The 132,764-nt window shown below is 42.2% G+C and overlaps 2 protein-coding genes across 4 annotated transcripts; one reads left to right on the top strand and one right to left on the bottom strand.

Annotated features, from left to right (window-relative positions):
• The first annotated feature begins 56,701 nt into the window (after positions 1-56,701).
• Positions 56,702-81,166, top strand: TNFAIP3 (TNF alpha induced protein 3). 3 transcript variants are annotated; one of them, XR_004169359.2, is made up of 11 exons: positions 56,702-56,841; positions 59,118-59,430; positions 63,465-63,655; positions 63,878-64,025; positions 64,219-64,389; positions 65,096-65,276; positions 66,704-67,626; positions 68,958-69,190; positions 69,953-70,172; positions 77,847-78,016; positions 78,764-81,166. XR_004169359.2 is itself a non-coding variant. In XM_031611094.2 (10 exons), exons 2-10 carry the CDS (start codon positions 59,133-59,135, stop codon positions 77,852-77,854), a joined length of 2,373 nt encoding a protein of 790 aa, XP_031466954.2. In that variant the 5' UTR covers positions 56,702-56,841; positions 59,118-59,132; the 3' UTR covers positions 77,855-78,152. The 3 variants fall into 3 exon arrangements, 2 of the variants coding, with proteins under 2 accessions (XP_031466954.2, XP_031466944.2); XM_031611094.2 differs by lacking the exon at positions 78,764-81,166 and having other exon boundaries at positions 77,847-78,152; XM_031611084.2 differs by lacking the exons at positions 77,847-78,016; positions 78,764-81,166 and having other exon boundaries at positions 69,953-71,457.
• Positions 81,167-111,116: 29,950 nt separating this feature from the next.
• On the bottom strand, positions 111,117-125,914 carry LOC116242934 (p53 apoptosis effector related to PMP-22-like). Its single transcript, XM_031613972.2, has 3 exons — positions 125,454-125,914; positions 111,785-111,928; positions 111,117-111,531 (listed from the first exon to the last, which is right to left on the bottom strand). The coding sequence occupies exons 1-3, from the start codon at positions 125,662-125,664 to the stop codon at positions 111,317-111,319; spliced, it is 570 nt and encodes a 189-aa protein (XP_031469832.1). The 5' UTR covers positions 125,665-125,914; the 3' UTR covers positions 111,117-111,316.
• Between the last annotated feature and the right edge of the window lie 6,850 nt (positions 125,915-132,764).

Raw genomic sequence — 132,764 nt, 5'->3', positions numbered from 1 at the left:
TTGTATAATCTGATGTCTATGAATCACTCAGGGCTTCGCCAGTTCCTCCGAAGATAAATAAACTGAGGACACTGTGGTGTTTGCAGTGCAGTAATGTGACAGTTCGCACTTCCTTCTGCCAAAGTTTCCACCTCATTCAGTATGTTACAATGCAAATACAATTTATTGGCTGGTCACACGATGTAAGAGAAGACTTGCTATGTACAGCATTAGCTCAAGCAGGAACAGACACTGTATGAAGAGTTATATTACTATGAGAGCGGTGAGGTGCTGGAACAGGCTGCCCAGAGAGGTTGTGGATGCCTTTCCGGGAGGTGTTCAAGGTCAGGTTGGATGGGGCCCTGGGTAGCCTGGTCTAGTATTAAATGGGGAGGGTGGTGGCCCTGCATGTGGCAGAGGGGTTGGAGATTCATGATCTTTGAGGTCCCTTCCAACCTGGGCCATTCTGTGATTCTGTGATTCTGTGATTCTGTGATTATACAGTCTCATTGAGCATTATGTAAACTTTGCACAGTTATGTGTTCTGAATCATAGAAACATAGAATCATAGAATCTTTAAGGCTGGAAAAGACCTCTAGACCAATCATCAACCCATCCCCACCATGTCCACTGAACCATTTCCCTCAGTGCAACAGCTCTGGAGACAATGACTCTACCACTTGACTGGGGATTCTGTTGTTTTACCCACCAAGCAGGCAAACCTAGCACCACCTTCTCATGTCATGTCAGTGTAATTGCTCCCAAGAACAGTTGTCAGCAGTGAATACAGACCCAGGCTGGCTATGTCTAAGAACTGATGCTCTCTGGGAGTTGTTCATATCTATAAAAACAGATGTGTTCCCAGGGGAGCTCAGAGGGCTGCTGGGCAACCCTGTAGGCCGCTTCTAAAACCTCAAGGAGAAGGGATAAGTAACTTGGTATGAGACATGCTTAAATAAGAACAAAATTTAGGGTGAAGAAAGGGGGAGGGGTGCTCTCAGCTGAGAAGAAAGGGTGAGGGGGCTAGTGCCCAGGGCACAGGCTCACGTAGCAGTGGTCTTGCCAGCATCACAGAATCACAGAATGGCCAGGGTTGGAAGTGATCTCAAGGATCATGAATCTTCAATCCCCCCGCCACAAGCAGGGCCACTAATTTCCACATTTAATACTAGACCAGGCTGCTCAGGGCCCCATCCAACCTGGCCTCGAACACTTTCAGGAATGAGGCATCTACAATCTCTCTGGGCAGCCTATTCCAGCTTCTCACCACTCTCAAAGTAAAGAACTACGAAGCAAAGTGGCTGCTGGCATTTCTGGGAAACCTCTCGTGAACCTGAATTTTCTGCCAACATTTTTCCACCAAGAAAAGCCCCACAGCCCTGATGAGCTTCAGCATTTCCTAGATCCCTCTGGATCCAGGTTTTCATCAGTGTGCCTCATGTTCCAGAGCAGAACATTTTACTGCCTCAGAAACCACATTTCTCTTTCAGTTCTCTGTTAGGCTAATTAATGCCACATTACTAGATTTCTGGATTTAATTACAGCTATTTACAAGTATATTTAGGGCTAGTCTGAGGAGGCCAGATCTTGTTTTGGTTGGATTTTTGTTCTGCAAACACAGGGATGATTTGGCTGGCATGGGAACGAAATAAATTGAGCAAGGATGAAGGGGAGGTGAAGGGTTAGAAAAATGGTTGTTTTTTAGGATGCAATTTAACTGAGAACTGAAGTACTGCGCTTTAGTCCATCCCTATTCAGGCCCACATTCTGAAAAGCAATTAGGCACTTAATTAACTTCAAGCACACGGGCTGTTAAGCATGTGTCTAAGTGGTTTGTTGAAAAGGGATAGCATTAAAAGCATGCTTAAAATTAAGCACATACGCTCAGCTAATTTCCTTGCCAGCTAAGCACACTTTCTAATCATAATGGTCCAAATTCAGCAATGGCAGAATGACATAATTCAGAATTACAGCAAGGTCGAACTTGGCTTGTGGATTCCTGTCCTTTGAGATCGTGGGGAACTGAGCTTGTGAGCAAATAAGAAATGAGGCAGGTACCGTGAACTGCTGCCGCAGCACTCCGATGTGGTGTTGTGGGGGGAAGGGGGGGATTGCACAGGTATTTATGGGAGCAAGGTATGTCTTTCCCATCTCATTAACACTGTCAAAAAATATAATATTTTCCATATTTTCCTGGTTCAAGACAGAGATTAGAAGTATAAATGGGAATGTTTCTGCTCAGTAAATAAATAAATAAATAAATAGAGTTTTATAATTGCTCAAAATGAAGATTTTATTTTTTTTTCTAAGAAAGACATTAAAGGCAATGAAAAATTTTCCATCAAAGCTTGCAATTTTCCTGAAAATTATACTGGGAGAAATTAATATTTTTTGAATGAAGTGGGCATTCCATTAAACAGAAAACCACTAATTTCCATTAAGTTCTATTTTTCAGTTCTCTTCATTATTAAATGAAAAGAGAAATATAAGAGCACTGGAACACACCATCCCTTTTGCCTTCTTATCCTAATTTGGGCACTGTAGCTCCCTGAAGAGTTTTGCCAAGAAAAAAAATCCCAATTCACAAATCAAAATCAGGTCAGTTGAGGCACTGGATCCTATGCATTTTCTAAAATTATGTGTATACCTCCAGGCACCAATGGAAAACGATCCCAGTTCCTGAAGATGTACTGATGCCTTATCCTTTCTGCCCCAGGCACCACAGCAAGGCTGAGAGCAAGGCTTTCCCTTGATCCACGTCTGACCTGCTGGACGTGACTGAGGGGATGGGAAGCTTTGGATTTGTTTCACCCTCTGTGGTCCCCAGACAAGGAGGAGCTGTGGCCCCTGTGTCCAGAGGGGCCCAGGGGATGCCTGGCATAAGGGTACTAGGGAAAGAGGGTAATGATGGGGAGAAATAGACCAAATGCATGGAAACCCCACCTGGCCCAGGGGCATCCAGAGGCAGCTCAGTGACTTTTGCTGTTTGGTCATCAAAAGTCTTGATGTTTTACCTCCACAAACAGGCCTGGGTTTTAGTAAATTCCCTGGTTGTAAGAACACTGATACTGCAACTCATAACTTTTGAGGATCTAGGTAACTTATTTCCCAAAATCTGCAAAAGTTTATTTCCCAAAACTTTAGTTGTAGACATTTGTAGCCTTTTATTAAGGCCTCATGTGATTTCGCTACCACACTGAACCTGTGATGTTTGTAAACCACAGTTCTCAAGACAGACCTTGACTTTAGTGAAAGGCCATTTTGCTCATACCTGCAGGGTATCACAGAATGATAGAATCTTAATGGTTGACCACTAAGGTCACTTAGTCCAACTATCAGCCCGTCCCCACCATGCCCACTGTGTCATGTCCCTCAGTGCCACATCTACACATTTCTTGAGCACCTCCAGGGATGATGACTCCACCACCTCTCTGGGCAGCCTGTGCCACTGCCTCACAACTCTGACAATAATTTTTTCCTAATATCCAACCTGAACATTCCCTGGCACAACTGGAGGCCATTCCCTCTCATTCTATCACTGTTACCTGGGAGAAGAGGCTGACCCTCACCTCATCACAACCTCTTTTCAGACAATTGTAGAGAGTGATAAAGTCTCCCCTGAGCCTCCTCTTCTCCAGACTAAGCGATCTCAAACCCAGTGTTTGCATCTCACCTGCCATACCACTGCCTGCAGACTCACAATCTGTGGGGGAAAGCCAAAAGCGGGGCCCTGCAACTGTTCTCTGACCCTGTTCCCTGCAAATCTCTGCTGCCACTGCACACAAACACTATCCACGGGTACACAGGGAAGGTCAAAGCTGCGTGATGCACTCACAGAAAGTGAAAGTACTTGACAGTGGCATTGCCATTCATTGTTAGTATGATTATTTAAGGCATAAAAACAAGTAGAACCATTAACAAGAAGAGAATGTGTATTGTCCCTGTTGGTCTCCAAAGGGTGAATGCTGTTTTTTGAGGTGTGCCACTGTGCTAGTGCTGTCCCAGTTGCTCACACTTGAAATCCCCTGGAGTCACTCAGCAATGTTGTGTGGCTATCGGGAATGTCAGGTAATTTCAGGACTCTTGAGACACATTTTACTGATATCTTGGCTTCTTCTGGGAAAATTTACAGGTCTACTACATGTTTCCACGAACTTTTATGGAAAGCTCAAGGCTAAAACTGAGTGAACAAGCATTATTCTAATAATAATTTAAAAAAAATTACTCAAAAGTATGTTTTCTTTTGTTAATAATTAACACAGGAAGCTTATTCTTCTCTCATGGCAAGCAATGAAGCCAGAAAGTAAATGATAACTCAGAACTGTGCAAGGACAAGGTCAGAAATCTGCTGACTATCATTATAATGTCTTCAGTTTCCTCTGAGCATACCTGGGGAAATTCTTAGGATCATGTCCTTCTTGAAAAGTGCCAGAGTTCTGGTGGCATCACACATGGCAGTTGGGTTTGGGTAGGAAAATCAGTTAATGGCTTATTTAATACAGTGTTGGTCATGTATGTGGCTGGAGTATGAGGCAACTTTGAGTTAAAAATGATTTTTCATATTTTTTCATGTGAATCTCAGACACATACGCATTTCTTCTTGAAGTTACTTTTTCTGCCAGTCAGGGTCTAATGAGAGTTTTAGACTCATGTGACAGTATAATCTTTTAGTGCTGTCAAATCATACTGGTATTCAGACTAACATGATGGATTTACAGCCAGAACATGTCTATAAAATATTATTTACTAGGGAAGGGAAAGTGGTTCCCAACAGCTCCTTGAAACTTTCTGCACATCATTGCTCTAATGATGGTAAGGGGGGAATTCTTGAGACAAGCAATTGCCTTTCCCCTTTAAGCAGTGACATTTATTACAAAATTTCAGCAATGTGGAAAAAAAAAACCAACTGTCTGTCTCTAAAGGAAATGCTGAAACAGAGGTTACATTTCCATCTGCTTGAAAAGCTAGCTGCAAGTGTTCCATATTTAGATATTACAGATCTGCAGCTCACGCTGCAGTGACACACAGATACAGGACCACACTTTTTTCTTCCTTTTTGAGAGAGGTTACAGTGTGAAGATGGAAATGGCATTCTCTCTATCCAAGTTTGTTTAAAACGTTCTTTTCTAGAGAGAAGTGAAAATACTCAGCATGTGGTGCAAACACATCTTGGTTTGGGGCTGTTTGGAAATCTGTGTGTTACAGCAGAAGGCCTCTGCTGGTTCATCCAAAGTCATTTTGTCCCCCAATCCTTTTTGTGACAGACGCAGCACAGAATGTCCCTGATGGTTTGCTGCCAGCCCCATGGGAAGTAGAGCAGTGTGCATTGCTGGGATTGTCCTGGAAGGCCTCCAGGAGAAATCGCCCTCAAATGTGTGCCACTATTCTGGTGTTAATTGTTTGCAGTGGAATCAAGAGTTTACCGTGTACTTTTGTGCTCTATTGTTGACATAAAAGGAAGTATCAAACTTCCACTACTTATTGGCAAACTGAATAGAAATATTAAAGGGGAAGTCCAAGATGCTTTATTTTCTCCTTCAAAGTCATTACTCCATAGCCCAAACAAACAGCTCTCTGAGACAGCTACACATTTGCCCGAGGATGAAAGCACATCTCTTCCCAGAGCAAAAACAGAAAGAGCTGGTGTGGATTTTAATGGTGCCCTGCAGTACTGGGATAGCCACCCTCCCACCCCTTCCAGCATGTGTGGCTACGTCTGGGCAGGCTGATGTCTGCTGCAACACTTCCTGTGGCTGCAGCAGGGTGGCACAGGTCTCCAGGTATGCCGTAAGCTGATGATATCTGTGACTGTAGGGCAACCACTTAGGCAATGAAAGATAAGAGCCACTCCTAAGGCTGCAAACAGTCCCTCCGCAACCAGTCCCTTAAAATGAAGAAAAGGATTATTATATCTTCAGGAAGAGCAGAATCAAGCTAGATAGCCTTATGAAGTCCTATGGACCCTGACAAGAAAGCACCAGAGAACCAGCACGCAGGGTCAGTGTGCACTCACTCCCTGCTGTTCCAGTCCATGGCTGGCCGGTGTGATGGTTGGAGCCATCCAAGGGGAAGCACAATTATCTGTCTGTGGGGAGGGAAGGAATGAATCTGTTGCTCATGTCCTGGAGCTGGGTGGGGACCAGACCTGTGTCCCTTGACAGTTGCCTGCCTTTGCAGGATGGAAAGTTCTGGTTCAGATCCCCTCTCCTCAGTTCTACATAGCCCAAAGGGAGGCTGAAGAGCAGTGCTGGAATCAGAAAGCAGTCACATGAGGGCATCAGTCTTCTCCTGGACCTGCAAGCAGAGGAAGTTAACTCTTCTCCAAAAAATCCAGTAATAGCTGTTGCAAAAGGCTGTGCTTTAGTATCCAATAACTGGACGCTTTTGTGTCTGCTTTGTCCCATTTCCTTTGGTGCACCAAAGGGGTCACCATAATGAAACATTTGTGCCATTTGCACCAGTGGGTCTCTTCCAGCTCAGAATGTTTTGTGATTGCATGGCAGAGTGGCCATGTTTTCTTCAGGAGCTGGCAAATGCCACAGCCACAGCACTGTTGAACACAGTTCAGCTGGCACCAATCATCCCATGCCAACCCAGGCGTTGCACTTAACCCCTCTCTGTGCTCTTGCATTCAGCCCCAGTATTGCTCTGCATTTTATGCTGTGCCCATGACATTTAGTTCTGGGCTTTCTAGGAAAAAGCAGCTGGCAACAGTGAAGCCCCAGAATGTTGGGAGGCAGGCTGGCTGACTCTGTGTGGAGAGAGAAGGGAGAGCTGGTGTGGTTAACTCCCTCAGCAGCTCTGGGAGGGGTTAATTGCAGGCTTCCATGCAGAAACTGCATTACATTCAGGTGTGAGGCAAACTTAAGGATTCTGTTTTCTAAATCTCCCACAAGGCTGGGAAGGCCCAAACAGGGAGAAAGTATTCAGCAAGCTCGCAAAGGGGCTCTGGGCTTTTCTTGACCTTGTCTATGGGCTTGCCATTTCACCTGAGCACCTTGAGGCTCAGTAAGGGTACAGCCATTTGGCCTCCCTTGAGTCTAGGTGCAATGTTAGACACCAGGATTCAGCTCAAAGCTCACTCCAGAAGGAGATCAGGCACCAGTGCAGAGCCTGCAGGGAGCTCATCTGCAACTGGACAAGGGCTTTAGACCCTGCAGAAAGAGCCATCTCGGATTACAGCAATCATGGCCTCCCCTCAGATGTGTGATGTTCAAAGCGCCGAGAGTCCTGGACTTTCCCAGCAGATTCCTCTGGAATGTAAATAATCTTCAGATCCCCAACCAGGTGCCAACAGACTCCTTGGGGTAGCTGAAGGGGAAGTCCTCATGACATATTCACACTAAATAATAATAATAATGATGATTACGGTGCTTTTTTGTGTTTTGGTGCTTTTGTTATTGTACTTTTTTTTTCTTTTATTTCTCTAGGGGGGTGCTAGCTTGGGAAAAACAAGAGCTGTCAGTAGAGAATTTTACTGTAAACAGGTCAACTTAGATCGGGATTTGTTGAGTATTGGTAACATAGAGGTTTTGGGCTATGACGCAGTGACAAAATGCAGGAATGTTTCCTTTGGCTTGGAATGGTGATGTGAAGCAAGTGTTCTAAATGACAGCCCTGGCACTGCAGGTAGTGAGTGCCTCCAGCTACATGAGTATGAACTCTAGAGATTAATGCAGCCACACACAGAGCTTTGGCTCTGTTTTTACCCTTACACAGAAAGGGGACTCAGCACCAGGGCTCTGCCCTTGGTTCTGTCTTTGCCTTCTTGGCTGACTTTGAGAAAAATGTTTCACCACTCGTGCTTCAGTTTCTCCAGAGGAAAAACTGAGGCCAGTAGGCTGGGCCCAGAGAGCAGAGGCAGCACTGTGATCCTCATCAGCGTCTTCCAGTGTGGCCATGTGTGTGCTTACATTGGCACTGCTGGGTGTGACAGAGGCATGCTGTGAGTGACAAAACAGCAGGGGTTGGGTAGGAGTCCCTGCCAGCTTCACTCCTGCACCTCCTGCAAGGGCAATGGAAGTGCTGCCTGAAAGATGTGCTGGCTGGTGCTGAAATGTGCCTCAGGAAATTCTTTGAATGTCTTTCTTTATTGTGAAACACACCAAGCCTCTGTGTCTTTAAATGATTTCTGTGTTGTTCATCTCTTCCTTTATTTCATTTTCTTTCCCTCTCCGAACATTTCCTGTGGGCCTCCTGGCTGCTTCTTAGTCTCTCTGTCCTGCTCTGACTTTTCCTTTCTCCAGTCCTTCCAAGCTAGCAGCCCTTCAGAGCTGTATCCCACATTATGCAGCCCACTGGCCAAGCATGGCCCCTCATCTGTAAGGATGACTCGAGTTCTGCTGGAGTGTCACCAGGAACACTTCTTGTCCCTTGTGGGAGGTGTTCAGGACAGCAGGGTGGTGGCTGGGCCCCCACTCTGGGCAGCAGTGGGGAGCACAGCCCTATGGCACAGGGAAATCACAAAGAGGCTGCAGTGAGCATATTCCCTCCTGTGCCAAAGATGCAGCTTCTACCTGGTGATGGAGTAGTGCACGGGGAACACTGCCAGTGCTGCTGTGGAGGTGTGGTGGGGAAGAGGGAGGTGTCCAACTGGGAAGCCAGGAGGTGATATCCAGATCCCAGAGCTGAAAGGGTCTGAGGGATCACTGCTACAGGGAGCTTGGGAGCTTCACCTGGTCATGTGGGAAAAGTGTAGCTCCAGCCCTGGTATTCATGGGGATGGGGAAGTGCTGGACTGTTGCAGTGCATCAGACTCAGAAAAACTGCCAGATATATGTTCTCTTTTTTTTTCCCCATTTTCTTTTTCTTTTTTTTCCTTTTTTTTTTTTTTAATATAAGAAAAAGAGTGATTTTCTACTAAGAAAAACATTAAAAAACATTAAAAGACCCAAAGCACAAAACAAAAGAGGGCACAAAAGGGTGTAAGAGGAAACATGTGGCAAGGCACGATGGGCTTTGATGCAAAGTTTCTATTTTTGAAGGCACTTGATATAGTCCTTAAAAAAAAAAAAAAAAAAAGGCCTCATCCTTGCTGTTCTTAAAGACATCCTGATTTCATGGGCAGCTGAGCAGGGTGGTCCTCTGATACCTAACAATGGTATTTCACTACCAGATCCCAGATATATCCTGTTACAGCTGGGATCAGTCTGTCCCTGAGCAAAACTCTTTCTGCCTGTACTACAGAACATGTTTCCTTCTCCAGAGAAAAGGCAACTGAAGTAAAGGTTTCTTGCCAGCAGGAGAGCAATATTTTTAGGAATTTGGAATCATGATTGCAGGAGCTGAAGGAAGTTAAGTTATTTCAGTGTGAGTCCACGCTGAAGCGTATCAGTTAGATAACTGGTAAGTACATGCAGAGAGATCAAAGTCTCCTTCTCAGATGAATAATCATGATTCACACAGCTGGGAGGTGCAAAGAAATGATTCTACTAGCTAGCTATCACTTGTTAGGTAGAAAGAAAGCATTCTTTTACACTTAAATTAAGGTGTCCCTTTTGTTCCACCAATGTTTAAAGCACTACCCCATAGCAATCCAATGACAGGTGAAGTAGGAAGAGGAACAACGTGTTCTTGACAGAACAAATAAGTCACAGTTCCCTCCAACCGTCAGAAAGGGAAGTAAGCACAGCTGGAATCACAAACAGAACCAGGGGAAATCACCGCCGCGTTTCCACCTCCCCCTATCCCGCTTCACACGGCAGCAGGCCCGTGTGTGCAGGCCAAAGGGGAGAACCATGCACATGGGCTTTCCAGTTCATTCTGATGGATCAGCTGCTTGGGAAGGCAAAGCCAGGTGAACTTAGCCTTTGCTATGTCCCAGATCAAAATCCTGTGGTATTTCTGAGCTGCCTGAGCAGCTGGGAACTCAATTTTCCCTGCCAATCTGTATGGCTGCGAGATTTCCCAAACATGGAGGTGCCTGCAGTAGGAGCCACCAGGGTATGATGGCCCACTGGTGACCAAGTGCCTGCATGAAGGAAAGCTGTCTCGGTAACAAAACAGCATGGACTCAGCAAAACAGACAGTTCTGCCTTTCAGGGCCCTGGGACAAGACTGTGGTGGCCACATCCTGGGCGCTTTTCCCATCGCCCACACGGGGGAAGACATGGGGCTCCCACCCTCCTCCCCACAACCCACTTCCCAGGTGCTCCTTCAGGGGCTTCCCGGAGCTCCTCTTGTCCCCACATCTGCTTTCCAACCCTCCCTCCCCTCCAGTTCCCTTTCTCACCTCCTTCAGCTCTTACTTTGTATGGCAGAGAAAAACCATGTGGAAAGGTAGCAGTGAAGATGAGCAGGGCTGTGCTTTGGTTGTTACTCTGCTGGGGAACAGCGGTGAATAGCCTTTGCACTTCTAACCTATGCAAGGAGATAGGAGGCCATGATGAACAAATGTTTAGGCTTTCATGTATCCCTCATCCCCCTGCTTTCTACTAATTTAATTCCCTTCCATGTGCAAAGGGACTGTGACTATTGCTGTGCAGCTTCCTTCAGATGCCCAGAACTGGAGATGATGTCTGACACCCAGAAACATGTTCAGTTGAGCTGGCTGGGCTGTCAGGCCAGCCAGAGCAGGACAGGAGGGATGTTCCCAGGGCAGCAGTTTTTTGTTCTGGGCTCTGAATTGTAGAGTAAATCAATTCACAGCCTGCGATGCTCTGCGCTGCCACACAGGGTCTCTGGAGTCCTGGGCAGCCCAGAGTGAGGTATACAATATTCCCCTCACATACAAGCATCCCCAGCTGCTATTCTGTAGAAAAAAAAAGCCATGTTCTCACAATCTTGCTATATTGCCAACTGCAAACCGCTTAGTTGGGTTCTGCACAGATGGGTGCCAAATTGAGGTGCTTCTCAGAACATTTCAGAGCAAAATGAAGATATGACAAGGAGTACAAATGGCCCCAGCTTTGGGGCCTCTCTGCCATAAAGCCCCTTCCTGCTGCCCCCACACCTGCCCATGGACACCAGGCCATGTGAGGAGGCAAGGCCTTGGGGACCTCCCCTCACCACTCAGTGGGGCAGAGCAGGCACGTACAGGGACAGGAGCTGAAGAGAAAGGCATGCAACTATGAAGTGAGAGGCCAGCAGCTGGGCTGCCCTGTAATGGAACCAGGACTGGCTCTCATTCCTCACCAAGTAGTGCCAATTCCCCAAGCCTCGGGCACCTTGGCCTCCTCAGCATGTAAATAAAGGTGTTTATTTTATGTTTATTTCATCCTCAACCACACACGCCCTGCTCAGTTACCATGCTCCCACCCCTGCAGCAGACAAGATGGAAGGTTACTGATAGCATCTTCTTTCAGGCACCTGGCTGATGCACCACCCCAAATGTGGGAGCCTCTATGCTTTTTTCCATTGGGGGAGAGGTGATGTTGAACCTGAGGTCCCATTTTCTCCCCTTCTGAGCAGACTCTTGATCCCCTAGACCAGGCTGTCACCACCACCATGTAATTTCTTAGAGGGTAACACAAACAGCCCTCCCTGCTGCACATTCCTCCAGAGTGGCTGCAAGTGGCATTTTCCATTAATGAAGAAGGGGAGAAAAGAATATTTCTTCTGCTTTCCAGTATAATTGATACAGGTCTCCTGGCATCATCTGCTGATACGCTGTTAATGGCACACACATGTCCAGCAGCCTTTTCCTTGACTTTACAGCCTGGGATGAGTAGTTCCTACATGCCATGTGGGTGTGAGTATAGGATGAGAGACAGAAACAAAGATCATCACAGGTGCATTGGGTAACCCAAGAAATTTTACATCAGGAACATGTACAGACCCCACGTGTGCTCAACTGGAGGCTCACAAAAATCTGTTGGTGCTCCCACTGTTGCGGAGCTACCAAGGCCTGTGCCTTTTCTATGTGCCCTCATGTAGAGACCCAACAATTGTGTGCACTCTGGGGTGCAGGTTTGGGAAGGAAGAGATGCAGTGGGAGAAAGCACTGATGGGAAGGAGGAGAGACTTCTGGCATTCAGAAGCATAGTGCAGCTATAAAGTGGTATGGGAAGACATACGCAAAAGATCAGTCCTATCTGACACAAAACTTCCAGCTTCCAGGTCTGGTCTTTTCATACCTAAGTGATAGCTTTGAGATGAGTTAGGAGCAAGGAGAAAACTGCAGCAGAAACCATTTCCAAGAGTGACTTTGAGGAATGAATGCTGTTTAGCCTAGAATTTTGGCAGATGTCTTATTTTGGAAAAGCTGCAGTGCCCCAACATGTTTCAGCAGGGCTTCACATTTACTGGCTTTCAGTCAGAGAAGTGAGTTTTGCTGTTTTTGGAACAATCTGCCCAAATTTGGTCAAGTTACAGAAGCTTTTGGAGAAATTTCAGATCACATGCCTTCAGGAAGAAATTCACAGGATTTTCACATGTCAGTTCTCCAGGGATTGCCTGTACTGAGCATGCTCAGGTCTCAAGGCCAATGCAGACTAGCACCAGATTTAAGCTGAGAGAAGTGGTACCCACATCCCTAAGGTCCTTGGTTCCTTCTGCAAGGCCTGGGCAGTACAGAGAAGACATCTCTGAATGCAGGTAGATCAACCTCTGAAGTAGGCAAGAAGATGGGTGGAGCAGATAGGGATGAAAGTCTAGGTGCCAGGACCAGGTGTCAAACTGGGACCACATGCAGTGACCACTATCACTTCTCATGTGACAAAGGCTAAGACTATTAATGAGAATGCTACAGCCTTTTACATAACCAAGTAAACTGTATCTGTCTCCCCTTTCCACTTTATCTTCCATTGGATTCCATTATTCCTATATAAGCATTTCTGCATTTCTAACTCACATTTTTTCTTGCTTCTGTCCCTCAACCTGCATGCCTTCAGCCATTAAACAAACTGCTCATAAGAGCAGTTTTTAACTGCCTTTTTTCACCTCTTACCAGTGATCCCAGCCTACCTTTCTGTCTCCCCAGTACAAACATGCATCATTACTTTGCAGTGTCTCAGGCTGCTACTTAAGGCATTGGAGATAACCTTACACCTCAGTGCTGTGGGCAGGGGGAGTCTCATCTCACCCTGTCCTCTCCAGCAAGTGCTTCTTCCCTGTTGAGTGTCAGGAATTGATATCTCCCTGGATTTCTCTGTGGACCAGTTCAACTTACTAATTTTACTGAAAATATCTCAAAGCTTTTTGCAAGGGATGTTACACCTCTCCTGTGAGGACAGGCAGAGAGAGCTGGGGCTGTTGAGCCTGAAGAAGAGGTTTCAGGCAGACCTGAGAGCTTTCAGTATCTAAGGGGGATAAGATAAGAAAGGGGACAGACTTTTTAGCAGGGTCTGCTATGATAGGACAAAGGGAAATAGTTTCAAACTAAAAGAGGGGAGATTTAGTCTAGGCATAAGAAAAATGGTTTTAATGATAAGGGTGGTGAGGCACTGGAACAGGTTGCCCAAAGAGATGATGAATGCCCCAACCCTGGAGACAATCAAGGTTAGGCTGGAGAGGGCTCTGAGCAGTGTGATCTAGCTGCAGGTATCCCTATTCACTGTGGGGGGAGTCAGAGTAGGTGACCTTTAAACTTTCCTTCCAACTCAAGTGATTCTATGATTCTATGATTTTAGCTTGCCTTCTTCCTGTGGGGTGTTAGCAGGTTGAATTTACAATAGTGAATTGAAAACCAGAGGAATGGGGGCAGGGGCAGCATCTGGCTAAGAAGGAAGGGAGAGAGTGGGTGGAGAAGTGGGACCTTCCTCTTTCAGTGGCTATATGCTATAAGACTGGCTCAAACCATCCACTGTAGCTCACTTTCCTCTGGCTCTTTCCTTCGCATTATGAGTGTGCCTCCCCCTCATGGAACAATGGCCTTAATCTCTTTTGCTTTTTCAGTTAACACCTCCAGCTTTCTTGCCCTTTCAGCTTACTGGCAAATGGATTTACATTTAGTCCAGTTTGGAGTCTCCAAACGCTATTGGGTTTCTGACTGCTTCCCTTGTAGCTAAACCTCACAGCCAAATATTCCTTCACAGGTACCTTACCTGCCCACCTGTCTGCATTCAACCAGCATGCAGCCCTTTCCTCCAGCCTTCACCAGTGTTTGTCTTCTCTTCCCTCACAGTCTCTGACACGATGAGTGACATTCAGGCATGTGATGTAGAAGACGTCACCATTAGAATGCTGTCCCTATGTTTCCCCATCAAAGCTAAATATGGATTACAGTGTGTCAAAATAGATGAATACTTAAACAAATTCTTTTGCACCACAGTTTTATCAAGAATATGTTGGGGTACCCAGATGGAGGCTCTCATAGAAATTTGGTCAAAGAGAGACACAGATTTTGCTAACATTTCTTCTAGTAGACTAAGATGATCAAAGGTTGCTCAGTGGGAACTGTATCTTGTAATATTGCAGAGTACCAACATCTTATTTCATTGTAGGAAGCAAATCTAAGTAAAAAGTAATTTATACCAACATAACAAAATCTATACTAGTGCTTTAAATGGCATAACTACGTTAGCAAAAATAATCTTATTTCTAAATGGCAGTATTGCTGGAAAGATTTTACATGTAAGTTGGTCCTACAGATTTATTTGCCTGCGGATTTATACCCACGTTTCTGGTTCTTGGTACATTGCACCAAGTCAGGTACATAGCATACCAAATTGCTCTGTTGCTGGCCTAGGAGCTCATCTGAATACTCAGGCACTGCTGGGCAGTTTCAGCAGAGCTTTGAATTCAGGTTTGAAAACCCACAGTCCTCTCTGGCACTCCATTGGGCAATGCTTCAGAGAGTATTCTTGCAGGGAAGCATAGGATTTCTGTACAGCACCAGAATATCACATGGGTTCATGTGTGGGCCTGACGTTTCCTTTTTTTTCATCCTACATTTGTCTCCCATACTTTTGGCACCATTAAAAAAAAAAAAAAAGTCTTTGTATTTCCTCTTTCCATCATCACTGTGAATCCTGTTTGGATCAGCAGAATTTTAGACCATCTGCATTATCCTTCTGCAGCAGGTGAAAAACACTGGTGCACTCAGAACAGCAGCAATGGCTGAAGATTGACTCAGCACCTCTCAGGAAAAGGCTCCCTGGAGGCGTGGGAAGCAGCAGAGATTCACTTCCATGTAAAAATATGAGAAATGACGGCTATACATGCTTCTGAAAGGGCAGCAGTAATTCTTCATAGCTGGGCTGAACCTCAGATGAAACCCAACCTTTCCTGTTATTGCAGAGTGCCGGGCACCAGAGCCACTATCTGAGGCACAGGTGAAGTCCTGGCAGAGAGACAGCAGGGAGGGCTGGACACCTTGCCTGCTGAGCTTCAGCACAAAGCACTAAATCCAATTACAGAGCTATTCACCTAAGGGGGACTGTCAAAGCCAGTGCTGTCCCCTACATTGTGGTTCTTCTTGCTTTAAGTACAAATGGAAAAGAAAACAAACATACTGTTACTAAGATGATTAGAGGGCTGGTGCACCTCTCCTAAGAAGAAAGATTGAGGGAAATGGGCTTGTTTAGCTTGGAGAAGAGAAGGCTCCAGGGAGACCTCATTGTGGCCTTCCAGTACTTGAAGGGAGCATATAAACAGCAGGGAGAATGGCTGTTTATGAGGGTGGATAGTGATAGGACAAGGGGGAATGGTTTTAAACTGAGACAGGGGAGGTTTAGTTTAGATATTAGGAGGAAGTTTTTCACACGGAGGATGGTGACACACTGGAACAGGTTGCCCAAGAAGGTTGTGGATGCCCCATCCCTGGAGGCATTCAAGGCCAAGCTGGATGTGGCTCTGAAAGGGCAGCCTGATCTGGTGGTTGGCCACCCTGCACATAGGGGGGGTTGAAACTAGATGATCGCTGTGGTTCTTTTCAACCCAGGCCATTCTATGATTCTATGATATCTATTCCCAAATGCACAGATTTGTTTTACATCTTGAGAGATACTCATTTTCCTGCAATTAGGAGAAAGAATCAAAGTGTACTGACTCAAAGCAGGAGTTCTTTTCACTCGATGAGAAGTACATTGAGGTTTCCGTGGAGGCAGGAGGCTCCAAGCATACATTTCCCCTTTCTTTTGAACCTTGATTTGGGTAACTGTTGCAAGACTCTGAAAGCTGACCTACCCCTGAACACTAGTATTACTGGGAAGAAACTCATATTTCAGTGGATAACAAAAGAGATGTGGTAGGAGCTCCTATAAAATACTTGCAGAGAGTGGCTTACTTTGGGACAGCTGTATAGCTACGAAAATGGCTAGTACAAGGGTTCCTTGCAAGCCCATCATTTTAAGTAGAGGAAGCTGATAGACATGGTCTCAACAAGGAGATACAGCAGTAATTTCAAATATCCTTGCATCACTCTTGGAGGTGATGAAGACCTACAGGAGGCAGATGCTGCCTGTAGCTCTGGAGGCTGTTGATACACAGCAGCTCACAGGGATGGTCCCCACAGAGCTTATCACAAAAAGCCACAGTTTGCTGGAAGCAGACAAGTGAACTTCTTCAGCATCATAGAGAAAAGACCTAAAAGCATTTTCCAGAAAAGAATAAAAAGATAAGAAGGACAGAAGGAGTATTTCTGCACATTTGGATGAGACATTTTGCAAGAAAGCAAGGAGAAAAGCCTACACATTTAAAAAGAAACCAGATAGGATTGCATTGCAAATGGCTCCTTCCTTGCTTACATTAGCCTTAGGGACAGTCCCATAGTGTTTGAAAGACATTTTGTGTCTCCATAAGTTTTGTGTGTTTGTTTCATCACAGCATTTTTGCCCTCCTCTTCATTACAGCCTTCAGAGGTTGCTACCTTGGTTCATGCCAGGTTTTTTTTGCAATGATGGCTGGAGGCCCAGTTCCCTACACCTATTTCCACCCTCACTTATAATTTGTCCCTCAATCCCTCAGACTGCATCTCAGCACTGTGCTGCTGTTGGCTCATGTCCCCAACCTCAACACCTGTGATCTGTGTTGCCCTATAGCTAGACTCCCTTAACTCTTTCCTTCTGCAGGCTGAGAAGACTGAGGACACTTCCTGGTTGAGGCAGAGAGAGGAAGTTTAGGCAGTGAAGTCATATTTTTTGCCTTCTTGGAAGCTGAGCAGCAACAAAGAGGTTTCCAAGTATTAGCAAGTCAAAAAGAGGGATTAAAGAGGGCAGTAAAGTATCTTGGCTGAGGTAACTGTGACCAGAACACTCAACACTGCATGAAAAGTGGACAGCAAGATTGTGGCTGGACAATTGTCTGTACAGGCACCAGTCTGATGTCTCTACCCTGGCACTGTGCTGATAGCCAAAGGGGAAGCTGCATTTGGTGTTTTCCTGGGGTGTTTTCCGTCAGCTGGCAGAAAGGTATCATTTTTCCAGCAGAAAAAAAATGCAAAAGTATGCACAAGTACTTGTGCAAGTATGTTTTCCCCCAGTTTATGATGCAGTGGGTTCAATTTAGATAAGCTCTGCTTCCATTAGTCCCAGAGAGGAGCAGTGGTTGGTACCTAGGCACAGTTGGAGCTAGAGATACTGGTCCATGGCCGAAGGTCTCTGGCCCAAGCCTAAAATGTAAGTTTCTAGACTACTTTTAATTTTGTCTTTTTTTCACGTTACAGTCCAAGTAGGACATTGTTCTTACTGACAAGCCTATTGCATGGTGAATACCCATGGACATAGTATTCCTGATTTACTAGGAAGAACAAAACTGAAATCTGTCCGTCCATTCCTACTAAGGCTGTGACCCTTAAGCTGCATTTCTTAGACATAAGATTATTTGTGAGTATCTATTTTTTTGCATCTGGAAGTGTCTGTGCAGGAAGGTGACTGCCATTCAGTGCCTTTTCACTTGAATTTGGTAGTCCCCATTTTTTCAGGTTTCTTTGTCAAAAGGCACAGAGTGAAAATTCCCTTCTCAGCCAGTAGCACAAGACATACCTTGTAAGCTGGAGGCTGCTGTGTACTTAGATGAGGTGCCTCTTGCCCTCATTTGCACAACAATAATCAGGCATCTTGCCTTCCATGAGGAAATTACTGAAGGTTTTTCTAGCTAGGGCTAGCCTGATCCAGGGAAGTTAAGAAGAGTGGTAAAGATGTGAGCTCTGTTTCTGCAAGTAAAAGCATGCTAGGTGCCTTCTGAAAGGGGTGGGGTGCAGCCGAGTCACTTTCATTTCTGCAGACAGAGATTGCAGTTGTAGCTGAGTCACCCAAGCGCTCCCACTTGTCCTTGGGTGGTGGTCCAGGGGTGGCCAATCTCCCCACTCCCCCCTGCTGCATCCCGATGCTTTCCCATGCCCGATAGCTATGAGACACCTACCACATACCACGCTGCAGTGAGCTGAGAGGAGGGGAAATTCCAGGAGTGATGTGGGAGAGAGCAGGACGGGGCATGCAGCTGGGTCCCAGGACAACCCTTCTGGCTCATTTCCTCCTGTGAGTGAGGATTGGGAGTTGCTCTGAAATGGGGTAGCTTGGCACTTGCCAGCCTGGCAGTGTTTCATTGTTGGAGTCTCTTTTGGGAAGATGGCTCCAGCCCAGTGGATGGCTATGGGATGCCAGGAGTGCGGCAGGAAGGCCAGACAGGGATGGGGAGGAGCAAGACCTCTCCTTCCAGCAGTGTCCCATGTGCATATACTGCACTAAGAGCAGTGTAAAATTCCTCTGGGTCTCAACCAAATGCAGGCTTCTCTCACATCCCTAAGCCGGTGAGAATTGGGGTCACGGTGCTATTTCCAGGAAGCTTTCTTGATCTTGCCCTTTGATAGTGAGATAAGATCACCGACACATATGACAAAATCAGTGAGATCGGATGGTGTTCTGGCTATGCTGTCAGCCCCTCATCTAGCCTGCGAACCAGCTCAGCTACTTCCATGACTCCCAGCCACTGTGCAATCACCCCAGAGATGCATCAGTTCATTTGATTTTCCTCTGGGTATGGGACAGCTGGTTTCCTCTGACACAATCCCAGGTGCAATGGAGAGAATGGTTCATCCTGGACAGTCTGAGAAGGTGGTATGGGCAATCTGCTCCGGGACTGGTTTCCTTCAGCCCACTCCATCCTCCAGCACTGTCTCACATAGGCACCCTCAGGCACCAGTTTCTGCATGGCCTCAGCTGCATGGTGTGTAGGGTATCCTCAGCTTTATGCTATCAAAGTAACTGCTCTCAGCTGCAATGTTGTCCTCTTGTTCCTTCCCTTTGAACTGAGGAAACACAGAAGAAACATTAATCATGTCCAGTTCTAGCTGCATTGCATGGAGTTGGGAGGACAGTCGTGGACAAGCTCTCTGTGTCCTGCATATGATCACCATGCTCTGGCTCTGTGCAGCATGCACACAACCACTGGCGCCAGCTGGCTAGTGTAGATATCACACGTGCTGACAAAAATGCATTTAGCAGAACATCACAGCCAACAGTGTCCCCAGAGTTTTTCACTTCTATTTAGGAAACAGAGCAAGAGTTGTCAATATTTCATGACATCACCAGGTGCAACGCTGCTGCCTTCCCGATATAATTGCTGGTTGCATGTTTATAACCTGTAGGAACATTAATTTGCAGTTATTGGCAAAACTTAGCTACTGACGAAGGGTAATTTTTACTTTGTTTGCTTTCACAGCCATTTGCTTGCCATAATTAATTTACCTCAGTACTATCTTCATTAACAGAGAGAACTTTCAAGATGACTGTCTGGAAGGTAAATCACCATTTATGCCAAGGAATATTGTCAGGGGGCACACCTTCACTTTTTTCAATGCTTACCATATAGAAAAGGGCAGAGCCAGCAATGAAAATAAGGGTTTGTACATTTTCTTTTTAAGAAGACATTCTGCCCTGCAAACAACATTTAATGGTGCTTATTATAAAGTGCAGCACATAATGGCACTCTGTGTGCGTAGAACTGTTTCGTGAACAACAAGAGGTATTTGTGCATACTCGTGATACAAAAGAAAGCACTGGGAAAAAAAAAAAAAAGAAAAGAGAAAGAAAAAGGAGGATAATATATGTCAGCTATCTGTATCCTTCTGGTCTCTTTGCTTACTGCTGTATCTATCACTTTCTTCATATCTTCTTCATGATTAGGGAAGCTTCCTTAAAATGATTGACTGGCGCAGTGCAGCAGGACCTTGTGGTTGAGGTGCTGAGCAGGAAGGTGGGCATAGTGTGGTACAGCTGTCTGCTCATAGCTCACCTAGGGGCTCAGGAGTTGTCTGTGCTGCAGGACATCTGACCCAACTCAAAGCCTTCACCTTGTGTTGAAGCATTGGTTGATCCTGGCTGAGATGCACCCAGAGAACAAGCTGGAAGCTGGCAGCTGCCTGCCACTGGGGGAATCCTGGGCCACTACTTTTATAGGCCTTTTTCTACAGAAGCCTTAGATGAAGGTGCTAATGCTCTTATTCCCACTGTACTTGTGTGTGCATAGGGAGGGTGCAGACCCACCAAGCTACAGTGAAGTGCAGGACAACTGAAGGGCATCACAGAGAGCTCAGAGGATGTGGAAAAATAAATGCTATGAATAATAATTGAAAAATCTGGTCAAAATATTGTAACTACAAAACTAAATAGCAGCCCTGATAATTGTGTATAATGCGTTGTATCTGGGAAGGAGACATGGATTTCCTTTCTATGAAACCACAGCAGGATCTTCTAAGTCAGAGGGAAAATTCCCACCAGAAAGAAGGAAAGGTTTCCTAATGTGGGGCCAGAAAAGCATCCGAGGAATGATATCAGATGACTCACAGAAATGTTAATTTTAAGAGACAGAATGTGCAGCCCAGCATCATCTCAGCAAGTTCAGGGCTGCAGTAATTTGACACTGCAAACTCGTTTGTTTCTCTGTCATACAGCCAAATTCTTTTGCCTGGTTTAGGCAGAACTTCATTTCAGCTCACCAGAAGACCTTTTCATCTTTGTTGGTAAGATCTCCAGATTTTCCCCCTTGATGCTAAGGCCTTTGGTCTCCAAATAAATTCATCTGTCTGCAGAATTAAACTGTGTAGCTGGTGTGTGAGTTCCCATTACACCACAGAAATTCTGCTTTCTTGGAGCTTTTCTGGGCCCTGACAAATAAAGATATTATTTTCTTCTTTTTAAAATCTCTATATTTTTTTTCAGAAGCAGTTAGCCTCTTTTATCCAGGAGATCAACTGGAAAAGCACAGTCTACTTCTCCAAGCAAATGTGAACATTCTCATAGGAAATCTGCTTACTTCATGTTCTTCATACTTTGTATGTCCTACTGCTTAGTTAGTGCTGTGATTGGTAGAAAAAGGCATAGCCTGGGGAGAAAATCTGTATGAGCATCTGTATCTTTTGTTAATAAACAACTGTGTGGCAAAAACTGAAGGAAACCTGAAAAACGTATTCATTTGCAGCAGCTGCTCCATAGCCACCACTTAATTCTTGCCTCTTAGGCACAACATCAGATCTGGAGCAGCTGTGCTGAGGCAAGATGTTCAGTGATCCTGCAGATGGCATGATCATGCACGGTGGAGGAAAGGAGTGTTTTTGGTGGTGGAGGCCCAGCCGTTTGCTGATGGTCTGGGTTGGGATCCAGAGCTCCCTGGGCAGGGAAGAAGCATGAGAGGGGTTCCCTGCTCCCATTGCTTCTTTGGAGCAGCAGGACAAATGTGGCCATAACCTCATTTTCCCAATACCACCCAGAATTGCTGTTATCAGGAAGTAAGGCTGGCGACCGCAACGCTCCCTGTTTCACAACCAGAGAGAAACATCTCTGCCCCCATCTCTGACTAAAGAAGAACATATTTTCTGCTCTTGGGTGTGAGGCTGAACCAACGTAACACTTGGAGGCACTTTTTTCTGATCTCTCTTTCTGTGTGGGAGCAAACATCCTTCTGTCCCTGGTGTGCCTTGCTCTCATTGAGCAACTTTCAGGGACATCACGCAAAGGATGGTAGGAAAACATACCTGACAAGGAGCTAACAACGTACTCCTGACTGGAACTCCTGGTGCTGGCAACGAGTGGCAAAGTGGAAGCAAAGAGGATCATTCTTGAGCCTCCAATTTAAAGCAAATTCTTTCAATTTGAAACAAGAAGTATAAATGTGATGGGTTACCTGTGCAGCTCATGGGGTGCCAACCTCAGCAGTGACAGCCTTCCCAGGCAGCTGGCAGTGCCCCTCGTCCATCTGGTGACTGAGTTGGAGACATCAAAGGAGAAAACAGATCCATGAGGAAGTTCCAGCATAGGTGATACAACAGCAGGCAAAGCTTCTGTCTGAAAATGTGAAATGTTAAAGAAATACCCTCACTAGGGAGTAGAGTAACTAGGTGCTGAAAACACTGGCATTCCTGCCTTGTGACATAGCATGTCAGGCAACTGATTCACCAGTTTTGTATTAACTTCTCCTACCTACATTTCCAATACCATTTTGCAAGCCTGGTAATTCCAAGCAGGCATAGGTATGGAGTTGGACACATCAGGTGGTGATTCCAGGCTCAGCTACTCCAGGAGAATGAAAGGGATGTGTGAAATTCTGAATCTCACTGGTCCCATGGGGCTGGTTTTTCCTAGAAGGTCTAAGATCAAAAAAAGCTACAGTGAATTATTTCCGTTTCCCAGTTCTTTCTCTTTCTGTTTTCTATTTTGAGATTTTCTTCCAGTTAGATAGTGTTTAGTCACTGGAGTTTAGGAGGAATAATTTCTTATTCAAAAGGGGGACTTCACCTTTGATGGTACCCAATTCATAACACAGAGAATGAGGTCTCTTTCCAAAGAAAAGTAACATTATCTATCAGTCACCCAAAATTTCCTGCAAAGGACAGGGAAGTGAGGGCTAAGGAAACAGAAAGTGGAAGGAGTTACAGAAAAGACAAAAGACTCAAAACAAAACAAAAATTGATTTTGCTGTGACAATCTGCCAGGAAACATCAAGGTTACAGAGAATGGAAATGTATTTGCTGCTTTTCACAATGAAGTAGTTTTCTCCATTTCTCCATCTCCATCTACCAGCCTTGGCTCTTTTTAGTCAACTGAGAATTTCATGCTACCTAACAACCACATCTTAATACAAATCTCACTATAATCCTCATTCAGATACTCAAGTATTCCAAAGACTGAGTGTTTCTTATGCCAGTCTGGAACCATTCCCACTTCCTATGAAGTGTCAAAAAATCTATAAATAAACAGAAAATATAATATCTGTTCTCCCCATGAAAAGATGTGCTTGGACTACTGTTGCAGTGTATTTTTCCTTACAACCTCAAACTACACTGATCTAGAACATGAGCATTTTTACTTTCATTTTTAGACCCTGACTACACATTGCTGCTCAATTCATCATAACTTTGAATATGTTTTTAATAACCAGAAAGGGAAAAAAATGAAATATATGTGATATTTCAAATTTTGCTTCAATATTTGCCTAGTAAAAATTCCCAAATGCAAGGATTGATGTTGTTAAAATCTCGTTTCTTATCAGGTTTATTTTTATGTAGGTGTATTTTGAGCTTTTTCACGGTGATCTTGGAATCAGTCTATTTTCAGGGAGCACAGTTAGCGGGGGATAATGAAACAACCCTGAATAATTTTTAAGAGATGTGTAGAAGGCAAGTTAGTCAGTGCTGTAACCACAGTTCCAGCAAAAGATGGATTGCTCCACCACAACTTGCTGTGAACCATAAGACTAACCAGTTCAATTGGCTTGGAACAGGATATAAATTTTGTTTATTGACAGTGCTTGTTTAGTGTTGATTTCCATGACTAACGGATGTAACAACTATGGCCAGCTGTCATTGTACATAGGCTGCACAAGCAGCCAAAACAAATGCTTCCTCTTCTGCTGCTATGTTCTTTCCATGTACTCTTCTTTGAATCCTCCACACAGCTCCTGTACCATATTCAGAACAGATCATATTGTCTCTGTTTGCATTTCTGTTTTTCCTTTTCTGTGCTGCTCTCCTCCCGGATCTTTTCTGAGGTCTTACCTCTCTACACCACACACACTTTGTCCTCCCTCACCCCTCACCTGGTTAACTTCAATACTCATCATCAGGCACTTTGATGACTGCCTGCCCAAATTGCCTTCTCCACTCCTGGAGCTGAGCTGGGCAGGCACATTAATAGCATGCCAGAAATGAGAAGTAGAGTTTTACTGTCAAGTGCTTGGAGTAGCTGCTTCTTCAATACTTGAGCTATGGAACTTCTTCTGGCATCTTGGCACCGCCTTAAAAAATTCAGCACAGACCACATTCTCTACCAGAAATAACATCTAGATTTTTCAACCCTCTTTTCTACTTTGCAAAAGAAAGGATTGAACTCTCAGGAAATTTGACAGTATAAACTCAAAGATGGGAAAATCTAGTTTCAATTCCACATAAAGTGTGTTCTTTTCAGAAGAAACCAGAGACATTTTCCAGCTCTTCAGGAAAAAAAAATGAGTACAGAGGACAAGGCTTTGTAGGAACTGGTGGAAATTCTAAACCTTGCTCCTGCTTCCTTTTTAGGTCAGTACTATAAGAACCTCAGGCCACATCTGTATGGGGAAATTGTTCTGCTTTAACTGAAGTCCATTTTAAAATTATTTTTAAGCTTGGTAAGCTCTGGAAAAATCCAGCCAGGGCAGATTAAGATGTTACTGACCCTTCTGGTTCACCAAGAACCAAAGCCAGAAGTTCCTCTATTCCCATAAGGGAGTGGGCAGAAGACAACAGTGCCAAAATTTGAGCACAAAGCTATGGCTCTCCACACCTTAAGTACATTGGTATGACAAATGGTGACTCTCTAGGTACCCTGAAATATCAAGCAGTGACCTAGAATGCCTAAGACACAAACAGAATGCAGAACTGCAGTCTCTGTGGACTGGGAGAAAGGTCTGCTAGCAAAGCAGTGCAGAGAGTGCTGGCATCTTAAATTGCTATGATGAATGTCATCAAGACTCAGCTCTCAGTGACTTCACCTTATTTAAACTAAGATTTCTTTCTCATTCTCTTCTTAGTAGGTTAAACGTGGCTTGCACCAGTTTGACTTGCAAATCCATTTCACTGCAAATTAAGCCCAGACACTGCTAACAACAATTACAGTGATCACAACATCAAAGATGGAGTTGTTTTTCCCAGGAGTTTTGCATGTGAGTATCATTTACTTCCATTCTTAATAGTGGGTAAATTGGACACAGAAAGACAAGTCTGCAAACAGCACTAATCAAGATTGTTTCTTAATATTTTTTTGGTCTTCGCATATGGGGATTTCTACCTTTGCTTGAAATGCTTTTTGAACATAACTAATAATTCCAAAGCAGTACCATTTGTGGTACAGCTCTCTAAAAAATGACAGAAATAAATTAGGAGGATAAATCGTAAACTCGTAGAATAGCTTGTGTTCGAAGGGACCTCACAGATATCCAATTCCAATCCCCCTGACATGGGTAGGGTTAGCAACCACTAAATCAGGTACTAAACCAGGTTGTCCAGGGGTCCATTCAGCCAGACCTTGAACACCTCCATGGATGGGACTTCTCTGAGCAGCCTGTGCCAGCACCTCACCACTCTCATAGTGAAAAAAATTCCTCCTAACATTTAATCTAAATCTCTCCTCTGTTAGTTTAAAGCCATTTCCCCTTGTCCTATCACTATCTACCCATGTAAAAAGTTGATTTCCCTCCTGTTCATAAGCTCCCTTTAAGCATTGGAAGGTTGAAATAAGGTCACTCCAGAGCCTTCTCTTCTCCAGACTGAACATGCCCAAATCCCTCAGCCTGTTTCTGTAGTTCTCTGATCATCTTCATGACCTCCTCTGGACCCAGTACAGAAGCTCCATGTCTTTCCTGTGCTGATGGGATCCTCATGAGGGCAGAGCAGAGAGTGATAATCTCCTTCCTCATCCTGTTGGCCACCTCTCTTTTGATGCAGCCCAGAATACCATTCTCTTTCCAGGCTGCAAGCACAGACTGCTGGCTTATGTTAAGCTTTTCATCTACCAGGACCCTTATGTCTTTCTTGGCAAGCTCTCAAGGAGTTTCTCTTCCAGTCTGTACATATATCTAAGATTGGCCCAAACTAGGTACAATACCTTGCACATGGCTTTGTTGAACCTCATTAGGTTCACACAGGCTCTAGCACTAAGGCACACTCAGCCCAGCAGGAAAACATTTCATCACAGTTTGCACCTTTATGTTTGTTTTGGTCTTTCACAAACCCCAACTGCATTAACTATAAGCAGAATGTCTGTGCTTAACCAAAATACTGACCTCCTAAGCCTTCTTCATAGTTAATGTGCCCACAGTATTTTTCATATCTTTTTTCTTATTAAGAAGAAACCATATTTAGGTCACAGAAGCTTATCTGCTATCACTGTACATTTCCTTACAAGAAGGTAGAATTGATGATGGTCTATCTAACAAAGCAAGAAGGAATATTTTAGGCCAGTGATTCACACTTACTTCACAGGACAACTGCCACAGGTGGCAATGGAGCCCCTCACAGAAGCACAGCAATACATCAGATGATTTATGCTGCCTCCTGAAGTTCAGGCACACTTGAAGAGGAACTGTGGAATTAGCACGAGGGAGTTTCCTTTGTTTCTACCTTTGGCTTCCTTCAGTCACTGCTTAATATTTTGCTTTTGATTAATAGACCATCATGCCCTTGCAATCCATAGGACTCAATGAAAATGAGGAACTCCATTTCACATCCTGTATCATAAGTATTTTAGCTCTTCCTCTTTAATCATCTGCATATCTATTAAGGAGAAGTTTAAATGTTCTTTTTTTTTTTTACTCCATCTTACCATTTAGTAGGCTGACAAATATAAGCCAGTATTGGAGTTTCTTTCTGGATTTTTGAATTATGGTGAAATGTCACTTCTTTTCTTTGTTATTCTTCATGCATTCATATTATTTTCATTCATTCTCTTACAGAAGTAGACATATAAGGGAAACAGAAGCTGTATTTTTTCAATCTTCTTCCCAAAACTTCTGACATACTAATTAGAGGATGATACAGCTCCTTCCCAGCAAATCCTGATGCACAGCCCCAGCATTCAGAACATCTGCTGGGACAAGAAGAAGAAGAAGAAATAGGGAGAGGGCTAAGTCCTGTAGATGAAGCTTTTCAGTATTTTGATGCTTAGCACAGCAGACTGCAAGCTGGCTTCACTCATCACCCAGGCTGACATAGGAACTGCGAGGCACTGCTGCAGGCTGGACACTCAGCCTTTCTCTGAGCACCAGTACCATAGAATCAGTGCACTTTGGGAAGACTATTCCCAAACCCATCCTCCTGGACAATTTATAGAGCTTATCCTCCCTGGCACAACACCTGACTCACAGTGTGTTCCAGAACTTCCCTGGAGCTGCATCATGACATATCAGTGATGATGGTGCACGTGTGTAGCCAACCATGACAGCACTGCAGCTTTGCACACTGCTGTCCTGGCAGCACAGGCAGATGTGCCCTAGAGGGTTCATGCCAGCAGTTCTGGCAGGGTCAGGCCTTATGTTTCCTCAGAACTCGTCTCTAGTGTTACTGTCTTCCTGAATGTCACTCACTGCAGTCACAGACCTGTCTGTTGTCAAGTCCCTGCACTTTTGGATTAGGCTACAGGAATTCTTGAGTGTTGTGCCTTTGTGTCTGAAAAGGGAAACTGGTAAACAAACCAAACAACAAAAAAAAAATCAAACATACACCCAGACACAAATAGAAATTCCAGTTAGTCCCAGTAAATCTAAACTGGTTAGTCCCTGCTTTCCCACACAGCCACCTCCTTTCTGCTCTTTCCTTTGCCTCTACTGGCCAAAAAGCAGAAGCTAAGTGCAGGACCAGCTCCATTGTTCAATATAAAGAGGCTTGCACAGCTTCTGCTGCAAGCTGCCTCACTCACAGACCTATGCTAGTAACTCTTGATTTGATGAAATGCTGAATGTCTGTAGAGGTCAGTTGTATTTAGAGAGTTGTTTTTATTTTTTTTCTCTTACACTCTACACACACAAAAAAGTCTTTCTTAATAGTTTCTATAGCTTAAATGATCATCATGTGATGTAAACCACAGAAAGTATATGCCTAAATTCTGAAAAATCTCCCTCTTCATATTCACAGATCAGTCACTATCACTGAAAAAAAGGAACACTGGATTATTTTCATCCCTAAACACTAGTGTCAGTTCCCTCTTTAAACTGCAGAGTTTTATGTCCTGTCCATATTAGGACAACCACTCAAGTGATGATTTAACCCATCCCACCTGAAACGTCATGATGCAAACTTGCCCCATGGTAGACATGTCAATGGAGCAGAGTAAGAACATCTGTGGGCCTCCACTGTGCTTCCTTATCAGGGTCCTACTGTGGGAAATGGAAGCACCCTGACTTCCATGGAGTAACCGGCATCATATACACGTAATCTAAGCAGAGTTATGCCAGCTGAATAGCACCTTTCTGCTGGAGAGAAGTGAGGTGGGTTTGCTGGGCTTTTCAATGGACTCCTCTCACAAAAGCTTCCCCCTTCAGAAAGGGGAAATGCATTCAAAACTCTCTGTGCTGTTACACTCGCATAGAACTGCCCTTCAAGGAAAAGAGAGATAAAGCAATCTGCCTATGTCCTTTTCAGGGGCTTTGAATCAAAACTGAATCACTGTTTGGTTTATATTATATCATGCTGAAGCCAAGATGTGCCTCAGAGTTTCCCTCAAAGTTTGAAACCAGGAAGGCTTTTTCCTGCCTCTGATGAATAATCTCTTCATCACCAGGATCTGGGGCTGCGGGATTGTCCTCTTTGGCAGACCACAGCTCACCTGTAGCTCGAGACAAGCTGCATCCCTTCAGCCTCCAGCAGACCGGAGATCCTTCATTCCTTACTAATGGGCATCTTCCTCCTCCAGCATCCCAAGGCACGTTGTTTCCAGCCGATGGGCCTCCTGCGGCCAGAAAGGAACTGTCCAGGGTACTACAGGGGCTGGGAACTGCCTGGGGTGCTCCCCAAATTGGGTGTGACAAACCATCAGTCAGAGCTCTTCCCACCCCAGACACAACCAGGGCATCCAGGGGCACCAGGGCATACGGTTTAGTAGCTTGTGGTAGCCACAAGGCACCCACCATCTTTCTAGGGATGGAACTTTGGCCTATGTGTGGGCACTAGGCCTGGTAGGTGGAATCATAGTCAGATATAGCCCTGGGATGTCCAGGCAGGGCCATGGTAAGGCTTGTTAGTGGTTGTCACAATATTTCGTCTTTCCACTGCTCCACACAAGCTCATTTTCTATCTTCACTCAGGAGTTTTAAAGGGCTTCCTGCTTGGGACCTAGAATACTCTTGTTTCTGAACCACAATCCTACAGCTTTGCTCTGTGTTTCAGGGTGAGGAAGAGTGCTGTGGAGGTAGACAAGAACTGCGACCACTTATCTCAGCTGCCTTACTTCTAATAAGTCCCAGTGTGTGTGTGTGTCTGTCTGTCCCTCCTGCCTTCCCCTCTCAGAACCATCCTGCTATCTCATATAAAGCCTGCTGACGAATGCCAGGCACAGCTCTCAGGAGCAGGAATTGTGAAGAAAATTAATTCTGAGCAATTTGTGAGAAAAGACAGTTAATCAGGATGATCTAAAGGGAGGAGGGAAGCTATTTCAGGATGGTGGGCCTCCTCAAGCACCTTTGCATTTGTGGACAAGAGGCACCTTAAAAACAAGCCAGTCACAGGATGAGCTCAGTACTCATGGCCACAAGATCTTGCATCCCTGTATGGAAGGAGGTGTCACAAGCTCTGGTGCTAATGCACAGAACTGGCTGCTTTAGCTATCCTAGCTTGCCCTTCTGAGCGCTCACACCACTTTATAATCACTGCAGTATCCCTCTGGGTCTCCACTTCTTGTCTGCTGGAAAGAGGAGAGTAGGTTTGATACTTAGGGATCCTCAAAGAACAATGTGTACGTGAAAGGACTTAATGCCACATTTGTCATACAGAGTTCAAGCCTTCAGAGAGACCTGGTAGCTCTTGTCGTCTGCCACGATGCCCACACTCAAGAATAAAGGTGGCTTCCCAGTACCAAGTACCCCCAAATCCCACAAGGAATTTAGAGTCACTGGTTTTTCTAGCCTTGTGACAGACAGACTGCCACGTCACTGCATGTCATCTTCTTTTTCCGGCGCACACTCAATTCGCTCTGTACTTTCCAGTTTTGCTGGGGCTGTCGGGCTCCTGCGCGCATTCTGTCAGCTGACACTGAGTCAGTCCGGGAGGCTGGGCAGGACTTTCTGAGAACGCCCACCAAAGCCTTGGCTGGCTGTGAGTCCGGGCTCATCCTGAGAAGCCATGCACCTTTCCTCCCCTGAGCTGCAAACTTTCACTGAGGACAAACACAGTGACAGGCACTGCCAGCCCTGCCGAAGCACAGGAAAAAAAAACAACAATGACCCTTCCCCACTCTCCCCCTCCCCCCAATAAAAAACAAACCAAAACAGAAACTGACTTAACTATTTCCAAGAAAAACAGAGAAGCACTTTTCTTTTTAATTCATCATTTTTCATGAATGAGTTATTCACGCACTTGTGGTAATTCTTGCATTCTTAAAAAAAACAAAAACCAACCAAACAAAAAAACAATACGGTGAAATCCATTGGCTCCCAGTGGCACTGGGATCTGCAGGGAGGGGGCAGGGCAGCCAAGAGCTTCTGAGTAGTAAGGAAGAAGCATGATACAACTGCACTATTCAGCACAGCAAATGCCCAATAGACAGCATAAGCATTTTACTCTCGGAGCTAAAATTATAATAACTTGCACACAAATAATCTCAGGCTGGAAACTGAAATTACCACAAGTAACAGCAATTATTTTAACACTGTGGTATAATACTCACTTGATATTTTGAGGATGCAAATTCTGGCCAGCCCTACTTTTTGCTTTGTCTCCACATACATCAGAAGTGCACTTATCAGGGGTATCCCATTGGACATGTCTTGCTTGGCACAGTTGGGTTCCTGTTCCTCTCACTGCACCTGCCATGATCAGGCACTCCTGCTTGGTTGACTCCTGTTTTCATTTAACAGCAACAGCTCTTCAGGAAGGAGTTGCAGCATCCACAAAAATGATCCAAGGAATGGAACACCTTACCTAGAGGACAGGCTGAGAGAGCTGGGGCTGTTCAGCCTGGAGAAGAGAAGGTTTCAGGCAAACCTGAGAGTGGCCTTTCAGAGTCTCAAGGGGAGCTATTTGAAAGAAGGGGACAGACTCTTTAGAGGGTCTGTTGTGATAGGACAAAGGGAAATGGTTTCAAAATAAAAGAGGACAGATTTAGATTGGATAGAAAGAAGAAGTTTTTTACCTTAAGGGTGGTGAGGTACAAGAACAGGTTGCCCAGGGAGGTGACAGATGCTGTGTCCTAGAAGACATCCAAGGTCAGGCTGAACAGGGCTGTGAGCAACCTGATCTAGCTGTAGGCATCCCTGTTCATTGCAGGGCAGTTGGACCAGATGACTTTTTAGGGTTTCTTCCATCTCAAACGATTCTATAATCTTCTTTGCCCAGTGCTCCTTCCCTCCATCTGGTGCCTTGTTGATAATCATTTTTGCCATAAGGTATTTTACAGTGCCTTTTCTGGCTTCAGATGCTTCTTCTACATGGCAGTGGTCTCCCTGCCCACCAGTACTACACACAGATATCCTTCTTCATATATGTAAAAAACCTCCAATCTCCTAAGTTCCCCAGGTCTTCCAAATGTACATTTGTCATTCAGAAACTTGCAGTCATCACAGTCACTCCTGCTTGGTTTGCATCCCCGCCCAGAAAGGATCCAGCCAAACTCACCAGTAGTATGAAGATGTTTCTTAACAAACCAAACAGTAAAACAGCACATAAAATACAGGATTCACAGTCAATGTCCTCCTCCCATTGTCATAAAAAGCATTCTCAAGTGAAAAGGAGACAGCTTAAGATACTAAGTGCCAAGTCAATGCTTATGCAAGCCCACTGTATGATCACAAGAAGAGAAATCAGAGGAATAACACTGGTGCTGGACTGGAATTAAATCAGTCAGTCAAAGGTGGAAAGAGGGATTTTTTTATCTTTTTAACTTGTTACCCATTTCTGAGATTTTTCATGATGTTCAGAGGATGGGATGCCAGTGGTAGTGAGGTAAAGAGCCATGTGATCGAGCACATCTGCCTCCTCCAGCTGCTCTAGCCCAGCACTGCTCCTGCCAGGCCACTGGGGCATAGCGCCCAGAGACCTGAGGCCTCTGCCCAAGGAGAACATTGCTGCTACTTTTCGTTTTGCACATGCTTCACTGTCCTCATGGTGAATTGTCTATCAAGTATAATTTTCATCCTATACTTGATGCAGCAGGAAATGTGGCCATTGAGGACAAGTAGAAGGCTGAGGTCCTCAATGTCTTCTTTACATCTGCCTTTAATAGCCAGACCAGTTATCCTCAGGGCATTTTATACCCTGATCTGGAAGTCTGGGACACTACTCAGAATATACCCCCAGCGATTCAGGTGGAGACAGTCAGAGAGCTCCTCCTCCATCTGGACTGTCACAAATCCATGGGACCGGATGGCCTACATCCTCGGGTGCTGAGGGAGCTGGCAGGGGTGATTGCTGAGCCACTCTCGGCCATCTATCAGTGCTCCTGGTTAACTGGAGAGGTCTCAGAGGATTGGAGGCTTGCTGATGTGACTCCTATCTTCAAGAATGACCATAAGGAGGATTCGGAGAACTATAGGCCTGTTAGCCTGACCTCAGTACTGCGGAAAGTAATGGAGCAAATCATCTTGGGTGAGATCACACAGCATGTGCGTGGCATCCAGGGGATCAGGCCCAGCCAGCACGGGTTCATGAAAGGCAGGTTGTGCTTGACCAACCTCATCTCCTTCTGTGACTGGGTGACCAGACTGGTAGATGAGGGAAAGGCTGTTGATGTAGTCTACCTAGACTTCAGCAAAGCCTTTGACGTGGTCTCTCACAGGCTTCTTCTGGGGAAACTGGCTGCCCATGGCCTGAACAGGTACACATTCCTTTGGATAAGAAACTGGCTAGAGGGCAGTGCTAATGGAGTTAAGTACAGCTGCCGACCTATTTCAAGTGGTGTCCCCCAGAGGTCGGTACCGGGGCCCATCTTGTTTAATATCTTTATTGATGACCTAGATGAGGGGATTGAGTGTACCTTCACTAAGTTTGCAGATGACACCAAGCTGGGAGGTAGTGTGGACCTGGCTGAGGGTAGGGAGGTCCTTCAGAGGGATTTAGATAAGCTGAGGTGAATGGGATGAGGTTCAACAAGGCCAAGAGCCAGGTCCTGCACTTTGGCCACAACAACCCCATGCAGTGCTATAGGCCTGGGGACAAGTGGCTGGATGATTGTGAAGAGGAAAGGGACCTGGGGGTGTTGGTTGATGCTCGGCTGAACATGAGCCGACAGTGTGCCCAGATGGCCAAAAGGGCCAATGGCATCCTGGCCTGCATTAGAAATAGTGTGGCCAGCAGGAGCAGGGAGGTGATCATCTCCCTGTACTCAGCACTGATGAGGCTGCACCTCGAGTATTGTGTTCAGTTTTGGGCCCCTCACTACAGGAAAGACATGGAGGTCCTGGAGCATGTCCAGAGAAGGGCAACAAAATTGGTGAGGGGTCTGGAGCAGAAGTCTTATGAGGAGCAGCTGAGGGAGCTGGGATTGTTTGGTCTGGAGAAGAGGAGGCTCAGGGAGACCTCATTGCACTCTACAACTTCCTGAAGGGAGGTTGTGGTGAAGAGCAGTTTGGCCTCTTCTCCCAGACAATGAGCAAGACCCGGGGAAATGGCCACAAGTTGTACCAGAGAAGGTTTAGGTTAGACATGAGGAAAAACTTTTTCTCTCAGAGAGTGGTCAGGCACTGGAATGGCCTGCCCAGGGAGGTGGTGGAGTTACCGTCCCTGGCAGTGTTCAAGAGGTGCCTGGATGAGGAGCTGCGAGATATGGTTTAGAGGCTTGTGGTAGCAGTGGTAATGGGAAGACGGTTGGACTAGATGATCTTGCAGGTCATTTCCAACCTTGTGATTCTATGATTCTCCTTATATCCAGTTTGAATGTCTTGCTTCCATTTCTGCCCCGTTTCTCATCTTCCCCCAATATACCTCTGTAAAGATCCTGGCACCATTTTCTTGCTGACTTCCCTGTAGATGCTAGGGCTGCTGTTAGATCCCCCAGAGACATCTCTGCTACAAGCTGAACCAGACCCTGTCCTCAGTTTGGTGGCCCTCCATGGAATGAACTCCAACTTATCAATATGTTTCATGAATTTAGGAGAGAGAAGAGTGTATAAAACTGGACACAGTATTCTAGATGTGGTCTGATGACCACTGAGTGTCTCTCTCCTCTCCATTTACTGGTCTTTCTTTTAACACAATGCAGGATGCTATAGCCCTCCTTTGTTGTGAGCACATGTTGCTGGCTTGAGTATTCAGTAAGAACTAAGTTTTTGCAGAAGAATAAAATATATGCCCCATCCCTAGAGGCATTCAAGGCCAGGTTGAACGAGATTCTGGCCAACCTGATCTAGTGGGTGGCAACCGTGCCCATAGAAGAGGGCTAAAACTGGATGATCTTTAATTTCTCCTCCAAGCCATTCTATAATTCTCTATATTTTTTCTCTTGCTTCTAGTGACAAAACACAGCACTGTTTCTTAATTATAGACAGCAGTGTCTATAATTTTGCAAACAGTGCAGTCCTCAGCTTAACTGAAAATAGTGTGATTTATTTGTTTTGCGGAATTCTATGTGAGTTTGTTACTAAAGCAGGGGGTAGAGAAGGACAGACACGGAACACAGGGAGAAGCACTGTCTGCCCCGGTTTCCTCTGTATAAGCCACCTCCCTAAGTAATATTTCAGAAATAAAAATGTAGGCAGGTAAGTCCTTTGTTTCTGCTCTCAGCCATTCTGAGAGAGATTCCTGGCTAGCCCATGGTTATTATTCTTGTCTTGCACAGGAAAACAGCTCATGTAGGCATGACTTTTACTTGGCATGGCCATCCAACACATGCAATAGAGCACCAGCTCCAACAACACAGTAATATGTTCTAAGCCTTTCAGTCTGGACATAGGAACAGTTGATTATATTATCTGTATTTACCAGAAAGAGGGATGATCTGATTTAGCCATGCTGCTGCCCCCTCACTGATAAACTATCCACCTCAGAAGCCTGTGTTTATTTTTATAATATGCTCAGGACCTGACAGAATTCAACCCACTTGAAACTCAAAAGTTTAATGGTGAATATGTGGGTGGAAACAACACCCACTAAAGTATTTCACGGTAGCAAACAGTACCTGAAATTTACTCCCTCTCCTCCTGCACACACTGACTTCACCCACTCTCCTGTGACCGAAATGGCTGCAGGGGGACATTCCCTTCCCACAGACGCTTCACACTGTGATCATGACCAAATCATACGCACATGCACACAGAACTGCGGGGAACAAAGCCAGGGGTTGGGAGTCAAGTTGCTGATTACTTCTAGAGTAGAAGACTCTGTGTGCAGCCTCACTGAACAGGAAGCCAAACAACGTCAGTAGAGCTGTACTGCTGTAAAAACAATGTAAATGAGATCAGCCCCTGGCATCAGCTGCAGCAAGTGAAACGAGCCTTCTGGTGTGGCTTGCAATCACTTAAATCACACATACGTTTGTCAGTTTAAAATGTGATAATAAAAAAAAAAGAGAGAAAAATCACTTTCCTGATTAGAGCTGACATCTATATAAGCAGAAGTACATTTCCTCAAATGACATGATTTTATGATACTGCTAGAGGCAGAGCCATACAGAAAATTCTTGCAGTTCAGCAATTGTGGAACATTTGTCAAAACTGTAGAAAAGACAGAAAATCAGTGTGAAGTAAAAATAAGCAAGCCAACAATTATTCATTAATATTAGCCACTATTTGTCCAATCAGTTGCCATCAGTTGCAATCAGTAGCCACTTTTGCAACAAAGCTGATGACTTTTCTTAGTGGAAATGACCCACTTTGGTCTGCCCAGTATTGCTGGTCTTATGGTAAAGTCACCAGGATTCTCTGGTAGAAAATATCTTCATTTCAGGTATTACAAAATCATAGTTTTGAACTCTTTGTTACTGGGAAATGAAAAGCGGCAGTGGCTTTCCCTGGTCATACAACTCAAAATCACTTTCAGTAAAGTGTCAGTTGATTCTTGTGAAATTTCCACATTCTTGATACACAAGATCTAGATGTACTATGGGGTATTGGTAGAAATGTAATATGAACAATTCAAGTGGTTTTGTTCTTTTTTCTCCCATTATGTAATTTCAAAAAAAGATGTTGACTAATGCAAAATTCTTGATAGTTTACAGAGAGATACAGGAATGAATGAATATGAAGTGGATATCCAATACATGCTTATCTATTCAAAGTTGGCATTTGAAGACAACATTTTGCAGGATAGGGAGAAGGTAAGGTTGGCACTTTGGAAAGAAAAAATAAAGGAGTTGCAATGTGGGCAGTGGCTGCAGAATACCAGCCACACAGCAAAAGGTACTGGCATATCCACACTATCAAAACAAACCCGTCTGCTGGAATCTTTATCAGGACTGGACAGGGTGAGAAAGTGAGAACCTCCATCATGAATTTATACCCAGGAAGATGATAAACTCATTTTCCAGTTGGGTTCAGAACCCATGTACTGGTAATAAAATAATATAGCTGTGCTATTCACTTCACTTGATTTAGTGAGGATCAGACTCTTTGCTTAAATGTGGTTGATATATGAAATAAAATATACATCTATGGACTAGAAATATGTTGCTGTCCAGAGAGGTTGTGGATGCCCCGTCCCTGGAAGTGTTCAAGGCCAGACTGGATGGGGCCCTGGGCAGCCTGGTCTAGTATTAAATGGGGAGGTTGGTGGCCCTGCATGTGGCAGGGGGGTTGGAGATTCATGATCCTTGAGGTCCCTTCCAACCCTGGCCATTCTGTGATTCTGTGATTCTGTGATAGAAGGTGTATGGGACTAGATCTTTCAAAAGAAACACTAACCTCACTTGTGCTTGTTTTTGTAGCAAACTAAGTTCTAACACATTTTGCCGGCATCATTGTGGCAGGAATGTGACTTCCCTCACACCACTCCCAGCCTCACTATCCTACCTTCCTTGGCTGTGCCCCAAATCCGCCTGGCGTCACAATCATGGAACCTACGTGCCATGGGGCATGCTTGGACACCACCAAGCAGCTTGAGTGAAACTGACACCCAATAGGAATTACTCTTTCAGCAGTTTGGCATGCGGTCCAAGTAAGGAATATGCCAGATGTGTGCAGTTCTCATCACGCATGGCATGACGGCAGGAGCATTCAGGGATGGGCAGATGAGGACAAGGTCACCAAATGGGACTGCTGCCCTGCCACCACCCTCATAGTGACTCAGCCATCAACGTACATTCTGAACTGTGCCCATCGCAAAGGCCTCAAGCTTCCCTTCAGGCCTATGAACCATAACAGTGAGGTGTGCCTGGGCTTGCAGCTCTGCTGACAGCCATGGCTTGAGCTGGCAGCAGTGGCAGCAGGAATCAGTGCAGGGAGTATATTGCTTGGTGCTGCCACTGGTGCTAAGTGCAGAGCAGATGCATAGGGACACTTGTGACATCCTGTCCGCCCTGGTAGTTTTTCTAGGTTGGTTTTTCACTATAAAGACAGAAAACAAAGTCTGAAACTAGGTATTTGCATAGCAAATACCTGATTTCTCCACATTTCTTTAACTGGTAAGAGAATTCTGCACTTTCTTCCTAAAAAGTAGAAATACAAAGTGATGCTGATACTACTTGGCTCCAACTGCAGAGCACACAGGTTGGAATTGCAGGTAAACATGAGAAAACACCTCCAGCTAATAAAACTAAGGAGACACTGGAACAGATAAGCAAGAGAGAGTGAGAAGTGTTTTACAGGTAATATGGGTATCTGTGAAGAACAACTGAAGTGTCATGCATCCTGTCTATGGGCTGGGGTCAGACATCTAGCCTCTGAGAGGCTATCTAGCCTCTGAGTGCTGGGCTTCTTACCTTGTTTCTTATGACTCAATAAAAATTCCTGGTAACCTGCTACTGCAGAGCGTGCTGTAGCCTCCACTGATGCTGAAAAGTGTCAAAACCTCAGTTTTAAATAAAACATGAAAGACGGTAATTAGGCAGCAAAACGGTTTCTCTAACATCAGGCAGAGGTAAAGGATGGACAGTGACTCAGATAAAATAATACTGCTTCCTAAATCATTGCTTCCATTGCTACCACGTTACCACCTGCAGTTCCTTGAAATTTCTTTCTCTATCTCCCACCTCTCAGCAGTCCTAAGGCCTGCTGCTGTGCAGCAGTACGAAGATCTAAGGCTCTGGACAGCGAGAGACAGTAGGTTTGGCAGGGGTTATTTCTCAGCTACAATTCTCTGGCATGCCAAGTAGCATTTTCACTTCTCTAGGCAATGGTCACTTCTCTCGACACCAACCACATGGATAAAAGCTGTGGTTTCCTCAAGAAGGCAAGCAAAGCAAGGGTTGCTAAGGTGACTCAGATTATGTCTCTCCTTATCTAAGAAGAATTACAACTGTCACTACATGTGTGTTGTTGATACCACCCCTGGTACATAGTAACACAACACAACGCTACACTACACTACACGTCAGCATACTGAAGATCATGGCATGCCAGTGTTGTGTTCTGCCCTCAAACTGCCTGCCAGTTCCTCTTCCTTGTGCGCTGCTGTCATCCTCATTGCTCAGAACTCTTGATGAGGAGAGCAGCATCAGTATTTTCATTCAACAAATGAGGAAATTGAGTCAGAGAGATGCCAAAGCAGATCCAAGAGCACATCACAGGTCTTGGGCACCAAGAGCTGGCTAGCAGGCAGAGTCCTCATGAAGATATATTGCCATATCACCATGATATAACACTGTCCCACTTTGGTGAAGGAGTTGAGCCCAGGGCTTAAGAGATAAACTACTCCTGTTGAAGCAGCAACAACCTGCTGGGGTTCTGTGCCTGCTCTGGGCAGGCAGATATGCTCAGCCCCAGGTAACTCACTCAAATGCAAAAGGCATCTTCGGGCAGAATAAGCTGCTGCCTGCTTTCCTGGTAGTAGGAGGGTAGGATGTGGATGGAGGGCACATTCCTGGGCAGCTCTCTACTTACTAATTCTCAGCTATGGCACGCCCTCCTTAGGACCACTAGATGTTGTCCTGTATAAAATCACAGCCCCAGAGTAGTCAGTTACAGACGCTAGACCAGACAGACAACATTCAGCTTGGACTATAAAAGACAACCTCACACACACACACCAAGACACTTGCCCCTCTGCAAACTGTCCCACAAAATCCAATGGACACAATCACAACCATTTTCTGTGCCTCCTATTGAGAGAGAGGCAGTGGTTTAGGCAAGACAGCTTAGTATCAACACTCATTTGTTTCTAGGAAAGCCATTACAGTAGTTGTAGAGCCTCATAATTCAGTTGAACTGCTTCACATCTGTTAAGATTCCTTTTTACCATGAGGATTAGAGAACACAGCGTGCAAACAGTGGCCCACCCCTAACTTATCACTTTTTCTGCTTTACGCTCTGATTGTATCTTCTTTCTGATTAAAGTCTAGACCAATTCGTATGTGCTTATCTTTAAATGATGTGATTAGCACAACTAAAAGCATGAAGAAAGTAGACACAGGGATCCTAAGTCCCAGACAGAATAGTCTGAAGACAAAACAGGTCTTCCTAATGTATGTGAGAAGAGCAAGCAGTTAGAAAGTATCCTTGATCCAGGATTCTTGGAAATTATCTAACAATTATATTTATTTATGCAGATGCTTCAAGTAGTCAATCAAATATTAATTTTCTGTCTACAGCTGTAATAAATGCCTTAATCTGAGAAACCACTGCATTCCTGCAATGAATCTGCATTACTTTGCCTTTCAGCAGTCTGTCTTTGCTTCAAAGATCTTCCAACGCTTTTCTCAAAAAGATGTTATCCTCAGCTGAAATCAGACCAGACAGAAAAGGTGGAATAACACCTTGAATTCTTGGGAGATTGGAACACCTTCCTCCTCCCTTTAGATTTTTGTGGGGTTCTGCACAGTTTTCTCTACTATGCATTTATAATTACTGAGAGACCACAACCATCTTTTGGAAGTAACTGAGAGGCTCTATTTCCAATTGAACAGGTTTTCCCAGGGACATTCTCCCCAAAATTTTACTTGTGTGTAACTGAAATTTGCATAAGAAAGTTTGAACTGCTTTAAAGGCTTTCCCTCCCCACTTGCTAAGCGGAGAGCTAGTGGCTTCCTGTTAAGGAAACATTTAGTATGCTCTTGTCTTTGTTAGTCAAGTCTGGCATTCCCCTTAAAAAAAAAAAAAAATGAGAGAGAGAGAGAGAAAGAAAAAAAAAGAAGATAGTGCTTAAAAGAGAAAAAGTACTCAAGCAATGCTAAACTATCCTATACCTATGCAGCAGTTACCCAGCGTGGGCACATCATTCCACCCACATCTGGTGGTGTAAGAAGTGGGCTGAGGTAGGTGACCACTAACGCCATTTCCAGATGCCATTTCTAAGAACATATTGGCTTTTATAGTTGCAGGGGCTTTTCATTCCAACCCACATCTGTCTTCAGCGTAGTTTTAGTCCAGAGCAGCCCAGTAAGAATGGGCCTTTCTCCTGAATGCATAGCAGAAGACAAGAAGCATAACATACCAGTGACTTCAATCCTCAACTGGTTACACCAGCAAGTGAACCAAATACATCTCTTCTGGGGTGATACTGATCATGTAACTAGGATGAAGAAAATAGGTTGGATATCAACAGCTGTTCCTAAGCAACAACTGGTCTGTTGTGGCAACTAACAGGTATGAAAAGGATAGATGATTTTAAGAGAAGTAACATCTGCAGCTGCAGAATTGTTGTTTGCGGAGAAAGTCAGTCACCAGTGTTTTTTATCATGCCAGTGTGCTGTGGAAACAAAGGGAGACAACAGGAAAGGATGAAAGTGGTTTGACTTTCTTTCTTAGATCAGCATCTCTTACTTAACTATTTTAATTCTGTAAGAGCACACCTGCCAGAAGAGCACTGTTTCTTGAAGCCACATAGTAAGTAACTTTGCAGCCAAGCCCATGTCACCATGATGCAGCATCCCCAGCTTAAGCTACTGTCCAACTTCAGATACTTCAGCAGCATGCAACAATAGCAGACTCTCCCCACTAAGGAAATAACAGCAGGATAAATATATATGTTCTTCTTCCAACTATGGGCCAGAGGCAACCTCAAAAGGTGTCTTGATTGCTAGGCAGGCAAATGCCAAAGGTAGTAGCATGAGACTAAACTTGTTTTTGTTGACCACCTAGATAAAGTGCCTCAGAGACCCAGAAGTAATGCTTGCCGAGGCTCATTCTTGTCTTCATGGGGCAAAATGTCCAAGATGGCTGTTCATCTCATTTGCTTTCATTTGGCAGTGCGCATTTGAGAGATAGAACAGATTCTTCTATGGTCCTGCTTGCTTTTCTTTTGAAGTCTCACCCTTCAGTTTCTTTTGGGCAGCTAATGTATGGTACACATAAAATAAGACTCCCCAGAATAACCAGTAATCTCTGAAGATCTCAGTGGAAAAGCCATCTGTTTAAAAATAATTACTAATTACAGTATATTAAAAAAGAATGCTTCTATGTACCTCCTTAAAATTGCTATCTTTGTGCATGCAAAATTCAGTTAAAACACAGCTTTTCAAAAATGTATGTTACATGATTTGGTCATTCTGTGTTACTGAAAGTGTGTGCAGTTTTCTTATGATCCACAACTGTGAATACAGGCCCTACAGGGAAGAGCTGTACCTCCTTCTCTTTGGAGTGGGCTAACACTGTGCTGCTTTGCCCTACAGGTATTTAAGAATCTATGTATGTCCAATATATACTCATACAGGTCTACCCTACCCTAGTTTACTGGATTTCAGGATGCATTTGAAATTTCCACATTCCAACAGCCCTCTACCTGACTGGAGTCAGTTTCGGCTTAAAAAAGTAAACAGAGGTGAAAAGTGTCACTTCCATCACCAGACAACCATAGATTTTTGGCCAGTAACTATAAATGAGGGGTGTGATTTTTTTTTGTTTTGTTTTTATTTTTACCTGAACTAGTACAATTCTTGCTTCAGATACAGCTTGTCATGAAAAAGCTAGCTTTTCTCAATGGATTTTTTATCCTTTCATGTGCAACAGAAGCACACAGCACCTTCAACCCCTTGTCAGTTTATCTGCTGTGGAAGTAGATGACTCCCTGCCCTTAGCTGTATTACTATGTATATATGAAGAGGGAACTGTTTAGAAACACCAGTATGATTTTAAAGCTTACACCACATTTTTAAAATAAATACTGAAGATCTCCATTTCCATTTCCTTTTCTATCTGTACAAACATGCTAACAAAAGGTGATTTTCTGACAACACAGTTGTGCTGCTGAGAGTTCTGGTAGTTATGATAAATACTTTTCATTAATTATCAGTTATTGAATGTAAGCAAGTTACACTGGTATTAAAAATATATTTTGTATGTATTTATTTATGAATAGATTTGTGTGTGTTTATGTGTACTATGTATTAATACCATCACACCACCCAGTAAATAGTGTTCTGGTAACAGATCTTCTTGAACTGTATTACTGTTTCTAGGTTCTCTTCAAGAACTGAACATACCAAGGCTCCCCACTTTCCTGTCCAGCTCAGGAGCTACTCACACTCATCACCTCCTCCATGCCACAGGTCCCTGTCCTGATGAACAGAGCTTGTTGCCAGCAAATCCTAATGCATCACCACAGCACATACAGGAGAGAATCAGTCATCCAAATGAGATGCATGTGTTTGTGGGGGAAAAAATCACATGCCAAAGCCCACAGCATTTTCTACTCACAGCTGATATTAGGCATTTTCACATAGTTGATCTCAGCCCCACAATTTCAGCTTTTGTTAGAATTGGATCAAAAGAGAAGGTAAGAGAAGCTCATGTCTGAGTCCAAGAGAAGTCCCCATTGAACAGAGTCATGAGGCAAATAATGTATACTGAGTTTTAAATGTCACTGATGAATGTTCCACATGATGTCAATTCATTACTCTGAATCTATAGACCAATAACATTTAGAACAAGTTTTACTCCAATCTTATTTTCATGCTAGAGAAGGAAACACAATTCATTCAAAGTTGTGGGAACTTTTTCAGTCAGAAATTACGTTTCTGTACCCCAAAGACTGACTGGATTACAGACCTACACTTGGTTTGGGGCTTTCATTTTTTCTCCATTGACTTTTTGATAATTAGCGACCCACATTCATGCAGGGTTTCATTTACTCCCCCTGCTGCCAACTGGCCTCACAGATTCCTGTGACTCACAGAAATTTTTAAAAAACAAACCATCAGATGTGTGCTTTTAGAAGTATCAGTTATGGTTTCATTATCAGTTATTAGAGGGGATTCCACACACACTTAGTGTGACGGAAAGGAGTACCCCTTTGCTCTAAGGCACAAGTAAATGTCAGTTCTAGGAAATTTTCTTTCATTCCAAAGCTAGACCCCCAATCCTTGTCTCAGACTTGAAGCTGTTGTATTGACACCATAAATTCTTTCGATTACATCAGATCAGACCCATGCAAACTCTGCAGGTTTTTGAAAAAAATCATCAAGATTTCCTTCAGCATCAGGCCTGGATTTCTCCTCTAACATGCTGAGTGTTCACAAACAGCTATTCATCACAGACCTTTCCCTAATTGTGTCAAATAGCAAGACAGTGACCGGACTCCAGTAAACTGAAGAGTTGTTTTTATTTATGCAGTGTTCCTAATCCAGTGTGACTGGAAACAAATGCACATCTGGTTTGATCTTTAAGAGAAAGAGCAATATGCAGGAATCTCTGGTGTATCTCAGTTCTTCAGTGCTTATTTCAAATCTTGATAGTTCTGTAAAATGCTTGTGATACCTGCCCACTTTTCCCAAATCCTGCTGTGAAATAGCTTATTAAAGCTAAGATATTAATTAAAATTACTGCAATAACAACATAATTATTCACCAACATACTATACTATATTATGAAGCAAGCCTCACTCATCTTGTATTATAGTCAGAGAGAAACATCCACCTCACCAGAGCTTGCTAGCACAAGTTTATGTTGTACGCAAAAATGTTCATCTGACATTTACAAACCTAACACTCAGGGTAGGAAATCCCAGAATCCATCACCTTTGCAGGTCAGTTTTGGTTGCTCTGTGCCTTAGAACAAAATTGTTTTACAATTTCATAATAACTTTTTCCACCCTGTGTCATCCTTCCTGCAGAGGTTGCAGCCAGTCATTTGATAAGCTGCTGTTCGGTCTTTTGCCCAGCCTCATGCTTTACCCACTATTCAAAATTGGCTCTGAAAATAAAATTACTTGGAGTTGCTTGGTCTGGCCTCATTGCTACAGCATCCGAGTATTTCTGCATGTTAGCTAATCTTTGTAAGTCCTGCAATGTGAGGGGGTGGGACAATCAACATTTTACACATAGGGAACTGAAGCACAAAGTGATTAAGGTCAGAAGTTTCCATTACTTCTGTGTATTCCCTGGAACCTGAATTCTCAGTTTACTTGGTACTATACTTTCTGCCTTAAAAGCACAGTATATGTTACTTCAGCTACAGCTGTGAGAACTCCGCACTCCACGTCAGAGCTGAAATCTCCACCCACACATGTGTAAGACAAGGAACACCCACCCAGTCAGTCACCACCTCTAACAAGGTAGGTTTCAAAAATTTGCCTGGTACTGCACAGAAATTTTGCAGCAAAGAAGAAAATACGATTTCCCAGGGCAGCATACAGCCACCTTCACCATAAGGCTGTGGTTAACTTCCCTGCACCTTAGATGATGCAGCAAGCAAGAGGTGCTGAGCACACAGAGGATGATGACCTGTTCACTCTGCCTCACAACCCTGAATTCCCCAGGATAGATGTTTTAAGCACAGTGAAGGAGACAAGCACTCTCATGGATTACAACTTGTGACTTTAGTTTCTTTAACCTCTAACTCTCCACCAGCACTAGGAAGTGTGGGACACAGAAAAGAAAAAGAATTCCATCATTCAATTTATATCAATCCCTCCCTCTGTGCAGATCTCTGTCCCTCAGGCTATTGGCTAGAGTATCTGCCTTCATTAGGCATGTCATCATGTCATCATCCAGCTGGCATCGTGGATGATCTCTGTTGTAGGAATGGCAGAGCTCATGGAGCTTGAACACCAGACCAGGTTCAACCACATGCTGCACAGGGGAGCACATTTTTCTTCCAAACTCCCTTCCTTTTCTCTTTTTTATTCCTCATTCTTCCCTATGTTACTTTCTTTTCCCTCTAATTAACTTCTCTTAAAATTTCAGTCTCCTTTCCTCAGACTTCTGCACTGAGCTCTGATTGCCTTGCTTTATCAAATTCCAGCTTTTTTTTTCTAGTCTTTTGGGCTTTTCATTTATGCATAATATCCGTCATTTTGCCAAAGCCTCTACCTTCCCTGTTCTGTTTTCTGATTTCTCATCTTAGTTTCTTCCCTGGGCTCTTCCAAACACTTCCCCACTCAGTTACTTGCTTTACTTGATCTTTTTTTAATCCAGTCACCTTGGGATCTTATCCCATACTTTAGCTCCTAGGAAGAGTTTACTCTTTTTCCATCACTGATTTCCCAGAACTCATTCTGTTCTAGTATCATTGATTAGTGAGTTGGTTGACTGCATCTCTTCCCTTATGCAGCTTCTCAGCTCCAGATACCCCATCTGCCACAGAAACCATTCAGCGTCCCAGTTTACTTTCCCTAACTCTGAAATTCAGTTTTCAACTTTGGATACTGTCAATCACCACCAAGTCTCAGCTAACGCTCCAATAGCCCCAGACTCATCCCAAATCACAGACAGGTATTCCCCTCTTCTTGCAGGCTGGCTAGCAATATGAAAGCCACTAAAAGCACAAGAGAGCTCTCTTGTCTCATCTACATTTTCTCCCAACTTGATGTGGACTAGTTGGAGCAGTCATCACAGTAGCCCCAGCCTTGCTGTACTGCTTTGAGTGCAGCAAACCCTCTGGATTGCCCTGCACAGTGGCACCTTGTGGGCAGCATGGGACCCATGAGGAGATGGCATAGTTCTGTCACACTCTGGGGAGCACACTGTTGCAGGATGGCAACTTGCTCTAGTGGTGGTTAAAGCTGGTTTGGTGGAAAAACAATGGGACAAAAAAAAAAGAAAAGAAAAGAAAAGTGGTTTGATCCAGAGGAAAATGCAGATATTTCTGTCTCCTTTATTAACCTGAATAATTTACATTTACCTGAAAACCTGGCAAAGGTTTGCCCCTGCCCTCATCTAGCTTTCTATGGCAGAGTGCCAAGCATATTCTACACACGTCATGTCCCCTTGGGGAAATCACCACTTCCACTTACATTCACCCTGAAAGATTTTTCAGGTGCAAGTATTTGATTTGGCTCCTGATGGTTTCATTTTGACTAGACAACATTTCTTGGATAGCAGGCAAGCATGCTGTTCCCAGAAAGCAATATGGACAAGTCAAAACATGCAGCGAGCTCTACAGCACGTGGTCCAAAGACAACTCCAACCAGGAGGGAGGGAGGTTCTGTGAACCTATTCAGGCCCTGCATTACACAGGGAGCAGTTAAGGGAAAGGCAAGGCCACCTGCAACTTGTGTTGAAGCTAAGGGGAATTTATATGTGGCCCTTCATTATATAACCACCTGAAGCTTGATCTCAAGAAGTCGTTACTGTATGTGCAAATTGCAGTTGTCTAGCAATAGGTTTGGATGGACATTTCCTTGAGGTGCAAATAGCACATCCCTGACACATAAGTCTCTATAGAATCACACAATCACTAAAGTTGTGAAAGACTTCCAAGTTCATCCAGCCCAACTGTCCAGCTGCCATCAATATTTCCCAATAAACTATGTCCCTCAGTGCACATCTAAATGTTCTTGAACACCTCCAGGGATGGTGACACAACCACTTCCCTGGGCAGCCCATTCCAGTGCCTGACGACTTTTGGAGAATTTTTCCTAATACCCAATGTGAACCTCCTCTGGCATAACTTGAAGCCATTCCCTCCAGTCCTATCACTAGCTATGTGGGAGAAGACGCCAACACTCATCTTGCCACAACCTCCTTTGAGGTAGTTTTAGAGAGCTAGAAGGTCTCCCAAGCCTAAGTCTTTCTATTGCCATGTGTTTCTGCTCCAAAGAATGAGTCATGAGAGCAATTTAAGGAAAAAGTTGCTGAATTTTCTTTTTAAACAGGCTAAATGACATTTTTTCCCCCCAAACTTCGCCATACAAAAGAATGAACTACTCTTGAAGCTTTCCCTCTTCCTCAACTCCCTTCTCAAATTCAGTGCAGAGACCAAATCAGATACTTCATTTAAAAAAAAAAAAAAGTGTTTTAACAAACATGGAAAAAACAGGAAAATGAGTTTTAACACCAATGATATTAAGAACTTTGGTAAACTATTTTTGCCTGATCTTACTGAAACACATGCTTTCATTTCAGTAGATAGATGCTGCATCAGTTTTCTTTAAGTAATTATTATAACAGCTTAACCCCAAGGAGATATGCTGAGTACAGAACTCGGGCAAGAAATGGGTAAATGTGTGTGATGCCTCTACTCTGCAGAAATGTTCGTGAGATGGTGAGTATTCAATTAGGGGATTTACCTTTGATGACAATTCACACGTTAAATTAGCTATGGGCTACAACAGCAGTGTGGGTTTTTTTTACGCACAGTTCAGTGGAACTAGGTAATCTGCTGCAGAGCTTTGTTAGAATCATGTAGGGCTTCATCAGGAGGAGTCATCTCCTCTGCCTGAGATTGCTTCCATTCCAGGAAGTTTCTCCAGAACATGCAAGCTCCCATTTTGAACTTCAAAGTAACAGTGTTGCTTTACTTTGGCCTGCTGTAAATCCTTCCCCTTCTAGTGCCACGCGTCCTCTGAAAAAGAGGAGTTCAAAGGTAATCCTAGCGTCATTAATCCCCAGTTATGATATGCATGTCAAGCAACCAATGAAGGAGAACAGATCTTTCTTCTACAGCCTCTACAAGAATCTGACACAAAAGCAGAGAATGTAGAGTTTACTTCCTCCCTGCATCCCTAGGGATTCAATTTAGAGAGAGAAAAGAGAGAGATCAGATAGATACTGCTCCTACAGTAGGTCACATGCCTACAGCCAGAAGAGTAAACAGTCATAGGATTACAGGGACTCTAAGCAACCATCATTCCAGGAGCCGAGCCCTGCTCTATGGGTAAGCATTACTCATGACTGCTCTTCCAGATGGAGGAATTTACAACACAGAACTGTTCAGTGTACTCTGGCTCACACAGACCAGATGCTGTGACCACGCCACAGCGTACTGAGCCAGCCAGCCAGACACTAAGATATTATCCCTAGAAGTGATGATCTTGGAGCATTATAAGAACAGACTGAGGCTTAAAGCTCCATTTCACTTTCCATCACACTGAAGTGAAAAAGATTGCTCCCCTCCCAGGATGTGGATTCTGAATCACAGTTGTAAGCTGATCTCCGTGTTGCTAGATCTGAATGACACGCTGGAAGAGATGCTTTCCTGTTTCGTAGGAGGAGGACTGGTTAAGGGCAGTGTAGACCCTGCTCAGGCCCACAGCCAGGAGCTCAAGGGGTGTGCAGTGGATTAACCCGGCAGCACATCAGCACATGCAGCCACTTGCTCACCCCTGGTGGGATGTAATTTACTTTCCCTCCATCAGCCTCTCTAAACATCTTAACACTCAAATTGTACACGTTGTTCAGTGTTTCTCAGCAGATGATGTGACACAAGGCAATGTCTTTGATACTCAATCTCTTTTTCTTCACCCTATAATGCAGCCATTTCTTCATAAGAATATCACAGCTGCTCCTCAGTGCACACCTAGCTTTATTTAGTCAAGGAAGTGACAGGATGCCATAAAACCCACTGAAACTGCAAGGAGAAATATATGTTGGCAGATATAATTAGCCTTATCAAAACATGTCAAACCAGCATGACTAGTGACCTTCACTGTGGTAACAAATTCCACAGAATATTTAATGACTACAAACTCCTTGTGTTTCTGCCTCATGTTTTCATGAAATTTCATGAGAATTAGCCATGTAATTAGTGTTTCCCTTTAACCTATTTTTAAAATGACTGAGTTCAAACAATACATACAACCATAAAAAGGGAAAATGGCAGAACCCTATAATGAAGAGGCCAAGGATATCTGGATCAGCTGTGCAGTAGTCTTTTTGGGTTGATTGACTGCTGCTCCACATGTCAGACATGACCCAGCTAGGAAAAATCCGTATTTAAATTTCAGATTGAACTTTCAGTCTTCATCTTGTCTACTGGAGGATATTGCCTTCAATCTGTGAAAGTACCTTGCTTACATACAACATCTATTCTTCAATACAGAAAAGATTTGAAAGGTAAAACTTATTTTGATCACCGAGAATAGGAGTTGTTTAGCATTTCAGCAGTATTTCCATTTGAAAAGAAAAAAAAAAAGGTGGAAAAGACAACATTCTGTAAATCTGGTTCACCAAATAAACACCTCCTCTAAAGAGTATGCAGTTCAAGATCAATGCATTTACAAAGCACAACATACTTTTGGACAACAAACAATTACAAGAACGCACTAGAAATCAAAAATCTACAACCCCTAATAAGCTCACTTTCCTGCATATTCTGGAGTATGTGACTCCATCTTGGAAAAGATATGAAGCAGGCCAATACACAGAGAGGTGCATTTACTTGGTGTAGGGGATTCAAGTCCTGCAGTCCTCCATTTCAATATTCCAGGATCACGAGAATTGAAACGAAGTTGCTCAGTTTAGAGATGAAAAGAATACTCTAGCATCTCCTAGATGTGATATGCTACTTCTGTCTCTACTATTCCCTATCTAGGACTAGTTTTACTTAGAATCATAGAATCCTTTGAGTTGAAAGGGACATCTAGTCCAACTCCCCTGCAATGAATAGGGAGACCACAGCTAGATCAGATTGCTCAGAGACTAGTCCAGCCTGGCCTCGAATGACCCCAGGGAAGGGACATCCACCAAATCTCTAGGCAATTTGTTCCAGTGCCTCACCACCCTCAGTGTGAGAGATTCTTTCCTTATATCCAACCTAAATCTACCCTCTTTCAGTTTGAAATCATTTTTCCTTGTCCTGTCACCACAGACCCTGCTAAAGAGTCTGTCCCCTCCTTTTCTACAGCTCTCCTTTAGACACTGAAAGGCCACTATCAAGTCACCTTGCAGCCTTCACTTCTCCAGGCTGAACAGCCCCAGCTCTTTCAGCCTGCCCTTGTAGGAGAGATGCTCCGTTCCATGGATCAGGACTCCACCTCTGGATGCAGTACTCCAGGTGAAGCCAGCATAGAGTAGAGGGGCAGGATCACCTCCCTTGACCTGCTGGCTACACTTCCTTTGATGCACCCTGATACAGTTGGCTTTCTGGGCAGCAAGGTCACATTACTGGCTTATGTCCAGCTTGTTATCCACCAGTACCCCCAAGTTGTTTTTCGACTGGGTACCTCTCCATTCAAATCAGTAGTCAACAGTAATTTATGGTAAGTAGTTTTGGGACTGTTTTCTGCAGCTACAAAAATTACAGAAGTGGGGGCATGTGACATGAAAACACATTCCCTGATGCACATGCTGGAAACCTTACAAAGCTCTCTCTCCCTATATATATATATAGGAATAAATGATTACATTAGTGTTACCAATAAGTGCTGTCATTGCAAAAACGGGGAGTCCCTTCTCTGTGAAATCACTGTGAGTCAGAAGAAATTCCATGGAAAACAAGATAGTTCTTGAACTAAAACTTATGGTCAGAGTCACTTCATAGATATGGACTAACATCCATGTTTACAGAATAAATTACCATTTTCCTGCTGGGAGGCAATTGCTTTCTAAAAACTAATAATCTATTGACTATTTAATTTAGTGAATGCCAGTAAATTCTCATGCATAACCAAACATCCTTCTTTGGAAGAGCTTTTCTTGGGGAAATTCAGGCATTGTTAGTACAGGACAAACTGATTTTTTTCCCCACTTGGAAAGCTACTTTGAATTTCTGGCCACTCATATATATAAAGCTCTTACGTTATTCCCCATGCACAGAATTTGCACTGCACAGAGGAAATGCCTTTCCTCTGCTTTTGAAAGTTCAGGAATTAATTCACTTCCTCATCGTCACTGAAAATGGCTGTGAGCTTTGAATGTATCCAAAACTGTTAACCTCTTAATATACAAAATACTGAAAACTATTCAATGCTTAATAGTCTTGAGGTCAGACTAGAGGTCAGAATAAGAGATGCCCATCAGAAACAATCACAATGTACTGTAGAAATGGATATTCTTTGTACATTTCTCTTCTTTCCTTCATACTCCGATGACTGGGGCAAATAAAAAAATTACACAGAGAAATGACTAAGAAGTTTCATGCTCTATGATTCATGACCAAAGACTACCTTCACACAATCACTTTTTATTCTCTTAGCAGTCCCTACATAATCCCACTGTTGAGAGTTCTTGAGTATAGAAAACAGTGTCTACAGTTCGCCCATGTTAGTAAGGAGTGAAACAGAGTCATTCACTCATATATTCACAAAGCACATTGAAGTTAACCACAGTTTAAAAGAGCTTTATTGATTTTAAAGAATATAAGGTTGGCTTAATAAGTGGAAACATACATAAGAAAATACATTACTGGAAATATCTAGAATAAATGAAAAAATGTTGCACTGACTTTTACTGTGTGGATTTTATTTTCTGGGAGAAAACAAAAACTTCCCTCGTGACTAGATTTCACTGGGAAAAGGAGCAAAGATAGAGTGGCATTTTAACGACCTGTAGTACAGGCAGCCTGCTGAACTGCAGGCTGACATGACTGACTGCAACTATATGTTGAAACTGCTCAGGGAACAAAGAATGGAGGAGTAAGGGTTTTAAATTGGTGAGCAAGCATTATTAGCTCCATTCCCCCAGCCCTCCTCATTTACTCCCAGAGGACACAGCCCTGTTAAATGCTTACTTCACACTTAAAGTTAGAACAGATGTTTATGTGATCACAGCAGAAGGGAATCTACAAGAAAGGAAAACAACAGTAGTTCCCATCAAAATACACACGAGGCAGTGACTATTTATTTGTTAACCAATTGCTGACTTATGGATGCTGAACTGTTGACTGAAACAATTCAGAAATTGAGGCTTTGCTTCAGATCCCTCTGCTGTGGTGCACACTATACATTTAGGCAACACAGTTGCCTCAAGCAGATTAAGGTATTGGCTAAAATAAGCGAGCTTGCACTACCTAAAGACAGCCACATGCTGTAAGGCATGCTGACTACTATGTTTTAGAGAGAGAAGACCTTTTCTGTGCAGGACTCATTCCTTCAAAGCATTATTTATGCAGTGCTTTATGCTTGCAACGCTCAACCTACATCAAAGGCCATTATGATATTAATAGTTCACATCCAAGAGACTTGGTCAGTAACTTTCTTGAAGCAGGGAATATGCTTTCTAAATGTGTGTGGCATCCATGCGTCTCAGTGTTAAGACATGACAAACACAATACAACAGAAGACTCCCCTGAAGAGTTTGTAGCCAAAACAATAATATACATAAAGCTGAGAAATAAGAACCAACATTCTTAAACTTACTGTACAAACAAGAAAGTGAGGCACTAGAATAAAAAGTGACAGACCAAAATCCCAGAGAAAAACTGTGGCAAAGTGCAGGTTGGAAAATTATTAGGAACAACCCATGCCATTTCTTCACTCTTTCCTAGGCATCTTCTTAACCGCTGTGAGAAACAACACCAAGCTAGATGGGCCTTTGATTTGGCCTACTACAGCTGTTCTAATTTTCTTCAATTCAGCCACAAGCCCTGTCTCAGCCTGTTTCAATATCCACTGAAAGCACTTTGCTCTCCTAGGCAAAAATATTTTTGGTCTCTGTTTATTTCTTGCTGTGGGCTTAATAGAATTCTCTGTATTATACACTGCAGAGGGTCAGTCACACTGAGTTTTGCTGCTATCTCATACATGTACACAGCTTATCGCCTCTGCAGTTTTCACAGGCCCTGAGGCTTGATCCAGTAGATATCCAGATAGATATCAGAGGAACATATGATAGAAAAGAATCAAGCTGGAAATATATTACTATCACCACTGCAAACTTTTTCACACTTATCACAGAATGTCACGTAACAATGCTGGAAAAACACTTCAAGATTCCACTTTGCCCACTACCTTCATGCCACGAGGCAGATACTTCTAGCAATATAATGTCAAATGTTTGCCTCCACAGGTAATATACTGGAATGTGTCACTAGCCTCAATGGTACAATATTTTTCTTGGTCTTTAACCTACAACTCAACAGTCGCTAAAGCAAGGTTTGAATGTTCAGCTTCTTTGGAATCCATTGCACCACTGCAATACCAGCACTGCTATTTCCGATACTTTTAGCATGGAGATTAACAAGAACACACACACACACACTCACAAAGCAGAAGAAAAGCAAAGGAAAGCTTGGTCCAGTGGCATAAGTAAGACAGCACTTCCAGAGCTGTCCCTTGCCACAAAATATATTAGAGGTCTCCCTGGGAATCTGGAGTTTTTCTTACTGTATTTAGATGAGTGTAATGGAAAATTAATAAAACCAGTTCGGCTCTTTCTAAGTGGCAGAGATGAGTCTGAGTAATTATTTCTTTTTTTTTCCTTTAATCATCACTACTTAATTCAGTAGTTAGCACTAGTTTTCTGCCTGGTACAGGTTTAAGGGATTTTCCTCTCTGTTTCTCCTCTATACCAGCAATACCTTCTCAGCACTCCTCCACCAGGAAAAGAAGTAATGAAAGGGCTTCTGGAAGACAGAAGTGCTGAACTCCAGTGTGACCTCAAGCACTGCTATTGTAATAGTAGGGATTTCCCTTTTATGAACCTTTTCCTTCCTTCAAAATGAATCACACATCTTATAGAATTATCTGATAGTAAAAGACCTGGCTGGTTATCGAACTATTAAAGCCTGAATGACACTATCCATAAATTATCACAGTCATCATCCTGTGGTAGAATATTATAGAACTACCATTATGACCATCTTTCCTAATGCAATTTCTAAAACACTTGGTGATGGTGTTCTAAACACACTGAAAGCTTGGTATAATTTAGTAAGTGTGAGTTCCTCCCTCTTGAACAATAAAAAGTAGAATAATAAAATAATATAAAGAAACAGAGCTGAATGAGGCCTCTTGAGAGATTAATTCCTCTTTCCAGGCACAATATTAATAGATGACTGATGTGCAAATGAATTATTTTAACATTCTCCTACGATAGATATTCTGCAGCTTCTATGGATAGCCTGCTCTGTAGTTACACTAACTTTGTCACAAGTAAGCATTTTTTTTTCCCCTTATACCTTACCAGAATACAGGCAGCTGCAACTTCAGCTCACTGTTTCTTACCTGTCTTTGATGGCAAGGAGAAGTTCCCCATTCCCTATGATAGACATGTCTATGTATATAGATGCATAAAAATATGTATTAAATACATGTATGTGTGTACATGAACACACTTCAAAGAAGAAAAATGTCCTTCTCTCTTACATATATATGTTTATATTTTGATATAATGTTTATATTCAGCAAAATGGTGGGATGAACTATGGAGTATAATTATAGCTCACAGGAGTAAATCTGAAAAGAGGAATGTATATTCATGCATTATTCAATAATTATTGATAAGTTGTTGTTTTTATGTGTATAGCTATATTGCATAGGAGATCTCGTTGATAGGACTGAGCTTCATTTTGTGCTGTGCAAACTCATCAAATGAATTCCTGCCATCCTGCTCAGACCTGTGTGATAAACACTAGCCTTAGCCACGTGCAATCAGCATTTAGTTTATCAAGGTGTAGATAGTAATTGAATATTCATATATGCTCAGACCTTAAAATAACAAAAATAAGCTGTTGTCTTTTTACTTTTTCCTTGGATTAGGTATTTCCCTCATAGGCTCACAGCTATTACCTGCAGAACTTTTTACTCACACTCATTTTCCTTTTATTATGCTTGCTGTAACAACAACTCCTCTCAAAAAAAAAAAAAAAAAAAAAAAAAAAAAAGGGGTCTAGAACCACTTATTAATCTATTTGCTGCAGTTTTACACACAAAGTAGCACATAAATCAGCCCATTTTACATTTCTTACCCTAGCTCCTCATTCCCACTCCATGATGAAACTCACCATACTTCAAATGCTCTCTGTAAAACTGGATGAGTGACCTGTCATCAAATCACCAGGGGAAAATGGTTTGGTTAAGTTATATATGTATATGTATGTATGTATACATACGTAAATACATACATATAGCTGGTTTCTAATCGGATCACTTCAACAATCCAGTACCTCATCACACATGAAGGTCACAAAGAAAAACATCCAGGAACAGGGAATAGCAAGTTCTTTTTTAAGCTGACTTCACTGCTGCAGGAAACGTTCACTGGGTAAACCACACCCCAGATGCAGCCCCAGTTATGTAACTAATCACTCAGACCCAGTTCCTCAGGCACCCAGCCTTCCTGCATCTCAGTCAGCCCCTCAGACTATCAGTAAGTGCAGAGCCTTCCTACCTCTTCTTAGGCAGAGAAAGGATAACAGCAGACCACAGAGCCACACGCATGGCTTACAGCAGTGAGAAGGACCACGCTGTCACAGAGTTGCACAGATGCCACATGGGCACAGGCTGAGCCAGCTGATGCTAATGGAGACAAGGAAGCTCAGGTGTGAGCTCTCCCCAGATCCACCTGTTCTGTGACAGGCCAGATTTCAAGGCATGGGGCAACCCCAGCTTCTCATCCGGCCAGTGGGACCTCTGGAACTGGCAGGTGTTCAGCATCTGTAGAAAACCTTTTAGGACTGAAAAAAACTTTGTTGTACTTTATTTCTGTCTGCCTTCAGGTTACAAGTCTTGTGGGCAAGGAGCTGCCCATTTGCACTTGAGATCACATCGGTAGGTTTTATTTAGAGGCCCTAAAGAGGTGTTTTATTCAGACTTTTTCCAATGTACAGGCTTTAGGATGCTATTTAAAGGTGTGAATTATGTGTTTGCAGTCATTAAAGGTACAGCAGCTCCAGGACGAAGACCTCCATAGCCTCAGTCTGCAGTTCTGACCCTAGCCTTGAGCAGGGCTGGATGAGAGCCTGTTAACACAGGCTAGCGTACGGAGCTATGTGATTACGTACCGAGAGTGTAACCTTTAATTAAAGGGGAGAGAAGAAACAACTGCAGGGCAACACTGAGCCTCTCTCACTGCAGTTACAGTGCGGTGCGGTTGTAAGGGCACTGCCGCGGGCCCAGCACGGCGCGTCCCTCCCTTGCGCTAACGCCCCACGCCCGATGGCCTCGCTGGCCACTCTGCTGGCCCAGCAGCCCGGCTTCGCTGCCGCATCCACCAGTAAGAGAAGCCGTTCCGCTTCCAGCGGCACCGCGCCGGAGCCCGGTTGTGCGCGGAGAGAGCGCTGCGGCGCCCCCTGCCGGCGGCACGAGGAACCGGCGGTGCCGGCGCTGCGGTTGTCACATGTCGGAAAGTCCCAAGCGCTGACGGTGGAAATCCCCGCTGGGGTTTTTTTTTGTTGTTGTCTTTTTTTTTTTTTTTTTTTTTTTCTTTCTGTCCAGGCGCTGAAACAGAAAGGGGAAAGAAAACAAGAGGCTGAGCTCAGCCCTTCATTCCGCGGCGGAGGCAGCGGCGGCAGCAGCTCCGCACCAGGGAGGGGGGGCGGCGGACGGGAACGCGGCCAGGTCAACCCGGGCCTGCTGCCGGCCGCTCGTTGATGGCGGCCGAGCCCGGCTGCGCGCCCTCGCCGCGGCCCGGCTGCTGAACGGCATTCACCGGCGGATCGATCCCGCGCCCGGAGGAGCTCGCCGGTCGAGAGGTGAGCGTTGCTCGGGCGAGGAGAGGCTGCCCGACGGATTTCTGGAGGTTTTGTTAAGCAGTCGCGCGCCGGGCGGTGGAATTGTGCCCTCTGTTGACTGGCGGTGGGCCGGGGTTGCAGGAAGAGCGTGGGGCGACGGGCTGCGCTCAGCGGCGGCGCGTCCGGCCGGCTGGGAGGCCCGGCTGGGGCTGCTGGCACCCGCGCCTCCGAGTGACGGAGGCTGGAGGCTGTGCGGGAGGATTCTAGTTTACCTTTGGCTTCTTCGGTTAGGGGACAGAGCTGGAGCGTGACTCTGCCACATCTCAGAACAGAACGCACATTTCCCTGAGTCCGGCATCTTCCGTATTATATGCTGCGGAATTATATGCTGCACTGTAACCAGCTTTTTTTTTCCCTCTTTTTTTTTAATTTTTTTCTTGGGAACTCGATAATTACATGTTAAAAGGCGATAGTAGGGTGGCCATGCAGTGAAGCACAGTGCAGTGAAAGCCAACACAGCTTCTAAAGTCTTAATGTGCTTTGAGTTGTTAGCTTTGAGTTGTTAGCTTCTGTGGCTGCTGAGCTGCTGAGCTGCTCTGTTTCTCACAGTCTGTTTTTGCCTTGATTGATGTTCGATGTAAATGGCACAAACAGTAGTTTCCACTTTTGAAGGGGAAAATGCGTCCGTAGAATAGAACAGAACATTGAATTCACAGTTCCAGTGAACGCTTCTGTAAACTCAGTACTTTTTGTTACCTAAAGCTGGAAATAACCACTTGAAGGGTCTGTGCCAGTAGTGATTAATCATCTGATAAGTCTTTATTTGGGTAAAAAAAAACTCATTGACTCAATCACTCTACTTACGTAACTTAGGAATTCAGTACTCTGGCCATCTCTGTGCAAAGCAGAGCTGTGGTTATTAAACAGGTTAATATGTTTATGTGCCATTCCTCAATCTTATGTTTAAATGTATGGATGATTTATGTGAGTGGCGTGTATGAAAAGATATTGGTTAGGGCTAGATGAGAAGCAGCTGTTAGGAAGCTTTCTCTTGTTTCTGGTCACCCTATACTTGGCGTGGCATGTATCAAGGTCTTGATATATACCTATGATTTGGTATTTGTCCCTAAATTCATAATCCTCGCTCCTGGTGTAACCAGCTGAGTTCTAAATGCAAACCTTTATTTTGCTTGATAGAAATTTGGCTTTGTGAGCAGAGCAGTAGTCTATGTGGACAGCATGTACTCCATATAAAAACAGTAGCTCATGTTGTTACTGCAGCGCACAGGAGGGATGTGTGAATGTGGTCCCTGCATCTGGCTGCAGCTAGCCACAGAGTTAGCGTGCCCAGAATGAGTATTTCAGACTGCAGATACTTTGAGGTTATGGGGTTGGTTTTTTTTGTTCTTCCTGCTGTAGCCCATCGGGCCAGAGGTACTGAAAAAAGGGATATGGGGCTGTAAACACTGCTTGTCCCACTATGGAAAAGTATTGGGGTTTTTGAGCCAAGTGGAAATGCTTTTTCAGCTATGTTGACTTACCGCTGAGTAATAGTGGCACTGCAGCTTGCACTCCCACACACTGCACGAGCACCTCTGCAGTGCTATTCTGCTCACAAAACAGAAGGAGCCTCAAGAAGAGTAACACAGGTCTGTCCCCGGATGCTTGGTCTGCCACTAATACCTCCTTTACCATCTTCAGCCAATGTAAGTATGGGACAGAATCTAGCACGGCGTGTGATATCCAGGCTCTTTTTATACTATACCCAGCTTATCAGAATGCATGGGCTGTGGAAATCTGAAATGGACATTATCTGGTTTTTTGGCATGTCATCAAAACAAGAGTTTGGAATGTGCTGAAAGTTCAGCAAGTTCATATGGTATTACACTGTGCAATTATCAATTAGTCAAGTTTCCAAGATAGTTTTCCCTTCCCTTGATCTTGCCTTTTTCTATCCTTGCTTTCATTTAACTGCCTTTTTTTGTACAATGATGTAATCTCCTTAGTGATGAATGAACTCTCTTCAGTAGTTCAATAAATGATCACAATAAATGGGTGTGATAAGCTCTTCAGTAGTTATCTCTGAGTAATGCAGAGAGGCTGACGGAGGTGAACTTTAAAAATAATAATCTATGTAAGTCTCAGTGGATGGCATCCACTCTATGTACTTTACAGTCAAAACAGCAACTAGAATCCCACACATGGAAGTGTGTTCTCAATCTCTGCAGAACTGATAGCGCTGCAGAGCAAGGGCAGTGAACAAGTCAGTAAGAGAATACTTTTCTTTTTCATTTCAGATTTTGTCTAGGAACATGGCTGGCCAACACATCCTTCCTCAGGCTTTGTATCAGAGCAACATGCTGAAAGCTGTGAAGATTAGAGAGAGGACACCTGAAGATCTGGTCAAACCTCCCAGTGGAATAATTCACCACTTCAGGACTATGCACAGATACACTATAGAAATGTTCAGAATGTGCCAGTTTTGTCCTCAATTCCGGGAAATGCTTCAGAAGGCCTTGACTGACCAAGCCACCCAGGCTTCGCTGGAGCGTCAGAGGAAGCTGAACTGGTGCATGGAGGTCAGGAAACTTGTGCCTTTGAAAACTAATGGTAAGTTGTGAGCAGGTCTTTGCACTCACTTTAAAATAGGTAATAAAGATCTGCCATATTATATTAGTTGTGTAAGCTAAAATTCTCTCCGTTTGGCATTGCTATAGCAATCACCTGCCCATCTCATGGCATGATGAGTGGCCTGAAAATTTCTCAGGTATTTTCATAACATCAGTAACTTCTAGCATGTCAGAGAAAAACAGCATGCGAGAACACTGTTCCGTCGTTGTTCCATGGACCTGACTCTTGAAATGTCAACTCTCCTATTAGAATCAGTGATCAGCCTGTAATGCTGGGCAGGTGGAGGTTTGGGATGCTTTGAGCAGCAGGGATTTGTTCCCTTGTATACAGGCCAGATGGTAGCACCCTTGTGGAGCTCTGCCAGGCTGACCTTGCTTGCAGAAGGCTCAGCTCTACACACAGCCAGCTCCCTGGTGCTCAGCTACCTAGCAGGGTCTGCGAGGTTCTGCCTTTCCTTAGGGCTTGACAGCCATTCTTCCATGTGCCTTGGGCAGCAAAAATTGATGGCCTTTTCTCTCAAGGGTTGATGCTGGCTGTAGGACTTCTCTTTAGGGTTACTTTATGCTTATTGTGTCAGGCGCTATAAATGAAATAGAGGTAGTACAAATATTTCTTTGTAGGGTACAAGAAGCCATATTGTCAAGCAGGAAAATTTAGCACATGACAGTGAGAATTGCTAGGATTTCACGTTCAGTGCAGGAAAGATTTGGTAACAGTTATGAGTTATGATCATGCAGCTGCAGACTCAGACTCAGGATTCTTTGCTGAATAGAGAGCCCCTGGGAACACAGACTGGGAGAGAGATGAATCCAAGAACATGGGAAATAGATATTTTTTGTTCAAGGAGCAGGTGACACTGGTTGTAGAACACTGGGTGTGGTGGACATTCAGCCTAGTTCAAGTCCCAGCATCGTGCTCATTGGGTGTTTATTTTCTGATCCGTTTATATACACATAGTCCTTGTCTTTCTAGACCAGTCTTTTCTTCCCTGTCTGATTGTACGCAGCTGTGCTTCACAAAAGTCGTAAAAACAAAACCACCATGTAGATGCAACTCCTCTGCCCAATCCAGATGTACACCTCTGTCACTGTAATAGAAGCACTGAACTTTTGGTGGGCTTTGTGGGCTGCATCTGCATTTGACTCTAGTTGAGTGCCCTCGTAGGCTGCATAATCTTGAACTTCCAGGAGGACTGGGAATTCAGTCCTCCTGGAACTGAATTCCCAGTCCTCCTTGGCAAGCCCCAGGAGAGTGGCATTGCTCCATATGTGGAGCTTTCAAAGTTTTGCTCCAAGAGATATGCTCTAACAGATCTCCCATGAAAATGGTCAATGTACATAGCAGAGTGCAGCAATGTACATTGCAACGTACATAGCAATGTCCGCAGAAAGTGCATAGGTTTAGGAATCCCACATCTGATAGTAGTAGGAGTTCTGCAGGGTTCAATAGCTGACTGGGCAGGCAGTTGCTGCTGCTTTCAGGATATTCCATGAATGGGGTCTGTTGTGTCAGGTCCTTGTGTCAGGAATGTACACCGGTGTTACAGATCTGTGGACCGAGATTCCATCTGTGAGTAGGTGTTCCAGTATATAGGATGCTGAAATATTGGGGTTGATTTGTGTTCCCTCCCATACCTCACGCAGCCAGTGCAATGCACATGGTGTGGGTTTGGTGCTGTAAGGTCGCTGAGGGCATGGAGAGGAGGGAGGAGTGGCTCTGAGAGCCTGCGGTTTATGCAAAGTAGTCACAGCTTTTCACGAGGGGGAAGGTAAACTGGGCTGAAGGAGTGATCCTGAAAAACAGGACGGAAGCCTGGAGAATCCCTGAGCTAGCCTATGAAATAATGTCATTCAAGTGAGTGGGGAAAAAAAATGTGAGCTTTTTTTTTTCTCCACGTGGCATGAAGAATATTTTAAAAGCATTCAACTGCATAACCTGAAGGTGTGGGAGGAATGCATTAGTTCCTTCAGTCACTGATGGGTTTTTCTAAGAAAAATCTGCGTTCTTTCTTTCTGCCAGTTTTGATTGTTCAAAACAAAGAAAGCGATTCTCCTGTAGGATCTTTTAACATACATTTTTACCTCATACGTACGTGAGCTTCTGGCGTAAGAAAAACCCCAGCTTTCGAATCGCTACACGTTGATTTGCGGACGTGTGCAGGGAGAATAGGAGGAAAGGCGGTAGGTGGTACAAAAATGGAAACTGCTTTTTTAAAAACAACACACACAAAAAATTCCATCGTCTATTGGCTGCGGCGATTTCACTTGTATAATGAATAGGCATTCATTCCAGTTCACCCAGCCACACCCCCGGGAAAGTCCGAGGGAGGCTTCGCTGTTCAGCTGTGCGGGCAGCAGAACAAAAAGTACGGCTGTTGCTCAACTGCTAGTCAAATAGTGCTGGGGAATTCCAAGTGCTGTGTAAGGAATTTGGTGTGGTGCTTCTCAATAAAGAACTGAAAGTCAGCTCTGAAAGAAAAAAAAAAAAAAAAAATCTTATCTTTGCTCTAGATTTTGCGAAGGGAAAATTTTACTGGGATTAATATCTCATCTCTCTTGTTCAGAAGGAAACCCAGACAGTTTTTCTATATTATATGTTGCTCCCTGAATTTTTTAGCTCAAACAGGCAGGCTGCAAACTTTAGGTAAGCTGTGCAAGATGTCATTCAGAAACCAGAAGGCAATGCAAGGAACCTGGTGTGCAAGGAGTCCATGACATGTAGGAAGACGTATCAGAAAAAAATAGCAGAAGTGTTCATCCAGTGACTTACTTGAGCTCATTATGCATAATGCATGGTTTATGCATAACCATGTGTTTGTGGTGGTGGTCTTTTTTTTTTTTTTTTTTTTTAACTCCCATGTGAGGAAAAATCTTGCAGTTCTATGATAGTTAGTGTCCTCTATTCCAAGGAAATCTCTGTGGTTTCTTATCTTTTGATTAAACTGCTTCTCCCTGTATTAAACACCAGACCTAATTTTGCATCTGGGGCCATGACATGGCCAGGCTGGATGTGGCTCTGGGCAACCTGGTCTAGTGATTGACGACCCTGCACATAGCAGGGGGGTTGAAACTAGATGATCATTGTGGTCCTTCTCAACCCAGGGGATGACAGTATGACAGTAATGATTCTTGGTATTTCTCTTTCAAAAGGCTATTGAAGAGTAGAAGCAGAATTTGAACCCCAGCCATAGGCATGCTTTGTCATAACTTTCAATTAAGTTAATTAACCAATCTGATTCTCAGTTCCTCCCCTCTGAAACTGCAGAACACTGCTTTTCTTCCTACATGTAGAGAGTACTCTTTCAATTGAAGGGATTGTCTGAATGGAAAACAAATCACTGTTTTTCATTTAGCTAATCTTAATTTTGTGTTTTAGGAAAGCAAACCTTAAACATTCAGCAGTGCAGCATGCAGCTGTCAGTACTGAGAGGAAGGCAAGAGATGTTCCTACAATTCCTTTACTTAAATCTCTTACTGTCTCTCAGTCTTTGCAATTCCTCCACCAAGCAAAGCCTATCGCTGCAGCCCTCATCAGAGGAAGTGAAGCTTGCTGTTACTATAGGATATTCTTAGTGTTTTCCATTATCTCAGCCCTGTGCTATTGAGTGTATACATTAGTGTAAGCATTGGTGAAGGAGATTTACACGTTCTGTTGTACTTTTAAAGTGACTCAATTATGTTTAAAAGCTATTTCAACTATGTTTGACATTTGCATTCAACCCAAAATTTAGTTTGTAGTATCGGTCCAAGTTAAATAAAGAACAAGTTTCCTGCCACTGCTGAGTGACAGCTTACCGAGCAGTGAAGGGACAACCAGAGCAAAGGAAACATCTTGCTTTATTCTCCTGAGCAGAGCATTCTTAGCTGTGATCTGCTTGTGAAAAGGCTCCTGGCAGGGCCTTAGAGAGAAGTGCACGTGGAATATGTGTATGTGCTGCATATTCCCACATCTCACATGTTGGTGAGGTTGTATCTAAGTAGCCATTTAAAAACAATGTTGTTTTTTTTATGCAGGTGATGGAAATTGCCTCATGCATGCTGCATCACAGTACATGTGGGGTATAGAAGATGTTGACCTGGTCTTAAGGAAAACATTGTTTAGTGCGCTCAGGGAGATTGACACACAGAACTTCAAGCTGCGCTGGCAGCGGGAGGCTATTAAATCCCAGGAGTTTGTGCAAACAGGACTTCACTTTGACACTCGGGTAAGGAGGCCTGAGGGATCATGTTGGTTCCTGAATGCTTGTCAGTGTTGCCTTGCTGATTTTCTTTCATCTTTGACTTCATGTATTTCACTGTTAGTGGAGAGCAGAAGTGTTGTTCTTTTGGAGAAAATGGGAAAACGTAAATATTTTGAGTGTTGCAGTTGGTTCCTGACTTCTGTGTCTTTGGACTGGTTTTGAACTGATGAATGTTTCTTTTCTCAGAACTGGGAGGAGGAGTGGGAGTATCTTATTGAAATGACCTCCCCGGAAACATCTGGGGCTCGAAACAGACTTCCTTATAATGCACTGGAAGAAATCCACATCTTCGTTCTTGCTAACATCCTCAGAAGACCAATCATTGTCCTCGCAGGTGAGTTGTCCAGCATGTCATCTCTCATTAAGGACTGCATTAATCTGTGCTTTATTAGTAATCTGATCTTGCTAATTGCTGTTTTCAAGTAGGCATATTTCAGAACTGGGAGTATTTCTGATGTACCCAAAATGTTTTTTTCTCTTTGCCAATTGTACCAACTTAACAGATTTTCTTTTTCTTCCTTATGTAGATAAAGTTGTGAGAAGTTTAGAATCAGGCTCCAGTTTTGCTCCTCTGAATGTTGGTGGTGTTTACCTGCCGCTCCTTTGGCCAGCTGAAGAATGCTACAGATATCCAATTGTGCTCGGCTATGACAATATGCATTTTACACCACTTGTGACCCTGAAGGACAGTGGGCCAGGTATTTTTCAAGTACATTGTCTAGTATTTGCATAGGGTCTTCAGTTTTGTTGTGCTGATAAAGCATTTAAAATACAACCTGGTTTATATTTTTCTTTTGAAAGTTAAAATTGATTTAGAATATTCCTTTGGAATACATTGTTAAAATTTAAACAGAAACAGCTGTGTCTGTAAATCTGAATAGAAATTAAAGATTATCTTCCAAATGCCAGCTGAAAAGGGAGCACAGCTCACCTGCATCAAGGCTTGGACAAGACAAATGGTGGCCCCTGCTTTGCAGTGCTCTGGCCTCCTTTTCATGCACCTCCATGAAAACCTGTGAAGGACGTGGTCTCACACCTGTGTGCTGCTGCCTAGCAGGTGTGATGAGTTTTTTTAAAGATGGCAAAGTATGTATTTCTTTTGAATGGATAACAGTTCTCTAGGTTTAGGTTAGGGCGTCATCCCATGAAAATATACAGTGAAGTAAGATCTATGATACTTCCAACAGTGAGAAGACAATTATGCTATGGGGGCATTAAAATTGCAGTAGGATGGGTTTTGATCTGTAGTAGGAGCATGTCTGCCTCCTCTCTCAGTTGTGCTCTTTAGAAACCAATTGGTCTTGCCAGCTATTCTCTTGTCTCCCCAAAGTTCAGTAGCAGTGTTGTATCTCATACTCTCATCTGATAAAAATATCTATGCTAATCCTTTATGTTTCCACACAGAAATCCGGGCTGTCCCTCTGGTCACCAGCGAACGAGGCAGATTCGAGGATTTGAACGTGCACTTTCTGACAGATGCAGAGGAGAGGGAAAAGGAGCAGCTTCTGAAAGACTACTTGATAGTCATAGAAATTCCAGTGCAAGGCTGGGATCATGGCACAACTCATTTAATTAATGCTGCAAAGTAAGTATCATTCCTGTTTCTTCAGTTAAGTTGTTTATGGTAGTGGTAGGATCCACACAACCTTGTTTACTTTTCGTCTTTCCTTTCCTACTTTGGCAGTATACTTTATCCTCTGCAATAAAAAATACTGGCATTTCTATTGATACAGTTGTAAGTGGTATTGAGCTCTAACCACATTCAAAGGCAAAAATGTCTTCAGGCTTAGCAGCTTGAGCCTAATATTTTAGAAAAGCAAAACCAATGGATTATGTTCTTACTTTCATTGACTTTTAGATTGCGCGGGAAGTGGCTGGAAAGCAGTTAAAACCAGGAACTGGTTACACAGAACCCCTGCACTTTATGCAAGGGAAAATTGCCTAAAGTGCATGTGGTATAGTTCTGTCTATGCTAGGGAAAATATTTGGCAACCTTTTCAAAGCATAGATGCCTTGAAAGGCTGTGTTCTTGCCGTGGTGCAGCAGGCAGGAAGCTGTGGCCAGTGAAGGAGCTGGCATCTGCCCTCGTGCCCCTGGCAGTCAGTAACATGTTGAGCAACTGACTGCAATCACCAGCTTCTTGCATGTGGGGATCACTGGCAGTGGTGTCTGCCTGTCCCTTTATGACTGTCATTACTTCCATTGCAGCCTGCAGAGATATCTCTGTGCTGTCGAGTTGTTCTGCTTTGGTGGCCTTCTACCCAAAGGATTAATGCAGTAGTAATTGAGCTTCTCCTGCTGCCCCAGTAGGTTCTTGCAAGCAACACTAGCTCCTCGTCCTCCAAAATATTGCATGGTAAAACTGGATTTTCCCTGCTGTCAGGGTTCGGGTAGGGATTCTGCTAGGAGTACTAGCAGTGCATATACTGAACTGAAGCCACCTAGTTTGTTTGAAGAATTTGATTAGTAGTTAGAGACCCCAGAGCGCAAAAACAGGATCAGGTTTCATAATGACGTTTATCATGAAGTACTGTGTCTAGAGTATGGAAGGTTTGTTTTTAGCATGAGCTGGTGAAGAGGGAGATCTGACACTCTAGTTTCAACTCTACTGAGCACTGGTCTTCAGACAAATTTAGAATTTGGGGGATTTTCTTTTTATTTCTGAAAGATTATCCGATTATTCTTTCCACAAACAGCTTTCAGAGACAGAAAAGCCTCACCTTGAAAATCCTTTCAAGAATACTTCCGTTTAGCACTGTGTGAGACCATTTCTTTAGATGTGAAAGTCTCTATTTGACATCACTGAACACCTGCTTTTCAAATTATTTCCATTTACAGCAACAGTTTAACATCCTGGATCTTCTAGCTGAGTAATATGGATGTGTATTAAATCTCCATTTCCTCCCCATGTAGCTTATATTTGCCTCCACCCCTACTATCTGCCCTTTTCAACCGTATATATTTTTTGTGTACGTATATATTATTTATTTATTTATTTATTTTGTCTGTCAGGTTGGATGAAGGCAATCTGCCCAAAGAAATAAATCTTGTGGAAGATTACTTTCAACTGGTGCAGCACGAGTACAAGAAATGGCAGGAGCATGCTGAACCTGCCAGAAAAGAGGCCTGCTCCAGGAACAGACAGGAACTGTCTTTTTCCCAGCTCTCCCTCTTACAGGTGAAATGTGAAACTCCAAACTGCCCTTTCTATATGTCTGTGAACACCCAGCCCTACTGCCATGAGTGTTATGAGCGGAGGTCACAAGGAAGCAAAGGAAGTAAGCAGGTCTCTGAAGCAGCACCTGAGAAACTGAAGGCAGCTGGCTCGGGCTCCTCTTGTGGTAAAGCTTGTGAACCTGGGGGGTGGATGTCTGAGGAGGCTGTAACAGGGCCTCGCTCTGCACCCCCAACTGCTCCCAGCCTTTTCCTCTATAGTGAAACCACTGCCATGAAATGCCGGACCCCAGACTGCCCCTTCACCTTAAATGTGCAACACAACGGACTTTGTGAACGCTGCTACAATGCCAGACAGCTTGCTCCTTGTAATAATTTAGGTGACCAGAGATGTTTGGACTATGCCACGTGTAAAGTCTGCCTTCAGAAGGCCAATAGAACATTTAATGGCATATGCAGCACTTGTTTCAAAAGGACTACAGAGCGTTCCTCGAATGGCAGCCCTGGTTTTGCACCCACGTGCCATCAGAGATCTACATCTGACCCTTCCCAGATCCCACAGAGCCTCCTTCAGCATTCCTGCCAGCAAGCTCCCAACAACTGCGATGAGCTGCCATTGGCTGCACTGCCTCATGCCCCACACGCTTTGGAAGAGAAGAAGGGAAGTAAGCTCTGCAGGAAGCCTGGCTGCAAGTTTTTTGGAACAGCTCAGAATGAGGGCTTTTGCACGCTGTGCTTCTTTGAATACAGGGAAAACCATGGTAAGTGAAGATGTGAGATTTGTCAGATGTGGTGCAGATGGTGAAACTGAAGTTTTGCACGTGCTGTGCTCTAAAAGATCAAGAGATGACAAACTGTGTAGCAGAAGCAGCAGTGTGAGGAAAATGTGCTTTATTGGCTGTTACTATCCCAAAAGAGAGGCATGCAATAACAGTGTGGGATATGTGAAATCTTGTAAAACTTTCCATTGGCTTCCATGAAAGAAAAACGTGGTCAGTCAAGCACCATTTTTGATGCCTTCCAACCATATGCTGCAGTAATGTTTAGATATAAGTCTTCTCAGATCAAACATCATCATAACTAGACCAGTTGTAGGAACTGGTGAGGGAAGTGATGTATTGAAAACCAATTGTGTTTTGAAGGCTTTTTTAAAAACTTGGCATGAGTTTGAAGATCAATATCCATTCTGGGTTTAACAGATATAACACTGGAGTAATGACTGAAATCTCCTCGATAAACAGAGGAAGCAGAATTTGTCTGTGGTTAATGTGCAAATATAATGTGTAGATAATCCAAAATAAGTATTTGTTAGTAACATAGAAGTATATTGTTATAATGTACCTTGAAATGTTTCTTGATAGTCTACGCATATGCTTAGAACTAAGGCCTAAAATAGTCTGTAAACAAATAATGTTGTGAAATCTTCAACTTCTATGTGATTCTATGCTGCTGCTGTTACACAGGCAAGTGCCTTTGGATATAGAGGGTGGAAGGCATATGAGATAAGTATTATTTTCCTCTCACAAGGCAGTTCTGTTGCTGACAAGCATGTCAGTGCTACACTTTCCATGTACTTTTATATTAAGGACCTATTATGCTAGCTTGCAAAAGCTTATTGTTGAATGTTCACAAGGAAGACTGTTATGATTGTGGAATATATAAGATTGCCTCATTAGATTAAGAAGTATAGGGTGCATTAACCTATTAAACTCTGTGCTACTGTACTTCTGCTACCCTATGTGATTGAAATGAAGGAGGACAGAAGGGAAGAGCTGGAATGTATCACAGATGACATTCTAAAACCAGTGGTGATTTTCCTTGTCTTTAGTAAGATCCAGTTTTCATGTTGTGAGCAGGTTCTTCTTGAATCAGCTGTTTGATGTAAAGATCAGTCTATATTAGCCCTTTGTTTATGTAAACTGAAGGAATGTGCTTTGACTGAGAGGCATCAGGGTTGTCAAAATTCAGTGTTTGAGGCGAACCAATTTTTTTGTTTTTTTCTTTGCAAATTGAGGAGCTTCCTGTAGTCACTTTGGGTCATAGCATCTGTTGGGCTCATTCACATTTCCCCTGTCCTTTCTTTGCATTACAGACAGTGCTTCACTACGCCATCAGAGGAGATCTCAGAGGAATTCCTCAGCAGCTGGTCAACAGGGGAGCTCAGCTGCCGCTTTCCACAATACCATGTCTTGCCAGCAGCAGAACTGTGGCACCCTGGGTAGCACCATGCTGGAGGGCTACTGCCAGAACTGTTTCATTAAAGCCCAGAGCCAGCGATTTCAGGAAGCCAGAAGGACAGAAGAACAGCTAGTGAGACAGCCTGAAGTAAGTATGAACTTTGAAAACCTTCCTTTTGTTTAGCATGTTTTTCCCTTGTGAGGGTGACTCAGGGCGTGTAATAGGATGCAGCAACATGAGAATTTTCTAAGTGTCATGGGAAGACTAGAGTAAGGTATCTCATGATTTCCACTTGCTACAACTGAGCAGTACTTCTGATGGTCGTTTGCAATTTAGGATTATTGTGGCTGTCAGTTCTTAGTTTTACTTACCTGGAATTTGACCAGCAATTCCTATGGAAGAAGCTGGACCCATGGTTTGCTTTGTTTGCTATCTGTACAGGGATTTTCATTTGTCCCTTGAGAGCTAGCTATGTAATTGCATCAAGAGGTTTAGTCTGATTCATGTTGCTTTTTTCATTGAGCACATTACAGATTTTCTGTTCTAGGCTTTTTTGCTTGGTTTGTTTTGGTTTTAGAATTGAGAATTACCAAAGATACAAAACTATTTTTCTAGGAGGTGACAGAACTTATGCTGTTCTTTGGTAAAGCCTGAATTGTCTCTTGGTATTTTACTCTTCAGAAGAAGTATGTGTCTTCTTAGGATCTGGAAAGCCCAATGGTTTCAGTGTGAATTTTCTACTTTGCAAAGCGGTCTCCCAAAACCCTTGCAATTTTTGCAGCGGTGTTTGTTGTTTGTGATTGCTAACAACCCCCCAATGGTCCTGTATACAGTACATTAGCACAGGTAAATGAAATACCACTCATGCTACCAGCATGACAACTGACAGCATTTTTAATGTGTTTCAAGAGAACAGGACAGCGCAGAGATCTACAGCGAGCAGCACTGACTAGCCAGAAGAGACAATGTGCCGTGGCTTCATGTCGAAACAACCTGGCCTGCAGAAGCAGTGAGCTGTGCCAGCAGTGCCAGCGCCTTGGCCAGCATGTGCAGCTGGCAGGTCCCAGGGAGCCAGCCACAGATGAACCCCCGAAGCAACGTTGTCGAGCCCCTGCTTGCGACCACTATGGTAATAACAAGTGCAATGGTTATTGCAATGAATGCTACCAGTTCAAACAGATCTACGGCTAGCAGAGAGGAAGAGTTGGTAAAGAAGAAGAAAGCGATACCAGCTCCTTCCTAAACTGAAATGGTGCTATGTCCAAAACACTTAATCAGTCCTGGGAGCAGGGGCTAGGGGGGAAATGTAACCTGTCTGCCCTTGTTCCTGTTTATTCCCAAGGATGGGAATAAGTATGTACTTCCTCTAAACACTGCATACAAGAACTGCTAAGGAGGGCCGGTTGCTTTCTGCACAGAGCTGTCTTTCATGAATAAGCTCCTGTCATGCTGTATTTAATTCCTGGACTTTCCAGTTGAAAGTTTGAAGCATTTCATTCCAAAGAGCTTCCTGGTTCTGCCTCTTTCTCAGTACCTCCCCAGCACCCATGCAAGGAGCTCATCTCGTCAGTGTGGGAAATCTGTATTGATGTATGCTGGTCAGAGGCGAGTCTTTGCTGAGAGAGATTCCCCAGGACAGACTGATGTAACTTTCAGTCAGAACAGAGTGAGGTTGTCTGAAGAAACTTGCTTTGGTTTGCTCACTTCCTTGCTCCTGTTTTTGTGGAGCTCAGCAAGGCTGGAGCTTGTGCGGGTGTTTAAGATGGTATCAGTGAGTGGTTCTGGGTTTGCAGATCCCTTGGCAAACTGCAATCTTAAACAAGACAAGTAGTGGTCAGCATTTAGATCTTTTCCCAAAATCAAAGATAGCTGGAAAGATAAAGTGATTACAGAAGTAACTTTTACATGTATGTGATGGAAAGTCTGAATCCTGCAGTTCCCCTCACATAGGGAAGGAATTGTCTCCCATAGAAGAAAAAACAGACACAAAAGCTGTTCATGTTAGGCTCCAGTTTTGAAGCCAAAGCAACTTTCTTCTGTTCCACTGTCACTGTCAGAAATACATATGCTGCTGTTCACACCCCCACTCCCTATTTCTCTCTTTTTTCTGTTATCCTTAATGTGATTCTGACATTGTGCCTAACAGCTTGGAGCTTGGGTATGGGGTGACTTAGGATCAAGACTTTACTTCTGGAGTTCATGCATTTACTTCTCAATCTGCAGTACTTCAGCAAATTTACCTTTACTGTTGTGCCTCTTTTCTCCTTTCATACCTTTTAAGTTTTCAGTATCTGTTTTGCTGCTGCTGTTTTGGAGGTGATACCTTTTCTAATTTCCTTGTCAAGCTTAGAATCTTTTTTTCTAGATATTAAAAAATAATAATAAAAAGAAGCAAAAAGTTAAAATAACTCAACTTATTTCTGTTAAATTTTATATATTTTTAATGTTAATGTGAACATATGTTTATTAAAATATTTATATTATTTCAAACAATGCAACTTGAAATTTGCACATCTAGGATTTTTTTACGTATATTTACTCTTGTGTTGAAATTTGCAAACTTAAATGTATGATTGAAAAACATTTTCAGATAAAAAGAAATAAATTATTGAAGGATTGAATTTGGTATTTTATATTGATCAGAGGGAGCACAGTTGAGCACATGGCACCCACTGTAAAAGGATTTCTGTCCAGGATGACCATTGAGTATGTCACTGATGTCCTCTGTTTCAGGTTGTGTAGCCAAGCATTTTCAGAAGGCAGTAGCTTGTTGTGAATCTCTGTCTCTCGGTACCTCATTGTCCTCTCAGGAAGAGCTCTTGGTATTTTGTGGGACACCATGCAGTCAGTGTACATCAGGACTTAGCTCCTGTGTGTACTCAGTCTTCTGTTGCCAGAGCTGAGTGCAGCCAAGTAAGGATGGGGCTGGACCAGGCTGCAGGGGAAGCTAAGTACTTGTCTTTTCTTTCTTCATTCATCCTCCAGTTACCCCATGGATTCTCAGCTGGCTTGAGTGCCACCTTGGGAGGTGGTGATGATCATGAGAGCTCCTCATGTGTGCAGGAGCAAAGGTCCAGGCTGGCCATACTACCTCCTCTCTCTGGGAGAAGCAGGGAAGGCCTTCAGTTTTTTGGTCTTGGCATCTGACTTGCTCAGAAGCTCCTGATAAGCAAGTTGCTAATTGCTCAGCTGAAAAATACCTGAAAGGGTTATTTTCTTGTCATCACAAGTTCATCCAAACCCAGCCAGGCTTCTGAGCTGTTACACTCCCTCAGCATAGCATGAGGATGCCTGCACTGGTGCTCCAACATTTCAGGCCTCTGCCTAAACAGGCAGTACTGCATCCCACCCTGAATTCTAGGTGCTGCCCACAGTCTGAAGGGAAAAGCAGAAGGGGCTGCAAACCTCCCTGTGTGCTCTGACAGAGGAATCTCTCCTGAGAGGTGATCCTGCCCACCCTGTCTCCTGGTTGGCTGCTCTCTGCCCTAATTGACCCTTTCATTCTTCATTCAGGAGCATACTTTAGCACATGCTTCAGTACCTTCCTAGTTGAAACCACATAGGTGCTATATTCTCAAGTACATTTGTGATAGCTCAGCTAGTGTTTATAATTCTCACAGCTCATTCACATTCCTGAGTTCCTGCCAGTCTTCCTCATACAGAATTTAGCTCACCTTCCTTTGGGTGGTGTGCCACATCCTTTCAAAGCAGACAGCCTGAAGTCTGTCTGCTCCCTCAGCCTCTCAGGCCTACCAACCCAATCTCTACAGTGTATTCCTATTCTTCAGATTCTGACAGGGGAGCTGGGAAGGGGGAGGTTGTTTAGCTCTGGTTGCCACTGACTGCAACCTCTGCACAGAAGGTTGAATCCCCTTGATTTTCTGTGCTGCTTTCTGGGCCTATTAGTCATAACTTTGAAGTCACATGTGGCTTGTTCTGAAGCTCGTATGTAAATGAGTGCCCAGCCTGTCTCTTGTGACTGACTTGTGTGGGAACTTTAAAGATATTAGAGCCTTTTTTTTTTCTTTTTCTTTTTTTTTTTTTAATACTTTGGTATTTCCCTAATGCCCTGAGGGGATTTTGACCCTCTCATGCTTTCTGTTGTCTGCACAGCTCCTCAAGTATTTTTTTTTCCTTCCTATTCTGTAGGAGGGAACTTTCATTTGGATTCTCCCTTTTAGAGACCGCTTACAGAAAGAAGCCTCTTTGCTGAGATGCAAGTGTTTCCTAGATTCTTTTTTGAGTGGAAATTCCTCACAATATGGTGCAGGAATGGATCGTTTTGCAGGCTGTGCTTACATGTTCATTAATATGAATCCCTAAATAAAGGAATACTTGTAGATAGACTTAGTAATTCTTTCTGACTGAGAAGGCAGATGATTAAATGTTATCTGTTAGGCAAAACATGGGCTTTTGGAGCAGGAGTAGTGCACCAGTGACACAGCCAGCGGCCTGTGATCTGAAGAGTGACAGGCCAGCTGAGGCCCCATTCTGGCCACAGATCTACATTAAAATGTTCCAAACTTCCCATGGGGAATGGCCCTGGGCTAGGCACTAGGGCAGTTCACAAGGACACAAACCAGTGAGTTGAAGTGGTCTTAGGACTCAGCACCATAGCCTGGGTCAGCATCCCTAAGATATCTCAAATGCTTTGGTTGTAAATTAGAAATGCTTTGCTTAAAGCAAATTCTTGGGAATTGCTGCCATTTCTTCTGGGAGCAAGAAACAGCAGGTGCTCAACAGAATTGATATCCATCTCTTTTTTCCTACAGTAGTAGTTCCCATGGTTTTTGGATTATGGATCAGCGTGTCACTGGTACATTTTCAGTGCCTAAAATAAAGCATTTGTAACAATTTCTTTGGCTCACACATTGCTCAGTGTTGCAAATGCAGCTACACAGCTCTTCAGCTAAGTCTCGGTGACTTTATCTGGAGCTGTAGTTTGGCAGCTTTTTGTGCCAAAAACCAGTTATAACATCCGTATCTGTGATGGCCCATACACTGACAATGATAAGAATAGGAGAAAAGGCAGTTCAGCAGTTTGGCTACATACGTTAAAAAGATCCCAGTGTGAGACTCAAGCTCTCTGGATACATTTAAGAGTCTTTCTCACTCAGGATTGGGTGAGAAAGCTCTAACGTCCTCTTCCATACAGGTGCAAGAGGGACTTTCAAGTGGCTATGTGAAGGAGGTCTACTTCACTGAGAGAAGTAAAAATGCTTGCATGTTTAATCCTTGTGAAATAAGTGGCTTAGCACAGTGATATGATTCAAGTTTTGCATGGGGGGAATAGCAATTACGTAATTTTATCCAGCATACTTGAGTAGGACACAATAGTATAATATGCAAAACACCAAAAAAGAAAACCACAATGCTGAGCAGTTATGATTTCAGTTTATATTAAACATAAAATAAGAAATAACACTTTTCAGTTGTCTGTATTTAATGAGCAGTGCAGCAAACTTGTTCCTGCTGGGAGCAGATTCAGTGTGCTCACATGAGCTTGGTCAGTAATCTCTGTGCTGCTGTTGTCTCCCATATTGGTGATGAATGCTGGTAATACCAATGCTTGCCTTGTTCAGAAGAGTCAGAAGCACAGGAAGAAAGAAAAAATGCTCAGAAGTGGCTTAACTGAGCTGCCACTTTGTTAATTCCCCTTGCCTTGGTCAGCTGTGGTTATTTTGGAGAAGCCCACCATAGTCTTCCCAAGGAGTAGTGGAGCTGAGCTGGTCAATCCCCTGCCCTCTGCCACTTCCCTCTGCCAGCAAGCTGCTGCTACAGGCAACCTGATGAGCACAATGCAGCAGCATCTCGAGTTACCAAGACATTCATTAAAAAAAAAAAAAAAAAAATCCTTATGTACATATATTAGAACGTCTTTAATGTTGGTCAAACAGAAACCTGAAATAAGAGCAAGTAATTTTGCTTGGGAGTTTTATGATGACATCTTTTTGTACTGATGCTAATTTTCAAAAAACTCCCCGTGTCTAATATTGAAAGACAGCCTACGGCATGCTACGCAGACTGCCCCCTCCTCCGGCCTCTCTAAACTGAACACCGTGTACGTAATCTCTCCCCCTCCCACTACCCTTGATCTCCGACAGCAATGATTCTTTATGTTATTTGTTCGTGTTTTTCCCCCCCACCACCACCTTTTCTTTCTTTTTTTTTTTTTTTTTTTGTAAGGGCCTGGTACAAATACATGATGGTGGGCAGGAAGTAAGATTTCCCCTGGTGAATTACCATGGGGGAAACTTAGGTTTTATCCTCTGCTTATGGCTTCGTTTCAAGGGATTCATATGATCTAATACAACTGCATAGGGTGAGTTCATCCAATTCCCACCCCATTCTTTTTTTCAAAGCCACTGCTCAGTGGCATGTCACAAGAAGGGGTCAAAATTCCCTTCTCATTTACAATGTAAAGCCCAGCTGGTGAGCTGGGGCTCTGCTCCAAGCACGGCAGCCCTGTGCAGTGTTCCTCACTTTGAAACAAGCACCTCTGCCACTGGCTGCTCTCAGGTACTGTAGGACAAGGCCTGGCCGTAGCATGAAGTGCTGTGCAGCCTGAGAACACGCGGCCAGAATTCCCACTTACTAAAATTAATGACTGAAGCAATCATTTCACTTCCTCTTGTCTGATATTCGTGACAAAAGAGCATGCACCGAAGTGATGGCTGGTAAGCATTTTGCTGTGAGATCTGATAACGTTTATACTGTATAACCCTTAATAATTTGATGGACTTCAGCAACTTTACTCTAGATTTTCTGTAGGATAATTAGGATGGGAATTTGGCCAGGTATCTTACACAAACAGTCTCTTACTTCCTTTTATGTGTTCTGGAGTGAAAAAAAAAGAGGCATTCAGTTGCTGCTGTTACAACCCACATGCTGTAAAGACATCTCTAAGCAGACCTCACTGTTGAGTCCTCTTGTAAATAATGGCACACCTTGCACTAGCTGCTCATTACAATGTAATGGTATTTAGGCATCTCAGCCTTTTCTGTGGTCCTTAGTGTCCACAGTCACTTAAAAAGCAAGAAAAGTAGCCTGACCGACGTTCCAGCAGGATAGGTTGTAGCTTACTTACCTTCTAACTTATAGCCTGCAGTGAAGATAAAACATTTTTACTTGAGGAACAGATCACATCATTTTTCTGTTACATATTATTGATACACAGCCAGCAAAAAAGACGATGTTGCACGCTGTTTCACAATCACGTGCATGCCTAAACCAGCCTACATCTACTGCCTAAAAGAAAAAAAAGTCATCATTTCCAGAGACTTTTTTTTCCTTTTCTTTTCTTTTTTTTTTAAAAAAAGGGGAAGTTTTGGGGGTGGTAACAGCCATGAATGCTGACCCTCAGCAGAGCAGATCTCTTTGAAGGCTGGTGTTGGGGCAGGTGCTTGGATCCTCCAGTGCTTGCCAGTGCTCCTGTGCGTCTGAGTCATATCAGTCGTGTGCACCACAGAAGTTCACAATGCATTACTCAGAGCAGGCATGTAGCTTGGGCTCTGCCAAACCCGAGGCTACATGAATGTCAAATTTAACATGTTCATCACCGGAATTTTCTTTCTCTCGCTTTTTCTTTTGGGCACTCAGCAGGGAAGACTTATTAAAGCAGAATTTCATAATGTTGGAATTTCATTATATAATTCACTGACTTTCAGTTTGCTTTGCTGTTACTTCAGACATTTGAGCTTTGCTTTTCTCTCCTGCACTGGGCCTAAGTCAGACATCCATTCTGCGCTATACAGTGCATTCAGTCCTCCTCGAAGCTTTGGTTTTCCTTGTGTCCTCACATTATAAGGTCACTACAATGTTAAGTTACATCACTGTCACGTGTACTTTGATCCAGGCTGGCTTTCCTATACCAGAATAGCAACCCACCAGCAGCTGTGACCAAGAAAAAGCTGACCTGCATTGTACAGAGCTTCATGATGCTTTCCACCACAGCTACACGTGCACTTACAGAAGCGCCTACACATGCTGTAGGTTTTCAGCTTCAGCTCCCCCAGAGTGCTTGTGGTAGTCTCCCTTTGCCTCCTGGTGAATTCTGTCTTGCTGTCTCCCACCCTCATACCAGTCAGGGTGCTCCTGGGTCAGTTTTTGGGGAGGATGTGTTCCTCCAGTGTGTCACTTTGGAGAAGGTGAGAGAGTGTGAAGTATAGCTTGCTTGTCCAGCCCCTAACACTCCTCCTTGCGTTTGCCTTCTTCATCTTGTAGATGGCTTCTTCTGTAAAAATGCAGAAGTTTGGCTGAGCTGTGCTATGGGTTGACCTTCCATATTTCAGTTTATACCTCTTTGAGTTGACAATGCTTCCCATTTGCAAATTAAACTCATCAAATTCAGCTGCAAATAGAGATAGGCTTTATCTTTTTTTTTTTCTTCCCCACAATGAAGTTTCAGCTTGTGCTAATAACATCTATTGTACAGCTGCCAAAACACTGTTTGTTCTTCAGCTCTTTTTATTAGCATGAATTTTTTGTTATGTTTCAGGGTGTAACTGAACATTATCACTGCTAAGGAAAGTGTATCTAAACCATATTGGTCATGACTTATTTTTGCTCAGTTAAAAAGGAACAAGATACTTGAAAGTACATGCTAATTTGTAAAAATTGAACAAACCTGTTTAAGTACTGCAATAGGGGAAATATCATCATTATATAGAATGAATCCAGCAAAGCCTGTAGTAAGTGGAAAATAATTGCAGGACATCAGAGAGGACAGCAAAAACAGGAGATGATAACTTCACAGGCATGTGGAATCAGCAAGTGTTTAATCTATAAACTTTCTTGTTTTCAGCTGAGTGAAGCAGAGACAAGTAGACACAAGAAAAAGTACAAACAAGTTCTTTATTCTGCAACTCCATTTGAGCACTCTAAAGATAGCATCAAGGACTGCATGGAAATCCCCTGGATACACTTTGTAATTTTTTCCGGTGATTCTCGGGATAGCAAATATGAAAGGCAAGGGTAAGTGGATGACCACAGCTGGTGTAGGCTGCACTTTGGTATTCAGCTTTTGCAGTGCAGACACCCAGGGTGGAATTAATCTCAGCTGTCTTTCCCTCACTTGATATAAGGGGCACCCAGATGATTAGCTCAGATGTAGATATTTACTCTGCAAAGGTGACACTGGAGTAGATGAATCCCACACACCATTTCGAAGTTGATGTTTCCTCTTGAAGAAAGTTATAAAATTAGGGCAATATGCAGATTGTCTTTTACTTTGTAACTCACTAACTAATCAGATTTTGATGCTGAACAAGCCATGAAAATACTTACAACTTATGGCAACTAATGCCTCCCAAAATCAATGGGTGTTAGGCAATTAAATGCCTTGCGTCTCTGAGGCACTTAACCATCCATGAATATATATTTGTTTTGCAAGAAATTAAAGAAGTAACACTCACATAACTCCTCTCAATAGTTATGACATTTAATTGATTAATGATTACAGTATGCACTGACATCACAAAATCATAGAATCATAGAATCACAGAATGGCCAGGGTTGGAAGGGACCTCAAGGATCATGAATCTCCAACCCCACTCAATCCTGGGGTGAAACGTCTGGTACTTAAATAATTATACTTAATGTTTCTATCTGTATTGATGATGTACTTGCTCTGCTCCAACAATATAATTTTGGGACCAATTGAGGCTCAACTTTAGAAAATCTTTCATTTTTCTGAAGTTAAGTTGTTGTGTTTTCTTCCAGGCACTCTTTGGACATAGAAGAACCAGGATGAAACTTGCCCAGAAGGGAGCATGTCGAGCAAGATACATGTCCCTGCACTAAACAGTTACCTAAATAATAAGCTCACTATGTTACCGTTTCCACAGTTATTTTGAGTGTTAAAAAAATGTATTTGAATTCCCAAATAATTCCCAGCTCAGGCCCTGTATGTTTCCAGTGTAGAAAACCAGTGTAAGTGCATTAATATGAAGGCAAGACTGTTTGGACAGAGCATTAACTGGAAGACGCTTGGCACTGTTACCAAGGAGGATGTCTGCTCCACTTGCATTAATAATGCATTCAAAGAAACAGGCTTTTCCTTTGCAGTAGATGGAATTGCATCATAGAACCACCTGTCTCCATCATCAGTTCTCCTTCTAACAGAGCAAAATGGTGTCAGACTACAAGCTAGAGCACTAGGCATAGTTCTGCACATTACTTCTAGTTGGCTACTGATCGTTAGGTTTAGCTTCTTTGAATCATAAAGATAGAGATGTATGCAAGAGTTTGTATCCAGCTTACACAATGATAAGTGTTATGAATGGGGGGATATAATTGACCATTTATTTACTCTGAGGTTTTCAAAGTTATCAAGGGAGATGAAAATAAACCACTGTGGTGTGAACAAGGAAGCAAAGTGAGAAGCTCATCTCCTCTCTAGTTGGCTGTTACCTATTACTGTGGTGATTTATTGCCATAATCAAGGAAGAAACACCCTCCTTTCAGTGGAAAAATGTTCCTACTAAAGATAAAATTGTGATCTCATTGAGAATTGGGAAGTACCAGTAAAAGCTTAGAATTATTACCATGAAAAAAAATCTCAGCAATGAGAAATACAGGGGAAAAACCACTTCTCCTAGCTTGTTTATACATCCACAAACTGCATAATTCTTTTTTACCTCTGCAACAAACGAACTCATATTAAGATATTTGCCTGTTGTGCCCTCCTACCCTCTTTGATGTTTTCAGGTTATAATTCTCCTGTATTAAAATGTGTTTGTTTCAGTGGGTCTAAACTGCTAATCCATCTACTTTATACTGTTTTACAGACACTTCTGCCTCCTTAATTTTTACCATCCTATTAGTCTTTCTCTTGTTTTGGTTTATAGGTAACTTACTATTTTTTTCCAGGCCCACAGAAGAAAAGATTGAATTAGATCAAATCTGGCATGGATCTCTGCAGAAAATAAGTAGAGAAGCCATGTGCTGAAGATTACTTACTGCCAACCTAATTATAACTTTTCCATTTCAAAGTGCACACTGTTTTTTGCAGCGAGAGTTTCTGTATTTTTCTGACCCGACATTGTACATTATTGAAGCAAGCACCTCACAGAAGTGTACATCACTCCTTTTACAAATTATACTAGAAACTGATATCAGAAAAGCATGTTTTTTATTAATTAACATGGAATCACGTGAACAATTGTCCTTCATCTTTAAGCAACTTTTGCAGGATTTGTGGGTGTAAGTTGGATTCAGGAAAAGTGATGTTATTTACTTATATCACATAAGAACAGCACTTTCCACTACACTTATAGGTAAGAAAAATTTAAAACAAAACAAAAACAAAACAATACAAAAAAAAACACAGGAAGTTTACAGAACAATTTTAACCTCTGCATTTAGAATTGTTTATCTGCAGAGGAGATGCTTACTACTTCTGAGTTGAATTTGATGATAAAAAATCTTTTTATTGCCTTTAGTTTTGCTAACCTTTGATTTTCCCTCAATGTGATTGCAAGTTGGACAAGTGAAGAAGTCCACAATATTCCTAAGTTCCTCCTACAAATGTCCATGTGCTGTTTTTGTAAAATGAAATTATATTGAAAAGATCTAATCATTTTACACAGGTCAGAATTGACCTACAGTGGTATCACACGGTGTAAAAGTTTTCCAGTAACATTTTTATTAGTCCCTGTATATCCATCTGAACCCCATGAAACATAAACAAAGTGAAGACCTTAGAAAAGTTCCACATTAGGCAAATTTTTTTACCTACCCTCTGTCCCAAACAGGCAAACTACCATATCTTCTGCCATCCTGCACTAGACTTCAGGGAGTTTCAATCCCTGTATGTGGGTGAGAAGTGGTCACACTATAAAAAACAACTCAGATGTCAAATGAACTAATGGATGACACATAGTGTGCACTAGCTTACAGTTCAACCTTCAGGTTTTGGCAATATGTGGTAATGCAGACAGTTCTCTCCTCCTACATGTCTGCACAATTCATCCAGTTCCACTGCCATATTCCTGCTGCTGAGTTGTTCCCACACAGCAGAGAAAAGGTTCCTTTTCTCTCAGCCTGGAAAATGTGATGGCTTTTATTTGTAGTTCCACTCAATCGTTGTGTTGTACCAAGGCTAAACAAACTACAGACATGATTAAAAACTATTTATATATTATTCTTTTCCTGTGTTGAATAAGAGAAAATGATGTGTTATGGATTTCCTCCACCAGGACACTGAAAACTTTCAGGAGGAAAGCATTAATTTAAGAAATAGAAAGTCATGTATTTGCACTGAGATTTACCTCGGAGCTTAAGCAAAAGAGCGAGGGCTTTCTGCCTCTACTCCCATGTGGACAAAGCACAGGATAGTGCATCCCTAAAGCAGAAACAAAAACTCCTATTTTTACACACATTCACTCTATTAACTTCTTATGTAGTGGATATTTCTTCCGTCCTGCTCAGTGGTGGGGTTGTGTCAGATCTGTGGTTGGAAGCAACCCAAGGGAAGCCTTTTTTCAAGAGCAACGTCCATTTATCTGATATCCCTGTCCCTCTCATCTCCAATGACTCTATGTTGGGGCTCTCAGGACTGAGGACACCTCAGGGCCATTTTTCACCAGCATATTTTTGTCTGGTAGGTCTGAAGAGTAACTTTTGTCTCTTCATTCTTCTATTGGTCTCACGTGGCAAGGTTTTGTTAGCAGGGGAGCTGCAGGGTTGGTTTCTGTGAAGAGAGTCCCATAGCAGACAAGAGCCTGTTCCAGCTGGCTCCAAAGAGGCCCACTGCTGGTTTGGGCATTTGCAAAAAAAGAGGTTTGTATTTGTGACTACATGAGATTAATGTGTTGCCTCTTTAAACCAAATTAATTGCCAGGAAGAACCACACAAGCTGACAAAAACAGTGATCAAAATGAAGAGAGAAAGCAGAGGGGTTTTGCTGACTTTTTTTGAAAGGGACGCTGCTTCTGCCCATTTGTAAAGTTACCAAAACAACATATGACTTTTCCAATATCATTGTACCTTATGTCAAAACCTTAATATAGAATTGTTGCCTGGCACAATACAATGTTACTGAAAGCATAGGCAAAACAATGGACAGCATATACTTACATTCTACCTTGCTTTCCTCTGCAAATAACAGGTTACATAGCCAAAGCAAATAGTGAGGGAAAAATGAGATCTTGCTTGCAGCTATGTTTATTTTGTCACCAGAGTTAAGTTTATCAAGTTAAGTTAATCACTGAAACTAAAAGGCATCGTCTCATTGAAAATGGTGAGAAACAGGAAAAGTCATACCACACCCAGAAACCATGGTTGCATTGTCATAGAATAACCTGACTTTCCTCAACAAGTGACAGGTGATTTTTTCCAACCTACAGATGGTTATTTTTGTCCTCCCACTTCTGGCTTGATCAAAAACCACACATCTCAATAAAAGATCTTAATAATAAATCCACATTTAAATACTCACCCAGGCTGGATGAGTCAGGTCTCTGTGCCAACCAGCAGTACAGGGGCTCTTCCTCTGTCTCTCTTCCTTCAGTCCCCAGGGATGCTGTGGTGTACCACTGGGCCACCTAGCAGCACCTCCACTTCTTCTTGGACCATGCCCATACTCTGCTATCCAGAGGAATGTGACCACAAAAACAGATTTGATGTCATTAGATCAATACCCGTGTGAATGAAACCAAGGATGATTTTGACAAATGTCTCCTAGTTGTCCTCAGCCTCGTAATTATACAGACTCCTTCTCCCCAGTGACACGAGGGAAACAAGCCACTTGTGCTGACTTATCTGCACAGATTTAATGTGGCTTATCATTACAAGACTGAGTTAAGCAGATCACACAGATGTTTTGCTAAAGAAAGTGGTTTATTCAGACTTAGACAACTTTTTTTTTTTTTACTTCTTTTTTTTTTTTGGTCCTAGGTATAGCATTTCCACAGACGTATTTCAAGAATAAATTCTACCAATTTATAGATGGTATCTCCCCTTTCTAAACCATCACTACTGTAAAATCTAAGTTGGAAGCATGGTGTGATTCATGCAACCTCTTCCTTTCCCACGTGAAAATAGTTCTTGCTCCTCAGACACTTTATCTAGGAGTCTCTCACATGTCCATATACATGAGGATCAAATGTTTGTACATATATCTCATTTGTTCTTTATTTCACTTCAGCCTGAGTTGACTCAGATGTAGCTCACATTTCCAACCACATCCCTCCAAGCAATGTGTAAATATTGTCATATTTTTCCAAAGTGTCACAGGGTACTTCCATCCATTTCTTAAGCAAAGAAAACATCAGACGGGAAGCAAGCCTGTGGCTGGAGTCAGCACACCATGCACATCCATCTGATGTCCCCAAAGGGCACCTTCTGTTCCCATCACTCTACCATCTTCCAGGGGCTGACAGATCTCCACAGCTTCCCTGTACACGTGATCTCTCATCTGTTTTGGAGTCCTGATATCTTCACCTCTGTGCTTTCCAGTGTCAGAGGCTCATTGCTGCCTATCCATGCTGGGAAGGTGTTATGAGTGCTGTGGACCTCGAGTCATTAGTTTGTGGTTGCACAGCCGCCGTCTCACAGTGAGAGTGCTGTGACACTGCCAGCTGTGAAAAGTTTCCCTGTGGGCAGATTCCCCTTCCCAGTTCCTCTTTTAGCCACTTTTTGCCTCCTCCTCTCTCACCGCAGCCTCCTGGCTGCTTGGCCAGCAGCCTGCTGCCTGCTGTCATCTCTGGAGCAAACAAGCACCACAATTGATTTGTGAAACTTGCAGGACTTCACAGCTCCCAAGGAATGAGCCTAAATGTTTGAAAATATCTAACAGGGACAGACTTTTTTGTGCCATGTCCTTTTGTTTTTTTTTTGTTTTTTTTTTTTTTTAATTTTAGTAATTTGCTAAGGTGCTTGGTGTAAGTATTTTTAAACACAGTCATAGAGCAACAGCAGCATTTTGTCTTCAACTGACCACTATTCTGTACCAGGTGAGAGACCAAGGATGAAATGTTGCAGATGCCCATGTTTCTGTTAATGTGCTGATGGGGACAAGTCACTGTCAGTTGGAAAAGTGGTGGCACAGATGTAGCTGCTTACCTGTGTTCTCTTGCATTGCTTCTCTGCCTCTAAGAAAGAGTGACACCAAGAGGGAAGAAGTTCTTGATTTTTTTCTAGGAGGTTACTTAGGGCCACCTGTTGCAGAATTAAGAAATGTTTCCACCAAGAGATTAGCTGCCTACACAGCTGTTTGAGTAGCTTTAATCCACTCTGTGCTTGGGAGCACACCCAAGCACTGGGCTTTGTGCTGAGCTATTTTCACTTTTTGCTGCATCTGTTTTCAATGGAAAGTGCTGAAGACCTGCTTGTCCTCTGGGAAGAGCCAAGGGAGGCTACAGAAGCAGCTGATCTGCATGAGCTGCACCCATCCCCTGCCTCACACAGTCAGATCCTCAGCTGGGTAAGTCAGGTCTGGCATATGAGCTGTCTACATTTTGGAGAATGTGATGTGGGTGTCATATCACATATCTTATCTCCTGCTAGTCAGAACAAGCTGCCCTGCTGCCACCCTGGCACAAGGTTAAGTTTGATTTGTAGCTAACTAAAGAACCAAATGAAAAAAAAAGTACTCCTTAGGTTTTCCAGAGAAACTACCCAGTCATCTGCAGTCCTCTACAGATTTCGTAGATACCTGTCTTTGCTGAGGAGGCACCTCCACAGAGGCATGCATGTGCTCTTTCTCTCCCTTTACTTTGAACAGATGGCAGTGTGCCTCTATACTGTCCCACAGAGTTGTCAGCCCGTGAGGATTCTTCAAGACTTGCAGTGTTTTGCTTAGGTGAGCAAGGTTTAAAATGGCACAAGAGGCTGGGAAAATTGTTCCCTCAAGAACCACTTCCTGCAATTACACTATGCTTTTTTTGTTTTTGGCTTGAGGTGTCACATAGGTACCATTTTATAAAAGGAGATCCAGGTGAATCCAGTGTCTGTTGAAGGTGGTGAAAAGGTACAAGCTTCAGTAGCTGACTCTGCATTATACAAATACCCCAAGAAGGACCAAAGCATAGAGTACTTTTCAGACCTTTGGGAGAGATCTGACCTATGTTTCTTTCTACAAGTGAAAAAGAGAGATAATGTTAACTAGAATGAACCAGATAAACAACTCATACTTTCCTGAGCACTAGAGGCAGTCAGTGACAGTTTTCTCAGTGAGCAGCATCCCTTGGCAGTGCACAGTTCTAAACCCATTGCTGTGAAGACTGAGTTACTAGCACAGCAGAGAAGGGTCTGTCTACTTAAGCATACTCATGAATTGATTAAAATAACAAAATGAGAAGGTCAGAGAAGAACCCCTTCTCAAGCTTCTTGCAAATTACAGAGCTGTGACTGAAACTGACCTGAGCAGCCACTAAAATTCTTACCACTCTTGGGAGTATCACAAGTCAGGTAGGATGCTGCTCATCAATATCCTGCAGTTCTCCCTTAAAGGAAGGCCCCAGAAATAGAGCTATCTGCTTTATTTCTACCACTTCCTTGAGGGAGGTGTCACCTCTACCTACTTGTAGAACACCATATAGATCTACATGGCTTTGCATGTCTGCCAGAGGAGCACAGGGGTGCCCCGTGCCAGCAGCTTGAAAGCTCTTGTTACCACCCCTGCAGATCTGAGTGTGGGAGGTACGTCAGCATCTGGGTTAACACCACAAGCCTTCCAAAAGAGCTTCCTGGCAGCTCTTCACTTCAAAACTTTACTGATGCTGGGATTGCTGGTGAAAAAAAAACCAAAAAACAACACACAAACCAATACCAAAGATAGAAAACTCTTGAAGCTAAAAATACAGAGTAACCATGGGTATTGTGTGCGGTTGAATAAGGGGAAGTACTTGACCTTGTGCCCTGGGTTCCAGATGAGCAGTCCTGAGCCTGTTGAATCAGTGTCTGACAGCTGGCTTTTTCATCTGTTTTAATCAATGACGTTATGTGCCACATCTTTAAAAAAAACATACATAATTTCATACAAGAATTTGCCATGGGAATTTGTGCCAGTTGCTAAAGGTACACACAACAGTCTGTATCCATGAGCAGCAAGGTGCATTTTGTGTAGCACATTGAATGTGTACTACTTATAGCCACATAGACAGGAAGGAGGTGAACAAATTATTCATTGTATGAAGAGAGGACTCAAGGGCACTGGAGTTCAATTACAACCACTTACTATTCATAGAACCGTAGAATTACAGAATGTCTTGTGTTGGAAAGGACTCCAAAGATAATCTAGTCCCAACCCCCCTGCTATGGGCAGAATTGCCAACAACTAGACTGGACTGCCAAGGAACCCATCCAGCCTGGCGTTGAATGCCTCAGGGATAGGGCATCTACAACTTCTCTGGGCGGCCTGTGCCAGTGCCTCATCACCCTCTGAGTGAAAAAACCGTCCCTAACATCTAACCTAAACCTCCCTCTTTCAGCTTAAGTCTGTTCCCCCTGGTCCTACCATTATCTACCTGCGTAAAAAGTTGAACCCTTTCCGGCTTGTAAGTTCTTTTCAAGTATTGAAATATTGCAATTAGATTTCCCTGGAGCCTTCTCTTCTCCAAGATGAACAATCCCAACTCCCTCAACCTTTCATTATAGGAGGAGTGCTCCAGCCCTCTGATCATCTTTGTGGTCATCCTCTAGACCTGCCTGAACACCTCCACATATTCAGATTGTTTATGAATCTTTTCTGGAGTCTTGCATCTGAATAAGAGAATTTTGTGGGTTATGTGGGAATTCCAGACAGAATAATTCTGTTCTTGAGCTTCCCACAAATTTCCCACGTCTTATACAAAACATCTGACCTATCAATGCCTCAGTTTGTTGAAGTTTTTTGTTTTTTGTTTTTATTTTCTTTTGTTTTTAATTAGTGTTCATAATGACTGCTTTGTATAAGACTTTTGTATACTAGACCAGGTGTGTGAGATGTCACACATATCTAATGATGTCTCCTAGTGCTGGTGCAATGAACAAAAGACACACTTATCCTTTGAAGGTAAGATGTTTCTGTAAGAGAAAATGATGGTCAGAACTAGGGTGGTGATCAGCAAGCTCTAAAGAGAGGTTCATAATCACAGCTCTCTTTCTATTTGTCATTACAACAGGCGGTTTCGTCGAGTATTGACTAAACAGGGATGCAAGATTACCTTGATGGACTCTTAAGAAATCCCTCATTTCCCTATTTGAGAAAGCTGCAATCACGTGTTTTCTCCGAATTTGTATGAGTCCTGGTCATGTTATTAGAAAATACATACAGAATTGAGACTTACTGGCAATCGATGTAAGTGCTCAAAAAGTTAGTAAATAAATCACTGTTCGGCATAAGAAAAGTCTCTGGAGAACACTTGCGTAACTCTTTCTTTCATGGGAAATTCATACTGATTTCTATCACTATGACATTACGTTGAACAACAACAACAACAAAAAAAGAGTTTTACACAAGAATTTATGAAGTCTTATAAATAAATGTGCAGTCACCAGTTTCACGTGACTTACCTTGGAAGAACAGCCATACATTTACCGAAAGACTAAGACGAACGTATAAATTTGATTAAATCATTTCAGCCTCAGCTCATCTCAGGTTCCCTCAGCTGACTCCAGTAGTTTCATTTTGAATGTATTATACAATATACAATAATCAATAATCAATAATCAATAATCAACATTCAAATCTCACTGCTGGAGTAGTGAAAAGCTGTACAAAAATACCTAGACTCTGTGTGAGAATTTGCTACAAGATTTTGAAGACAGCTGTAATGGTCAACAAGGTGCACCAATGCTCCCAATGAGGGCCAGTTATTTTGGTAGCTAGGGTGCAGCTTGGCTGCCACTCTCCATCACTGCTTTTTTCTTAATCCATGAAAGCACGTAACAGATTTTCTACAGGTAATCAGAAACCCAACCTGATTGGGCAGAGAGGTTTTTTGGTGCCACAGTACTGTTTCAGGATGCACTAGTGATTATGTCACTCTAACAAGTATTTACATTTAATTGCATTAGGTAAAGAAGTAAGAACCTGTTTAAAAGTTTTTATCAGATATGGACACAGAAGTAAGAATTTCGTATTGTTGGGTTCTGATAATAATGCTTAGTAACTGGAGTGCAGTAATACTTCAGAACTGCCTTGTACTTCTCCTCTTTTTAGATTTAGCCACAATTTTCACATTCTAAATGCACAAAGAACTATTAAAAACTTTCTATTTACAATCATAATAATATCAACAAAATTATCTAGTCTATGGAGAAACAAATAAGCTGCTCTACAGAAAAACAATAACAAAACAAAAAAAATCACATCAATGAAACAAAAAAAAAAGTCCTTAAAACAAGTGATTTAATGGCCTTGCCAAGAATGAGATATCTCCAGGAAAACAAACAGGTGGAAAAAACTGCTATACTCAAGAAAATAACAGATTTTCCTTTGCCTGTTTGTAGAGTCAAGTTTCCCGTTTCTGCCTGTAAAACCAGCCTGGATGCCATAATGATTAGAAAAAGCATGTGGTCACAGAGTCATGATAAAAATGCATTAAAAAAGGCATCCAGACTGATTAAAAAAACAAACAACTATCAGAACATTCTGAACTAAAATAGCAGTGCTATCAAAGCAATACTTCACAATATCACATCAGTTTTGCCAACAGATAAAAAGGAGAGGAGAAATTCCTGATATTATCGGATGATAAGTTGCAAGTCCAAGTTAGGCCAATTGCAGGTCTAATTTCTTTTGCCAAATTCCTATTGTTTGCTAGTGTTCTTGGGTGACATTTCAAATGTTCAGGTTTCAACAATTTCAGTATTCTTTATGATAGTAGTTCTTAGCCTCTTTAATTGATTTTCAGTCTCCTTTCTTGAAGATTTTTTTTTAAAGTTTTGATTTCTAAGATTTTTAAAGAAACAAAACAATATTTACAATGTTTCTTAGTAGATGAATATTATATGTAGGTCACTCCAGAAGTAACACCTCCTATTTATTTCCATGGAAATCACAACAGTTTTCAGAAAATTCTAGATGGCAACACCTTGCACAGCCAAGTAGCATGTGTGAGATTTTATTTTCATCCTGTTGTTCTGGGCCATGGTGTTACTATTATGTTTGGACTGCAGTACAGATGAGTGGGACCACCATAACTTATGGCTCTATTCTTGACAGTGTGATCCTTACCCAACAGTCACCTCCTTTACTCTGGGATGCTGTGCTTCACACCGTGCTTGTCATTTGCTCAAAGTGGTATGGACACATTGCCAAGTCATGGGAAACCATTTAAGTAACTCACCTACAGGTAAATTTCATGTATTATAGATATAAGATTTTATTTTTATTGGGTTTTTTTACTTCCTATTTGCACAATTCACTGGATTCACTGCATCATTTCAAGTTTCGCTTGCAGATGTTTTAGGTTACTAAGGTCCTAGTTCAGAAAGTACCTAGAATTGACGGCCTGACAGGATAAGTAACATTCAAAAGCATTTCATAGGCTTACTAAGTACAGACGATGTAAATGAACTGAAGTTGGACTTTCGAGGTTGTAGTGACCACAGATATTCTGTTTCTGACTTTCACTGTAGTCTCAGTTGACCACAGTGGTACCTTTTTTGTTGGCAGAAAATATTTCTCCTTTTATTTGAGAACAAGAGTTTGCTGTGATTTTCTAGGCATGAGTCACTGGATTTTCTACACTGAAGAAGAGATATTACCTCACTGTAATATGCAGAAGCACCAAAAAGCTATCTTTACCTTGACTTGATAGTGAGACAAGGCCACAACCAGGCTTGGGAAATAAGTGTTCCAAGATACTGCAACACTAAGGTGGCAAATGAAATGTTGTCCCATTCCCAAATTCCCTTTTGTCATTTCTGTAAGGACCATTCTATCATGCTAACCACATAGTATTACCACTAACCACATAATCAGAGATACACTGTGTCTCACAAAGCCCACCTGCCACCTTTTCTGTTGTGGCAGTGTGCAAAACTGAGGAACATGCAGCGAAGAAAGAGCTCAACACAGAGACTTTGCTGTACAGATAGAAATACCTACTAGCAAATAGAGATGCAACCCTGCCACTTTATCACTTGGACTACGAATCCATAGCTGGATATAGCAAGAGATGTACACACATCTTGAAATGTGGCTAACAAAGATGAACATGGGATTACTAAGTGAAATAAAACAATTTTTTGTTTACTCATGCCCACGGAAGTACAATAAACAAATATACAGACAACCAGCCTTCTTTGACCTACCTTTCAGGAAACAAGCCTGCTTTTTGCATTGTTAAGCCATGCAAAATTGTCCTCAGCCACTGTTTGATAAAGTACACACACAGAGGGAATCCCACGAAAGACAAAAAAGAGGCACTTCATAGTTACTGACTGTACAGAAGGGCCTCACCAAGAGATGTCCAGCAGCTCTCTTGCCCTGTTGGACATGCTGGATGAACTCCTCATCAGCTCAGGATGACTATCAGCAAGTGTGATAACAGCAGTTGTGGCAAACCACCCCAATGGCCCAGACTGTACCTCCCACAAGGAGTTCCACAGCTAGCTCCTGCTGGCATGATGCTTGGAGCTCCTGATCTGTGTACCACGGCTTTGCCAGGTTTCACACAAACCTAGGTCTTCCAGTCTACTGTTTCCACATATTCTTTCAGAGATGCTGAAGAGAGTCAAAAGTGTCCAGGATGCTCCCAGGGGAGCAGAAACTCTGGGCATTGACAGAACATTCGGGTGCCCTTTCCCAGCACAGACAAGAACAGGCCCTTCCCAAATATTCACTGGAAGAAAATACAAAGTTAGATAGACATAGTATATATTTCATTTCTGTGATTTCTAGACTGAAGAAGAGGGAGAAAAGAGTGGGAAGCATCAGAGAGAACACCAAGATCAGAGAAAGGAGGAGAAGGTGCTCATCAGTGTATCAGATCTACACTGGAGCAGAGGGATATTCCTGAAATATTGCACTTCGTGGAGAGCCCATGTCAGAACAGATTTTCCTGACAGAAGCAGCAACCTGTGGGTAAACTCATGCGGGAGCAGAGGAAAAGTTGTGAGGAAGGAGGAGGAAGAGTGAGGAAGAAAGAGCAGAGAGTTCTCCCTGCATTGACCATGCTCCCCACATGCCCTGCACCACTTGGGGGGAGTAGAAGGGTCTGGAGTGAAGGAATAGAGCTGAACCTGGGAAAGGAGGGAGGAAATGTTTTCTTTTAATATTTGTCATTTTGCTTCTTACTACTCAAATCTATTTTAACTGGCAATACGTTAAATTGATTTTCTCTAAGTCGAGTCAGTTTTGCCTGCTGCAGTAATTGATAAGCAACCTCCCTGTCTTTACCTTGGCCCACAAGCTTTCTTATCCTATTGTGTTCATCCGTCCTGCCAGGGAAATGAGAAGGTAGAGAAGAGGGAGGAGGAGGTGGTGAATGTCTCTGAGTATACATGTAGCAGTTAGCCAAATTTAATTCAGAACTGTCCTCTTTTGGTATCCATGGACTTCTCTTTTGGTGGAAGGGGTAGAGAGATGCTACTTTTGCTCCAAGCCAAACAGCACATCTGGACACAGCCACAGGCTGACCAGTATTTATGCTGCAACTGGGAATCACAGCATCATCTCAAATGAGCCAAGAATGCCTCACTGAAGTCCAGCAGGGAATGCTTCGTTGAATGCCTCAGCCTTCATTGTAATGAATAAGGGTCTGGTACAAGAGGTCAGATGAAGATTTACTAGCTCAGGCTCAATGCTGACCCAACCATCCTGTTCAGTATGGTTTTGTGAAGAGCAGTTGCACAGAATTCTGCCCTCTGCTGCACCCCACAGCCCTCGTCATCTGCAGTACCCCAAATACAAATACACAGAATAATCAAGATTGCTGATGTAGACAATAATCCTGTCATGTTAGGTTTTCCTGACTTATTATCCTGTCCACATGAATTTCTTCATGAAACAATCGATAGATCATGTAAAAATAACAACGTATTTTTATGGATTTTAGCAGCCTAAGAGTTCATGAACAGCCTTTTGTTACTAAATACGGCCATCTAGTGGTTCCTTCTTGTTTCTTGCTTACAATTTTTGAAAAAGTACAGCGCTGCTCTTTACTGTTGATGAGTAAAAGAGAGAAAGAGGATGCACAAACAAGAAAATTCCTTTCCTTCTTGTCCAGTGCATGAACATTAGTCTTATGTTTGACATGAAGAGGCCAGTTGGCCATCTGAGCTTTTGGCTGTGGGTCACTAAAGAGCAAGCATAGTGAGGCAAGGATGCTGAACTCCCACCAACACCAATACCTAATTCCTGTTAGAAATGGCAGCAGTTACATTGCTCCTCATATTAATCCAGTGTTCATGTGCTTATGTGCCTAGGGAAATTCCATACCCAAACAATCTCCTGGTGTATTTTTGGCAACTTTTTCTTCAGAAGTCTATTTACACATGGCTTTATTTCCTAAATAATATGTTTTTCTTCTTACTTTCTAAGAAAGCTATTTTAGCATTTTTTTCTCTGGGTCAGAGAAAAGCCGATTCAAGCTGAAACAAAAATGAAGAACACACATATTTAAGGTTTTATTTAAATTGATTCATGTATCTGAAGGTTAGCACTTCTCAGAAAATGAATTGTCCAGCTTGGGAGAAATCCTCACACTCCCAATGGCTGGAAGCTGAGAGACACCCAGCAATATAGCAGTGCTTGCCCTGCATCTACCTCCATTATGAGGCAGCACTGCTGGCACATCCCTGCCTGGCACTGCCACCAGGGAGCAGGTGTGGGATGGCCTGATGTACCCCCCAGCTTAGGAACTGCCTCAACAGAGGCTGAAAGCAGCACTTAATTCCAGCCTGGGGCATTCAAGGCTGAGCTCACCATCTCAGCGCCTCTCTGTGCTGGGTTGGCTGGCTGTATGCCCTCCAACCTGGCAGCTCCAAGGCATTACCTATCCAGTAAACATGGCTGTCAGAACTAAGAGTGGCTGAGAAACTCTCCTAAAGCAAGTGGAACAAAGTAATTCAGTTGGCTTTGAAGAATAACCGATTTTACCCTGTTAGGGAATTGGCTGGAGTACTATGGGTTTAGCCAAGATAACGATTTTTCATGCAGTGTAAGCCCTCATGATCTCTGTCACATGTTTCTTAAGGTAGAAGAACTAATTTAGTTTTTTGTTGTTGTTGTTTTGTGGGTTTTTTTGTTGCTGTTTTTTGCCAAATTCCAGTTTGATGTCTAACTAGAAGTTACTCTGCAGGATCAAGCTGCTGTTAATGCAACAAATAAGTGCTTTCCAAGCAGCCTATGCACCGCTGAATGTGATGGAAATCAGCTCCTTTTTTAGGAACCTGGGAGTGAAATTATTGTACAAAATGGTGAAATGGGGTTCTTTTGACAAAAAGCTATTAGAGATGGCACCTTTCTTTAAGTCCCTTTCCAAGAGATGTGCCAGTACAAAGTAGCCCTGTTATGGAGTTGTGGTATAACTCCAGAGATTGCAATGGAGCGTGCCTTTCAGAACATGGGAGTAATCAAAAAGTATTTCAGGGCAGAAATGCAATGTTCTGTAATAATCCCTTTGATCTTGCTCTCCTTCCCCTGTGTAGGCTGAGGCCACGCGCTATGAATGCAGCTTCAACAAAAGAAGACAGAAACTAATCTCAAATTGCTCAGCCACTTTATCTTTCCCTCTGTGCACAAACGTGCCTAACCAATTTGAGGAGACAGCAGCTTCCATCAAGTACCTAATCATGGGTAATTCCCTCGGTGCAAAACAGCTTAGCAGTTGGAGCGTTTTACACAAGTTATGATTTTCCATGCATGCTGGGATGCAGGAAGGGCAGATTGGCAGGCACTGCCTGGCTGAAACCACCCAGTTTGGGTGGAGCAGGCTTCATGCGGCTCCAACTGACAGTTTCACTCTGTCACCAGGCCAGGGGAAGAAAATTAAACTGCCTGAAGTTGCTACAATTAGGCATTAATCTCTGCCTCAGTGCTGATTAACTCCTTAATGTCACCCTGCACACCAAGCTAGCTGTTACTCAGCTGTTATCACGAATCTCCAGCAGCTTACCGCCCCTCCTGCAAGCGTGCAAGCACTGACTTTCCAAATCACAGAACCACAGAATCACAGAATGGCCAGGGTTGGAAGGGACCTCAAGGATCATGAATCTCCAACCCCCCTGCCACACGCAGGGCCACCAACCATCCCACCTAATGCTAGACCAGACTGCCCAGGGCCCCATCCAATCTGGCCTTGAACACCTCCAGGGACGGGGCATCCACAACCTCCCTGGGCAGCAAAAAAAAATCCATTGGTTTCATTGTGGACAGACAAAAATGGGACATCTCCTTATCCCTGGGCTCTCCCGCCAGCAGAGCTTGCACAGTGCTGCTGAGGACAGGAGAGGCAGCTGGAGAAAATCCCTGCTGCAAGAGAGAGGGAGGATTCAAAGACAGCATCTGATTTGTGATGGAAACTCCTACGATGGACCTTAAAGCACTTTATAGAAAAAAGGTACTGTCAAAGTACCGATGACAATCCATGTTTCCTTTGTGTCTTGAGCAGGCCTGAGCAACATATAATCAAAATGCAGTTGCAATGCAGTAGATGGATTGGAGCCAGAATGTATCTGTACAAGCACGAATTATTTGATCATATATGATTAATGTTGGTCTTCCATTGATTTGCAAGGAATCACATTGGCAACTACTTCACCCCTAACTCAGAGGACATGACCCGTTAAGCATTTTTCCTCATTATTCTAATATCCATAATCTCTTAATGTTTCAGTATATTTATGCCTCCAGTTTCCCCATAAATAGAGTATTCTCCTCCTTGCTTCAATATTGGGCTTTCAGATAAAGATCTTGGAAAGACACAGGGAATGAAATGGTGTCAAAATGGAGCACACAGGTTCAGAACAAGCTCCTGCTGGCTGCTGCTGAATATTTCTAGATACCAAAGCTGCCTTGAACTTTGACAAATACCAGCAAACTGAGTAATCACAAGGCTACGGGTTCAGCTGCATCCCATAAAAACATGGCTATAGTTCCTTCTCTTCTCTCAGATAGAGTCTGAGTGAGGTTTTGCTTCTCACTGGGCTGTGGAGGTAGCATGCTTTTTGTGATAGAGAAGGGAGAAGACATGGGGAACTAGACTACAGCCTCTTCTACCAGTTAGAATGAACATATACCTGTGTTTATATCACAGTTCTTAAAAAGTGTATTTTATGAAAAGGCAGAATCTCAGGGCTCAACTCAGGTAATGTGTGCTAAGCTCTCAGCTCACAGCGATGATCCCTAGGTCTCTCGCTTTGCTCTTTTACTTACCTTTTCCTTTGTAGTCTCATTCATTGTAAGGGAGCACACAATTCCAGCGGGCAGAGAGAGCAGTGGGACATCCAGGGTTTGAGTTCTCCAGGCAGCAGGGCTGATTGCAGATGGCTTCCCACCTTGGGAGCCATCAGCTCTCCTTCCTGCACAATTAATAAATGTAAGGGAGCTACCAGCTTCCTAAATGTCAGAATGACCACCACTGGAAAGCTCTTTGTATCTGTGCTAATGGACATACTAATATGTAGGTCCCATGTGGAGAAAAATGCGTTTCTCAGCCCCAAAGAATATCTAATGCTACAACAAAGGTAGTTTTTTAAGAACTGTTCTTGCCTTCAAACACTTCATACCTTGTATCCTTAAAAGTATAGCTGTCCTTTACAGATCTACCCAAAGCAATTTCCCAAATTTCCCAAAGTGAAAAACAGTCAGAACAATGATCTTTCTTTTGGTCCCCTGAAGCCTAGGCTACTTGGCTGACTGTACCTCTCTTCTCGTAGCTTTCTCAGACAGAATATCTACTCCAGGACATGAGACTTCTTTCTCAGTATGTTTCTGAGGGTTTATGATGGTGCAGTGCTGCAGTCAGGGTGCAGCAGGCACTGAGCAGTGGGCACAGGGCATACCTCAACTGTCCTGGGGGCAGAACTGCATCAACAGGTACTGGAATTGATGCAAACAGCTCTGCTAGCACTTTGTCAGCCTTCTCCTAGTGACCTGGTTAGTGTTTCTGGACTGGGCTTCCTTTTCAACTAATCCTAATTTTTCATTTCTATTATTTCACTTCAGTGACACTGAATTATGCCAGCCATTTATCTTCTCCAGTAATTAGTGTGCTTTATTTGCTCCTATTGAGCACCTTACCAGCACCTAATGGACCCTGATCGTTAGCAGCACCAATCCAGCCACATCACTGTGTGTTTGTTCCCTTACAGGGCACTCTACTTGCACACTTACATGTAGCAGCTTCTGCATCAGCAGGTTTGGAAAATGGAACATTCTCTTCTCTTGTCTGCTATATAAAAGCAGGTTGCTGAGTGGCTCTGTAGCTTTCCTCCCCAATATTTTAACAGCTCCAAAAAAGCAGCAGCGTCACTGCAGTGTGAATCTGAAGAGGGAAATGGTGATGACACTTGTTGCACACACAGATCTTGTAAGATTAGTGGACACATGCCCATCAACTAGTAACTGATGACAGACAGGACTTGGACAGTCCATTAAATGCTTTCCCTTTAACAACTTGAAACCAGAACTGAGAAATTGAGTTCTGGTTTCAATCTGAGTAGAGATGAGCAGAGAAAAACACTATACATTTTGCTGTCCAGAAAGTCAGCTCTGTATCTGTGGCTTGGATTCTGGATGAATCAGCTGAGCTTTTGCTGTGGGCTTGAGTGTTGACAGCATAAGACTTTGTAGAGATGTATTACTCACATTATCTCTATTCACAGTTTTTAGCTCTCTGGGAACTTTCACCCTCACTGCTTACCTTGTTCACATTTAAAAACCCTGAACCTGCAGCTGGGGCACAGGAGGCAGAGAAGCTGGTACTGTTGCTACAACACACTCTCCATCTCTTCCTATATAGGGTAAGAAGTGAATTTTTTTACACACAAGGAATCAAACCTACCTTATACGCCTATGAAATCTCAACCATTTACTAGACTTACTCCTTAAGTTCAAAGTCACAATACCAAAGAGCTGTCTAGAAAGGAACTAGAAAGGAACTAGAACCCATTTGGGGCATATATCCATGGGAAACAGATGAAACGCCTAAGACCATCACACCATCTATACTGTCATTGACATTCTCCTAATGCCTTCTTAGCCATGAAGTTCAACCAGCTCTGCCTACTGAGGAAGCCAAGTAAGGGCAATGCTTATACTTTACCAGATAATCCATGGCAGGGGTTAAAACCTCTTCACTACAAAAGGCTGCTGATTATAAAAATTAAGTATCATGAAATGAAATAAATAGAAGTTGCCCTAACTTCTAACAATACAGAAAGCTAAGGTTGCTTCCTAAATCAAACACCTGAGAAAAGTATAACTGAAAAAAATTAACCAGCCAACAAATCAAAAGCTAAGTCGCGGACAGTAACAGGGTTTTACACACTTACTGATCAATTTTGAAAGTTATTATGGACTTATGTAACAAATTATTATTTGTCCTATGTAGTAAATGATGTCTTACTTGCAAAGTGCTTTTGGAAGTGTGAAGAGCTTCCTCCTAGCCACAGACAAAGGTTTGCACTGCAGCAATTGTTCAATAAGCAAGTAGAGATATAAAGAAAACAAATGAAATGCCCAAGGCAGATTATCAGCAGATAAAGGTTTACTTTAGAAGCTGCTATCCTGAGGGTCTTATTCAATCTGACAAAGTAGGATGCCTTTTCTAGAGCAGTTTAAAAGGTAAAATCCTTGAGATTCTTGTGAGATATATTTAAGAGACGTTGTAGGTCCTAACACTTTTCTACTTGGGAGATAAACTTGCCTGTTACTGGAGCATTAATAAGTCCATTATGCCTTCTGATTAAAAAATAAACCCATCTACAACTAATGTTTACTTGCATTTGTTTAGGATTAGGGTTAGGGTTTAGTTAAATTATGGGAGATTTACTCCATATGATAAGATCAGTTCCTCTCTAGGAAGGGAAGATGTTAATGAACCTATTTACACATTAGTTTATTGGGGCAGAAAAGCATATATGAACCCACCATTTGAACTATCTTCCATAAAATTGAGTCATATGGGTTTTTCCATTCATTTTCACAAGGAGCATTCTTACAAGAAGCCGCAGGTGTTACAACTGTAAAAAACTTTGCATGTTGAGATGCAGTAATTAGAATGACTGTGCTTCCTGACTATCTGTTTGGCTTTCTTGGTCCAGCTGGTGAGGGGAAACTTTACTGTTCTTGCTTTATTTCACAGACCTTGTATGCCTGAGACTTGCCGGAACTCATGAGGGATCTCTGGTGTGCAACCCACAGTGCAAGCAGCAGAGTCATTTTTCCTTCCTCTTAGTCCCCTTTCCCAAAGGGTCACGCTCAGCTTGCTCCAGGAGGGGAAATCCTTGGCTTGTGTGAGCTTCCCTACGTCAGGATTTCTCACAGAGGTGCTCAGTCATGACAGCAAAGTACTGGGTAATATGGGCCCGCATCTATATGGGAATTCAGATTCAAAATGCCAAATTTCAGTAGTACAAAAAATAGGGACTTGGTGGGAAAAAGTCTGAAATAATCCAACTGACTGGAACAAGTTTGGGAAAAATAACACAAATTATTCTGCGTGTATGTCAGTGGAGGTATAAAATATGGGAGGAGACAATGACAAAAAATGAAGGGGAGTAGTAAGAAATGAAATCAAAAGAGTATCCTTCACTGCAGGTCTGACTACCAAGACTACCATGGCTATTGCTAGGTCTGGGAAAGCAAGAGCTCTCGTTGTGTCTTGTTTTCATGAGACAAGGTTGATCAGTGTTTATAAATGAGAAAACCAGACAGCCTCCTGTGTGAACAAAAATACTTTTGACTTAAGAAAGTTCTATTTAGAACAGGGATTTCTACATGTTTAGGCTGAAGCTCAGTCAAATTTAAACCATGTCTGAAAAGAAACAGAAGGAATTGACTGTTCAAGATACAGCCCTTTTCCTTAGGGAAAGGGACAAACATTCAGTCTGTTACTTCAATATTCCCACTTGCATACTCCCTGATACTGAGGTTTGCCTTCCAAGTCTCCTAAACCTACACAAAATATATTGCTGTTTGCATAGCCTCTGGTTAGTAAAACTGTAGTTTTACACACCTACTCACCCAAGAACTGTGTTTCATGGTTTGTTTTGCTTGTTTATTTACCAACCTTAGCAAACAGCATAGTTGGTACAGCCTAGTCATTCATTATTACCTTTTTTACTAGTAGAAAATGCTAGCTATGGGACATAAAACTCTCATTAATCTGTTCAAAGTTAAAAGGAAACTTTATTGGGCAAGTCTATTCCTTAAGTCTGCCTCTATTTTTGAATCTCAAAGCTGCTGGTTCTGTCAGAAGCAAGCACTAAGATCCATTATCTCTCCTAAGCTGCTATCTTAATGCTGTTCATTTCTGTATTCACACTCATACAAGCATTAAGACCTTGCTTTTATATAGTACAAGACAGAGTAATCTTTGGGGGGGAAAATCAGAGTCAATATAATTTGTTTTATGGTCATGAGGATCTCAACATCGCTCAACTACCTGGCACCTCCAGCAGTGAAGCCAGGGTTTACTCTTGTGCATCCTGCAGTTTGTTACACACTTCAGTCCCTGAGTGGGACAGTGACAACATTAGTGTTTTCCTTGCTCTGTACTGGCTTTGTTAGATTTCTTTATTGAGGGCTTTCTCCGAGCTGAGGCCTGCTGAACCTGAACCAACACCCTCATGATTCATCATCCCCTCCATGCAACAGTAATGTGTTGCTCAGCTACCAGAACAAACTGACATCTGCAGAAACAGCACCAAGGCACCTGAGCCAACTGCTGCCACACCATAAACTGGGAGGAGAATCACAATGCCAGTACTGCTAATACAATGATCGCAGTTATCCCTGTGCCCTTGGCCGAGTGTAGTAACCCCTATACTGACAATGAATGGAAGGGAAGTGCCATCATTGCAGGTGACAGGGTGGTAGACTTTGTAGTCTCTAATGTACAAACTTAAATTTGCAACTAGGCCTGCCAAAACAGCAAAAAAAAAAAAAAAAAATAGTGATGTTAGGACACATATGACTCCCTAATAGTTTGCAGGCTTTTCTGAATCATCAAAGTTAGTGAAAATATTCTGAGTATCTTAAATGTGCACCTACTGAAGTTATGTTGTATTGCCACAATTGCTCTTTCTCTAGGGCATGGGAAAGTACACAAAGAACAGTATTGCTTCATCTGCTTCAATCACAGTGGCGGCTGACGTGAGCAAATTGGGGTTTGGGGACACTGAGGAGTAAGAGGAAGGAAAACAGCTTCTTCATTTCTTTCCAGATCAGGGTGGTGGTGTTGCATTGGGTGTTGCCTTTGAGGAGTGGCTGCATTGGCATCCTGAAGAACAACAGGCTCAGATTATTTGCCAGTTTTAGCAATCAATTATAACTAAATGCAAAAACATCTGCAGACTCAATGCGCCTTTCAAATATTCACCCTCCCAACAACTCTACAAGACTTCATTTTACATGGAAACAGAAGCACTGAGGAGGTGAGAGGCTCTGAAGGATTACAGTGATCCGTACCAATAATCTCTGGATTACTGGCCACGCTTGTAGGCAAAATTGAGGATTCCACTCAAGAAAATCACAGTTAAGCTCAACCCCATGAATGTTCCTTTTCCTCCTAACCCTTCATACGCAACAAACTATTAAAAGGTGGAGACTTTCCTGAAGCAAACTGTAACACTGAAGTACTTTTTGTACATACAGGTCACTAAAATCTTGCTTTGCTCTACTCTCAAATGCATTGCAAACTGCAGCAGTAACAAGATGTAACTGGAAAAGGAGAGCAATCCATTGCAGAACTTAGAATACTGGCATTTCACATCAGCATCCTTAAGCTGCTTCCTTTCTGTCACTTCATCCTTTACAAATAATTCTACATTGGCCACCTCCTCCTTCTCACCATTCACTACTTCTGTAAGTCGCTTACTGACCTGGGGATTCACAATCACTCAGCATTTCTTGAAAAAAGTAATACCTAATTTGTTTTATCTTTTGGATAGGAATTCAGGGTCTTCATTCCCTAGCATACCTAGCAAAAGCTTTCTTGGATATGGAGGAATGAGCTACCCTGAACTTCTGCCATCTAAAGATTTCAAGAATAATCAGGTAGGAGTAGACAAAAATACATGTTAACACTAACTTGCTGAAATGCAATGAAGAATCTTGTTCTGAGCATGTGTATTTGTCCTTTGCCCTGCTTTCTCTTTGACTGCTTGATGGCTGAGAGATCTGCAGTTAATGCAGCCCTTGGCCATTCAGTCTGATCTTTGGTCCAGGGGAGCTTGGAAAAGCTTTAAAACCAACAGCTTTAAAACCAAAAACTGTTGAAGAGGTAGGAGCAGAAAGCTTGGTGTCTTCTATAGGAAACATGGCTGCTTGTTGATGCTGCAATAGAAGCTCTTACTAAATCAGTAATATTTCAGGTTAAATCATTTGCTAATTACATAATGAATAGCCTTCCCTTTGCTTGTAATCCAACTTGTACTACACAAGGAGCAAAGGAAATGCACTGATGACACTCTGGACTGAAGCAGAAGCCAATATTTGCAGTGTATTATCCTCAGTAATAGCAACCACATTGGTCATAAAATGGTAAATGATCATGGTGCAACTTCTCCCAAACAAAAGAAAGAGGCAGACACCTGTCTCTAGGTCCAGTGGTGCTTCCCCTGCAGTCTTGTACAAGAATTTTCCTCAGGTAGGCTTAAGGAGGTTATAGAATCATAGAGTACAGGTTTGTTGGGAGTTGAAAGGGATCCACAGGGATCACCATGTCCAACCCCTGGCTCCACACAGCAGCACCCAAAATCCAAACCCTATGTCTGAGAGCACTGTTCAAATGCTTCTTGAACTCTGGCAGCTTGGAGCGGTGCCCACCACCCTCAGCTACTCTTCACACGTCCACCAGACCCCTGACCATCCTCATAGCCTTCCTTTGGATGTTCTCTAATATTTTTATGTCCTCTTTATACTGTGGCATCCAAACCATACCCAGTGCTGGAGGTGAGGTCACACAGTGCAGAGCAGAGCGGGAGCACAACTAGAATGTCAATTTGAGTGTGGCTTCACACAAAGGCAGGTTCTAATCTATCCAAAGAAGTTTTAGCCCCAGTTTTGGTTGAAAGGCTTTATTAAATAGAATTGACTCATAAAAATTGTTTTGACTTGTTTATTTGTAACTGTTTGTTTCCATTGTGAGAGCTTTCCTAATGAAAATTTTTCACAATTCTTATTTCAGTGGTGAACCCAGTTGCAAAAACAAACAAGGAAACTGCTCAGTATAGAAACAGAAACAGGCAGGGAAATGATTCAATGTAAGCCCATAAATCTCTAATTATATAAATTATATTTGTTGCTAATAATACATTTTACTGGTGACAAATGCTAGAACAAGGACTATTAAAGTTAAAAGGAATCTATTACGCAGATGAAGGGAGAAACATCCTTTTAACACCATATTTGCATGTGTTTAATTCTTGTTATGAAGATGGGTAAAGTTGTTGCTTTGAATTAACTCCGTGTGGTTATGGTCTTTCCTTAATTTATGCCCACATGAAAAGAGTGGACCTCTGCAGGGTAAGGTCCTGTTGTTATGAAACCCTTCTCATTCCATGAACAAATGAGCAGCAGAGAGCTTCAGAGTAGGCATCTCTTTGATAGACCAGTAGCATTTCCTTTACATCTGCAACAGGCTGACCAAATAAGATGACCCAGCAAGGAAACCCTACCCATTCAGATTTGTTAAAAAGAGCACTTCTGGTAGTTATCTATAGCTTTCTCACTAAAGTGGGTGGCATCAACCTCCATCACGGAACCATTGTCATAGTTTCATTCATGCTGCTTGGCATTCAGAGCAGGTGAGCTGGTTATTTAAAGTTGTAAGAAAATACCTGCTGGGAAACATTCAGAGGTGAAAATGACCAAAAAAAAAAAAAAAAGAAATTTCACATTTTTAACTTGAAATGGTAGATAAACTATTATACTGTTAATATACATAAACAACATCTGCAAATAGTTTTGAATTATTTGTGTTCCACTACCACGCTGTTGCCATGTGTTTCCCTGCTCCTTCCATTCCCACCACATTAACCATTCCCCTCTGGCCATTTTCCCCCGTGGCTCTAACCATACCATCAGTGTGACTACAAGAGACAATGAATTAAGACACACAGCTGAAAAACTGTGACTGGTGGTGACATAAAGTCATTTTTTCAGATTGTTGCCTGCTACTGACCCATGGGTAATGGTCCTTCGTGGCTTCCTCACCCTATTTGCAGGATGTTTGCAATCACCGTTTGTTTGGAAGGACACAACTGTTAATTGGAAATTAGAGCAGGAGGGCGGAGGCTCCTAAAACATAATTACAAAGCACTGTGCGATGTCCCAGCACTGCCATGGGAAAGCAGCTTGTAACTTTAATTTCAGTGCTGTGATGGTACTCTGCCAGCTGTCTCATTGCCCTCAAGCAATCACAGAGGAGCTGCTCCCATATGAGTGGAAGATGGCTGCACAGCCTGTGCCTCATGAAGTCTCACCAAGGAGGCTTGGCGTGGTTCAGCCCTAGCCTGAGGTACATTTTCTGCCCAAGAACAGATACTGGATGTCTCATTGCCAGCATCTCAGCCCAGTGTTTTCTGCTGACTCAGCTTTACAGAGCTGTGCTGTGTATTTCTTAATCTATTGCGACAGGAGACATAAACTGGCTGCCCCATATCTGAAACAGAAGTTTTCTTTTGTTGCCTTGATTAACTGCTTCATGCTAAGCTTAACTTTTGAATTAAAAGATATTATAAATGCCTGGTATTTGCACCTACATGTTACTTTGCCAGTCCCAAAGCCAGATGGGAACTGATATTTGAAGGGTATCAATTTATACTTATTTTTTACAAGCGTTGGATTATAGCACTGTCTATAATAGCAGTGAAGTTAGGAGGAAGCACGATAATGAAGTTCTGTAAGAAGGATGCCAGCACTTCCTTTAGGATAGTTCTTGCACATTAGTTTTTTCATTAACCTGTTAATTTTTATCAGTAACTCACTGTACATCTTCATTTTATTAATACAGATTAAGTGAGGCTTGATAAGTACTGTATTTATAGGTGTAAATACCTGCAGAAGTACAGTGAGGCTTAAATTAAACTTTCAGTGGCAAAAGTGTATGGCAGCAGCACTATAATTATTTGGCATTTATCTGCAGTTCCTCCCTACCTTCAGAACTCTTTTCACAGGCTGTCAACAAGTCTTAGTGTTTGTATTTGGGTTGGCATTGACTCTCAAAACCAGGAGAGTGAGTGAGGAGGAGCTGTGTGCAAGCCCAGTCATATGTCTTTTTGCTCAGTCTTCTGTGATCTCTCATCAGATAACCTTCAAAGCCCTGCATTTCCCTATATTTCACTCAATTATCAGTATTGGCTGAAAGCAAGAGTTTGCACAGATTGCATTAGTTGTACTGTTGTTTCTGCTGACAAAAGAAAACAAAAAATAAATTTTGTTTTGGGCTGAACTCACAAAAGTAGCCAAGAAAAAAAATGTCCAAAGAAGCAATAATTTAGGCTAATTTAGCATGAAATTTCTTGATTTTGTACATGTGGTTTAGTGGGAAATATTGTTAAATAAATAAAAAAGTGTGACAGTTGGACTGGATGATCGTGGAGGTCTTTTCCAACTTTGGTGATTCAATGACAAACTAAAAAAATAATAAAATAAAAATGTGGAACTGTTTTGATAACACTGAGTTTGCTAACTAATCAGTTTCCCCTTCCAAAGTTAATCCATGGTATCTGGAGCACTCTTAATGCTTCAGAACGAAGTAGCTTTCCCAAAACAGGCATAGTACATGATCTGTATGTGATCTGTAATATTCCATGCAAAATCACTTACCCAGGAGGGGACAGCCCACAATGCCACCTGAAGCAATTTTTACCCTTTGGAGATGTTTTGGTTTGATTGCTTAGTGTTATTTATACTTCCATTGCAATCTTTGAGTTTACTGCCAGGATGAGGTGGAAATGTGCGTGGAGATACCCTCCTTCTTTCTTTGAACCTCTGGAGGACTCATTCCTGCAAGCACCACTGTTCCCCAGTGCCTCAGGAATTTGGTAGGTGAAAGCAGATTGTGTCATTTCAAGTCCACCACTGCAAAAAGTGTTCTGGCAAGCAGTTCATCTGTCCTTATTTGTCTTGACTGCACAGATGAAGACTTAAAGATGTTTGTTTTCACCTCATTCTTCACGTTTTCTTTCTGCAAGGCTCCCTCATGTTAACATAGATGCTGTTTAACCATGCACTGCCAGAGATAAGCAAAGCTCCCTCCAACCTGTTCAGTGATGAGGGCTGCTCCTTAAAAGCCAGCTGCATGGCCACTTCTCAAAACTTGTGCTCTAGATTGGGCAAGGGAAAGGAGGAACCCGAGGGACTGCCCAGGGGACTTCTCTAAATTATCCAGAGTGGTGCTCATGACAAGAGAGGCAGAAGTCATGACAGGATTTGCTGATTTTATGAAAATATTTTCTGTCTTTGGCTAACCACTGTAAGTCATCAAGTCTCCAACATCTGTCTACCAACCACACAACCCTCTCAGCTGAGACTACACATTGATGTGTAGGCTGCAAGGGTAATTTGGTTGTTTATCACTCCAAACTACTGTACAGTCAGGACTGCAAATACACTTGAGGATACCATTTTCACACTAAACTGGGTTTTTCTCTTGAACCTCGATCCTTGCCATTGTAAGAGTTCAGTCTAAAATGGCTGGGAAAATATCCCTTTCTTCTAATTTGCCAATGTCAGCAAGATTTTATTACTTCAAACCCTTATTTTTTAAGCAGAAAGGAGAAGGGTTTAGGGGATAAAACCTGGTTGCATTAATACTTCATATAGGTTTCAGATATGAGTGTGGAAAGCACAGATGTGCTTGCCAGGACTCGGTGTGGTAAAATAGACAGCTTACCAAGGAGTAGGAAAGTTTTAGAGAAGTGAGGTGAGAAGATTTCCTGTGTAGGAGAAAAAAAAAAGAGCACAAAACTGAAAATATCAGTGAAAGTCCAAGCATGTTTTACATACCTCACATTGAGATCTACTTTAGAAAAGCTGGTGATACAAAGTATGGTATACGTGTCAAGCTTCATGTAATAATTCTCCTTAACGAGTTCCTTCATAAGAAATTGGGCATGCAATCCAAGTCAAGAACTGATAATTGAGTGAATTTTCTTTCATTGGTTTTCCACTATTCTCTGGAAAAATCCTTCAAGCAACTTGCCACTCTCTGCTTGAACTGCATCTGAACAGTCAAGGGCAATTTAGAGTGATTTATGATGGGCTCTCCATGGATATCTAATGTAAGTTCAGTATGATAGGCTCATTAGAGTAGCCTTTTGCAAAATTGTTTTTACAGAAAAACAGATGGCTGAGGCAAACAGCAGCACAAGTAAAAGGATGTGTTATAAAGCTGTTCAGGAGAGGACATTTTGATCCAATCTCTTATCTTAAACAGTAAAGCTGTTTTGAAAGCTGTAAGTTCTCCTCACACCCAAAAGTTACAGACAGAATTCTGTGATCCATCCACATTTTCATTCTGATTATATGAAAAAGAAAAAAAAAAGTGTTACTAAACCATAGGCAGAAAATCTTTTGAGCTAATCAGTGTGTATAGACAAGCACACAGGCCTTAATCTTTAAGTCACTTAGGAACCATCTATGGAAGGATCAAGCAGAAATGTCTGCAATCCTAAGGTTATTCATTTGTTTTACTGGTTTGGGCTCTGAAGAACTTTGGAGGTAAAATTTAGGCCTAGTTGTTACAACACAGTTGCACCTGAATAGCAACTTTTCCTCAAAACTAAAATTTCTGACAATAGCAGTAATTTAACAGCTGAGGAAATAGTAAGAGAAGATCTGTGTGACTTCTTCCCTCTTACTCCCTTATTAACTATGTAGCAGTCTTTTGATTCAGTTGTCTTATTTCACCTTCCAATACAACTCAAAAGAAACTATGGTAGTTCTATTCAATATCTCTCTAGCAAGACAGTTTGATTACTGCTCCTGCCACAGTGATCAGTTCACCTCCTAACCACGAGCTCTACTGTTTCATTCTTTTATTAAATCTACCCATCTTCAGAGCACAGAGAAGTTCACTGACTATTAAAACATGCAAGGAAGTATTCCAAGACATTAAATTATAAGAAGTAATAACTGTTGTAGAACTAAAATCTGCCAATAAAGAAGATTCCTCTTTTTACCGTGAACATGTGTATCTGAAAAATGTTATTCAATTATGATCCAGATTTTGCAAGATCTGCACATATTGAATTGTCATTTTTCCTAGGAACCATCCTGCTTTCTGTAACTTCAGTTACTTACCTTGTACAGACTGGTGTTGCACTCCAGAAGTGAACACAGCTGCTGAAATCAATGGAGCTGCCCACAGAGACATTCATTTATTCCAAGCACGTGTAGGAAAAAGTGTTTGCTCTTCAAGAATGAAATGTCAGCCTCAAGAAAATCAATAATGGATTTGCGAGTGATGTCAACAGGGTCAAAATATCACTTGTAGCATTAGTTCATACAACAAAATATGCACAACTTTAATACAGTCGCAAACTAGATTACATTTTAATTATTGATTAGGCAGGCTACATTTTAAGACCAAATGGAAGGTGCCTGAAAAATGCATAGTGAAAGATGGAAATATTTGCTGAAGGAATCACAAAGACCAAGATACTGACATGCCACACATGCTCTGGAAGAAAAACCATAAATTAAATGGAATATACTAACTTACCCTTAGAAAGATTTCATTAGTTCTTCTGCTTCAGTTTGTACCTTGGAAGCCGCTTGACAATCTGGTTGTTTTCAGCATCATTTTTCCTTTCTTTTTAATTAGTAATATAGGTGAATTAAATGAAATGTGTTTGTTGGAGGTTGGCTCCCCAGCAGTTAATTTGACAGGAGGAGCAGCAATGCCTTTGCTGTAGCAGAGCTCATGATCTCAAAAGACAAATCTTGCAGTCATCTATTCTTACTTGGGATCTCTTTAGCACTGAGATTGGGCACAAAGAAGTTCTAAGTCTTTCAATTTACTTATTTTAGTGGTTAGGCACCTTTTTTTTTCCTACAGGTGAGACATTAATTAAGAACCCTAACAAATGGAATCAGAACATCAGGGGTTCCTTCTCTTTTTCTTATTTCTCCTTGGTTTCAAAATCCAGAATCATATACTGACTTTGTTCAAAATCATTCACCACTTTGCTTAGTTAATAATTTAGTTGACCTGAATGAAGGTTAATTTAACAATTTAGTTGATAATTTAGCTAGATGATCACTTATCCAGTTTATAATTACTTGATAATCTAGTTTAGCCACCCCCTTGGCTTCTGGATTCAGCACCTTTTTCTGTTAAAATGGATTGCGTTTTGAATTCTGCTTGCACCATGCTCTCTCAAGTATCTGGTTCCACCATTGTGGCAGGAGCACTTTGGACAGGGTACTATATAATCTTGTCTACATTCCCTTTTCCCATGAAAGACTGGAGTTTCGAGGTCCTTTTTAAACCAGACTATTCTATGATTGTATTCAATCACTGAAAAGAAACTGTTTTAAATACAAGCACTTGAGCTCTACAACCTATGGTGCTTCTGCATGTTGGATATCCACCTGCCCCCCTTCTTTGTCTTGAATAAAGTCTTTCTCTATTTGGACATTGGGTTCTGTAGAAGGAACTCCTTTGGGCTCCCTCTGGCTGTGCTGGGGTTGGCAATGCCACTTCAACCCTCCTGAAAGTGGCAGTGGAGAATGGATGCTGGGGCTGCATCCCACAGAGCCATCATCACCAGCCCTGATGCTGCTTTGCTGCCTTTAGGGAGGAGCAGAGGGAGGAGAAGATGGTGAAGCTGCTGAGAGCAGCAAAGGAGAGAAGGGAGGAGGGGACATGATCTGTCACTAAGATTTTCTTTGCCTTTTAATTATGTTCAGCTCTTACAACAAGGTTGGAGTCATACTCCTAAACCTTGTTTTGTGCATCTTTCTCCACCTCCAGATATTGGGTCAGCATTCCAGCCAATGGGAAAGAAATATAAATACAATCAGTGATTGCTCAAGTTTACCTTTGCTTCCTCAAGGGATTGACACATCCAAAAGCACTGAGTAGGACCACAGTGCCTTCCTATTTGCTGAACATGAGAACACACTAAAACAAGCTGTAACACACTGTAATACAGAACCATGCATATAGTTACTTGTCTCCATGTAGACCATAAACTCAACAGAGCAAAATCACTTCTCATATGAATATGAACGAGGCCCCAGGATACAGTCAACTGAAGAGCAGAACAAGATGTCTTAATGTTAGACTTTTAATTACTCTCCCCTCTCAAATCCAGCCAGTACACACAGATGCTCCAATATGGTGTCTTAGAAGAGAATACTCTGGGGGACTCCATGCTTTCTTCTTCTTGGCAGACAACAAAATCTAAGACTCAGTTTTGAAACAATACATAGATACCATCATTTATTAGGTATAATAAGCGTAATGGAAAGAGTTATGATTTTCTTTTCCTGGACAGGTAACATTACATAAAGAATTGAAAGCCATTTTATACAAACTGTTTTCCCAACTGTGTTTATTTTATTTTCATGTTCTTACAACTAGGAAATATCTTCTTAATGTATTTGAAAGCTTTTTTCTAGCCTTTTCCTGTCACATAGACACTCCATGTCAGCCTGATACATCTCTCATATTTATTGATCTAAGTTAGGAGTCACCCCATAAAATTAAACGGAGTTAATTGCATTAAAAAAAAAAAAAAGAAAAAAAAAAAGAGGATGAATAAAATATATTTTTTAAAAAAGAAAAAAAGAAGATTGAGGCCTGTGTCTTTATTAATTTTAGTTACTTAAAGGCTTTACTAAAAAAAAAATTCTCTCATTCTTTGCAGTAAAGAACGTTTGGCAGGACACTTTCCAGAAAGTACAGTTACAAAAATGCACATGTATTACAAGATAATAATTCTATCTAGTTAAATATTTCAATTTCTCTTTACAGAAAACAAGACATTGAGTATTATAAAGTTAGGATTAGCAATGCAGAAGCCAGCAGTTTATTGAGTATACCTCACTGCTTTCAATATACCCAGGCTTACAGCACTGTGGAATATAAGATAGTGAGAAGTATCTTATATGCAAGAGTCTTAGTATTAGTTGGTATTTACACACATTACAGTATACAATCTCTACTTTAGGAATACTTATAAACATCAAATTAATGAAAAAGGGTCTTTTGGAAAAGTTTGATACCTAGAATCACACTGCTCCAGGCCCACACCTGATGTGTGCCCAGATTGCTGAGTGGCTTATATCTCTGCATAACTCCTTCCTGACTCTTTTATCCTGGATAAAACAGCTGGAATGGTAAAACAGAGCATCCTAAAGCCATAGATTTTGATACAGCTCATAAAAGGGGCAGAGGCCCATGAAAAAAGTTGAACCAGGAGCCTCTTCAAACCAGATCTATAGGTTGAAGAAACATCTGCAAATCCCCTTTGCCTTTGCCTGCTCTGTGCTGGCACCAACAAAATGCCAGAATTTTTGAGGGTGCCTGGATTACTGGTGGTCTTATCTTACTGATGCTAACATTTAGAAATAAATACTTACACTCCAAATGGATCGGTGAAAATCAGGATGCTAGCTTTGGTAGTGGGGGTCTCTCTTGACCTGTAGCCCTACAGTTTAAGTGAATGAATGCAAAACTGGAAGGAAAGTCACGGAATGCTGGCTGACTAATTTGCTGCTCTGACAGTCAGTAGATTGAGGCATTTGGTTTCTTGAAAAATGCACAAAATCTTCAGGTTAGAGAAAATTGAAACATACAAAATGGGATTTCTGTGAGCCAATTTTCTTCAGAAAGATGCTATGTGTTTTGTTTACTGATAGTTTCTTTTCTGAATTTAATTGGAAATGTAAAATCATATAAGATTTAATGGAATCCATATGCACCCACATTCATGGGAACACAAGGATTTTTGAATTTTTAGAATTAGTCTTCTAAGCATAACATCAGATACAAAGGTTCAGAAAATAGTAAATAACTTTATTGTAAAATGCCAGTACTGTTTTTCTGTATGTATTTTAAAAGTTTCCAACCTTTTCTATTCCATCTGATGATACTATTCTAGAAAATGTAGGTGGTCTGTCAGATATCTCTTGAATACAAATATATTTCTCCTGGCGTTTTATGGGGAAGAATAAAAATATGTGGGCTTCACATTACCCAAGATTTGATCTTCATAGTTAGGAAGGCAGCAGAAGAAGAATCCCAAGCATATTTCCATAATGGCAGTGGTCCAGCCAAAGCCATAGGCCCAGCTGAACATATTGATTCCTGTCATTTCAATTTCACTGGAGAACTTCACTGGATAAATGACCAGGCCCATGACGGAGAACACAGCTGAAGAAACAGGAGGGAAAAAGTGGATTAAGCTTACACCCATCACACTGCTCACCTCCATAACAATTGCAGATAAATCTACCCAGGTTTTGGAGGATTTGGAAATTGATCCACTGCCATGATAGATTTTATGTTATTTTTCACTGAGAGTTCAAATGCACACTGACAGAGAACTGAGCATAGAAGCAGATAAGGAAAATACCAGTTCTAGTATATCTGCATGAGCTAAACTTTGCTTCACATATTGTCTTACCAGCAACAAAAAGCAAGCCTCCAATCCCTCTTATGAAGTTGAACCGAAGTGTATCAATGGCAAATGCTATGATGGCCAGAGCAAAACAGATGACAAGGAGAATGAAGCCAACAAGGTATGTGGCAGCTGCAGCTCTTCCCCAAGCTGAAATCAGAAGGAAAGCATATTAGAATGAAAAAAAGATGTTTTTCTCTGGCTTATAATGAAAGGCTAATTTTAAACAAACACAAAAAGGAAGTCTGAAGAGGAAAAGCGTGGAAACTTTCCTTCCTCTTGTAGATGAACATTTTAGACCCTACAGAAATCATTCATAATGCACAAAGTCTGTAAGTACACCATCTTTGACCTCTCCTACAGAAAGAAATGGGGCTTGTATATAGGCTTCCTATTAAGGTTTAACAATTAAGAATTGAGCAAAAAATGACTGTAGAGATTGAAGAGTGGACACTCCAAGAATAAATGTCATTACCTCAGCAGATGCTGTAAAACCAGCAGCATTCTGCATGAACCAGAAGAGTTAGACCATCCCTGAAATTAATTACATTCTTCCTTAAAAAAATAAATACAAGCACTATCACTCTGGCATGCAAATTTAAAAGTATGGCAATACACCATAAATATCAAGATTCAGAAATTTCTGCCTTTTTATCCTTTATTTAACTCTGAGAAGCTAAGGATTTCGAGTCTATTTTGTAGAAAACTTCAACCTCTCCTTTTGTTCCAAAATTAGAACTGTTCTATTTTGAAAAACCTGTTCAGGATAGAAATAACTTTGTTTTCAACTTACGTATATTTATGTTACAACATGTCAGAGCTAAGCACATGGCTCTGGAATAACAACTGGAATAAAAAAATATTATTTCAATATTTTAAATCTTGAGGGGTGATGACTGCTCAAAAAGATCCAAGTGTCTCTTCATTGTACCAAGCCCACTTTGACACTTCTAAAATTGTGTATGTGAATAGAATAAGCAGTTAAATTCTGCTGGGCATTTATGGATTTCACCCCCTCACCTACACTATGTGTTTGCAAGGTATTTGCTTCTAATCAAATGTGTGTAATATTAATGCTGTAAAATTACCACAGCCCAAACAAGCCTGGTGATTGTTATAACTCAAATGTGGTGCTCACTGTTCACTAAAGATTAGTTATGGAACCAAGTTACTTGAGATTTCTAGTATTCAAAAACCTACTAAGCTGACTGCTTCAATCAGCTGAATGTGCTAAACTCTGCCAGTTCACACTCTCAATACATATTCCATCAATGCTGTTCATACTTCTGACATTAGAAGTACTGACCAGCAGCTTGACCAGCACCATTAGGTTGACAACAAAACAATAGTTTTGATTTATTCAACTTCCTAATGCACCTATCTTCTTAGAATCACAGAATATACCATGTTGGAAGGGACCCGCAAGGACCATTGAGTCCAACCCACAATCACTCAGCATTTCTTGAAAAAAGTAATACCTGATTGTTTTATCTTTTGGATAGGAATTCAGGGTCTTCATTCCCTAGCATACCTAGCAAAATCTTTCTTGGATATGGAGGAATGAGCTACCCTGAACTTCTGCCATCTAAAGATTTCAAGAATAATCAGGTAGGAGTAGACAAAAATACATGTTAACACTAACTTGCTGAAGAGCAATGAAGAATCTTGTTCTGAGCATGTGTATTTGTCCTTTCCCCTGCTTTCTCTTTGACTGCTTGATGGCTGAGAGATCTGCAGTTAATGCAGCCCTTGGCCATTCAGTCTGATCTTTGGTCCAGGGGAGCTTGGAAAAGCTTTAAAACCAACAGCTTTAAAACCAAAAACTGTTGAAGAGGTAGGAGCAGAAAGCTTGGTGTCTTCTATAGGAAACATGGCTGCTTGTTGATGCTGCAATAGAAGCTCTTACTAAATCAGTAATATTTCAGGTTAAATCATTTGCTAATCACATAATGAATAGCCTTCCCTTTGCTTGTAATCCAACTTGTACTACACAAGGAGCAAAGGAAATGCACTGATGACACTCTGGACTGAAGCAGAAGCCAATATTTGCAGCGTATTATCCTCAGTAATAGCAACCGCATTGGTCATAAAATGGTAAATGATCATGGTGCAACTTCTCCCAAACAAAAGATTGTCTCCAGGTCCAGTGGTGCTTCCCTTGCAGTCTTGTACAAGAATTTTCCTCAGGTAGGCTTAAGGAGGTCATAGAATCATAGAGTACAGGTTTGCTGGGAGTTGAAAGGGATCACCATGTCCAACCCCTGGCTCCACACAGCAGCACCCAAAATCCAAACCCTATGTCTGAGAGCACTGTTCAAATGCTTCTTGAACTCCTGCAGCTTGGGGCCATGACCACTGCTCTGGGCAGCCTGTTCCATGCCCACCACCCTCTGGTGAAGAACCTTATCCTAACACACAACCTGGCCCCCTCCTGACACAGCTCCAACAAGACAGCTGACCTACCAAAGTCTTGCTTGAGAAGCTGCTGACAGTTACCATCCAGCAGCTGGCAGCATTCACCAGGCTAAGGACTCAGAGGGGACCTGATGGCCGCAGCAGTGTGGTGGTATCATGCCCATGCTGCCATCTCACTCCTCCTTTAGCCTTGCCCGGGTGTTTTTCCTGAAGTAGTATTACAAGTGCTGTGACTGTATGAAAGCAGACTGGGTGTATGCCCAGCCTGCAGGGCACTGGATGTATGGCAAGAAGAGACATGTTTGCTATAGGATGCCTACATCTTTAGGACTCACTGCTTAATCATGGAACAGCCAATTTCATGACATTTTTAAAAAGAAAAATAAATGTAACTCAGAGTTGGAAGAAAACCAATATACAGCTCCTGTAAGGCAATAGGCTTCCATAGGAGAGCCACTGTCATGGGTTGTTGGTGGGTTTTTTTTGAGGAACCCAACTTCATCTGGTCTTTTTAAGCAGTACTTTTCAGTAGTCTGAGACCACAGTATGCAAACACCTTACCTTCCTGAGGTAAAAGGTAGCAAAACTTTATGTGGGCACAACTGCAACTGTTTTTGTTTCTGAGGTATTTATTTTTCCTTGTGTCAGACAGAACTAGAGTACCTTAGTATCTTTACCAATATAACTAGTAATTACAGTTCCTCAAAAATGCCAGAATTAGAAGAATTTCATTGATCAGAAATCACTGAAACAGATGGAGAATGTGCAGTTCCAGCCATTACAACCACAAAATGTCTTCTGCATCTCCAGAGTCGTCTCAAAGCCTTAGCACAAGAATAGAATCCTTGTGATGTTGAGCAGCAACATCCTTCCCAAGCGCTTTCTCCACAGGCTGCAAAATACTTTGTTCAGAATAGGCGTGTATATTAGGAGTCACTTTTGAATGCTTTTAGAAAATGATTTAATTGCAACCAAGTAGCTAAGCTAATCCCAAATATTGCCTTATTTTTCTTTATATTTTTCTTTAACCAAAAGTTAAAGCATAAATAATTTTTTATAACTGCAAATCTTTTTTTCATGAAAATGAGAAATCCAGATCATAGAATTATCATGGATGCAATGTCAACTCAGTGAACACTTGACTCGAGAGGGAGAGAAGCTGAAAGCTGAAAGTCCCCCTGTCATAAAATGAGAAATAGAGACAGAAGGAACAGCAGGTTAAATGACATCAAGCTAGATCAGTGATCATATTCAGGAACTTGTGGGAATTGTTTTCTCATACTCTCCAATGGAAGTCATGATTTGGCAGTTCAATAGTTGAAACGTGCTAGTTAGAAAAGAAATGTGTATTTATGCAAGTGTCCTGGAAAACCTGCAGGATACTGCAACACTTGCATTTTCATCCTACTTCATCCTTTTTGCCTCCTCTGTCAGCTCAAAAAATGCAAATGAACACTGTGAAAGAGTTTGGGGGAGGTAATACACCATCCTTCTTCAGCTCCTTTTAGCTGGCAATTTTCTGAGCAATTCTGTCTTACAGTAAAGGCCTTACAACAAGACCATACAATCTAACACAGGCAAAACAGTCACCCATTTTCATGCCCATCTAAAGCAGAGGAAAAAGTGTTTCTGTGTACAGTGTCTTGTGCATGAGTCAGTAATGACTTCCGAGAGTCCAAACAACCAACCATGAATGCAACCATATGTGACTACTGGAACATTAAAATAAGCGCCCTCCATCTAATACCAATTGCTGTGTGAGGAGAATCTCAGCTAATTTAGAGAACAGAAAGAGTCCACCCATGCCCAAGCAGATCTTGCTGTAGCTTACAAGCAAGATAATTAGCTGAAACTGTTTAATAATAACACAGCTTTATTGCAGTGCTATCAAAGCTGTTAGTTCAGAAGTAGCATGACTTCCTCTTTATCCTTCCACCTAAACATATTTTGAATATCCTCTTGTTGACTGCAACCATATGGAAGCTGATTGACTATGAGAAATGCAGGACTAAGAGTGTCTCCAATTTCCTGTGTTCCTGATTTCACACTCTTGTGCATTTTCTCTAAGTGCAAACACTGCTCGTGGTTCACACATAAGGAAGCAAACTTCCTTGCTCAGCAGAAAGCCAGGTCAAAACTTAGGACTACTAACTCTGCTGTTCTTAGCTTGCCATGTGTTTTGTGCTCCCAGCAGTGCCTTGAGAATAACATGTGAAGCTTACTTCTCTCACGATAACAAAAAATTTCTCTGATTTCACTGTATATGTCTCAAGAATGTGAGAAAACATTTACAATGTTGTTCTCATGTCTTTCTTGATGTGGTACCCCCAAGTGACACGAGCTACTGAGTGTCTCTGAGTCATATTTTCTGAAAGGAACCTAGAAACTTCAGGAGTACTTCTAGTCAAATCAGTAAGAATATGTTCATTCAAATTTTCCTCCTAGCTTGAATCTAAATACACAAATAGCATTAGAAAGAAAATCAGTTTTGTTGTCAGCTTGCAGAGATCAACAAATTACTGACACATTCTTGCCACCTGATCATGTTATCATATCAGCCTCTGCAGTGAATTGCGCAGCAATTTTAGGGATGACAGTTTCAATACAAAGGAGAGAAAAAAGCAAGATTGCCTTGAAAACAACAACATTTACTTTGTTATCCCTCACAGGATCAGGGGAGAGAAACACAAATCTTACTGTTCTAGCTCCAGTCTTACATAGCAGTTCTTACAAGAACTAAAATCTGCCATGCTGCTGATTCATCTCTGTGTTGTACGTAATGAGAATGTTTCTAGACTGAGTTTGTAGAGCTCAACCTGTTTTATGACTGTCTGATTAAAGGGAAAGAGCATTATTTTGAAAACAAAGCTGAACTCACTCGGATTTCTCAACCTGACGTTTTCCATCAGGGTGTGGCGAACTCTGGACTCCTTGATTTGTTTCCATTGAAATGACAAATTAAACTGAAAGCATTCCCCTAATTTATACCTCCTTAACTTCCATCTGACCCATCAAAGTTATTAATCCTAAACTCAGTTTATCAGCTGAAGGATTAAGAACTGTTGTATATATAAGCCACTGTCATACAGGACTCCAAGTTAAGTGGCATTTCTTTTTAAAACTGCACAGCACAAAATCTTGTCTTCTGACAGTTATAATCAGGTAACCTGTAATAATCAAACCATAAGAAAATTTGATGCTCTCTTTGAAAATGTTCTGCAAGCATCTGCTGATAACATGAGCTGATTATGAAATACTAGACTGTGTGTGTCTGTGTGTAGAGCTAAAACTGAATCAAAAAGTATTAAATTTAAATAAACAATATATGCAGACTGAAAGCTACTGACTGAATATAACTTAAAATAAAAGCTATAAAAATGAAGAAAATAACATATTAACCAAGGATGATTTACAAACAGAATAAAATCGGAAAAAAAAATCAAAGGCGTGATTGGATGTGTATTATTCTCTGAGCTTCTACCCTCTGGTGCTCTTCATTGCATATGAATTCTTAAAACAACTGATTTTTGTGTATCTTTCCCTTGGCAGGCCAGTACTTGTTGTTATTCTTTGTTCTTTTGTGTGCGTGTTAAGTTTGAAGTTGAATATAAAATATGCAGTGTAGGTTCTTTTTGATACCCTTTTTAGTGACTCTGCATTACTTCAGAATTTATTGGCACTCAATAAGGATTTCTCATTTAGTAACAGAGTATTATCTTATGATATGCAAGCCATTTTTATGTGAGTAGGAACCATGTAAACCTTTTAGCTTGCCACTACCTAAGTCAATCATTGTGGCAGAAAATGACCTACTTACATTCATACTACATAATTCCATTGCTAAAGTTTTCCTATGGTTAGTACAGGTCCCATCATACAAATGGGAAAGAATTAGGTCTTCCAATTATCATATAATCACATCTTTAAATGAAAACAGTAAGGTAAAGAACCTTCATGCACAGACCATATATCAGTAAAACACAATATAAATTAGCAGAAGGCAGTATCTTAACCATAGCTTAAGGCTAAAGTAACATTTCAGTTCAGCTTGGTGGACTTTAACTCATTTAAAGCAAATAACTATTAACTTCCAACCACTGACTTCAGTAATGAACATATACAGGCAAGACCTGTGTTAAAGGTTTTATGTACTTCTGAAAACCTCTTCTCTTACTGAGGAAAGCAATCCAGTTTAGGAGCTATCCTGACTTGGATTTTGAGGTGGAGAGTAATTAGACTTGAGGGAGTGGTTCGAATTCATCTCCTCGTAAGACCAGACATGTACAAGCTTGACTTCAATGCTGGCTTCTGCAAATCCTGTATTAATGAGGGCTTCTCCTCAGTGCTTACTTAGCGCTAGGGAGGCAGAAGAGGCAGAAGGTGTAGCACTGTCATCAAAGGAATCAACGAGTGAGTAAGTTAGCTATTAAATTAATGTGCGTGTAGTGCCTCAAAATTAAAGGTTTGACCAGGGGAGAGTAAGGGAATACCCCTAGCTCACATTATCTTCAGAAGCAGTTGCATACACTGCGAATATTTTGGGATCTCAGTGTAATTTTATACAGTTTAATACTAAGATAGGTTTCCTCTTATTTTTCCTATTTATTTTAAACTAAAATAGGATGACTTAAACTGGAATGTGTATATGGGAGTGGGCAAGGTCAAATAAATAATACAGGCAAGGTATTGATAAATCAGTACATATGCATAGTAGCAAGATAAATCTGCTTCCTAATTGCTCTTGAGCTATAATATGGGTTAAGAGATATAATGTGAGTTAAACAGAATAAATTTCTGTGACAATGCAGGCTATGAACTAGAACTTGGAATTGAAACAGCAGGGTGGAACCTTTCCAAAAAGCTCCTCTTAAGTTTGATTGTCCAGGGCCATTTGAGGCTGAAGAACACTGAATTTATATCTCATTTCTATACGCACCAAGTATTGTTCTTCTTACTCTTAACCCCCATTTTTCATTGGACATGGTCAGAGACATCTGACAAAGACATAGACATCCTCACTACACAAACCAATTTGAATTCTGGATTTTTGACTGATGAGAGAGATCTTGTATTAGTGCTTAACAAAGAAGAAATGTGGCATTAAAACATTTTCTGACTGAACAAGTTCAAAGTTGCTTAGAACAATACAAGTTGTCAGTGAGAAATGAAAATGTAAAAATAACAGTATTTAGAGAGATTTGTTTCTTTTCCTGAGTAATTGTTTAAGTAATCTGGCTCTTTAATCCTACAGTAGAATTCATATTCAGTCTTGTAGCTCATATCACCATTCAGACTACCGAGAGAGTACTTTAGCTTTGCTATATCAGATTACCTCAATAAGCTAAAGGAAGATGTGTGCTGAAGATATATATATAAGAATATAAGAAGATATGTAAGAAGATAGCCACAATTTTTAGCAGAGATGCCTTCTCTGTGTGTGAGTGAATGGTATGCACTCAATGACTACAGATCCTGACTACTCAAAACACTGAGGATTTTTGCAAAGTCCTCAACACCAGTAGTTCAGCTCCTCATGGGGAGATAAGAACCCTCCACACAACTGATATTTTCCCACCCAATTTAACTGTAATTGTTAAAGTGCAGGCTGGATGATAAACAGTGGGAAGCCATCTGCAATTTCTTTCTGTAGAGTTAATTACTGAAGAGTATAAGTACTATTTAAAATGAGTCTGATTAAATGAATTTGCCACTAAATATATAAAAGAACAAACCCTAAAATTACAAGGGAAAACACATTCGCAATTGCAGTTAAGGAATGAAAATAGTCATGCTAATTAAATGCTCTGGGGTTGATTCCCTTCTTTATACCTCTATAGTAACAATGGAATCTCTCCTACAAAACGAGGAAAAATTGAACTTTTTCTTTTGTTCTTCCATCAGAGTCCCTTAAATATATTGCTGTTTAACACATTCAATTCAGGCTGTATTTTCTAGCATTCTAAGTTTTGAATAACTATTGAATATTATGAGTTATTAAGTAACTAATCTTGTCATTTTCACTGATTAATCAAAGAAATTTGTAGGAGATTGGTGACTTAAAGAAGCGACGTGCTACCTTTCACACTCAGTAAAATTACTCAAATCAGTGTATATAAATATAAGTGTTTCACACTCACGTGAAGTAGGAACAGCAAAAATTTTTGTTTTCATTTCCCCCTGTACCAAAAGAGTGAAGTCTTTACCCTGTAAATCAGGTAATGCACAGAGAATATAGCTGGCTGCAGGTCTCTCACTGTCTTTTTTGGACTGATCAGAAACCTCCCCAGCCTTTGTTTCCCAGATTTAGAGGCACACTGACAAATCTATCTGAATATCACTATCATCTAGAAGAGTTTAAGCGCAGAACTTTGGCTTCAGGGAAAGTTTGCAACAATGGCCCCGTGACTTGAGACAGGCCCTGCTTCAAAGCACACTTATATGCTTGCTTCACTCCTCTTCTACATGCATACACCCCTGTATGCCAAGCAACAATCGGGACAGGCAGCTTCTCCTCTCAGATCCTGCTAGGGTGGGCTGTGTCTCAGTCCAGCCCTCTTGAAATGTCCCTGTACCGTTCTCCTCAGGGTATCTGCTTGAGCCTGAGCCAAGTAAGGGCTTTCCTGTGCCTGGCATTCAGCCCTGCTAGGCACGTGGGAGAAGGCGTAACAATTTTGTGTAGGCAGTGCAGCAGCAGGGAAACTTCTGTCTGGTCTGGCCTGTGCCCTAGGTGTGATGAGTCACTGACTGGAGAAGGTAATTTCCCAGAAGGAGATGTGGGGCCAGGCCATGTACCTCACCGCTGTATCATTAGCTAGGGGGAGGTGGCAGGTAATTTCCACTCATGCATGCTGTCTCTGGAATACTAAATGGGGCTTCAGTGTGACAAAAGTTTCTCTGGATCCAAGAGCTTGATACAGGCAAAACAGAGAAGAAAATCTACCTACCAGTATGGTCCTTGTGAGATTACAGGAGAATATTTATTTCTTTGAGTGAAAAAAGGGAATGCCTTTTGCAACATTCCCTTTCTTCACTTACACTGTAGGCATAATCATCTGTTGCCATATATTTGAACGAATGTTTTACTATTATTATACTATCCTAGCCATCCTATCTTGTAATGTTGCACTAACATTCATAGTCCAAAATAATACTGGAGTGACATACAACATTGTTAATCACTATCTGGGAAAACAAGGCAAAGAAATATGTCCTCTCCAGATGTGAAAATGATTCAACCTTCTACTCTCCACAGGCAATAAACTCCAAATGTTGTAGGAAAAGATTAGGTTTGGATACTATAATGTGAAAATGATTGATGATCTGGATTTCATTTGTCATGCAAAAATGCCTTTTCCTAACGTTTTTCTAAGACTTCTATTTGCACCATCCAAATGAGTCAACTACTTCAGAGGCTTGAGCTTGCAGTTATTTTGAGGGCAGCATCTGCACAGACAAGGGCTGCCGGGACAAGTAAAATGTAAGATGGGACAAGTACCCCTAAGTTTTTCATCTAATTGTGCATCATACTGAGACTAATAAAATCAGTTATTCCTCCCAACCAAGAACACACATGTTTAAACATCTTCAGAGCCTGCAGTGGAATAAATTACACACTGAAAAATGGTCTCAGGTCTGAGACATGCCTTGTAGAAGAGAGGTAGCGTAGCCAAAAAATCAAGAAAAACAAAGGAGTGCCATGGCAGCTTCATGAAGGGATTTAACTTCTGCACTTTCTTTGCAAGCTCAGCCATGTCCCAAATACTTACATTCCATATTGTGCCTGTTACCAATTCACAAAGTCTTTGTCTTTGTAACAATCTAGTGCACTGAAGCTTAATGCACCAATGAAGTAGTTACTCTGGCTTTCCAAAAAAGCACCCTTGTGTAGGCCTCTTGTCTTCCCTGTGACGTTCTGAATTCTGTCAGCTTAAACAATTCAGGAGATTCCAAATGTTCCTGATGGTGCCACTGAAGTGACAATGAAACAGTCAGCTTCCTTTCCTTCAAACATGACTAAACTCAATGACACTCTTTTTTTTTTTTTTTTTTTTTTTCGGTCTAAGCTAAACAGCAGAGATGCAGACGAATTATAGACACTGTAGGTGAAAAATTGATCTGAATTTGCATGCTATATTGAACAACTTGCAAGACCTTTATGATTAGATCTAATTATAATGGGATGAAGCTGTCTGTGGTGGATTAAGATATCTTACTGTCCAAGCCATGTTGGGCATATTCAATGACAGTCGCATATTATGTATGTCAGTGAAACTACCCCCACAGTAAGACTGAATTTCAGAACCTACCCAGCCTTGGAAGCTGCAAATAAAGCCCAGAGGAAAGCAAACAGGAACGGTGAGATAGAGGGGGGATGAAAATATTAATCTCTAGAAAATATAAAATACTCCTGTCCTTGCTATTTACATCATGTCTTTTGTCTCCATGCTCAGGAAGGCGTGTAATTACACTTTGTTTATCAAGCATGGTGTTTAGCTTGTCACAAAAGAAAGATAAATATCCACAGAACATGACACTGAATGCTTGTTTTCTTCAATCTTGTGGAAAAATGGAACCCCAGAATTATTAGAAACCTATGTTCTAGCAGCAGGGTATACAAAATCAGTCTTAATGCAAAACAAGTGAGATGTATGCTTACAAGGTATATGCTTCCAGGCGAGTTGCTGTCACATGCATCTGGCCTTTTTGAGTGGATTCCAAGATGAACACCAGGCACTTGCATGCTACATGAGCAATGACAGGGCTCCCAGAAGAGATATCCCAACCCCACACCTACTGAGCAAGGACAGAATGATAGGAAGTACAGTGGGCAGAAGTGGATCTGAACACTCCCCACCTCTGGAGATAAGCTGCCTGAAGAAAATCTGCCTAGAAAGCACCTCCATCTGCTCAGGGCCCAGAGTTGAGACCAGTCCTCAGGGACATGCAACTGGCTACATTTGCTTTTCAATTAAAAAAAAAAGAAAAAAGAAAAAAGAGAAAAGAAACTGTAATCCCTCCTTACTCTTCTGTGTTTCATAAAGGATCCTGAAGTAGCAAAGAAAATGGTGTTTCCAGATGCTACCACATCTGCTAGCACACCTGCATGAGAAGGGAGGGACATGGGTCCACTCCAGCCTGAGGGCTCAGCCCAGGTCTTCTTGTATTAGGTGCTGGTCCCCAGACAATGGGTAGGAAAATCACATAACCAGAAAGACAAAACACAAGGAGGACAACAGCTCTGCAGTACAGTGCCGCAGGCACCATGCTTGGATTAGGGGAGAGTAGGGACCTGCATCTGCAGGGCTGGAAAAGACCAGGACAGTGACTTTTCACCATGGCAGGCAAGTTTACAATCCTGTCACCACTCTGGGGTAATCACACCTGCAATGGCCTAGATTTACATTGGAAGGTCATCATCTTGAAAAGGGAAATTCACTGTCACTTGGCCTACATACATTATTATTTTTATTTTTATGTTTTACATCAAGCCTTACCTATTGTCCCATTGGCTAAATAACTATCTCAGCCATGTTCTCCTTTTTCACTTGGGATTTTTTTCCAGGGAGATTTTGAGCATCTGCCTGGGCTTTCTGGGTCTTTAGTAACCTTAATGAGGTAAAGTGGCAGATGCATACCCATTGAGAGTGTGCTGCAGTAATGCAGCACACAAACAGCATTTCTAATGATTTCAGAGGAGTCAGATGACTCCTCAGAGCATGTGCTGGAGCATATTCTGGAGAAATGTATGTCCTAAGACCAGCATGTTAGAAAAATGGGACTTACTGAGGTTGTAATTTGTGGTAACTCCATAAGTGGTGGGATAGTCCAAATTGAGAAGGAAGACCTACCTGTCTTGTCTATAGATGCTTCCCAGTGAGAAACTGTGCATACAGCTGCAGAATCTAAGCATGTAAGAATGAGGCAGATCTGAAAACATCTGTATTATCAAGAGAAGCATGTTGAAATTTCTGAAAATTTTCTGTCTAGGTAAAATTGGCATTCATGACACAGGCAGTGCCAGCTGGACATCAGGATGAGGACTCACCCTTTGGTGATACTAACCAAGAAACATCAGGCCTTTCTCTCTCCCCCCCCCCAAAATTCACAGTATGAACACATATTTGGAGCTGGGCATCACCATCTCCTGCTCTCCAACCAACAACTGCTTGATCCATGCCCAGCCAAACAGCTGACACAGGAGCTCTGAGAGCAGGACTGGGCAAGACGCTTGATGGAGCCAGTTTTATCCTGGAGCCCTATACTCTCATAAGCCTGCTACAGTTAACTCTTTACAGCTCAATTTTGGGCACAGGAGGTAAAATTTGAACATAGATGATAAATTTTTAGAACAATTTTAAAAAGCTGTAATAAATAGCCTCTGAGACAGCTTCTACAAGTGATCTTACATTAATTTTTCAGCCAAAGCAGCTGAGATTCTGAGCTTTAGAGAAACTGTTCTTCCTTAAAGTTTGAATTAGTATCAGCATAAATCATAAGCTCAAATGTTTCTCCTGGCTCAGGCTAACAGTCAATAACTTATTTTAGACTGTGACACATACCAGATATACAGAAAACAACTAAGAAACAGCACATGATTAGAATGATCCTTCTCTTGGCTTAGTCTCCCAGACAAAGTGGTTTAAAACTTTTCAGTTTGTGTCAACCTGTTTAATAGCACACTTAGCCAAAGTTCAATGCAAGCATAAATCTTTTCTTCTCTCAGAGCCTTCTTTCATAATCATGGAAAGGTTCATTCACACGACCCACCTACTAGAGCAACATTCTACAGGCTGACACTCCCTGGGGATATCTCTGTACCATACATTTTTACCTCCCAACTTTTTCCCGACACTCAAGATTGTCTTACCCCACAACTTGCTGCTTGGACATTTGTTCAGCAGTGGTTAAGTTCTGGAAAGCTGTGATTAGTGAGGAAAGGTTATTGGCTTCTTCTAAAAGAGGAAGAAAGTCTTAAATGCCATAGCAGTTCATGCACTCATACACTACCATGTGTGTTTATTGTACTATGCAAACCATGGTCTAAAACACCCAGGTTTCTTTCTGCACAGAGGTGAGGACACGTTGTCTTTGTTCTATTTCTCAAAACCATTGGTGTATTTCAGCACTGGTTCCCATCTCCCACAGCTTCTTAAACAAGGTCAGATATTCGGAGAAATGTTTGGGAGAGCTTAGGGGAGATGTGCTTGGAAAGGTGACCCACTGCTTCAGAGACCTCCCCGCCACCCTTGCCAATGCTTACCATAACCCATGAGAGACTCGCAGTTCCATTCCCCACCCTGCGAAGGCCTGCTGCAACTCTCCCATAGCGACGCTTGGTGCACATAGGGCAAGGTCTGTGACTCCAGCCAGCCCCTGCCCGCCAGTGCAATGATGCCAAAGATAACGCCAATGCCCAGGAGCAGGGGTAGGATCCATCTGCAGCGAGTGTAGTCAAGGCCGTACTTCACCATCTTGCTGGCAGAGCACGGAGAGCTGACTCTGTTACTGACTCAGCCGCACCAAGTAAAGGGTGCTTCTGCAAAACGCCTTGAGTAGGAGCAGCCGTACCTGCCAGCTGCCGTGAAGCTGTTTGAAAAAAAAGCTTTTTAATCAGGACAGACACGAGAGGGAGGGAGGTAAGCAGCTCCACCTAAATTCAAATGAGTAAGAGCCACTGCAGAGCAATAACCAGTTGGGCCGGGGGAGGCTGCAAGGCTGGGTTTGTCTGTGGGATCCGCTCTGCTCTGCTGACTCGGTAACAAAGCGGGTGCTGCTCACCCTCGGCGTTTAACACTTTCCTTCCAGCCTCTCCCCAGCAGAAGGAGTATCTCATGGCTGAGCTCCTGAATCAGCACAGGTGAATGCAGGAACCCTGCCAACTGTTTGCATTGGAGGGCGGTGGCTTCTTCTGGAACTTGCCATATACAGGTTGAAAGCTGCCTTTCTTGGATTCTGTTTAAAAATGAATGATACCTATCTTTGACAATCAATTACAAAAATCCTCTAGCTTCTATTAAACAGAAACAAGAAAGAGCTCGTAAGTTTCCTCTTTATCCTTTATGGACATAGCTGCGGGAGGGAAAACACCATGGGAATTAATCATTAAAAATATAGTACAGTAAGGGTGTAGCCTTTGTGGGAGAATGGATATGAAGCTTTTGTTTGACCGTGCCTTGGGAAGTCTGCACGTGGATCCATCCATGCACATGCTGCTCAGGGCCTGCCTGAGCCTGCCTGTGATGTGCTGGAAGTGCAACACAGAGATGAACCACAGCCTCCCTGCGACCTGCTCCAGGTTCATCTGTCAGGCTGCTCACAAGCAACACAGCCCATAGAGCTCTCCCTTTGAACTAATATATGCCTCAGCCCAGCATTTTGGTTGCCTGTACATCTGAAAGCAGCCACACCACTTGCAGATTGAAGCTGTTTTCTGTGAAACATGGTGAAGCACAGAGGATGCAAAGTATCCTTTGCTCCCCTTGTGCATTTTGTCAACCAGGTCTGTATCCAAGCCCAGACCTGATGTACTCATGAAGATTTGTAATTATACCGCAGCTTTCTTGGTGAAATGTGACATCAATGCTAAATCACAAATTTCACATCATTTTGCTGAATTAACATTAATAAATTAGTAATGAACTAATATGAAGTAAATTCATAACTTACACTGAATTAATGCACTGTACAGGAGTGTGCACAAAAAGGTCCTGAGCTTGCATAGGCCCAAACTGCAACATCCACACCAGTGAGCTGCAGCACAGTGAAGAAGCATTAGCTCCATCGTGAAAGCAATTTGAATGTGTCAGTGTGACACCATGTCTTATCTATAAGTGGAGACAGCTGATTAGCCTGGTGGTAGATCAGCAGTCGTGCAGCTACTTTGCCCCTCTTTCTCCAGTGGTGCAGATCTGGCTAACTGAAGCCTTCTGGCAGTGGCTCCCTGCAGTACAGTCATGGACCATGTTCCTGAGGTTGTGAGTGGTCTGTAAAGGGGATTTGACAGGTCTCTGTTAGAGCAGGAGACATCTCTACAGACTTGACATTTGAATTTGAGTGTCACTTAAAACAAAGGCCAACAATCATGACATCTCAGCTGCTGTTTTGGGAAAGAAAGAAGGGACAATCTCAAGAAAAATGAAACTTGTTTATAAAGGACACTTTAGGAAGCCCTTGAGGGTTGTGTTTTTACAAGCCACAAATTCAGTTATCTTTAATCTAAACATAATGCTTAAAAGGCTGATTATCAGTTCTAACACGCTGCAATACATCTGTTTTTGTGCACAGAATTTTTATATATACATTAAAACAGCTACTATTTGAAGCTCAGCCACAGTGCAACATGCTGGTACCTGCAACCTGTCCACATCTGTTTATACATTCCTTCTGTTACCACAGCTGAAGTAAAGACAGTTGCAAAATCTCCAAAAGAGACAACGAAGATTTGGATTTGGATGATAGGTGCTTTCTGAATGATGACTTCAAAAGCACTCATGCATGTGGCAGTAGACTGCTCAGCTGTCTGTATCTTGTCTCTTGTCAAGTCTCAGTCTTTCAAGAATAGTATCATAAACTATAAACTTGGCCTTTTTTTCCCAGATAAAGCAACACTGCAAAATAAAATGATTTTCCCTTATTTACTGAGTGCTCAGCCATCTTTTAGGTTTATGACTGAAGGATTTGTCATTACTTTTTGTGATAACACACCTTTGTATGAAGGCATATTGTCAGAAAAGTTAACATTTGGAGGATGATACCACAGAACGCATTTATCATGCTGAAAGAAAGATGAGTAGCATTCAGTCACAGAGGGTGTTCCCACGCCCTGCCCATCTTTGTCATCCTTCAGTATCTTAAAATGACAAGCAGTGCTCACGTTCAGTACAAGAGTAATTTGTGACATCTGCGACAAAAGATATTAAGATGTATACAAAGCTGGCAAAATGAGGTATCACATGTAATTCTGATATTCCTGTGGCAAACAGGGAAAAATGACTGAAAACTTCTGTTGCATAGTCTGTGATTTGAAGAGATGAGTTACCCACAACAGGCTTTGTATTTTGCAGTGTATGAGCTGTGTGAAACCACATGGTTCTTCCGTTTTTCGATTGCCTGTAGATAGTCCCCCAGAGAAAACACCAGCATCATCTATTGAAAATAAAGATGTACTAGCAATGATAAAGTTGTTAGAGTATTGGGCACTTTCTGCACCTCAAAATATTCTTACCAAATTCTCACTGCTATTGAAGTAATCAAGTAAGAAGTAAGATATTGATAATACAAACAATTTAAAGACATTAAAGCTAAAAATAACAATATGTCCCTTTCAGCTATGACACAGATGATTTTCTCAGTTGAAGGAGAAGCTAACAAAAGACTGAGAGAACATTTCCATTCATGTTTCATATAAAGTTATCTATATCTTTGACTGTGGAATGACATGGACTCATCAGCCTTGGGACATGTTCATGACTTTTGCAGCAAGAGCATTTTCATTTTGTGGTATTCACACTTCCTGAACAACTCTCCAGACCTGTTTCTTTCAAAAGCTTGATGAAATTATTTTATGAGGCATTCCCTCATGTGCTGTCTTATATCTGACAAGTTACCCTGTGCAACAGAAAAACATTTTCTGCATGAACTGTTATAAATCATATGGCAATTGTTGTTATTGTTACTGATCCATTCACAACCCTGAGTCCTTCTTTTCTGATAACGCCAATCTGCTGTTACTCTTCAAAGACAAGCACATCTTGCCTTACAAGCACAGTTATTTTTATAAAATCAACTCATAGAGTGATGTAACTTGGCAAAATAATACTTAGGCTAAAGCATCACTTGTGATCCTCTTTCTGCATCACCTCTACACCAAAGCAATAGACATAGGCTCTTTTCTCAGTATGGCTTATATTTCATCCATGATAAGGACATGCAGAAAAATACCTTTAGACATGAAAGTGTTCACAGGGTAATCCAAAGCAAATTTTCCTTTCCTTTTTAGAAGAATACTGAAAACATATTTTGAACAGGACTAAACTTTACTTCATTGTAAAATAAGAATACCCACTTTAGAAGTTGAAGACAGATGAAATCTTGTCGTTTTGAAGGTGCTGCCTGAAGGCTAGCACTTGTTTAAGTACACAGAACTCAAACCGAAACAAGAAGAGCACTGGGGAAATGACTGAACCCCTAGCAAAGAGAGGTTCAGATCTATTCTCAACTGCCCTTCTTGGGGAAAAGCTGCTAGCTGCTCCTGTCAGATGCTCCCAGGTTTTCACCTCACTAAGCCAAGCTCCTGGTTTTGGGTTTTTCCCACATGCTGGGGATTTCAAAGGACTCTCCTGCAGCAGCTGGATGCAGGGGTTCTGAGGTGACATGGGGGGTGGCCTTGCAACGGCCAGTACTGGATCTTGCTGCTACACAGCTAGGAAAGCCCCCTCTCACTCCTACAGCAGCACAGGAAAGCTCTTCTTGAGACGTCCTCTGCTTGCTGGCACTGAGCTTGGAGACAAATCTGCATGAATTTTCTGAAGACCTTTATCAAGAGCCATCTAAGACTGACATGCTGTCTGATCTCCCAAGCCTGCCCCACACGTGATGGCCTCCCTCAACAAGACAAATGCACAGAATTAACAGACTCTTTATTCTCTGAGCAAGGTTATACACGCAAAAACACTATGGTAATAGGAGTTTTTAACAGCAGATTTGTGAACATGAGGCTGCACACATGTTTGTTATTTTTGTTGTTAATTTACAAATGTAAAATCTCTGTGTCTGAGCATACCTTTTATTCTTTTTGTTAAATAACTTGCTTTCTTTATGGAAGGCTCCGTGCTGGAATAAGTCATCTCAGCCCAGAGCAGAGGAGCTGAGCTGAGGCCTCATGGTGGCTGCAGCTCCTCACAGGGAGTGCAGGGACAGCGCTGAGCTCTGCTCTCTGCTGGCAGTGACAGGGCCCGAGGGAACGGCATGGAGCTGTGTCAGGGACGGGTCATGCTGGATGTTAGGAAAAAGTTCTTCACCAGAAGGTGATGAGCATGGCACAGGCTCCCCAGGGCAGCGGTTGTGGCCCCATCCATAGTTACTTCCTACCAATGTTCTGCAGAGGTTAGATGAATACAGCTTTCCTCCCACGCCACCAGCTGTAATCAATGATGTCATGTAAAACAACCACACAACTACAGTCAGGTCCTAAGGATTTATAACCATGTGGGGGGATCTGCAGATTCTTAGTGTGGCTGTCAGGAGTCCGCTCTTTTACATTAATAATTTTACTTAAGTGATTGCTTTGGGGACCACAGCTTCCCTGCGGCATACCAAGACAAACTAAATAGCTGTCCCAACATAGTAGATCATAACTGTAACTCCTTACAGATCGTATAGGTCAGCTGCCTTAGGAGAGAAGTAAAACCAGCCTCATACAGGTAATTCCCAGGCGCCACTCCTTTGCTACTTACATTTCTCTGACAAAGAAATGGCTTCATTTACTGTGCCTTATGGGTCAGTGGGGAACAGCACCAGCTATTTCTGTAACTACTCAGCCCCACAGATAAGACATGCATTCCAAACATACTTTGAAGAGTTTCAGCAGTGAATTTTCACTTTGAAATTTTTAGTCAAAAGTAGGGTTTTACCGAAAACAAAATGTTACATAGAAATGACTATTTCATTTTCAAGTACTTGATATGGAGTGAGAAGCAGGCTGAAAAGAAAACACTGGTCTGCTACCAGCATTTTCATATTTGTACGCTGTCTTCATACAAAATGCCTGTTATAGTTGTTTTGATCCGCATGTTCAGCTGCTCCAAGCATGAACAGGCTCAAGCTCTTGAGCCCACAGTTTCCCATGTGAGATCTCATCTTGAACCTGTCTGAGCTCTCTCAGCTGTCTGTGGCTCAGGGAATTCTGATTTCCAGTGTACACACCCGATGCTCTGCAATTTTCAGTACTTCAGAGACATTTCCATATTCACAGAGTGTTATGGAAAATAGTATGTGTTGGCCTCATTGCCATAAATAAATAAAAGGCAACAGTCATACCAATCCTTCTGGTAAATATTATCCAATCCTGAAAAGACATACCCATGAGAAATATTGTTCATGGAGAAGTTAACATTCATTATTTATGTCAGATAATGCATATTTCTTATCATACTTTATCATTTATTTATATTCTTTGCATCTATATTATTTATATTATAGAGCCCTAGACACTCCTGCATTTTTTCCACTACACTGTTTATTACAAATTCATTCTTATGAATTTTAGCTATTCAAAAATCATAGTAAAAAAAGAATCTTTTGATTATTTTGACAATTCCTAAGACATTTAAATATAATCGTATACAAGAAAAATTTGAAGGCATTGTTTCTTTCCCTGAAATTTCAGGATGTGGAGCTCCATAGCCAGAAGCAGCTAGGCCCACAGCTTTGGATACCAGCAAATTGCATACAAATGCTGCTTACTGCACTGCTGCAGACCTGCACAGGGAATGTATTGCTGCACGTGCATAGCGAAGTCAATGTATCCTTGGTCCATCAAATCTACACGAATAACTGCTGCACCTGTGCTGAGATGCTGGCACCTCCCACGTGCACTGAACGCAGATTTCATTACACCTGCAACTGTACTTGTGACAGGAATCTCAGCCAGAAATCCCTGCCTTTAGGAATCACATTTGATTGTGCTTTCTTCTGGTTGTATCAGCTTACAATTTCATTTCAACATCTACACCGACTCACCCACTGGCACTGAAAATCCCATATTTTCAGATTACTATTCCTTATTGCCAGCAACCTCTACTGCTCTGTGCTGTGGCAACAATACTCAGCTCTTTTGCCTGATGTGAACATTCTAAAGCATGGTGGTTTCCACTGATGTACCTCTGTGCTTGGTTCATCATTAATTTATAGATGCAGCATGTTCTCAGCAACTCTTTTTAATTCTTTTTTTTTTTCTTTTTTTCCCTTTTTTTTTTTTTTTTGGTGAGAAGTAAATGCCAGGTGAGTATTTCTTGAGAATTCCGTCTCATCAAGTAATTGCCTAAAAGGTAACTCACCTTTTAATCAACTGAAAATACAAAATCTCAGTGAGGTGTGGCAGGTGTTTCCCATATCCATGAGATTTAATCATTCCCATCACCCCACTCAGATGAGTTAACCTTCTCTTGCAGCCAATCACACTAATTGTTGAGTGTTCTTCACTCTGCTGAGTAGAGAGTCATGTGTGTTGGGCTGGAGGGACAGGTTGCAGCCTGGGAGCCTAAGTATTTGGGTGTGTTTTTTTCTACTTTTATAGGCTACAGACTACTAGGTAAGCAAGGGTAAAAGTGTTCTCTGTGTTTAATAATGGGTACTATATGAACTAGTTATTTTTAGAGTATTTGGGAAAGTCTGAAGTAAGAAAGCACGTATTTTCTCAAACTGGGTCTGTAAAACTAAGAGATGTTATAGATGGGAGATAGTAAGGGAAGTAGCTAGAATCCAGAGTGGGTAGATGTGTTTTAAAATTAAGATATATAAAGAAAAGGGCAGCTAAAATATTGGGAAGATGGTGTGCCTGTTTTTTTCCAGA

Source organism: Phasianus colchicus, chromosome 2, assembly GCF_987193195.1.
Source record: "Phasianus colchicus chromosome 2, bPhaCol1.hap1.1, whole genome shotgun sequence".
Taxonomy (NCBI): domain Eukaryota; kingdom Metazoa; phylum Chordata; class Aves; order Galliformes; family Phasianidae; genus Phasianus; species Phasianus colchicus.
The sequence above is the reverse complement of the archived record's forward strand: the minus strand, read 5'-3'. Positions and strand labels throughout refer to the sequence as shown.

What these genes read in the sequence shown, in the direction of transcription:
- TNFAIP3 (XM_031611084.2), top strand. Translation starts at nt 59,133, where the DNA reads ATGGCTGGCCAACACATCCTTCCTCAGGCTTTGTATCAGAGCAACATG. An exon ending in CCTGAAGGACAGTGGGCCAG is followed by an intron (nt 64,390 to 65,095) that starts GTATTTTTCAAG and finishes GTTTCCACACAG; the next exon opens with AAATCCGGGCTGTCCCTCTG. An exon ending in TGAATACAGGGAAAACCATG is followed by an intron (nt 67,627 to 68,957) that starts GTAAGTGAAGAT and finishes TTTGCATTACAG; the next exon opens with ACAGTGCTTCACTACGCCAT.
- LOC116242934 (XM_031613972.2), bottom strand. Translation starts at nt 125,664, where the DNA reads ATGGTGAAGTACGGCCTTGACTACACTCGCTGCAGATGGATCCTACCC. An exon ending in CGAGTCTCTCATGGGTTATG is followed by an intron (nt 111,929 to 125,453) that starts GTAAGCATTGGC and finishes TTCTGATTTCAG; the next exon opens with CTTGGGGAAGAGCTGCAGCT. An exon ending in AGGCTTGCTTTTTGTTGCTG is followed by an intron (nt 111,532 to 111,784) that starts GTAAGACAATAT and finishes CTGTTTCTTCAG; the next exon opens with CTGTGTTCTCCGTCATGGGC.